Raw genomic sequence first — 139,924 nt, 5'->3', positions numbered from 1 at the left:
TGGCCCACGTTCCTCCCCAACCTCCTCACTGTCCGAATCTGCTGCCAGATCCGCTGGCGGGCCACAACACGAACTTCCCTTTGAACGTCGTGCCTGTGACAAACTCTTTCAAGTGTCTTTCGCAAAACACCTTTTTGCAAAACTCTCCTGCAACTCTTAGTATGGGCAACATCTCCCAAAGTAGTGAGATTTGAAAAGTGCCGGCTGCAGTTCTCCAGTTGCTAGGCAGGGAGGGAAGACAAAGAGCTAGCTTTGCAGAAGAGCACAGCTGTGCTTGCGGAATCTCGTGTGGCTTGTGCTGCAGCAGCAGCAGCCCTTACAGAAAGGACAACTTTTTTTCTCTCCCCTCCCCAACCCCCTGCCCCACCCCACCTCCCATATTTGCTGAGACACATGACTCTTAAGTCATCTCTTGTCAAAAAATAATCAGCCCTCTTGAACTGCATTATTGCACAAATATTTGGCAACAGGAAGTCCTGGTCTTCTTGCTTCCCCTTTTCTTCTTGGGGGTGGGGTGGGGGGGCTGCTGTGACAGTTTTTCAACTTTACCGAATCAGTCCCAATCTGATCACAGGGCTTGGAGATATTTTAATTGGAGGGCATTTCTAACTAACGAAGACTTTGCACCGTTCGGGCTCACTGGCAGTCGTACTGCACTTTGGTTTATGTGGGTAGGGTTTTTTAAAGACTTTTTGGACTTTGGAAAGTTGCATTCTTGGCTTTCTCTCTGTTCCAGTGGGTTTCTCTGTCTGCATCTGTCCAGCCAGGGATCTAGAGGTCCGTTTCTGGTGTTTGCGCTAGGATCGTTTCTTGGTCTCTGCCGCAGCTTGATCACACTGTCAGCCATGCGCGAGGAATAATGCGGTACTTATTTCTAGGAATGCAGGGGTGGGCTTCAAAAATTTTAACAGGGGGTTCTCTGCCCGGTTGCTGGGTGGGCGTGACCATAGTGGGCGTGGCCTAGTCAGCTTCCTGTACCACGTTTATGTGTGTGTGTGTTTTTGCCCTCCCCAGGCTCTGGAGGCTTTCCTCGAGCCTCTGGGAGGGCGAAAACGGCCTCCCCAGGCTCTGGAGGCTGCAAACGGGCCCGTTTCCAGCCTTCCTGAACTTCTGATAGGCCCGTTTTTTGCCCTCCCCAAGCCTCTGCACCAGAGGTGGGTTTCAGGAGGTTCTGACCAGTTCTGGAGAACCAGTAGGGGAAATTTTGAATAGTTCAGAGAATTGGTAGTAAAAATTTTGACTGGTCCCGCCCCCAACTATTCTCTGCCTCCCAAGTCCCAGCTGATCAGGAGGAAATGGGGATTTTGCAGTATCCTTCCCCTGCCACGCCCACCAAGCCACGCCCACCAAGCCACACCCACAGAACCGGTAGTAAAAAATTTTGAAACCCATCACTGCTCCGCACGCACCCTGCACTTACCTGCATCCAAAACAGGTCGCATGGCGACTCCTGGATAGGGAGGGGCGGAATGGGTGGGGCCAGCCAGGAGTGGGATTTGGGAGTTCTCAGAACTGCACAGAATCTTAGCTAGAGGCTCTCCCGAACCCCTGAGAACCCCCAGCAGCTCCACCCCTGTATGAATGCCTTCAAAGAGCATTGTTGACTCTGAGCAGGCGTACTGTCAAATGATGCATGTGATTAGTTCAAGAATAGAATAAAGAATGCTAGAGTTGGAAGGGACTTTGGAGGTCTTCTAGTCCAACCCCCTGCTCAAGCAGGAGACCCTTATTCCACGTCAGATAAGTGGCTGCCCCAGTCTCTTCTTAAAAACCTCCAGTGATGGAGCACCCATAACTTGTGAATCCACTGGTTGATTGTCAGGAAATTTCTCCTTGGTTGTAGGTTGTATTTCTCTTTCCTAAGCTTCCATCCATTGCTTTTTTGTCTGCCTTCAGGGGCTTTGGAGAACAGGTTGATCAAACCTTGGAAGAGTGCTATCATGTCACCCATAGTCCTTCTCTTTGTTAGATTACCATGTCCAGTTCCTGCAACCATTCATCCATCATACATTTTAGCATCTAGAGCCCTGATCGTCTTGGTTGCTCTTCTCTGCACTCTTTCTGGAGTCTCAACATCTTTTTAAATAAATAAATAAATAACTTTATTGACATTTATTTATTTATTTATTTATTTATTTATTTATTTATTTATTTATTTATTATTTAAATTTTTATACCGCCCTTATCCCAAGGGACTCAGGGCGGTGCACAGCCACAATAAAACACATATATCCATAAAGTTTAAAAACAGTTTAAAACATATTAAATAATTTGGCCCTTATATTAAAAAACTAAAACATCCATTAAAATTCCTTTTTTTAGGCCAGCCCAGCCTGGTGAAACAGTAAAGTCTTAAGGGCACGGCGAAAGGTATGTAGGCCAGGGATCACATGTATCTCCGGGGGCAGTACCCCCACAGAGAAGTCTCTCCTCCTGGGGGGCCACAAGTCGACATTGTTTGACCGATGGCACCCTGAGGAGTCCCTCTCTGTGGGAGTGTATTGGCCGGTGGGAGGCTATCGGTGGCAGAAGGCGATCTCGTAAGTACCCAGGTCATAAGCCATGGAGCACTTTAAAGATTGTAACCAGCAGCTTAAATCGCACCCGGAAGACCACCGGGAGCCAGTGCAGCTCGCGCAGGAGAGGTGTTACATGGGTGCGCCGTGTCGCTCCCATAATCACCCGCACGGCCGGTGTATACACAGTATACCCATACAACGAAATTCACTTAACACCCAAAGACTAGGTCCATCACACATAACAATCCCCAAACACACTCCCACCCACCCCAAATTCCCCACCCCTAAACCACCCAAACATCCACACAACAGACCAAGTAATGCTGTCCAACAGCTCAGCAATGGTGGCCTTTTTACTTCATGGTTGAGTGCAATTATAGCTCTGGGATAAAAACTATTCAGAAGACGTGGATTCCGAGTTTGAATTGTTCGGTATCTTCTGCCAGAAGGCACCAGTCCAAAAAGATTGTGAGCAGGATGGGAAGAGTCTCTGAGAATGTTATGCAACTTCCTCAAAGAGCGAGATTCAAAGATGTCGTCCAGGGCTGGGAGCTGGCGTCCGATGATATTCCGGGCAGTTTTAATGATTCTCTGTAGAGCATTTTTGTCCGCTACAGAACTGCTCCCATACCACGCAAGAATGCCGTATGTCAGGACACTCTCAATGGTGCTGCGATAGTAGGACAGAAATAGAAGTTTTGGTGTCACAGTGACCAGAATTGGACACAGCATATTCCAAGTGTGGGCTGATCAGTGCAGTATAAAGTGGTACTAACACTTCTCGTTGTCTTGATGCGATCTCTCTGTTGATGCAGCCTACAACTGCATTGGCTGTTTTGGCGACTGCAGCCACATTCCTGGCTCATAACTGAATGTGGTCATAACTGCTTAACATCATTAATTTTCTACATAGGATTTGGGGGTTTTCCCAAACACTGACGTGGTTCCATTTTTCTGAGGGAGAAAAGTCCCTTACGATGAACCGATGTTGCAACGGAGTCTTTCAGGCGCTATCGCCTTACGACCTACCTACCCTCATTGTTGTATCATTACTTCTTGGATTAGGGGATTGTCGGAGAGCCATTTTGCCTTTTTAGGGCAAAAAATAAGCTATTTGGAATGCCTTGGGAAGAATGCAGGGCAAGAAGGAAGAATCATAGTGACTGTAGGCGACTTAAAAAAGAGGAGGAGGAGAACTGTGGGGTCCTTGGTGCCCGCTGAGCTTGGTGGTTTTCTTGCAGATGTTTCATGACCCAACTAGAGAACATCATCAGTTGTAGAAAGGAGGAGGAGGAGAGGGAGGAGGAGGTGGAGGAGGAGAAGAAGAAGGGAGAAGGAGAAGAAGAGGAGGAGGAGGAGGAGAAGAAAAGAAGGAGAAAGAAGGAGAAGAAGAAGAAGAAGAAGAAGAAGAAGAAGAAGAAGAAGAAGAAGAAGAAGAAGAAGAAGAAGAAGAAGAAGAAGAAACAACAACCTACCCCCCCCCGCGACAACAACACATACCATTTAATGGGTTCCATCCCACTCTGGGTTTCCTGGGCCCGCTGGCAAAACCATGCCTTCAGGGCCTTCCGAAAGAGGGTCAGAGTGGGGGCCAGTCTTATTTCTGGAGGGATGATGTTCCAGAGGAAGGGAGCCACCACAGAGAAGTCCCTTCTTTCGGATCCCGCCTGATGGACCTCCTTAGGGTTTAGGGCCCGCGATGTTCCTTGCCTCCTCGCTCTAATGCAGGGGTGTCAAACTTGATCCTGTCGTGGGCCTCATCAGAAGTTTGTTTGCCCTTTGGGGGCTGGGATGGGCTGTGTGTGGCCTGGTCATCACGGCCAACTGGGTAGGCATGGCCAGGCCCAGGGCGGCAGGAACCAGTCCCTTGTCGTCTCTGGGATGGCCCCACGGGCCACGTGTTTGACATGTCTGCTCTAGTGGATCAGGTGAATGTGACCGGCAAGAGACGGCCCGTCAGATAACCAGGTCCCAAGCCATAAAGGGCTTTAAAGGGGACAACCGACACCTTGACTTGCACCCGGAGGCAAATCGGCAACCAAAGCAGAAGAGGGACACATGTGCAACACTGAAATTTGCACAAAACCATGCGGGCCGCTGCATTTTGCACCAACTGGAGCTTCTGGATGCTTTTCAAGGGCAGCTCCGTATAGAGCGCGTTGCAGCAGTCAAGACAGGAGGTAACAAGGGCAGGAGTGACCATGAATAGGGATCGGGGTGGGCTTCAAAAATTTTAGCAAGGGGTTCTCTGCTTGGTTGCTGGGTGGGCGTGGCCATGGTGGGCGTGGCCTAGTTGGCCTCCTGCAACATGTTGGGGGGAGACATTTTTGCCCTCCCCAGGCTCCAGAGGCTTTTCTTGAACCTCCGGGAGGGCGAAAACAGCCTCCTCAGGCTCCAGAGGCCCTCTGGAGGCTGGAAACAAGCCCGTTTCCGGCCTTCCCGAACTTCCAGTAGGCCTGCTTTTCGCCCTCCCCGAGCCTCCGTGCACGCCCTGCACTTAACTGCATCCAAAACGGACCGCGTGGGGACTACTGGGAGGGGCAGGATGGGGTAGGCGGGGCCAGCCAGAAGTGAGATTTGTGGGTTCTCCGAACTGCACAGAATCTTAGCTAGAGTTTCTCCCGAACCCCTGTGAACTCCCAGCAGCCCACCCTTAGTAGGAATTGTTTCACTAGTTTTGCTCCTATGCCCAGAGAGAATTCAGCAAGCACAACAGCCTAAAACTACCCTGGCTGTGTTTTACAGTGGATTTGGAAAATCTGGGCATCAGAGAAATCTCCGATGGTCCAGCAGCATCCACAGAAAGTGGACTTTCTGCAGATTCTGACCACGAAAAAAACCTGGCTCAGGTTTTTCCGTGAACAGATTATCCCTCTATTCACAGAGGTGAAGCCCTCCGCGAGTGACTCAGTCCTTCCAATTGAAGCCTTCGTGTGACAATCTAAACATGGAATTAAGAATGTGCAAAAAAGGGCCCGTCAGGTTAAATTTAGATTCTTTGCAAGGTGGCTGACTTCGTCTGCTCATTTTGTGAAATGGAAAGGGTGGGGGGGCTGAGCAGGTCCACTTCGCAGGTATATGGGACGCAGGTACCTCAATCCTACAAAGAGGACCATAAAGGTAAAGGTAAAGGCTCCCCTCGTACATATGTGCTAGTCGTTCCTGACTCTAGGGGGCGTTGCTCATCTCCGTTTCAAAGCCGAGGAGCCAGCGCTGTCCGAAGACGTCTCCGTGGTCATGTGGCCGGCATGACTCAACGCCAAAGGCTCATGGAACGCTCTTACCTTCCCACCAAAGGTGGTCCCTATTTTTCTACTTGCATTTTTTTTTACCTGCTTTCGAACTGCTAAGTTGGCAGAAGCTGGGACAAGTAACAGGAGCTCACCCCGTTACGTGGCACACTAGGGATTCGAACTGCTGAACTTTCGATCGACAAGCTCAGTGACTTAGCCACTGAGCCACTGCGTCCCCTAAAGGGGATGTTAGCTAAATGTAAATTTTGTCAAAGACATTGATAGCAGAATCCTCTTTCTGTTGTGGCCCGCCAGCGGCCTGCGTGGATCATGGCTGATCCCGATGAAGAGGAGGCTGGTGTGGTGCTGCGCCAGCAGCCTGCACAGCCAGCGCTCGTGTCGGACAGTGAGGAGGCCGAAGAGGATGTGGTGCCAGAGGCAGAGACTCAGCCAGGGCCTTCAGAACCTCCAGAGGCTCCTTCCAGTGGAGAGACGAAGTGGAGGAGCCTCTCCTCAATGCTCGGGCACGCAGGGCTGCCAAAAGGCAGGAGTAGCTACTCAGGAGGAGGTGGTCTACTCGAGAGTAGGGCTTGAGGATAATTGGCCACTCCCTTAGCCTATTTAAGTCCCACGCAGCTAGTGCGTTCTTGCTGGAAACAACTCGTATTATTATCAGAGTATTTTGGTTTATCATATCTTGTTTTCTGGGCTGGTTGTCAACCTTTGCCGGTCTTGTTTATTCTTGTTACTTAATAAATTTGATAAGGACCGTTGGTGTGTGTCAATATCCTCGGAAATGCGGAGCTGGGGCAGAACACTTTCAGATACGTGACACCAAAGGATCTTTTCCTTTATTGGAGGCTTTCAAGAAAAGATTGGACAAGCATGTGCCTGAGATGGAATAAGGACTCCTGCCCTGGCCGGAGGGTTGGACTAGAAGACCTCCAAGGTTCCTTCCAGCCCTACAATTCTATGATTCTATGAGCTTGAGTGGTCGGGGGGACGGGGGGACTGGAGTATCTCAAAGGACCCTTATAGCCTTAGATTCTATGTGTCAGGTTTCGAGGTCGTCTCAAATAAATTGCATTTCAAACAAAGTCTTTGATGAAAAAAACTCCCATTTATTAAGCACGACATCCTAACTCCGACTCCATCGCAGCCAACACTGACTTCCAGACCCAAAACCCTCCCTTTCCGTTCCCCACTCCCCTGCACTCATTGGCCATCTTCCAAGTCATTCTAGCCCTAATCTACTGTTCCAGCTCAAAGGAATTTCCCCCCTCCCATCCCATATTATCTCCAGGGAAAATAAGTAGGTGAAAAGTCAAACGTCCCTTTCCAGACGCCTCCGCTTCTCCTTCTTATGTCAGCACTAGAGTCAATGCAGCTTGAAGTGCTGACATCATGATTCTGTGAGCTTGGGCAATGGGGAGGGTGAACTAGAAGACCTCCAAGGTCCTTTCCACCTCTAGGTTCTATGAACTTCAGCCGGGGGGGGATGGACTAGAAGACCTCCAAGGTCCCTTCCCGCCCTAGGATTTTTATGAGCCTTTACCCAGTCTCGCCCCTTCTAGGTAGCTTGAGACTCAAGCTAGCACACCTGGTGGGCCGAAGTTTGCTTGTGTTTTGAGTGCCGAGGCATGCACGGCAGGGACGGTGGTGGAATCTCTCCGTCAGACACACGGTTGTCATGGTTATTGGAAGCAAAGAGAGGTAACAGGAAAAGATGAACTGCCTGGGTGTCTTGTTTTTATTTTTTTATTTTTTTCCCCTTCTCCTCCTCCTCCTCCTCCTCCTCCTCTTCATTTTTTTTTTCTCTCTCCGCCTCCTCGTCACATCGCCTCAATCTGGGTTTTCCAAGCCAGCTCACAACGTGTTGTGTCGGTTTTCGTCGCTGCTCTCGGGGGGGGGGGGTTTGAGTCAGAGAGGAGATTTTCAGATGATTCAGTCGGATCCTCCTTTCGGGCTAAGATGAGCTACCCGAGAGTTTACGAGGGGCAACTTGCCCTTGGGATTTCCAGACCCCCTGGGCACCCCTCTCCTGGCCCAGCGGGCAGCAGGAACGGACAGCGGCCAAGTCCGAGCCAGAGAGGGAGCGTGGGAAAGGTGTGTTGGGGCAGATGCGTTGGGCTCTTTGGGTATGAAGAAAAAGCCATCCTGTGTGAGGTCAGAGTCGGGAGGGAATTGGGGCCGATTAATTTTCTTTTAAGCGACTTGTTTCCACTGAAAGTTTGGTTCCTTCTTTGTTTGTTTGTTTTTTTAAAAAAGTATTTATAGCTTAAGTCGCTCGCTTGAATCATCCAATGTGCCGCAGCACATTGTTACAAGCCTAATTTATTTCTCCTTAACGATGAAGCATCGGTGGGATTCAGCTGTTTCGTTTGTTTGCTTTTCAATTTCATTTCGGCTTCCTTGGCTGAGTCGTTTGTTGAAGTTGGCCAAGCTTTTTTGGTGTTTTTTTTTCCCAAATTCCATAAATTCCATAAGTAGATGTGGAACCGGGGAAGGGCTTTGGGTCAGTGGGTTGGTGCTGATGATCTTAGAGATCATTGTAATTTGGGAGGTCCCGTGTCTTCGTGTTGCTTGTGTCTTTCAATTACATTGTACGATTCGATAGCTTATTAGTAACCTTGACTATCTCTAAGTGTTGTATCTTTTTATTCTTGATGAATGTATTTTATTCTCCTTATGTACCCTGAGAGCGTATGTGTCCAATCATGCTTGGCCAATAAAGAATTCTATTTTATTCCTATTCCTATTCCTATTCCTATTCCTATTCCTATTCCTATTCCTATTCTATTCTATTCTATTCTATTCTATTCTATTCTATTCTATTCTACTCTACTCTACTCTACTCTACTCTACTCTACTCTACTCTACTCTACTCTACTCTACTCTTCTATTCTATTCTATTCTATTCTATTCTATTCTATTCTATTCTATTCTATTCTATTCTACTCTACTCTTCTAATCCATTCCATTCCATTCCATTCCATTCCATTCCATTCCATTCCATTCCACTCCACTCCACTCCACTCTACTCTATTATTCTATTCTATTCTATTCTATTCTATTCTATTCTATTCTATTCTATTCTATTCTATTCTATTCTAAAAAAAAATTTACTGAACAGCTTTAGTTTCAGCAGCTAATTCTTTCCACGCAAAACGGGAAACAGTAACATTGCCTTGGATTGAAATCTATTTTAGTAACATTTTTCTCAAGTGAGTCTACAGATACAGATAAGAAATGTGCTACAGAAAATTTTAGATATGAGCTAGATCAGGAAGGTGGCCACCAGTTGCTGTATTTCTGACCTCAAATACTTTCAGATGTTGCGATTTTCGGGAGAAAAGAACATAGCATGTTTTTCATGTTGGCCTGTTGATACTTGACACAGAGCTAAAGGTTTTACGTATCCCCTTCCCAGGGGGTGTCTGCATGAAAAGGTATCTGCAAAATTAAATGTGTGGATTTTTTTAAAAAAAATTATACGGTCTCTGTGGTGTTAAATGCTACATGCATTCATCTGTGTGACCCCCTATGTAAGTGGAGTAGAATGTGTGAATGCTTTTGGGGTGGCTGGAAAAATCAGAATCCATCAATTCAGGTCAAGAGAATCTTGTTCCCCAGTTTCCCTCCTGATAATAAATATCTCCCTTTTTCCTCTTCATTTCTTTTTTCAGAACAAAGAAAAAGAAAGGATGAAGGAAGGCAAAGATAAGGATGCCCGCTACACCAATGGGCACCTCTTCACTTCCATTACGGTCTCTGGCATGACCATGTGCTACGCGTGTAACAAGAGCATCACCGCGAAAGAGGCGCTGATTTGTCCAAGTGAGTAAGCGTCTTCCTTAGGAACTCGGGGGCGTCTACGTGTCGTAGTTTGGAATGGATTCAGCAGAGTGAAAGTGTGTGCTCAACACTTGGGGGGGAACTGTTTCCCCAATCCTTCTTCCCCACTTAAATTTCCCTTAGAGTAACATAAAGCCTTGTACAGGTAGTCCTTGACTTATAACCGCAATTGAGCCCAAAATTGCTGTTGCTAAGTAAAAAGTGAAGTGAATTAAGTGAAAAGTACGGGACCGCCTTCTGCCACCAATTGCCTCCCACCGGCCAGTCCGCTCCCACAGAGAGGGCCTCTTCAGGGTGCCGTCGGCCAGACAATGTCGGCTGGCGACCCACAGGGGGAGAGCCTTCTCTGTGGTGGCACCTACCCTCTGGAACAATCTACCCCCAGAGATACGAGTGATCCCAGACCTCCGGACTTTTCGTCGGGCCCTTAAAACCTATTTTTTTCAGTTAGCCGGGCTGTCCTGATTTTATGGTTGGTTTTTAAAATTTGATATTGATTTTAATTGAAATGTTTTAAATTATGGGCCAAACTTTATTTAATTATTTTAAATCTATTTTAACTTTTGTGTACAAATGTTTTATTTTGGCTGTTCACCGCCCTGAGTCCGAAAGGAGAAGGGTGGTATAGAAATCTGAAAAAATAAATAAATAAATAAAATAAAAAAATAAAAGTGAAGTGAATTAAGTGAAAAGTGAAGTGAATTAAGTGAAAAGTGAAGTGAAGTTTGCCCCATTTTACTACCTTTCTTGCCACCGTTGTTAAGTGAATCGTTCCAGATGTTAAGTCGGTATAACACGGTTGTGAAGTGAATCTGGCTTCCCCACTGACTTGGCTTGTCAAAAGCGGATCACGTGACACCCCCCCCCCCCCAGGCACTGCAACCGTCATAAATGCGAGTCAGTTGCCGAGCCCTTTCATTTTGATCACGTGACCATGGGGATGCTGCAACAGGTCGTAAGCGTGGAAAAAAATGGTCGTAAGTCACCTAAGACTCCGAACGGTCACTAAATGGACTGTTGTAAGTCGAGGACTACCTGTATTTCAGTTCAGATGTGCGGCATCGTCACAGCTGAGGTAAGAGGAGGAATCTTAGGTAGGTGAGGTTCTTGCTCAGGAGGGAAACTCAAACATTGCAGCAATTTGAGGTGCTTTGAATGTTACGTTTGTTTGTAAGCGAGGCCTGGACGCTTCTGCTCGGCTCCTTCTACTAGAGAGAGACACTAATCCTAGCATGTAGGGATCTTCCATAGGTTGACATACGAAGAACGGTTGCAGGAACTGGGCCTGCCTAGTCTAGTGAAGAGAAGGACCAGTGGGAGACAGGATAGCCATCTTTCAATATTTGAGGGGCTGCCCCAGAGAGGAGGAAGGGGGTCAAGCTGTTTTCAAAAGCCCCCGAAGGCCAGACAAGGAAGAATGGATGGAAACTGATCAAGGAGAGATTCAACCTGGAAATAAGGAGGAATTTTCTGACAGTGAGAACAATCCACCCATGGAACAGAAGTTGCCTTCAGAAGTTGTGGGAGCTTCATCCCTGGAAGCTTTCAAGAAGAGACTGGACTGCCATCTGTCAGAAATGATGTAGGGTAGGGGGTTGGACAAGATGACCTACAAGGTCCCTTCCAACTCTGTAATTCTTCTTATTGTTGTTGTTTAGAGCAGGGGTCTCCAACCTTGGCAACTTTAAGCTTTGTTGGCTGGGGAATTTTGGGAGTTGAAGTCCGCCAGGCTTAAAGTTGCCAAGGTTGGAGACCCCTGGTTTAGAGGACATGTGAACCTGACGACTGGATGACTAGACCAACTTGTTGTGACTTTTCCTTGGCTCTGTTTCCTAGTAATCAAGTTCCAAGTAATCAAAAGCAAGTTTGCTTTTGCAACCCCGGCCAAGAGAGAATGGGTGGGGAAACCTTCAAGGGAAAGCATTTTAAAAACGCTGCCACTGAATCCATTTGATGCTTTGGGTCCGAAATGCTCTTTCTCTTCGTGGCCGGCAGGCCAATTTAGATTGATCCGTGCCCTGGGGGGGGGGAGGGGTTGACATCTTTTAAATCTCTGCTTCTATCTTCTCTTCCCTGCCCCAAAGACCGTGATTAGGGGCAGAACTCCTGGGCAGCTGCCATGGGGGCACTCACTCTGCCCCTCCAAGCTTCCAGAAGCTGAAAGGTAGCCTCTCATCAGCTGTCTTAAAAGTCTGGTTTCTAACCCCATACTTTCTAATTCCATTCCATGCTTTGAAAGAGGAGGCGAACCTAAGTTTCCTTAGTCCTATTTCTGGATTTTAAGCAGGGGTGGGCCGCTGGGGGTTTGCAGGGGTTTGGGAGAACCTCTAGCTAAGATTCTGTGCAGTTCAGAGAACCCCCCAAATCCCACTCCTGGCTGGCCCCACCCACCTTGCCCCACTCCTCCCAGGAATCCCCACACGGCCCGTTTTGGATGCAGGTAAGTGCAGGGCGCACGCAGTGGCTCAAGGAGAACGAAAAATGGGCCTACTGGAAGTTTGGGAAGGGCCTCCAGAGCCTGGGGAGGCTGTTTTTGCCCTTCCGCAGGCTCAAGAAAAGCCTCCGGAGCCCGGGGAGGGCAAACCCCCCCCCCCCACTGTGGTGCAGGAGGCCTACTAGGCCAGTGATGGCTAACCTTTTTGCCATCGCGTGCCAAAAGTGGGGTGGCGGGGTCACGCACGTGCATGCCCACACCCATAATTCTATATGTCCCACCCACCCCGCACATGTGCTCACGACCCTCCCTCCATGCTTTTGGCACGTGATGGCACAGTGGGCCCGGTAGGCCTGTTTTTTGCCTTCCCCAGGCTCCAGAGACTTTCTAGGAGCCTGGGGAGGGCAAAAACAGCCTCCCCAGACCTGGAGGCTAGAAACAGCCCGTTTGCCGACTTCTGGTGGGACCGGAAGGCCCGAAAATCAGCTGGCCAGCATGCGCATGCTGAGCTTGCGTGCCCACTGATATGGCTCTGCGTGCCACCTGTGGCACGCATGTCATAGGTTTGCCATCACGGGACTAGGCCACGCCCACCATGGCCACGCCCACCCAGCAATCAGGCAGAGAACCCCTTGCTTAAATTTTTGAAGCCCACCCCTGATTTTAAGCACTACAACCATTATTCCCTTAACTATTCTTTTCAGAAGACCTGAAGAGGGGAAGAGTTGAAACAGTTTACGTCCAGGATGTGAGTGTTGTATAGATATTTTCCCAGCCCTCCTCCTGACCCATGCAGTATACAGGTCCTCCGTGGAAGGCAGGCTGGTTGCAATTGTTTTTTTCTCCAGTCCTCACTATCTGTCGAAGTCTGTCCCTCTCCTGTCTGGCTGCTGTGCCAAACCAGACAGTTACAGAGGTGCAAATGACAGTCTCAACGGTTCCTCTTTAGAACTGGATCAGCAGCTCCTGGGGAGGCCTGAGCTTTCTGAGTTGGCGCAGGAAGGACATCCTTTGTTGTTGCGCCTTTTCAATCATGGTTCTAATGCAGTGAGGGCGAACCTTTTCGGCACTGAGTGCCACAACCGGAACACGTGGGCATGTGCACGCGCCGCAACACCGGAAACCCAAAGACCAGCTGGCCGGCACGTGCATGTCTGTTTTTTGACCATTTTTGGCTGTTTTTCGGGCTGTTTTCAGGCCGTTTTTGGGGCCATTTTCAAGCTGTTTTCGGACCGTTTTCAGGCGTTTTCACACTGTTTTCAGGCCGTTTTTGGGCCGTTTTCAGGCCTTTTTGGGCTGTTTTCAGGCCGTTTTCAGGCCATTTTCAGGCCGTTTTTTGGGCTGTTTTCAGGCCGTTTTTTGGGCCATTTTCAGGCTGTTTTCAGGCTGTTTTTAGGCCGTTTTTGGGCTGTTTTCAGGCCGTTTTTTGGGCCATTTTCAGGCTGTTTTTAGGCCGTTTTTTGGGCTGTTTTTCAGGCTGTTTTCAGGCCGTTTTCGGGCTGTTTTCAGGCCGTTTTCACACTGTTTTCAGGCCATTTTCAGGCTGTTTTCAGGCCGTTTTCACGCCGTTTTCAGGCCATTTTTTGGGCCATTTTCGGGCTGTTTTCAGGCTATTTTTCGGGCTGTTTTCAGGCCTTTTTGGGCTGTTTTCAGGCCGTTTTCAGGCTTTTTTCAGGCCATTTTTTGGGCCAAAAACAACCTGAAAGCAGCTGAAAAATGGCCTGAAAACAGCCTAAAAATGGCCCGCAAAACAGCCTAAAAATGGCCTGGAAAACAGCCCGAAAAATGGCCTGAAAAACAGCCTACTTTTGGGGCATTTTTCAGGCCGTGCTCCGGCGCCCACGAAGACCAGCTGGCCGTGCGCATGTGTGTGCCGGAAACCAGAAGAGCAGCTGGGGACGGCATGCGTGCCCGCAGAGAGGGCTTTGTGTGCCACCGGTTCACCATCACTGTTCTAATGTTAGGTGCCCATCTCAAATCCTGGGTGATTATAGAATCCAGAAACTTGAAGGACAATTCTACATTGTCTAATATAGTAAAAGGTGGCAGAATAGAAGGGCCCCCTCCTCAAATCCACTCTCACCTCTACTAGTTGGGATGAAAGAGTGCATTTATTTCCCACCCACCCACCCACCGTCCTCCAAAAGACATTTGTAAGCAACTCAGCAGCCGGAAACTCTGATTAACGCCGGCTGTTAAGAAATAAGCCAAGATAACAAGCCTGATCACATACTGTCTCTTTGCTTTGTGTTGACTGTTTTTCTTCCTTGGAGACTGCAGGTAACCCTTAACTCAGGGGTGGGCTTCAAAGATTTTAGCAAGGGGTTCTCTGCCCGGTTGCTGGGTGGACGTGACCACGGTGGGCGTGGCCTAGTCGGCCTCCTGCATCACGGCGGGGAGTGGGGGGGGCGTTTTTTGCCCTCCCCAGGCTCCGGAGGCTTTTCTTGAGCCTCCGGGAGGGTGAAAAACAGAGGATTGTATTAGCTTTTTTTTTTCTTTGGCTGCTGCCTCTCTGATGGATTCCAGAAGGGGCCCTTCAAACAGAGCTGCCTACAGGCCCATGTCTGCAGTGCCGATGGCAGGACAAGCTGGAAAACTAATTTCAGATGCCTTCCGTTGGGCCGCTTCCTTGGCTCTGCTTAAAAGGGATTTTCCAGGTTTTTTTTGTTTTTGCTCTGGGGAAATCTGTTTGTTTTTTTTTTTTTTTTGGGCCAGGGTACTTCCTCCAGCAAAAGGTTTTGCTTTTTGCAACGTAAAAGGTGATCACAAGTAGTCCTCGGCTTACAACGATCCGTTTAGCTTCCCCCAGCAGATCAAGACGTTGAGGGAGATAAATACCTCCAGGGACAAGGCAGAGCATCCCTTTGCCACTCTTTGTACGTCCCACTGAGAGGCTTCTTCCCATCTGGTGTCACAGTAAAGCTGTTGGGCTGTGTGTGACCAGAGAGATGCGGGTTCAAATCTCCAGCTGGTCCTGAAATGTCTTGAATGATTTGGGAGCTCTCTCCCCCTCTCTCTCCTTCTCTCTCTCTCTCTCTTTCTTATTTCTCCTCCTCTCTCTTCTTCTCTCTCTCCCTATCTCCTCCTCTCTTTTTCTTTCTTATTTCCCTTTCTTTCTCTCCTTCTCTCTCCTTCTCTCTCTCTCCTCTCTTTTTCTCCTATTTCCCTATATTTCTTTCTTTCTCTTCTCTCTCCTCTCTCTCTCCCTCTCCCTCTCTCTCTCCTTCTCTCTCTCTCTCCCTGTCTCCTCCTCTCTCTTTCTTTCTCATTTCGCTCTCTCTCTCTCCTTCTCTCTTTTTCTCCTATTTCCCTCTTTCCTTTTCTCTCTCTCCCCTCTCTCTCCCCTCTCTCTCTCATTCTCTCTCTCTCTTTCTTATTTCTCCTCCTCTCTCCTCTTCTCTCTCTCCTTGTCTCCTTCTCTCCCACTCTTTCTTATTTCACCTTCTCTCTCTCCTTCTCTCTCCTTCTCTCTCTCCTCTCTTTTTCTCCTATTTCCCTGTCTTTTCTTTTCTCTCCTCTCTCTCCCCCTCCCCCTCTCTCCTTCTCTCTCTCTTTCTTATTTCTCCTCCTCTCTCCTCTTCTTCTTTCTCTCCCTGTCTCCTTCTCTCTCTCTCTCTTATTTCCCCTTCTCTCTCTCCTTCTCTCTCTCCTCTCTTTTTCTCCTATTTCCCTGTCTTTCTTTCCTTTTCTCTCTCTCTCTCCCCCTCTCCCTCTCTCTCTCCTTCTCTCTCTCTCTCTCTCTTATTTCTCCTCCTCTCTCTTCTTCTTCTCTCTCTCCCTCCCTCTCCTTCTATCTCTCTCCTCTCTTTTTCTCATTTTTCCCTGTCTCTTCTTCTCTCTCTCCTTCTCTCTCTCCAGCCTATCCATAGGGCTCTTTGCTAAGCCTTCCCTTTATACTGAGTACTCAGAACGAAGGGTATAAATGCAATAAATATCAGTAAGATTCTGTGAATCATAGGCATTCTTGTTCTTTGTCCTCATTTATTTTTCTTCTCTGGGCCTTTTCTGAAATTAGTGCCTCTTCTATGCCAACCGTGAGCCCCCCCCCCAAAGCCTCTTCCAATGCCTGGTCTCAGCTCTTCAAGCGGGAGAAAGAGTGTGAGAAGCTGTGTGGGTGTATCTCCAAATCCTAAACTCCGTGTGCGAAGGCTGCCTGTTCTGTGTGAGCGGCAACAACATGGCAACAGCTTTTTGCTAAGCAAGATAGCACTGTTGAGATTTGTTATAAATCGGGGTGGACGGGATTTGGGAAGGATGGATCTCCAGGGAGTAATCTAGGATTGAGGTGCCCGGTGGCAAAGGCGCTCAGGGATTAATCAACAGATTAAAGGTGAGCGGTGGCTCAGTGGCTAAGATGCTGAGCTTATCGATCGAAAGGTCGGCAGTTCAGCGGTTCGAATCCCTGGTGCTGCATTAACGGGGTGAGCTCCCGTGACTTGTCCCAGCTTCTGCCAACCTAGCAGTTCGAAAGCAGGTAAAAAATGCAAGTAGAAAAATAGGGACCCCCTTTGGTGGGAAGGGAACAGCGTTTTCCGTGCGCCTTTGGCGTTGAGTCATGCCGGCCACATGACCACCGAGATGTCTTCGGACAGCGCTGGCTCCTCGGCTTTGAAACGGAGATGAGCACCGCCCCCTAGAGTCGGGAACGACTAGCGCATATGTGCGAGGGGAACCTATGCCTTTAGTACAGGAGTCCCCAACCCCTAGGCTGCAGCCCACTTATTGGGCCGTGAGCCATTCGGAACTGGGCCATGGAAGTGATGGGTGAGTGTGCACACTCACACATCCCCACTTACACAAGCAGCGGATGAGCGCAAACGACACACTCCATTTGCATGAGCAGCGTGCACACATGTTTTGTGCAAGCGGCCGGCAAGCGTGCACCTGCAGCTCCATTTGTCGGCCACTTGCGTGGAACATCCAATCTCCCTTCCTTGCCAGTTTGCAAAGTCAGGAAAGTTTGGGGCTTAGAAAGAACAGAAATTTAACAGCTGGAAGACCAGCAGGCTGAGGCCCACCTCCACGTGTGAATTCAGACTTAGCATATTATTACACAGATTTTTTTTTTTAAGAAATGGATTCAAAATTAAACGTTCGTTTTGCAAAGCGTTTTAATTTAAACACTTGCCCACACGCTGAAGTCAAAGATACAGAGCTGCAACGCACACGACAAATTAACCCTACTTCACCCTGCTTGTGGATAGTGGAGGCAATGCTCAGTTTTCCTTTTTCACATTTGAACTGTGTTAAAATTATATCAATGGCGAGGGATAGTACTGTATTCCAAAGATGTTCAAGGGACATTGTTGTAGACGGCTCTCCTTCCTCTCATATTTGGCCCAAAAGGTGTAGAGTTGGCCCTTGACTTGCAACAGTTCATTTAGTGACCATTCAAAGTTACGACATCCCAGAAAAAAGTGACTTAGGACCGGTTTTTCGCACTTAACGACCATCGGCAGTCTCCCCATTCCATGGTCAGATGTTTGGAAACCAACTCATATTTATGACAATCACAGTGTCCCCGGTGTGTGTGTGTGTGTGTGTCACGTGATCCCCTTTTGCGACCTTCCAACAAGCAAAGTCCACGGGAGCATCCGGATTCACTTAACCAACCGGGTTGCTAACTTATCAGTGGCGGCGATTCGCTTAGCAATGGTGGCAAGAGAAGTCGTAAAATGGGGCAAAAAACTCATTTAAGAAGCGTCTCACTTAGCAACAGAAGTTTGGGGTTCAGTTGTGGTCATAGGTCGAGGACTACCTGTATCTGTGTGTGTGATGCGCCAGACAAGGCTCAATATGGCACCTTTTTGTAAGAGAAATATCCAGGGGTGGGCCACTCGGGGTTCGCAGGACTTTGGGAGAACCTCTAGCTAAGATTCTGTGTAGTTCAGAGAACCCCTAAATCCCACTCCTGGCTGCCCCCGCCCACCCCGCCCCTCCCTAACCAGGGGACCCCATGCGGCCCATTTTGGATTCAGGTAAGTGCAGGGCGCGCACGGAGGCTCGAGAAGAGTGAAAAACGGGCCTACCGGAAGTTCGGCCTCCAGAGGGCCTCCGGAGCCTGGGGAGGCCATTTTCACCTTCCCGGAGGCTCCAAAAAAGCCTCCAGAGCACGGGGAGGGCAAAAATGTGGTGCAGGAGACCGACTAGGCCACGCCCACCATAGCCACGCCCACCCAGCAACCAAGCAGAGAACCCCTTGCTAAAATTTTTGAAGCCCACCCCTGGAAATATCCGAAGTGCAGGACTGGGTCTTATGGGAGGCTTGCGAGAGCTCCACGGCTGGCTCTGTGCCCTTCCCCTTGCTTGTTATTTCACCCATTGGTCTCAAGCCAGATTTGGCTGATTTCCCCTTGTTTAATCACGGAGTCCGGCTTGGGGTGGGCGGCAAAGTTGCATTTGTGTCCCGGGGGGCCTTGGCAGCCAGGCAAGGGGCATCGTCTGGCTGAATGGTATCATTGTCTCCTGGCCCCTTATCTGGGACAGTTCTTGGCTTGGAGTTCCCCGGCCTTGTAACTTTCCTTTCTCGAAGGTGGGGGAGGCCTCTGTGGCTGGAAAAATAGATCCTGCAGCCAGCAAGCTTTAAAACTCCTCGGTTTCCCCATTGAAAAGTCCCATGAAAATAAGCGATACCTTTGCAAAAGGTGCCGTTATTGTTATTGTTGTTAGTTGTGAAGTCGTGTCCGACCCATCGCGGCCCCATGGACAACGTTCCTCCAGGTCTTCCTGTCCTCTACCATCCCTGGAGTCCATTTAAGCTCCCGCCGACTGCTTCTGTGACTCCATCCAGCCACCTCCTTCTCTGCCGTCCCCATCTTCTTCTTTTGCCCTCCATCGTTCCCAGCATTGGGCTCTTCTCCAGGGAGTCCTTCCTTCTCATTAGGTGGCCAAAGGATTTGAGTTTCTTCTTCAGGATCTGGCCTTCTAGAGAGCAGCCAGGATTGATCTCCTCTAGGACTGACCGGTTGGATGGCCTTGCAGTCCAAGGGACTCGCAGGAGTCTTCTCCAGCACCAGAGTTCAAAGGCCTCCATTCTTTGGCCTTCTCAACCTTCCTTATGGTCCAACTTTCACCGCCATCCATTGCAACTGGGAAAACCATCGCCTTGACTATACACACTTTTGTTATATGTATATACTATACGTATTTTGTGCTGTTATTAGCCATAGCCACCTCGGAAGGATGGAAGGCTGAGTCAACCTTTGTCGTTGTTGAGTTGTCCTGCAGTGAGTTGGCCCCATGAGTTGGCTGTGGCTAGTTCTTGTATTGGAGGCTAATTCATTGCTCACTGCCAGGAGTTCAATTCTGACCGGCTCAAGGTTGACTCAGCCTTCCGTCCTTCTGAGGTGGGTAAAATGAGGAGCCAGATTGTTGGGGGGCAAGAGGCTGACTCTGTAAACCGCTTAGAGAAGGCTGTAAAGCACTGTGAAGCTGTATATAGTAAGTGCTACTCCTAGTGCGAAGTGCTGTTTTCATCTTGGCTATTGTTGCTCCAATGCCTTGGCCTTTTGGCAACTAGGCCACTCTCCTCCCGCCCGCCCCCATTCCCACCCCTCCCCGCCCTGGGCTAATGCAGCCAAGCTAGGATGGGGCAGGACAAGGGGAGGGGAGGGCAGCTTATGTATGTTGTGAGAACTGGGTCAACAGCACAATTCCTCTCATGTCTGAGAAAATATTTACAGACCCCTCACATCCTGGACATAAACTGTTTCAACTTCTCCCCTCTGGATACTGCTGTAGGGCATTGCATGCCAAAGCAATTAGACACATACATAGTTTTTCCCCCTGTGCCATCACTTTGCTGAACATTTAATTCCCACAGCCCTGTCTTAGGCCTAAAGATGTTTACCCATGTAGTAAGGCTGTGTTTGTATTAGCCTTCTCATCTTCTTATCTTTCCTACTACCATCTCCTATTGGTGTCTATGATTTATCACTTGTTGTATCTTATGATTACAGATTGTAAGAATAGAATAGAATGGAACAGAACAGAACAGAACAGAATAACAGTTGGAAGGTGCCTTAGAGATCTTCTAGTCCAACCCCCTGCCTAGGCAGGAAACCCTACACCACTTCAGACAAAGGGTTATCCAACATCTTCTTAAAAACTTAATTGTTCTCACTGTCAGGAAATTTCTCCTTATTTCTAGGTTGCTTCTCTCCTTGATTAGTTTCCACCCATTGCTTCTTGTCCTGCCCTCAGGGGCTTTGGAGAATAGCTTGACTCCCTCTTCTTTGGGGCAGCCCCTGAGATATTGGAAGACTGCTATCATGTCACCCCTAGTCCTTCTTTTCATTAAACTAGACATACCCAGTTCCTGCAACTGTTCTTCATATGTTTTAGCCTCCAGTCCCCTCATCTTCTTTGTTGCTCTTCTCTGCACTCTTTCTAGAGTCTCCACGTCTTTTTTACATCGTGGAGACCAAAACTGGATGCAATATTCCAAGTGTGGCCTTATAAAGTGGTATTAACACTTCACGTGATCTTGATTCTATCCCTCTGTTGATGCAGCCTAGAAGTGTGTTGGCTTTTTTGGCGGTACCTGCACATGGCTGGCTCATCTATGATCTATGATATGACTTATCACCTTTTTGTTTGTATGTACACGGAGAGTTTATGCACCAGAGACAAATTCCTTATGTGATAAAACGAGGACCCAGATTGTTGGGGGCAAGAGGCTGACTCTGTAAACCGCTTAGAAGCACAACGAAGCGGTATATAGGTCTAAGTGCTATTGCTATCTTCCCTCCCTTCCTTCCTGCGTTCCTTCTTTCCTTCCTTCCTTCTTCCTAAAGGTTGACTCAGCCTTCCATTTCTCCGAGGTGGGTAAAATGAAGACCCAGATTGTTGGGGGCAAGACGCTGACTCCGTAAGCCGCTTAGAGAGGGCTGTAAAGCACTGTGAAGCGGTATATAAGTCTAAAATGCCATTGCTATTGCTGTTATTAAATGTATATGCCACCTATCTCCCCAATAAGCTGACTTTGGGCAGCTTACAAATAAAGAAACAATTTTATGTCAACGCAAGGATGAGCGGAGGGCTTGGCAGTATGGAATTGCTCAGGGAGATCTGGTTTAACTCAGTTGGTGGCCAAGGCAAGGGAGATGTAACCAGGGAATTTCATATCCTCAGGGTGCACTTTGGTGCACTGACTGGCAGCCTTAAAGCCACTGTGGCAAAAACGCATTTGACCGTGTAGGGCTTTTTGCAAAGACATTCTCACTTCCTTTTAATGCTTGGAGTTCTGCCCCATAATGGGGAATTGGCTTCCCCAATCTCAACTTTTCTTCCTCTGCAAGGAGAACATGACGTCGCTTCCTCTTCTGCTGTTACCATGTGGTTTTCCGAAACACTTTTGCTTTTGCTGCTGCTGCTGATTCCGAAAGCTTCGGTTTTGAAAACAACTTATCTGTTGAAAATGGCCCCTTGAAGGAGAATAAGGTTTAGTCGTAAGCTTTTAAATAGATTTACAAGAACTTAACAAAAGTTTAAAAATCACCAATATTGATACTAAGCCCAGCTAGGTGGTAACACATCATCAGCTTTGGCTGAACTTAAAAGTTAAGTAAATGGTTTGAGGTTAGTCAGGGGATCACCAGGAAATCCAGAGCTGGAGAATAGACTGGATAGTCATCAAAATATCTCAGAGGAAGTCAAAAGGGGAAGGAGGGGAGGGGAAGAGGAGAGGGGAGGGCAGGGACAGGGGAGAGGAGAGCAGAGAAGAGAAGAGAAGGAAAATGGGGGGAGGAGAAGAGAAGGAAAATGAAGGGAGGGGGAGAAGAAGAGAAGAGAAATGAGAGGGGGAAGGACAAGAGAAGGAAAAAGAAGGGAGGGGAGAAGAGAAAAGAAATAAGAGGGGGAAGAGAAGAGAAGGAAAATAAGGGGACAGGAGGGGAGGAAAAGAGAAGAGAAAAAGAGAAGACGAATGAGAGGAGAGGAGGAGGAGAAAAGGGAGAGGAGGGAAGAGGAGAGAAGAGAGATGGGAAAAGAGGAGAGGAAAGGAGAGAAGAGAAGAGAAGAGAAGAGAAGAGAAGAGAAGAGAAGAGAAGAGAAGAGAAGAGAAGAGAAGAGAAGAGAAGAGAAGAAAAATTAAGGGGGGGAGAAGAGGAGAAGAGAAATCAGAAGGGGAAGGGGAAGAGATGGGAAATGAAGGGAGAGGGAGAAGAAGTGAAGAGAAGGAAAGTGAAGGGAGGGGGAGAAGAGAAGAGAAAAAAGAGAAGATTAGACAAATGAGAGGAGGAGGAGAAAAAGAAAATGAGGGGAGAGGAGGGAAGAGGAGAGAAGAAAAGAGAGAGGAGAGGAAAGGAGGAGAGAGGAGAGAAGGAAAATGAGAGGGGGAGGGGAGAGGACCCCTTTGACTTACAGCCATTCATTTAATGACTGTTCAAAGTTATAATGGCACTGAAAAAAGTGACTTACAACTGGTCTTTACACTTAATGAATGTCTCCAACATCACATGATCAAAATCCGGGGCCCTTAGTAACCAGCCTGTATTTATACCAGTCGCAGCATCCCACCCAGGATCGTGGGATTGCAACCACTCGCAACCTTCCCAGCTTGGCGTCTGACAAGCAGTGTCCACGGGGGAAGCGGGATTTCGCTTAATGACCACACGTCAGAGTGTGTGTGTGTGTGTGTGTTTCTTCAGAGCCTGCCTGGCCTTTTTGTTTTCCTGGCATGGAGTCGAGGAGTTCTTGTGGACGAGAACCAGGAGGTCTCCGTGATTGTGAGGCATCCTCCATGAGATTCTCTCCAGTTTATTCTCTCCAGGTGTAGCGTGTCCTGCTTGGTTGCGGGGGGAGGTGGGTGGGTGGGTAGGTTGGACTAGATGACCTACAAGGTCCCTTCCCGCTCTGTTCATCTGTTAAATCTGTTATTAGCAAGCCAGCTACAACCAATGTGGGGCTTTTGAGAGCGGGGGGAAAAGGGTTGGTGGAGAAATTGAGCCTCGGCCCAAACCCTCCCACCCTCTCAGCACAGACCGACATTCATAAGCATCTGTTTCTTTAAAACTCCGCAGCTCTCCCCTCCTGCTCTGCCCTTCCCTTCCTTTCCCAGGACAGACATAATCAGGAAATGCCGCGTTGACCAGTCAAACTCTCTTCCTGTTCAGATCGCTTCCTCCCCGCCTTGTGTTTCTCGAGGGACGTTTTCTTGAGTCACTGAATTGGTGACGGTGCCACGTTTCTTCTTTTTTTTCTTTTTTAAAAATATATATATTTAAAATTTTTAAGTATTGAATATATGAACAGTGTGGCATCTGCATAACGTTGGTTTTGATACAGAATAACAGTGATGATATTGCTAATATTAGTTGCATTAATCATACTCGCATAATTATAATGATATTATCAATATTAAAAATTAATTTTGTTAACGTGTTAAGTATTTGCTCCACCGTGTATATGATCCTTCATCATTTAATTATTCAATATTTTAATAGACAATACTAATAACCATATTAAATAATATTATTTAAGCACACATAGTAAAATCATCTTTCAACTTCTGATCTTTACATCTGCCGTATTTTTCGGACTGTAAGACGCACCGGAGTATAAGACGCACCTTAATTTTTGGGGAGGAAAATAAGAAAAAAAAATTCTGCCTACCAGATTTAGGATAGGATAGGATAGGATAGGATAGGATAGGATAGGATAGGATAGGATAGGATAGGATAGGATAGGATAGGATAGGATAGGATAGGATAGAATAGAATAGAATAGAATAGAATAGAATAGAATAGAATAGAATAGAATAGAATAGAATAGAATAGAATAGAATAGAATAGAATAGAATAGAATAGAATAGAAAAGAAAAGAAACAGAGTAGAGTAGAGTAGAGTAGAGTAGAGTAGAGTAGAGTAGAGTAGAGTAGAATAGAATAGAAATTATTCAATTAGAATAGAGTAGAGTAGAGTAGAATAGAATAGAATAGAATAGAATAGAATAGAATAGAATAGAATAGAATAGAATAGAATAGTATTCTTTATTGGCCAAGTGTGATTGGACACACAAGGAATTTATCTTAGGTGCATAGGCTCTCGGTGTACATAAAAGAAAGGATACCTAGAGTAGAGCAGAGTAGAGTAGAGTAGAGTAGAGTAGAGTAGAATAGAATAGAATAGAATAGAATAGAATAGAATAGAATAGAATAGAATAGAATAGAATAGAATAGAATAGAATAGAATAGCAGAGTTACCAGCATCCATTTGGCTAGCATCCTTAGCCAACAGCCTGGAACAGGTATATTAGCCTGATTAAGCACGAGCAGCTGATTGGCAGGTGGATCAGCTGTTTCCAGAGGTGCACTTTAGCAACAGGTTCGCTGGTTGTGAGCGCGTGCACTCGCTACGCTCACACGTAGGGTAGGACCAGAAGCAACGGATGGAAACTAATCAAGGAGAGAAGCAACCTAGAACTAAGGAGAAGTTTCCTGACAGTGAGGAAAATTAATCAGTGGAACAACTTGCCTCCAGAAGTTGTGAATGCTCCAACACTGGAAGTTTTTAAGATGTTGGATAACCTTTTGTCTGAAGTAGCATAGGTTTTCCTGCCTAAGCAGGGGGTTGGACTGGAAGACCTCCAAGGTCCCTTCCAACTCTGTGATTCTATCAGCTAAAAATGCTAACTATGACCTAGCATCAGAGGTGGGTATTCAGCAGGTTCTGACCAGTTCTGGAGAACCGGTAGCGGAAATTTTGAGTAGTTCGGAGAACCAGTAGTAAAAATTCTGACTGGCCCCACCCCCATCTATTCTCTGCCTCCCGTGTCCCAGCTGATTGGGAGGAAATGGGGATTTTGCAGTATCCTTCCCCTGCCATGCCCACCAAGCCATGCCACGCCCACCAAGCCACGCCCACAGAACCGGTAGTAAAAAAAATTGAATCCCACCACTGCCTAACATGATCTAATGTCAGGTGTAACAGCAACAGGTGGACAAATGCAGGTTCCATTTTGTACTGAACTCGAGATGTGTATGTAGTCCTGGAAGCCAATCTGTTTGGGGGAGAAAGGGATATTTATGGTTTTTATATCTAAAGACCGTCTCCTTCAAATCGTCTCTATACAGCCATAATATAGAAGTGGTTTGCCCTTATCTGCTACCATTATTTATTTATTTATTTATTTATTTGCCTTTCCAGTGTAACCCAAAGGTGCTTTTTTTCCCAAAAGGCAACTGGACTTTCTGGTTGTTGTTTTTTTTTTCTTTTCATCCAAGAAGCTTCTTCAGCTAGGATAGTGGGGAATGGAAGGATCAGTGGAAGGATGGAGGGAAATGGAAGGACCACCATCCAGTCAGAGCCGGAAGAAGCTTCTTGGATGAGAAGCGAAACATCTTCAAAGAAAAACCAGAAAGTCCAGTTGTCTCTTGGGGGGGGGAAAAAAAAAGACCTTTGGGACAACCACGACTTGAGATGACTAAAAATCTCCATAGACATTTTCCAGTGTAACCAATGGCCCTGGGATTTCCTGGTGGTCTCCCACCCGCCTGCTGATGAAGTTCAGCTTTAGGAGATCAGTCAAGCGTGCCAATGTGTGTATGTGTGTGTGTTTGTGTCTGTCTTTTGATATCCCTTTCTCTCTCTTTTTTTTAAAGTTTTATTGTTTTATTAATACACATTATGACAAACACATAACATACAACATATAAATATATCCTCTTTTTAACAAGCGTTTCTTCGTGGTCTGCTTTCCACTGTAATTCCCCCCCATTTATCTCATATTGTTTCATTTCCTTCATTGTCCCTTTTTTGATTGATTACAATATATTTTCTAATCCTAATAGCCTTAATTTTATACATTTCTATATATTTGCTTCAGATGCCTGAAAAACCCATTAATGCTTAACTTTTTCTTTTCCCCCTTAAAGCAATGATGTCCCTTTCTCAAACTGCCTTTGTTTTTCCTTTCCACAGCCTGCAATGTGACCATACACAACCGTTGCAAAGACAGCCTGCCCAACTGCACCAAAGTCAAGCAAAAGGTGAGCAGGTAGTGAAAAAGGAGAACTTTGCAGACTGCCCTCTGCCCTTCCCATTGCCTCGTCCTGATTGGACCGTGGGGGACTCAACTTCGCTTTTTAAAAACATTGTCAAGTTTCAAGTCCCTTTGGAAAAGCTTGAAAAATGACCCTAAAACTAAAGACCACACAGCCTAGATGGGAATTTCACAAAAAGGACTTCGTCATTCTTTGGATCATCCTTAGTGTAGGTGCCTCCTCTCCTCGGCTGACCATTGGAGAGTGCCAGGATGAGAAAAGGCTCGGTGATTCATTTGGTAATTCACCAGATATTTTAAAAAAAAAAAAAGATAATCTCTGTCCAGGAGCTTCCGGAGAACCTAGGGGGAATGAGGGCAGAGAGACAGGCTGAGCCTGAGAAAGTTTGCTTCTACAATATTCTACAATATTTCTACAACCAGTGGAACAGAAGTTGCCTTCAGAAGTTGTGGGAGCTTCATCACTGGAAGCTTTCAAGAAGAGACCAAACTGCAATCATCAGAAATGGTGTAAGGTCTCCTGCTTGGGAGGGGGTGGGGGTTGGACTAGATGACCTACAAGGTCCCTTCCAACTCTGTTAATCAGAGGTGGGTTTCAGCAGGTTCTGACCAGTTCTGGAGAACCGGTAGCGGAAATTTTGAGTAGTTCGGAGAACCGGTAGTAAAAATTCTGACTGGCCCTGCCCCCATCTATTCTCTGCCTCCCAAGTCCTAGCTGATCAGGAGGAAAAGGGGATTTTGCAGTAACCTTCCCCTGGATTGGGGAGGGAATGGAGATTTTGCAGTATCCTTCCCCTGCCACACCCACCAAGCCACGCCTACCAAGCCACGTCACGCCCACCAAGCCACACCCACAGAACCAATAGTAAAAACTTTCGAAACCCACCACTGCTGTTAATCTATTAAACAGTTAATAATTTATAAAAGCACTCTGTCAGACAGAAATTTCAAGAAGGGCTGTTTCTCTTCCTAATATTGATCGATTGACTATTTACCATATTTTTTGGTCTATAATATAATAATATAATAATAAGACGCACCGGAGTATAAGACACACCAAGTTTTCGGAGAGGAAAACAAGAAAAAAAACAGGCCCGTTTTTTGCAAAAATGGGATGCGCAAAGGGTTTGGGAGGCCGAAAATGGGCCCTTTTTCACGAAAAACGAGGGATTTCCAAGCTTCTCGATCTGACTTTTGTCACCTTGCTGCCTTTTTTTTTTTGATTTCTCCTTTCTTCCTTCTCTTGCCGTCCCCTGCAGCAGCAAAAGGCCGCGTTGCTAAAGAACACTTCGGCGTTGCAGACGGTGTCCCTCAGGAATAAAAGTGAGTGTGGGCTGGGAATCGCCTGCTTGCAAATCCAGCGGAGTCACAGAGGGCAGGGGGCAGTTTCCTCTCTTTGGTAAAAAGGTAAAGGTAAAGGTTCCCCTTGTACATATGTGCTAGTCGTTCCTGACTCTAGGGGGCGCTTCTCATCTCCGTTTCAAAGCCGAAGAGCCAGCGCTGTCTGAAGATGTCTCCGTGGTCATGTGGCCGGCATGACTCAATGCCAAAGGCGCACGGAAAACGCTGTTCCCTTCCCACCAAAGTTGGTCCCTATTTTTCTATTTGCATTTTTTACCTGCTTTCGAACTGCTAGGTTGGCAGGAGGTGGGACAAGTCACGGGAGCTCAGCCCGTTACGCGGCACTAGGGATTCGAACCGCCGGACTGCTGACCTTTCGATCGACAAGCTCAGCGTCTTAGCCGCTGAGCCACCACGTCCCTCTAGCGTCTTAGTTTTATACTTATAGTCTTATACTTATAGTCCCTCTAGTGTCTTATACTGATTGTTATACAGGTAGTCCTCAATTTATGGCCCCAACTGAGCCCAAAGTATGTTGCTAAGGGAGAGTAAGCAAAGTAAGCCAAGCAAGTTAAAAATTCACTTATATTTGTAGCGAAGTGAGTTTTTACAGCCCCATTTGTACGACTTTTCTCGCCAATTCTGTTAAGTGAACCCCTACAGTTGTCAAATTAGTCGCACCGTTGTTAAGTGAACCCGGCTTCCCCGTTGACTTTCCTTGTCAGAAGTTTCTCAAAAGGGAATCTCACATGACCCCGGGACACTGCGACCGTCATAAATGTGAGTCCGTTGTCAAGCATCCGAATGTAAATCACGGGGGGGATGCTGCAATGGTCGTAAGTGTGAAAAATGGTCATGTCCTTTTTTTCAGTACTGTTGTAACTATGAACGGTCACTGTTGTAAGTCGAGGACCACCTGTACATCAAATCTTTATCATGGTCATAGACCAACACAGGAAGGATGGAATATAAAGCATCATTTTAAAAGTTAGAAATATAATACACACAAAGAATGAGAATGGGGCTTGATTTACATTCTTGAACTTGCATCCTTTTTCAAAAATGGAAAATTGGGCCTTGAATTCCCTTCTCATCAGCTCTCGAGATACCTTGACAACTCTTGAATATCAAACTGCCTTTCCTTTTTTAACCACATCTTTAGGGTTCTTCTGCTTGGTTCCAGAGTGGGAGAAGGGTTCTAGGTTTCCTTGAGCCACAGAACTTTTCTTAATGGCTATCCAGAGTATTTTTTTTCCCCAGCTTGAAAAATGCGAAATGGCCTGCATATAAGGAAAATTTGTATAAAATGTTTTATAGATGGCATTTTGCACCAGCAAGATTGGCAAAAATGTATAAAGAGAGATCTGCTAAATGTTGGAAGTGTACTCAATCGCCTGGTTCATATTATCATATGTGGTGGAAGTGCCCAAAAAGCTAAAAAATATTGGACGAAAATACATACTCGGTTGGAAAAAAATGACCAAGCAACATATAAACTTTGAAACCAGAGATATTTTTGTTGGGCTGGAAAAATATGATAAAAAGATTATATATCTGGTCTTGCATATATTAACTGCAACTAGGATTGTATTTGCACAACAATGGAAAAATGATGAGATTCCGTCTGAGGGGAATATAATTACCATGTTTCCCCAAAAATAAGACCCTGCCTTATATTTTTTTGAACCCTGAAATAAGTGCTTGGCCTTATTGCCATGCGCTCAAAAGCCCAATTGGGCTTATTATCAGAGGATGTCTTATTTTGGGGTAAATTAGCATTAGAATTGCAGAAATGGATAGATTAACACTCACTATTAAGGCTAAAGAAGAAACTGAGTATTTTTTGATATGGGAAATATTCTATCAATGGCTAGACAATAGAAACAGAAGTTAGAAAGGAGGAGATGTAAAAAGAGGAAATGTTAATGTGGAGAGTTGTTAAAGAAGATGATGTTAAGTATCGTTATTATATTATTAGATGATGATGACTCTGAATACTAAAACAAATATGTGGATTATGATTGTTTAAAAATAACCGTACTCAGATGACACACTGTTTGATGGAAATTGAATGTTATATAAATAAAACAAATAAAAAATGGGGAGGGGGGAGAGAGAAAGAAAAATGCAAAATGGGGTCTCCAGCCTTGGCAACTTTAAGCCTGGCGGACTTCAACTCCCAGAATTCCCCACCCAGCTTTGACTTGTTGGATGGGGAATTCTGGGAGTTGAAGTCCGCCAGGCTTAAAGTTGCCAAGGCTGGAGACCCCTGTATCTAACCCTCACTGAATGTCTGTCCATATTATTTTTTAGCCATCACAAGGGAGCGTCCCAATTCTGCCATTTACCCATCAGAGAGTTTTCGGCACACCTTGCTGGGATCCCGCAGAGGCCGCCCCACCTTGTCGCTTTCCAAAAGTGTCTCCACTACAAACATTGCAGGGTAAGTTAATTTAAAAAAAAAAAAAAAGATGGTTTATCTATGAAATTCAAGGAAAACACGTCTATAGACTGCTCTGGAAGTTGTAGGAACTGAGTGTGTCTAGCCTAACAAACAGAAGGACTAGGAGTGACATCATAGCAGTATACGAATATTTATGGGGCTGTCACGGAGAAGAGAGGGTCAACTTATTCTCCAAGGCACCTGAGGGCAGGACAAGAAGTAACAACTGGAAGCTTATCAAAGAAAGATCCAATCTATATTGAGCCTTGGTGGCGCAGCAGACTAAAGTGCTGTTAACTAGCACCAGCTGCCTGCAATTACTGCAAGTTCGAATCTCACCAGGCTCAAGGTTGACTCAGCCTTCCATCCTTCCGAGGTAGGTAAAATGAGGACCCAGATTGTGGGGGCAATAAACTGACTTTGTATAAAAAAAAAAAAAAACACCGCTTGGGGGGGCCCGAAAGCCCTACTAAGCAGGTATATACAAAAATATGAAGGCTATTGCTTAACGTATTGTAAGCCGCCCTGAGTCTCCAGAGAAGGGCGGCATATAAATCGAACCAATAAATAAATAAACTAATCCTCCAATCCAATCCTCGGTTGCATTAACAGATGCAACGTGAAGTATTAGTACCATTTTACAAAGCCTTAATAAGGCCACTCCTGGAATACTGCATCCAGTTTTTGGTCACATTACAAAAAGAAAAAAAAATATTGAGTCTTTGGAAAAAGAACAAAGAAGAGCAATTAAGATAATTAAAGGCCTGCAGATGAAAACATGAGCGGTTGCAGGATTTAGGTATGGCTAGCCTAGGGGTGACATGATAGCATCTTCCAGTATTGGAGGGGCTGCCACAAAGAGGAGGGGGTCAAGCTATTTTCCAAAGCACCTGAAGGCCAGATAAGGAACAATGGATGGAAACTGACCAAGGAGAGATTCAACCTGGAAATAAGGGAGAAATTTTCTGACAGTGAGGACACTTAACCAGTGGAACAGCTTCCCTCCAGAAATTGTGGGTGCTCCATCACTGGAGGCTTTCAAGAAGAGATTGGACAGCCATTTGTCCAGAATGGTGTAGGATCTCTTGCTTGAGCAGGAGTTTGGACTAGAAGATCTCCAGGGTCCCTCCCAACTCTGTTATTCTGTTGGGATGCAGGGACTGGAGACTAAACCATACGAAGAACGGTTGCAGGAACTGGGCCTGGCTAGTCTAGTGAAGAGAAGGACCAGGGGAGACAGGACAGCATCTTCCAATATTTGAGGGGCTGCCACAGAGAGGAGGAAGGGGGTCAAACTATTTTCCAAAGCCCCTGAAGGCAAGACAAGGAAGAATGGATGGAAACTGACCAAGGAGAGATTCAACCTGGAAATAAGGAGAAATTTTCTGACAGTTGAGAACCATCAACCAATAGAACAGAAGTTGCCTTCGGAAGTTGTGGAAGCTTCATCACTGGAGGTTTTCAAGAAGAGACTGGACTGCCATTTGTCAGAACGGGTGTAGGGCAGTGATGGCAAACCTTTTCAGCACCAAGTGCTGGAAAGGGAGCGTGTGTGCACACGCAACAGGGAAGAGGAGCTGCCCAGGGGGCATGCGCGCACCAGGAAATGAACTTCCAGTTTCTGGCGCATGCATGCGCACTGGCCAGGTAGTCTTCCGGTTACTGGCATGCATGCTCACACGACAATCAGCTGGCCGCCGTGCATGCCTACGCCGGAAAACGGGAGACCAGCTCTTCTAGTTTCCAGCACTGTTGCATGCACGAAAGCCAGCTGATCGTCATGCGCGCATATGCACCAAAAACCCAGAAGAGGAATGGACAACGCCACCCATGCCAGGCGACATGGCTCCACGTGCCACTTCGGGCACATGTGCCATAGGTTCCTCATCACGGGTGTAGAGTCTCCTGCTTGGGTGTGAGGTTGGACTAGATGACCTAAAAGATCCCTTCCAACTCATCTGTTAATCTGTATAGCTCCACCTCCAACTGGTGTCCTCCAGAACATCTGCCGGTTGGCTGGAGAGGATCGAAGTTTTGTCCACCGCACCTCGAAAAGATGTTTCTAGCAATGACGGTCACGAATTTTGCTTTCCTTTTCAGGACATTCAACGACGAATCACCGCTAGGCATCCGGAGGATCCTCTCTCAGTCCACCGACTCCCTGAACATGCGCAACCGCACCTTGTCCGTAGAGTCCCTGATTGATGAAGGTGAGAAAAGGAGGGTTCAAGATACACAAATTCAGATTGTGTTCATTTGCCATGCACTTCAAGGGCATTCACGGGAATAGTTCGGAAAATGCCGGAGGTGTCAATCTGGATTCTTTTTTTTTTTTTTTCTTTTCTTCATGCTAGAGCAGGGTTCTGCAGCCTTAAAAACTCAAAAGAGCCATTTGGACCCGTTTCCCACAGAAAAGAAAACACCAGGAGCCACAAAACCTGGGTGGGCGTGGCCAACTCGACGTCACTCACTTCTACCAGTCACATGACATACACCCCTAGCCACGCCTACCCAGCCAGTCATTAGGACAGAGAACCGGTTGTTAAAAACACTGGGAACCACAAAACTCTTTTGACATCTCTCTCTCTCTCTCCCTTCCTTCCCACCTCTCTCTCTGTATCTCTCTGTCTCTGCGCCGGCCACTTCTCCATCCCCTGCCGTCGTCCTTAACTTCTCAGGCCAGGCGAGGAGTGACTGGGAGGGGAGGGCGAGGAGGGGGGGTGGCAGCCAGTGGTGGGATCACCCGACGGAGCCACAGCAGAGGGCCCAAAGAGCCACATGCGGCTCGGGAGCTGTAGGTTGCTGACACCTGCGCTAGAGGAAAACAGGTGAAATCCTAAAATTGGAAAGGTCAGTTGAGGCCATCTATCTGGTCCACCATCTATCTGATCAATGCAGGAAGCCCAATGAAAGCATCCCAAACAGAAGGATGCCCTGCCTTTGCCTGAATTGCCAGAATCTTTCTGGTCCCTTTTTGGTAGGGGGGAGGAACCTTCCAAAGATACGATGGGAATCTGCCTTTTATTTATTTGTGCGTTTATAAGCCTCTTCTGAGGTTGCTTTAAGCAGTGTCCAAAAGCTGCAATTGTTGCCATCAGAATGGGCCTACAGTAGCAGAAATGCAGCATTACAAAAAATAGAATAGCAATTACAATTAAGAGAATATTCCTAGTGTTACAGCATTCAAGGCCCAAAGGCTTTTTCCAGATCTCCAAAATTTTAAAAGCTTCCAGAAGGCTCCAGGAAAGTAGGAACTTCTCTTTGGGGGCGAACTTTTCCAGCTCAGGTTCAGCGAATTCTCCTTGTTCCTCAAACAGTCACTCCATTCATTCATTCATTCATTCATTCATTCATTCATTCATTCATTCATTCATTCATTGCTTATCCCATTTTTATTACTTTATAAGTAACTCAAAATGGTAGACATACCATCTTCTCCTCTTCCCTCCTCCCATTTTCTCTTCCCTCTTCTTCCCTCCTCCCATTTTCCCCACATGAGGTGAGTTGGGCTGAGAGAGAGTAACTGGGCTAAGGCAGGACTAGAACTCACTATCTCCTGGTAATTGGCCCAAAGTCACCCATCTGGTTTTCATACTTAAGGCAGAACTAGAACTCATAGTCTCCTGGTGATTGGCCCAAAGTCACCCAGTCTGAGAAGAGCTGCCAGAAGGCAAGAGCAGCTCAAGCAAAGAGGACAACTCGGGAGTAGGGCCAAGAGATGATTGGCCCCTCCCATAAGGCTTAAAATTTAAAAAATGGTAGCTGCTTCTTCTTCTTCGTCTACGCCTTGCATTTATTTTTGTATCTGTGACTTCTGAACGTTTGCCAAGAAAGGCCTTTGGCAGTTTGCCTAATTGGACCAAGGTTTGAGATAGGACTGAGGAATTTGTGTTGGGAGGAATTTGCTTTAATTTAGTTGAACGACGCTGGGAATGAAGTAATTCTCAGCTGTTCGAATAAAGTTTTTTTTTTTTTTTTCACGGACTGATTTTCCTACTACTTACTCGGGCCTGGGTCACAACACCTCAAACACCGCTTGCGTTTCCTCAAAGCTAATTTTTATTCCCAGATGTGCCAATATGACATCTCTAAATAAAAATTAGCTTTGAGGAACCCTGACATCAACTCTGTGGACAGGTACATCAAATTCACACGGGAGGATGTTAAGGAAAAGAGTCTAACCTTCCTGGACTGCGCAGTACACATTAAGGAAGACAGAAGCCTTAATGTCGATTAAAGCCTTGGTACAGTGGTCTAAAGCACCCTGTTATTAAGACCAGCTGCCTGCAATTACTGCAGGTTCGAATCTCGCCAAGGCTCAAGGTTGACTCAGCCTTCCATCCTTTCTAAGGTAGGTAAATTGAGGACCCAGTTGTGGGGGCAATAAACTGACTTTGTATAAATATACAAAAGGATGAAGGCTATTGCTGAGCACGTTGTAAGCCGCCCTGAGTCTCCGGAGAAGGGCAGCATATAAATCAAATTAAAAAAAAAAAATCAGAAAGTCCAGTTGCCTCTTTGGGGAGGGGCTGGAGAAAAGTTAACCTTTGGAACAGCCATGACTTGTATGACTGAGAATCTCCATAGCTGGTGTGGCAAGCTCATAATTCCATCAACTTTCTATGCATCCATATCACACCTTTGCTTCTTTATTCAGTTTTTCCAACCCTGGGATTATTCCTATAACTGCGTTTCTTTGACAAAGAACTCCACAATGGCCTCTCTTTTAATTTCCTCCTGCTGCTTTCAAGCCATTCATCTAATCCGATGGTTTGGAACTTTTCTTTTCTGTCTTCGAGGGAATTTGGAAAGCCTGTTCAGGTTTGTATCTATGATGAATAGATACTAATGCAGAGCAATATTGCAGCAAAAAGGATTTGGCAGGTTTCCTAGGGAAGGGCTGTGGGGAAAAAATAGAAGGTGGCAGAGGTGGTATCTATAGAAACGTAGCACGTTGAAAATCTCGTTTGCTTATTTCATTTTTAATTTCAGTAGCTTAGGATCCTAGATTTAGAAGGGCCCTTTGCTCAGAACATCCCTAAGCGAAGGTTGCCCAACCTTTGCTGGGTCCTCTCTCTGTCTAAGCCATCACTGCCCAACTGCTCTTACATTCCCAATACAGGTAGTCCTCGACTTACGACCACAATGGAGCCCCAAATGCCTGTTGTTAAGTGAGACAGTTGTTAAGTGTGCTTTGCCCCATTTTACGCCTTCGATGCCTCCCCCTTGCCTAAATCAGCCTCATTCTCCCCTCCAGTGCCCACTAGCACATACAGGTAGCCCTCGACTTAACGACCACAACGGAGCCCCAATTTTTTTGTTGTTAAGTGAGACACTTGTTAAGAGAGTTAGTTTTGCCCCATTTTACGCCTTTTCTTACCACCTTGGTTTAAGTGAATCACTGTGGTTGATAAGTGAGCAACCCGGTTGTTAAGTGAATCTGCCTTCCCCCTTGACTTTGCTTGTCAGAAGGTCGCAAAACGGATCACGTGACATTGGGAGCACGGCAACGGTCATAAATATGAACCAGTTGCCAAGCATCTGAATTTTGATGACACGATTAAGGAGAGGCACATTTTTCAGTGCCATTGTAACTTTGAACGGTCACTAAATGAGCTGTTGTAAGTCGAGGACTACTTGTACCTGTACGTAGCAAATGCTGCCATGATTCACCATATGGTCTTTTCTCACATCCACTCATTCCTGGTTCCCACAATCCCTCCTTGCAAGATTCAGCCTCCAAGGCCATCAATCATCTCTGTTTTGCTCAGCCTGCCTTCCAATCTCGACAAGATTCTTAGCATGGATCATAGGTGATCACGCTAATCAATAATCTACAGGCCACCCTACCATCGACTGAAGGATCAACCCGATCTCAATGATCTTCTGCAGACTTTCAGCCCCCTCCCTGCCAATCGCTCTGCACCTCCTCCAGAAATGCAGAAATAGAATATTTCCTCGTTGACGTAACTGAGGCAGACACACGGCTGTCTCCGATTCTTGGTTGTTTTCTTTCATCCGCTGAGTTGGCTATTCATGCAGCTTAGGATCAGAGACCTCCGGGACGAGGAGGGAAAAAATGGCAGAGCCAGAGTATCCTTGTGGCTTTTCCTTGAAATCTGGAGTGTCTTGGACCCAAAACCAAGTACCCAGACAGCCAGGGGCATCTGATGGAGGAGGGGAGGGGTTAGAAAAGTTGACATTGTTGGGAAGCTCCCAGCCTGCAGGGAGGAGGGATCAAGCGGGGAACTAGTCTGAAGCCACTGCGCAACTACAAAACGACTGGGATCAACTCCCACCTAAGTTCCATGGAGCCTTTTTGTTCTCAAGAGAAGGCTGCCACTAGGGAGATTCCTGTATTATAGGCAGAAAATAATAAAGTAGTGAGCTCAAACTCCACACAGGTGTGTTGTTGTTAGTTGCGAAGTCGTGTCTGACCCATTGCGACCCCATGGACAACATTCCTCCAAGACTTCCTGTCCTCTACCATCCTCAGGAGTCCATTTAAGCTCACGCCGACTGCTTCAGTGATTTCCATCCAGCCACCTCGGTCTCTGCCGTCCCCTTCTTCTTCTTTTGCCCTCCATCGTTCCCAGCATTCGGCTCTTCTCCAGGGAGTCCTTCCTTCCTTCTCATTAGGTGGCCAAAGGATTTGAGTTTCCTCTTCAGGATCTGGCCTTCTAGAGAGCAGTCAGGGTCGATCTCCTCTAGGACTGACCGGTTGGATGGCCTTGCAGTCCAAGGGGCTCGCAGGAGTCTTCTCCAGCACCAGAGTTCAAAGGCCTCCATTCTTTGGCCTTCTCAGCCTTCCTTGTGGTCCAACTTTCACAGCCATCCATTGCAACTTGGAAAACCAGAGCCTTGACTATACGCACTTTTGTTGGCCGGGTGATGTCTCTGCTTTTGTGCGCAGGTGTGTACATCTGACAAAATGGTGGTTGCACCGGGGTGAAATCCAACAGGTTCTGACAGGTTCTGAAGAACCGATAGCGGAAATTTTAAGTAGTTCGGAGAACTGGCAAATACCACCTCTGGCTGGCCCCAGAGTGGGGTGGGAATGGAGATTTTGCAGTATCCTTCTGCCACGCCCACCAAGCCATGCCCACCAAGCCACACCACGCTCACCAAGCCACGCCCACAGAACCAGTCGTAAAAAAATTTGGATTTCACCACTGGGTTGCATCCATCCAATTGTAGCCCCATTTTTTTTTCTTTTTTGCGTTGGCTTTGCTGTGTATTGCAAGCTGGATAAGTTTCAAGCACCGCAACATTTTGATTTTGGATTTTACCTATGAGCTAGGTTTGTTGTTATAGAAATGGCTAGTTTATGCTACTTTGTAAGAGTAAAAAGTTGAGGTTTGATGCTATTTTGTTAGTCTTTTGCACCAAAGGGAATTGGAAGTCAACGCCTTTTCTTTCTTTTTCCCTTCTTTTCTGCACTTTTCTTTTCCCTTTTCCCTCCCCTATCTTTCCTACTATTTTCTTTTGTATTTCATACTATAAATTAATAAAAAATAAAAGTGAAACGTAAGTTTCAAGCATCCCCTGGCTATTAAGGACTGGCAGGATTCTCTTCTGATTTTGCTTTCTCTTCGATGCCTCCCCCTTGCATAAACCAACCTCATTCTTCCTCCAGTGCCCATACAGATAGCCCTCGACTTACGACCACAGCGGAGCCCAAAATTTCTGTTTCTAAGTGAGACATTTATTAAGTGAGTTTAGCCCCATTTTTTAACCTTTCCTGCCACCATTGTTAAGCGAATCACCAACATTGATAAGTTCGTAACACGGTTGTTAAGTGAATCTGGCTTCCCCATTGACGTTGTTTATCAGAAGGTCGCAAAAGGGGATCACGTGACGTTAGGACCCAGCAACGGTCGTAAGTATGAGTCAGGTTGCCAAGCAGCTGAATTTTGATCGCAAAATCCTGGGGATGCTGCAAAGGTCAGTAGGTGTGAAAAGCGGTTCCTAGCTCCCTTTTTTTCAGTGCCGTTGTAACTTTGAACAGTCCCTAAGCAAATTGTTGTAAGTGGAGGACTACCTGTACACATCTTTGCCCGTTCTTCCCCCAGGAGCTGAAGTCCTTTACAGCCAGTTGATGAGCGACTTCGAGATGGACGAGAAGGATTTTGAGGCGGATTCCTGGAGTCTGGCCGTGGACAACAGCTTCCTGCAGCAGCACAAGAAGGAAGTCATGAAGCGGCAAGACGTCATCTATGGTGAGCTCCCCCCCTTGACACCCCCCCTTTCCCCGACGACGGAGGCCAAACCCCCATTTTCCTGGGAAGCTACAAGAGGAAGAAACTCCAGACGGTTTTTAAGCCATCAAGACCACAAACGGATTTTCTTTCAGTGCATTCATTACATTTCTGCAGCATGCTCTCCACCAGCGTCAACCTTGGGAAAATGAGCGCAACGCAGGGGTGAAATGCTCCCGGTTCAGACCGGATCGCCTGATCCGGTAGCAATGGCAGCGGATGGTTCAGAGAACCGGTAGCAAAAATCCCTGCCCCCCCCCCATGCCCAGCTGAGCCGCACGATCATCAGAGGCTTTTTTTTTTTTAACTTTTAAAAGCATTTTTTCTACAACTTCTTCCGCTGAAAAAATGCTTTTAAAAGTAAAAAAAAAAAGCCTCTGATGATGATCGCGCGGCTCAGCTGGGCATGGGGGGGGGGGGCAGGGATTTTTGCTACCGGGCAGTCGTCCGTGGGGGGCATTGCATTATAGGTGTGGGCACGCACGGGCGTGCTATTGTGCGCACACACGCGTTTTGGGCACCCGAGGAAAAAAATGGTTAGCCATCACTGGGATAGGGCTTTCCTGCCTGAGCAGGGGGTTGGACTAGAAGACCTCCAAGGCCCCTTCCAACTCCGTTATTCTGTTTTCAGGACACTCTTGTTGTTATTCAGCGATGAGATTCTATCCTCTCCTTTTTTTTTCCCCCCCCCTCGGTGCCTCTCGGCCTCCATCCCAGCCCCCGTTCGTTCCCCAGCCTACTTTCTTCTTCCCGTCTCTCCCCGCAGAGCTGATCCAGACGGAGCTGCATCACGTCCGGACTTTGAAGATCATGACCAACCTCTTCCGCAAGGGGATGCTGGAAGACCTGCAGATGGACGCCTCGGTGGTGCAGAGCATGTTCCCCTGCGTGGATGAGCTCAGCGAGATCCATGACGGCTTCCTGGTCCACCTTTTGGAACGCCGGAAGGAATCTCTGGCTGACGGCAGCCGCAAGAATTTTGTGATCAGCCGCCTGGGAGACATCCTGATCCAGCAGGTACCGGAAGGAGCATCATTCTTGGGAAAAAGTTCTCCCCGCCTGCTCAGCTCTTGCCTCTTTCCGTTTCTTCATTTCTTACTACCGTACTTTTCGGAGTATAAGACACACTTCTCCCCCCCCCCCCAAAAGAGGGTTGGAAATGTTGGTGCGTCTTATACAGCGAATACAGCCAGTTTTGGCTTCCCGAAACCCTGCCCCAGGGGTCCCGTTTTCGCCAAAAACAGGCCCATTTTTTCTCAAAAACGAAGCCTGCAGAGAGTTAGGGAGGCCTGCAGAGTGCTCCTGGGGGCCAGGGAGGGCAAAAACGCGACACATGGGGGATTTGGGGCCCGTTTTTTGCAAAAATGGGGGCGTTTTGCCCTCCCCAGGCTCCAGGAGCACTCTGCAGGCCTCCCAAACCTTGTACTATCAAAGCAGAGCCTTGGTAGTACAGTGGTTTAATGCACCCTGTTATTAACACAGCTGCCTGCAATTACTGCAGGTTCGAATCTCGCCAGGCTCAAGGTTGACTCAGCCTTCCATCCTTTCTAAGGTAGGTAAATTGAGGACCCAATTTGTGGGGGCAATAAGCTGACTTTGTATAAATATACAAAAGTAGGAAGGCTATTGCTTAATGCATTGTAAGCCGCCCTGGGTCTCCGGAGAAGGGCGGCATATAAATCAAATTTAAATATATATATATATATCTATAAAAAACCCTCTACAGGCCCTGTTTTTGCGAACAACGGGCCCATTTTTAGTCTCCCAAACCCCCCATTTATCACAATTTTGCCCTCCCCGGCCCCCAGGAGCACTCTGCAGGCCTCCCAAACCCTCTGCGCATCCCATTGTTGCAAAAAATGGGCCCATTTTTTGCAAAAACGGGATGCGCAGAAGGTTTGGGAGGCCTGCAGAGTGCTCCTGGGGGCCGGGGGAGGGCAAAAACTTTTTTTTTTTCTTGTTTTCCTCTTCGAAATCTTGGTGCGTCTTATACTCTGGTGCGTCTTATAGTCCGAAAAATACGGTATTTATTTATATCCTGCCTGTGTTATTATTTTATAAACAAGGCGGCAAACGTATCTAATAGAGGTAGTCCTTGACTTACGACAGTTTGTTTAGTGACTGACGGCTATTTCTCACACTTACCAACGCTGCAGGATCCACATCGTCACGTGATCAAAATTCAGATGTTTGGCAATTGACTGGCATTTATGATGGTTGCAGTATCCTGGGATCATGTGATTCCCTTTTGCAGCCTTCTGACAAGCAAAATCAACGGGGAAGTCAGATTCCCTTCACAGTTGTGTTACAATTGAACAAGGGCAGCCGTTCCCTTAACCACTGTGGCAAGAAAGGTCGTAAAACGGGGCAAAACTCAAATCAATGTCTCAACGTAGCAACAGAAAGTTTGGGAATAATTGTGTCCGTAAGTCAAGGACTACCTGTACTCCTTCCTCCTTTTATTTTCCCTAAAACAACAATCCTGTGAAATGAGTTGGGCGGAGAGATGGTGACCGGCTCCAGGTCACCCAGCCAGCTTTCACGTGTAAAGCAGAACTAGAACTCACGGTCTCCTGGTAATTGGCCCCAAATCACCCAGGCAGCTTTCATGTCTAAGACAGAACTAGAACTCACGGTCTCCTGGTAATTGTCCCCAAATCACCCAGCCAGCTTTCGTGCCTAAGGCAGAACTAGAACTCACCATCTCCTGGTAATTGGCCCCAAATCACCCAGCCAGCTTTCATGCCTAAGGCAGAACTAGAACTCACGGTCTCCTGGTAATTATCCCCAAATCACCCAGCCAGCTTTCGTGCCTAAGGCAGAACTAGAACTCACTGTCTCCTGGTAATTGGCCTCAAATCACCCAGGCAGCTTTCATGTCTAAGACAGAACTAGAACTCACCATCTCCTGGTAATTGGCCTCAAATCACCCAGGCAGCTTTCATGCCTAAGGCAGAACTAGAACTCACCGTCTCCTGGTAATTGGCCTCAAATCACCCAGGCAGCTTTCATGCCTAAGGCAGAACTAGAACTCACCGTCTCCTGGTAATTATCCCCAAATCACCCAGGCAGCTTTCGTGCCTAAGGCAGAACTAGAACTCACTGTCTCCTGGTAATTGGCCTCAAATCACCCAGGCAGCTTTCATGTCTAAGACAGAACTAGAACTCACCGTCTCCTGGTAATTGGCCTCAAATCACCCAGGCAGCTTTCATGCCTAAGGCAGAACTAGAACTCACTGTCTCCTGGTAATTATCCCCAAATCACCCAGGCAGCTTTCATGCCTAAGGCAGAACTAGAACTCACTGTCTCCTGGTAATTGGCTCCAAATCACCCAGGCAGCTTTCATGCCTAAGACAGAACTAGAACTCACTGTCTCCTGGTAATTGGCCTCAAATCACCCAGGCAGCTTTCATGCCTAAGGCAGAACTAGAACTCACCGTCTCCTGGTAATTGGCCTCAAATCACCCAGGCAGCTTTCATGTCTAAGACAGAACTAGAACTCACCATCTCCTGGTTTCTAGTTTGTTGCCTTTACCACTAGACCAAGCAATCCTGCCTTCCAGTTTTCAGGCCCCGCTGCCGAGCAGATGAAGAAGGCCTACTCAGAGTTCTGCAGCCACCACACCAAAGCCGTCAAGCTTTACAAAGAGCTCTTCACTCGGGACAAGCGGTTCCAGCAATTCATCCGGGTAAGATCTTTCCCCATTTCTCACTCCTTTCCTTCTCCCCAGCCTTCAGAGGTCTCAAACCAGAGGAACCCTCGCGCATCCTCTCCTATCTGGCAGCAGCTTTTTTTTTACCTGCCTGCCAGCCTGCTTGACAAATCACCTTCAAATCTGAAGACGTCTCCGTGGTCATGTGGCCGGCATGACTCAACGGCAAAGGCGCACGGAAAACGCTGTTCCCTTCCCACCAAAGGTGGTCCCTATTTTTCTACTTGCATTTTTTTACGTGCTTTCGAACTGCTAGGTTGGCAGAAGTTGGGACAAGTCACGGGAGCTCACCCCGTTACACGGCACTAGGGATTCGAACCTCTGAACTGTCGACCTTTCGATCGACAAGCTCAGCGTCTTAGCCACTGAACCACCGCGTCCCTATAAAAGTATACTTTACGATCCCCTCCTCTTCATCGGGATCAGCCACGATCTGCGCAGGCTGCTGGCGGGCCACAACAGATGTGTGGATGAGATGTGTATACAGATGTGTGCTGCATATCTTGTGGAGGTGTTCCGGATAATCATCCTTCTGCTTCAATGTTTCCAGAAATTGTCACGCTCATCGGTGCTTCGGCGGCATGGGATGCAAGAATGCATTCTCCTCGTCACTCAGCGCATCACCAAATACCCGGGGCTCATCGATCGAATCCTGCAAAACTCCAAAGGTACGAGAGAGAGAGAGAGGGAGGGAGGGAGGGAGAGAGAGAGAGAGAGAGAGAGAGAGAGAGAGAGAGAGAGAGAGAGAGAGAGAGAGACCTTTTAGTGTCATGTTATTTTTTTTTAAAAACAAAATTCATCAACAGTTAATAGCTAAGACATCAATTTTTGCAAATTTGTAGTACGGGCTGTTTTCATCGCCTAAGAAATGTATTTCTAGTACTTAAAGCAGGGGTGAAATCCAGCAGGTTCTGACAGGTTCTGGAGAACCGGTAGCGGAAATTTTGAGTAGTTTGGAGAACTGGCAAATACCACCTCTGGCTAGCCCCAGAGTGGGGAGGGAATGGGGATTTTGCAGTATCCTTTCCCCTGGAGTGGGGAGGGAATGGAAATTTTGAAGTATCCTTCCCCCAGGAGTAGGGAGGGAATGGGGATTTTACAGTATCCTTCCCGCTGGAGTAGGGAGGGAATGGGGATTTTGCAGTATCTTTCCCCTGAAGTGAGGGTGGGAATGGAGAATTTGCAGAATCCTTCCCCTGCCACGCCCACCAGGCCACGCCCACAGAACTGATAGTAAAAAAATTTAGATTTCACCACTGACTTAAAGGATGGAATATTTACAGTACGTATGTGTTTGTGTGTGTATATATATATATATAACATACATACAATATGTCACAGAAGTGAGTACACCCCCTCAAATTCTGTAAATATTTAAGTACATCTTTTCATGTGAGAGCACTGAAGAAATGACACTCGGCTACAAGGTAAAGTAGTGAGTATACATTATCACTTAGGGGGTGTAGTACTCCCTTTTGTTGCCAGCAGTTTAGACACGAATGGCTGTGTGTTGTGTTATTTTGAGGGGACAGCACATTTACACTGTTACACAAGCTGTATACTCACACTACTTTACATTGTAGGCAAGTGTCATTTCTTCAGTGTTGTCGCATGAAAAGATATACTTAAATATTTACAAAACGTGAGGGGGTGTACTCACTTCTGTGACAGACTGTTTACGTGTGTGTGCGTGTAGTATATTGTGCGTATGTATGTGTGTGTGTGTGTGTGTGTGTGTGTGTGTGTGTATACAGGTTAAGTTAAACACTACACTAATCTTCAAATCCCTCTGTTAATCCCTCTGATATTGTACTTGGCACAAAGAAAGTCCACAAACTGTTTCCAGCCTCTTATAAAGCTGTCTAGTCCATTATCTCTGATCAAAGCAGTTCATTTCGCCAAAATCCATTCTTCAACTGTCGGCATCCCTTTTTCTTTCCGGTGTTTGGCAAGTCCAATCCTCGCAGCCGTCACCGTGTGAAGGAATACCACCGCTCCCCCCCCCCAAAAAAATGGTTTTCAATTAGCTTGTCCATCTCTCATAGCTAAAAAAAAAAAAAAGCTTCGGATTTCATTCGTATTTCTATCTGAAACATTTTCTGCACTGTCTTCGTTACGTTTCCCCAGTATGTTTTCACGTATTTGCAAGACCACCACATAGAATAGACCAGTGATGGCTAACCTTTTTGCCATCGCGGGCCAAAAGCGGAGGGAGTGGGGCGGGGGTCGCGCATGTGCATGCCCATACCCATAATTCTGCCCCTCTGCACATGCACGCGTGACCCACCCACCCCGCGCTCCCCCTGCTTTTGGCACACAATGGCACGGTGGGCCCACTAGGCTCATTTTTTGCCCTCCCCAGGCTCCAGAGGCTTTCTAGGAGCCTGGGAAGGGCGAAAATGGCCTTCCCCGTTCCCCCCAGGGCCCTCCAGAGGCTGGAAACAGCCCATTTGCCAACTTCCAGTGGGACCGGAAGTCAGGAAAACGGGCCATTTCCAGCCTCCGGAGGGCCTCCAGAGGGGTGGGGAAGGCCGTTTTCGCCCTCCCCAGGCTCCTAGAAAGCCTCTAGAGCCTGGGGAGGGCAAAAAAACAGGCCTCCCCCCTCCTTGGAGGCCCTCCAGAGGCCGGAAACAACCTGTTTTCCAACTTCCAGTGGGCCCAAAAGGCCTGAAAATCAGTTGCATGCGCGCACTGAAGCTGAGGTAGGGCAACGCTCGCGTGCCCACCGATATGACTCCGCATGCCACCTGTGGCACGCGTGCCATAGGTTCACCATCATGTGGATAGACTTAGGCTAACTTTATTGTCACTTTGGATGTACGCTAATCGGCAGACATTAAAATGCTATTTCGTTGCATAACAGCTCTCAAAGGATCTCCCCCTCCAGCACGCACTACGCAAGCATGACAAAATAAAATTGAACGAATTAATGAACAAATGCAAAAATTATGCATATGCCCACATGTATTATATGACACAGAGAAACAACACGGTTTAGTTTGGGTGTAAACACGTACATGGCGAGAGAAACGAATCTTGCACGTTTACCAGACGGAGGGCATCGGGAACAAAGCTGTTACGGAATCTGGAATTTCTGCTAGAAATATTTCGGGGGGAGCAACAGACACGGACCCTAAAGTGGGTGTGTGGAGTAAAATAAACCTGGATTTTAGGAATCTCCCAGCCTTATTTCTAATGAGTTTACTAAGGGGGGGTGGGGGGTGGAATCTCTTGCTTTGAAAGCCGTGCGTCTGTATGTCCTTCTGGGCTGAGCAGTTGCCTCTGAATCAGGGGTGAAATGCTCCCGGTTCGGACCAGATCGCCAGATCCGGTAGCGATGGTGGCAGGTGGTTCGGAGAACTGGTAGCAAAACTCCCTGCCCGCCCCCCCCCCCCCCATGCCCAGCTGAGCCGCACGATCATCAGAGGCTTTTTTTTTTTTTACTTTTAAAAGCATTTCTTCTACAACCTCTTCCGACGAAAAAATGCTTTTAAAAGTTAAAAAAAAAAAGCCTCTGACGATCACACGGCTCAGCTGGGATCGTCAGAGGCTTTTCAAAGCATTTTTTTCTGCAACCTCTTGGCTGAAGAGGTGGTAAAAAAAAATGCTTTGAAAAGCCTCTGACGATCCCAGCTGAGTTGCCTGATCGGCAGAGGCTTTTCAAAGCATTAGAAAAAATGCTTTGAAAAGTTTTTTTTTTTTAAAAAAAAGTTGACCACGCCCATCCAGTCACAATACCCCCACCACCTCCAAGCCACGCCCCCAGAACTGGTAGTAACAAATTTTACATTTCACCCCTGCTCCAAATTGCCTGCAAATTTGGTTTTTGCTCCTCTCCCTTCCGTTCTTTTCCCAGACTCTCAGTGAATCCGCTAATGTTCTCTTTCCCCCCCCCCCTCGTCCATCCCCCGTCTCCCAGGGAACGAAGTGGATCAGAAAGATCTGAGCACAGCCCTCTCTCTGGTCAAAGACCTGATCTCCACCGTCGACCAGGAAGTGCACAATCAGGAGAAAAATGCACGGATGCAGGAAATCTACACCCGTTTGGACGGGAGGACCAAGGCCCACCTGCCCCGGGAGAGGGGGCCCTTCAGCAAGGAGGAGATGCTGCGGCGGAAACTGATCCATGACGGCTGCATGCTCTGGAAGACCCCCGCGGGGCGCTTCAAAGGTACGACGGCGTTCTTTCTTTCTCAAGTGGCAGGAAAGCCCCCCCCACCCACCCACCCACTCATCCCTTCCGTGGTTTAACTTCCGAACGAAGGAGAGCCAGGTTCTGCAAACAGAGCAAGCTAATTAATGCACATAGTCTTCGACTTAACGACCACGATGGAGGCCCAAAATTTCTGTTGTCAAGTGAGACATTTGTTAGGTGAATTTTGCCCCGTTTTTTGCGACCTTCTTTGCCACCGTTGTTAAGTGAATCCCTGCAGTTCTTAAATTAGTCACCCGGTCGTTAAGCGAATCTGGCTTCCCCCATTGAACTTTGCTTGTCAGAAGGTCACAAAAGGGGATCACAGGACCCCAGGACACTATAACCGTCATAAACACGAGTCAGTGGCCAAGCGTCTGAATTTCGATGACACGATTAAGGAGATGCTGCAGAAGTCATAAGTCTGAAAAACGGTCCCTTCTTTTTCAGTGCCATTGTAACATTGTGAATGGTCACTAAATGAACTGTCGTAAATCGAGGGCCACCTGTAAACCAGAGTTTACCCCAACCTTCCCAGCTTTGCAGACCATTGGGGGAGGAAGGAGGGGATGATCCTGCCCATTGAGCGGTGGGCAAGCGTGCACACATACGCAACTCCGTGTGTGCGAGCAGCAGACACGCATGCACACCACTCGTGCAAATGGAGCACGCTTGCGCAAGTGGGGATGCACGCTTCCGCGGCCCAGTTCCCAATGGCTCAAGGCTCGGTAGTGGGCCCCCGACCCAAGGATTGAGGACGCCTGCAGTAAACTGTTCCTCTCCCCGTGGTCCCTTTTCCTCTTTCTCCCGTGCAGATGTCTTGGTGGTTTTGATGACAGACGTTCTCATCTTCCTGCAAGAGAAGGACCAAAAGTATATTTTCCCCACCCTGGTAAGTGCCCTTTTTATTTCTCCATCACCTATTTCTGTGATGAGATACCCGAGGCTCAAAATGGCCCCTTGGCACAGGGCCGTGGCTGTATTTAGGACCCCTTAGAGCAGTGTTTCTCAACCTTGGTAGCTTGAAGATGGGTGGACTTCAACTCCCAGAATCCCCCAGCCAGCAGCGCTGGCTGGGGGATTCTGGGAGTTGAAGTCCACCCATCTTCAAGCTTCCAAGGTTGAGAAACACTGCCTTAGAGGCATTTGGTGCTCTGACCTAGGCTTCCCCAGCAGCACGAAGCCGAGTCCTCGTCCCGATAAACCCCTTTTTATTTAATTTATAGTGACTTCCTCTCCAGCAAAGTCTTTCCTCTCCTATAGTCTTTCAAGATAGTTCACCATTACCGACCTTTATCAGGCTTGGCGAGTAGCCAGGCCGATATCTTTCAGACACCAAGAATACAGGAATGAACTAATTGTCTCCTGCAAACTCCCCTCCCCATTCGCTCCTCTTTTATTCCCTCTGGGAGGGGCCCTTCATCGTCCACCTGTGGCTTTACTCCTGAGTCGACCCTTGTTCTTTAGCTGCTCCTTTCTCCTGGCAGCTCTGCATGTATGCGCATTCTGGGAACAGGCGCCAACTGTTCTTCTACCTCACTGATGTCCAACTCCGAAGGCAGCTGACAACTGTCAGACGGCCCTGGCCTCATCTCTGCCTCCGACTCAGAGCCCTCCCCAGGCTCCAGGACTGGCCCCTGTTCCTCCCCAACCTCCTCACTGTCTGAATCCGCCACCAGATCCGCTGGCGAGCCACAACATTTGGGCCCAGCAATAGATCTTGTCGGATCTGGGATTGTCTGTGCTTGCAAAAGTTACAAATGTTCTTCTACATCGTGATTGATGTGAAGAAGCTAAGGAGGGTCAGACTCAGTTAGTTTTTGGACGGAGGACCACCAGGAAATCACAGGGCTGTTGACCCCAGAGAAGAATGACATTCATACAGTGAATTTTCCTACATAGCATTTCATGATCATAGCTATCTGTCTGTCTACGCGTGGAGAGTCTGAACGTGTTCCTTTCCTTTCAGGACAAGCCAGCAGTCATTTCCATCCAGAACCTGATTGTCCGTGATATTGCCAACCAGGAGAAAGGCATGTTCCTGATCAGCAACACTCCACCCGAGATGTACGAGGTTCACGCTGCATCGCGTGATGACCGGAACACCTGGATGAAGGTCATCCAGCAGAGTGTCAAGCTGTGAGTGTGTCTGTTTGGGGGGGTGGAGAGAATCTTGGCTCGGGCAGGTCGTCTTTGCTCCCAGCCTTCCCTAGGTCCGGCAGCGGGACAGGCAGCCACACCGGCACCTCTTGTAAGGCCAGGAGTCGAAGCCACTTCCAGTGACTGGCGGGCTTTGCTAAAGGACTACTCTGAGCATGCTCTAGTTCGATGTTGGCTTAGGGCCGTGATGACGAACCTATGGCACGCGTGCCCCAGGTGGCACGCGGAGCCATATCAGTGGGCATGCCAGCTCAGCTGATTTTTGGGCCTTCTGGGCCCACCAGAAGTAGGGAAACAGGCTGTTTACTGCCTCCGGAGGACCTCGGGGGTGGGGGGGAAGGCCTGTTTTTCGCTCTCCCCAGGCTCCAGAGCCTTTCTAGGAGCCTGGGGAGGGCGAAAACGGCCTTCCGGTCCTGCCAGAAGTCAGCTAACGGGATGTTTCCGGCCTCCGGAGGCCCTCCAGGGGGGGATGGGGAAGGCCGTTTTCACCCTCCCCAGGCTCCTAGAAAGGCTCTGGAGCCAGGGGAGGGTGAAAAATGGGCCCACCGTGCCATCGCATGCCAAAATTGGGGAGTGACATGCACATGTGCAAGGGAGCAGGGCGCATAGAATTATGGGTGTGGGCACGCGTGCGCATGACACCCCCTCGCGCTCCCCCGCTTTTGGCACGCGATGGCAAAAAGGTTAGCCATCACTGGTTTAGGGTGTGATGTGAACCCAGCCAGTTGCGGCTTACAAAGCATGGTGCACAATGTCAACTCGCAAAGCATCCCTGGCCTGCTCTCGAGTTGCCATAGGCCAGGTGGGGGATGGGAAACCGGCGAAACTGCACAGCAGCCAAAGACAGATGCACATTCCAAGATCCTCCCTGGATGTCTTCTAGTCCAGCTATCGGGTCTCTTCTTTAAAAACTTCCAGCGATGTCTTTCTCACTGTTGGGAAATTTCTCCGTAGTTCTAGTTCCAGTTTGAACTATTATAAGTCGAGGACCACCTGTACCAGAGCTGGAAGGGTCCTTAGAGGTCTTCTAGTCCATCCCCCTGCTCTCCTTGTCTTCAGAATAGTAGAATTGGAAGGGACCTTAGAGATCTTCTAGTCCATCTCCAGCTCAAGCAGGAGACCCTGGACCATTTCAGTCTGAATTGAGCTGGAAGGGACCTTGGAGGTCTTCTAGTCCAGCCCCCTGTTCAAGCAGGAGACCCTTGTACCATTTCAGACAAGTGTCTAGTCTCTTCTTAAAAAAAACACTCGTCCTTTATGTCCCAAATGGTTAACCTGATGTCCTTTCTGCTTGCCTCTCCTCTGCAGCTGTCCTGACCGGGCTGACTTCCCCTTCATTGAGACCGAGAGCGAAGCCTCTCTCAGGAAGCTGAAAGGTAAGGTCATGCCCAGCTTCCCTGAGCAAAGTTTGCCTTTCCCTCCTCCACCTTCCGGCAGCCACCTTCGCTTCCTTCCTTCCTTCCCATAGATAAGATTCAACAGTGCGACCAGGAGATTGGGGCACTTCTCAGGGAGAAAACGGAACTCTTCGCCGACCTCGTGGCTCTTCAGAGCGGCAGGGAAGACAGCCCTTCGCCCTGGGGGAACCCCCGCACTCTCTTCCGCACCGAGTCCTCGGAGTCCCTGCATGGCGAGAAGCTGATCCAGGAAGCCATCAGAGAAGGTACCGTTCTCTCCCCACGCCAGACCGCTGCAAGGGAGAGACCGTTTTTGAAGAAACGGGGCTCTGAATCAGGAGTCGGCAACCTTAAACACTCAAAGAGTCACAAAGGTCCTAACTGGAAGCCCCCATTCAATTCTGGAGCTGACCGGAAGTTCGGTTCCCCCCACCATAGAGTCTCTTCCTAGCGCAGTATCCTTTTTCCTCTGCTGACCGGAAGTCCGGTTCCCCCACCATAGAGTCTCCTCCTAGTGCGGTATCCTTTTTCCTCTACCTGTCCTAACTGAAAGCCCTATCAATTGTGGAACCGACCGGCGATAGGGAGCCGCAGCAGAGGGATGAAAAGAGCCACATGCGGCTCCAGAGCCACAGGTTGCTGACTCCTGCTCTAGATCAAGATGGTTACAGAGACTTACTGATCCCCCACCCCCTCCAACAGAGTTAAAACGTCTTGCAGGAAGAGAGAGCAGGTGTCAGCAGCAGTTCTGGCTAACAGACTTCGCAGAAGTACCCGAAGGAGCTTTCAAAAGAGTTGGAGAAAAAAGGAAGGAAGCAGTTAAGGATGCCCGAATAATTTATTAAGTGCCAAATGCAAACAAAGCTTAGTGGCCTGAATTTCACATTAGAAACTGAAACATTTGAAACTTATTCAAAGAGCACCAGTTCATTCATTCTTCCTTCGGGACCTCCTAAAGTGTATGAATAAGTTTTGGGGAAACCGGTTTTCCCTCTCCTAAGCCCGGTGTCAAGTTTCCATCAATCCCCAGGACTCTCCGAGGAAATCCCAAAATAAGTCCTGGGTCTGTCCCAAAGATGCTTTTTCCAAAAAAAAAAAAAAAAAGAGAGAGAGAGAAAAAACCCCAACAATTGGATTTTCTTGGTATTTTTTTTTCTTTGAAAATGTTTTGCTTCTGATCCAAGAAGCTTCAGTTGCCCTTTGGAAAAAGCACCTTTGGGACAACATGATCTGGATGAGGGATCGGCAGCCTTAAACACTCAAAGAGCCACAAAGGTCCTAACCAGAAGCCCCCCACCCCCCCACCCCAAACCAGAACTGGAAGTCCAGTTCCTCCACCATAGAGTCTCCTCCTAGCGTGGAATCCTTTTTCCTCTACCTGTCCTAACTGAAAACCCTATCAATTGTGCAGCTGACCGGCAACAGGGAGCTGCAGCAAAGGGATGAAAAGAGCCACATGTGGCTCCAGAGCCGCAGGTTGCCGACCCCTGACCTGGATGATTGAGAATCTCCGTAAAATCCTAGGTCTCTTTTCTGCTTTTCTGTCCCATCTTCTGATAACAGAATTTTTTTTTTGGGGGGGGGTCGGGGTCCATTGCAATGCCAGCCCTCCAGAGTAGTCTTGGGACCGGAGACAGGACTTGGCAAAATCCTAACACAGGCCTGTGTTGGCGAGACTCAGATTGCAATTGCAATTTTGGTTTGTTTGTTTTTTAATTTGATTTATATGCCGCCCTTCTCCGGAGACTCAGGGCGGCTTACAATGCGTTAAGCAATAGCCTTCATCCTTTTGCATATTTATACAAAGTCAGCTTATTGCCCCCACAAACTGGGTCCTCAATTTACCCACCTTAGAAAGGATGGAAGGCTGAGTCAACCTTGAGCCTGGGGAGATTCGAACTAGCAGTAATTGCAGGCAGCTGAATGATAATAACAGGCTATTAGTCTGCTGCACCACCAGGCTCTGGTTATTTCCAATTAGAGTGAATGTTAGTTCTTTTCTTCGATTGAAGTAAGGAATGTGACACATTTTTTGAGTCGCTCTTGGCATGGATCTGAACCACACCTGAAAAGCACTCCGCATCTTGTACCTCTGATTTGCATCTCATTGACAGATTCCCAAAGGTTTGGGGATTGGGAAGCAACATTAGGAATGTTGTAAAGCAATGGCGATAGCCCTTAGACTTATATACCGCTTCTCAGTGCTTTTACAGCCCTCTCTAAGCAGTTGACAGAGTCAGCCTCTTGCCCCCCAACAATCTGGCTCCTCATTTTACGCACCTCGGAAGGATGAACCTGGTGAGATTTGAACAGCCAAATTGCAGTCAGCCGGCAGTCAGCAGAAGTAGCTTGCAGTACTGCACTCTAACCACTGCTCCGCCATGACTCATATATATATATAACCACATGTTATTACAGAACAAGAACAAGAATATCTGTTAAATATGTGTGTGTGTGTGTGTTTTCTGTTTCTCTTCACCAAACAAATACATCCCCAGTGGAAGTTTTGAAAGATCTCGTCGCAGGACCCACCTGGGACCCAGAGCAGAACCACATGCAGATTCCCAGCAGCTGCTCCAGCCCAAACCCCAGTAACACCGCAAGTAAGAAACCTTCCCCCCCTTTTCTTCTTCAGCCCCCACAGCTTCCTTCTGGGTCTAGGACAGGGGTCTGCAACCTTAAACACTCAAAGAGCCATTTGGACCCGTTTCCCACAGAAAAGAAAACACCGGGAGCCACAAAACCCTTCCTGTGCCTGACTATTTCTTGAGCGGCCACAAAATGAGCATATGCAGTTGAATTAAAACGTTCTGTTTTCTTCTGAAACTTTTCTTTTCTTGGATTTATCCATGGTTGGCCTACCGGGGGTTGAAAAGCTCAATAAATTGCATGTCGCATATTGGTGTTTGTGACGCATATTTTGAGTGACGGAGCCACAGCAGAGGGGTGAAAGAGCCACATGCGGCTCCAGAGCCGCAGGTTGCTGACTCCTGGTCTAGGACAATTCGCCACGGCCAACTCACTGGGCCAAGTCTTCACAGCCAACTCATCCCAGGACAAATTGCCACGGCCAACTAGCCACAGGACAAATTGCTGCGGGACAAAAGTTACACAGTGAAATAGAATCACTAAAGAAAGGATACCGTCGGTGGGGGTGGGGGGAGAACGAAATGAAATGTGGCTGACAAAAATTTAAATAATTTTTAAAATTATTTTGAATAATTAAATAAAACGCTTGAATTTTCCTTCGGCAAATAGGCCGCGGCATATTGCCCCTGTTGTGGCCTGTCAGTCGCCGGCCAGAGGAGGTGGAGGCGTGGGAGTCAAGGTCAGCATCAGGGCAACCTGACAGCTCCGAGGGGGAAGAGGGAATGGAGCTGGGGGAGAGAGAGAGAGAGAGAGGCGGAGCCTGGACCGTCCGTCAGCCCTCCGATGGAGAGGCAACAGCCCCCAGGTCTGGAGGTGGCTGATGAGGAAGAGGAGGAGGAGGAACAGCTGGGTCCAGTGCCTGGCGCGCAGAAGGCAGAGGAGAGGAGAGCAGTGGAAATCTATGGGCCGGTCCTTGGGACGGAAGAGCCACCGCTGCTAGCAAGGCCCCACCTTAGCTCTGAGGATAAAAGGCAGGGGGTGGAGATGAATAGATGTGGCAGACAACTATTCATCTCCCTGCCGGACGGACTTGTTAGCCTGCGGTGAGAGAGAAACTTTTTGCCGGGGCTGCCGGCACTCCTAATTAAAGGAATCTTTTGAGTCCACTTCAGAGGTTTGTCGTCTTTGGGGAGCTGGCTCAGAACAGTCCCATGGTAAGTTGGCCATGGCGAATTGGCAGCAAGTGAGTTGGCCACAGCAAGTTGGCTGCGGCACATTGTCCCATTCCATTCTCCTTTGCATCTTCTCACCCTGAAGTCCACCCACAGAAGGTCCCTGAAATTTCACTGCAGGCTGCTCTTCTATAGTACTGATTCTTGATGAACATATCTTGTCTTTTATGTACTCTGAGAGTCTATGCACCAAGACAAATTCCTTGTGTGTCCAATCACACTTGGCCAATAAAGAATTCTATTCTATTCTATTCTATTCTATTCTATTCTATTCTATTCTATTCTATTCTATTCTATTCTATTCTATTCTATTCTATTCTATTCTATTCCATTCCATTCCATTCCATTCCATTCCATTCCATTCCATTCCATTCTATTCTATTCTATTCTATTCTATTCTATTCTATTATCCTATCCTATCCTACCCTACCCTACCCTACCCTACCCTACCCTACCCTACCCTACCCTACCCTACCCTACCCTATCCTATCCTATCCTATCCTATCCTATCCTATCCTATCCTATCCTATCCTATCCTATTCCATTCCACTCTATTATTCTATTCTATTCTATTCTATTCTATTCTATTCTATTCTATTCTATTCTATTCTATTCTATTCTATTCTATTCTATTCTATTCTATTCCATTCCATTCCATTCCATTCCATTCCATTCCATTCCATTCCATTCTATTCTATTATCCTATCCTATCCTATCCTATCCTATCCTACCCTACCCTACCCTACCGTACCCTACCCTACCCTACCCTACCCTACCCTACCCTACCCTATCCTATCCTATCCTATCCTATCCTATCCTATCCTATTCCACTCCACTCTATTATTCTATTCTATTCTATTCTATTCTATTCTATTCTATTCTATTCTATTCTATTCTATTCTATTCTATTCTATTCCATTCCATTCCATTCCATTCCATTCCATTCCATTCCATTCTATTCTACTGTGCTCAGAGGCTTTGTGCTAGGTGCCGACCCAGGCATTTGGGTTAATTTACTTACCTGTGGCTCAAATAACCATGTTGCTGGAAGTCTCGGCCAAATGACTTTTCCGATTTATCTGTGAGGATGGGTGCGATGGTGGATAGAAGTAGAGGACAAAATTGAAGGGTTTTCTGGGGAAAATTGGTCACTCTTTATTTTAGCATTCAAATCACTGTTTAAGATGTTTTGCATTCACTTTCTGGGAGCTAAAACCCTCTCCCCTTCTCTTCCTACAGACGGGGTGTCTGGAAATATGAACGATGCTCTTGAGTTTTCCAGAGTCGAAGCCGATTCAAACAATCGGGTGAGTTTTGGGAAGCAGCCGGACAGCTGATGAGCCCTTTCCCTGTTTCTAGGCTGCAGCTGGGCTTGGCAGCTGCCTTCATTGGAGAACTCCTAGGTCTGTTGCCCAGAGTTCAGCCACTTGGGGAGTGGGCAGAACCTTCCACTGGCCACGTTTTTATTTGCCACGTGCAGAAGGCAAAAAGCCTTTTAAGCTTTTTGCAAGAGTTCTTTTTAAAGAAAGCCAATTTTACAAAAATAAAATTCATAGGGAAACTGGGTTTTTTCCCACCAAGGAAGCTGATGGAAATCTCACCCCTTGAAATTCCTTTAGAAATGCTTTCTCCCAGCTTGGCTTCGGGGTAGTTGGGGAAAAAAAGGCTTATTGCTAGGAAAATTTGGGGCTTGTGCTAAAGACCACGGTGTTTGTGCGAAGGTCACCCCTGAGATGTTCAGCAGCTTTCTGTGGCCTGGCTGGGATGACTGGGAAATTGGGGGGCAGGGGAGATCCAGCAGGAAGGAGGACCTCTCCTTGGGCCCATCAGAAACTGGAGAGGTGATCCTCACTCTTCCCGGGGGGGGGGGGGTGTCTTGGCCGCCCTTCTGTTTTGAGCTGGCCCAGATTCAGATCCCTTGCTGAGTTTCAGTCGATTTTGGCACTGTGGCCTCTGATGTGGTCGATGCCTTCCTCCCTTAGGATGGAAACGGCAACCAGTTGCAGGCCAAAGGAGTGCAGGAGGTGAGTTGAAAGCATAGCCTGAGAGAAGGAGGGGATGATGGGGAGCTTTTGCTCTGGAGTGGGATGCAGGAGGGAGCTTGGTCTGGCCAGACTTAACGCAGCCTCCTTCTTCCCCAATCTCCAGGAGATGCTCCAGCGCCTCAAGAGCCTCTATTCTCTACTCCATGGATTGCAGGTTAGACCCGCCACTCTTAAAGGGTTATTAAACTTACCATATTTTTCAGAGTATAAGATGCACCTTAGTTTTTTGGGAGGAAAATAAGAAAAAAGCTGATTGGTGGGTGGATTCGCCTCCTGGAATACCCCCAATTAGCTGTTTCCAGAGGTGAATTTTAGCAACAGGTTCCTTGGTTGTGAGCTCTGTGCCTTGCTTTTTTCTCTGCCTCTGAAACTTCTGAAACTCTGTTTCAGAAAAAACATTTTTTTCTGCCTCTGAAAACCTCCGAAACAGAGCTTCAGAAAAAAAAAGGCTTTTTTTTTTTCTGAAGCTCTGTTTGGAGGCTTTTTTTCTGAAGCTTCTTTCAGAGGCTTTTATTCTGAAGGATTATCTTTACTCTGTTCAGTCTCCTTTCTTTGGTATTGGTATGTAGATCAACCTCTTCCGATCTGTTGGTTATTGTGTCATTCTCCAGATTTGTTAGCATAGTTTGGTTAGAAACTTTACTGATTCTTCTTTTGTTGCTTGCCATGTTATTTTAGATAAAAGCCTTTCAGAGGCTTTTTTTCTGAAGCTTCTTTCAGAGGCTTCTTTCAGCCTCTGAAGTCTCCATTTGGGAGGCTGGGTGGGGCTACATTTAGAGTATATGACGCACCCAGATTTTCACCTTCTTTTTTGGGGGGGAAAAGGTGCGTCTTATACTCCGAAAAATGCGTTACATTAAATTAATGGAATGCTGTTGAGATGATGATTCTCCCTTTAACCCTATCAAAAGCTGTGCCCTGGGCTTACCTGGGGCCAACGGCTCTGAACTGGTGCTCATGCCAAGCAGAGCAGCTGACATGGCTGCCTCTCTCCAATCCAAGCTTCATGAGCTGACAGCCTGACATTAGCAACGGGGTGTTGGGGGGGGGGAGGATTGGATTCTAAGGAAGAAGGGGGGGATGGAAGCCCAGCTGAGCTTTGTGAGAAGCCCCAGCCAGCCAAGGTCAGCTAAGGATATGCAGAGCTCGGAACCGAGCGCCTGTTTCCTAAAACCAGAGTTTCCCAACTTTTCTGGCTTTGCAGACTGGGGGAGGGGGAGGGATGGTTTGTGCAAGCATGCACGCGTGCCTGTCGCTCGCACAAATGGAGCGTGCGCAGATGGCGCTCACAAGTGAGGAAGTGCAGGCACTCGCCGGCCGTTTCCACAGCCCAATTTGCAAACCCCTCACGGCCACAGCCTTCCGTCCTTCTGAGGACGCAGATTATAAGAGCCTGGTGGCGCAGTGGACTAAGTGCTGTTAAAGTAGCACTTAGCTGCCAGCTGCCTGCAATTATTGCAAGTTCGAATCTCACCAGGCTCAAGGTTGACTCAGCCTTCCATCCTTCCGAGGTAGGTAAAATGAGGACCCGGATTGTGGGGGCAATAAGCTGACTTTGTATAAAAAAGAACACCGCTTAGGGGGTGGCCGAAAGCCTTACTAAGCAGGTATATACAAAAGTATGAAGGCTATTGCTTAACGCATTGTAAGCCGCCCTGAGTCTATAGAGAAGGGCGGCATATAAATCGAACCAATAAATAAATAAAATCAATTGTTTGGGGCAATACACTGATTCTGTAAATGGCTTAAAGAGGGCCGTGAAGCACTGTGAAGCGGTATATAAGTGCTATTGCTATCGTTTAGGAAACAGAACCTCAATTCGCGCCTTCTCCATTTCTGCATTCTTTTTGACTGACCTTCTGCTGGATTGGTGCGACTCACTTTATGGGCCAGGCCCAAACACTGCCCCCCTCCCCACATCCACCCACATTACAATTCTTTCCCCCACCACCACCATTGCTAGTGTCAGGCTGGCGAGATGCGATGCGAAGCTAGAAGGAGAACGGCAGCCATGGCAGTAAAGCACAGCTGGTTGGGGAGGGGAGAGATGCTACCTGCTGCCCTTTTCCTCTTTCTCCCTCAGGGCGTTGTAGCGCATCAGGACTCCCTACTGGCCTTCCAGGCACCTGAGGCCGGGGAACGGCGGGAACGGCTGAGCCGCAGCAACTCCTGCAAAGAGGCTCCCTCGGCCGACCAGCAAAGCACGGAGCTCTCGCTCTTGCAGAAGCAGCACACTCTCTTGCAGCAGGAGCTGAACCGCTGCCGGCAGCTGGGCCAGGAGAAGGCCCAGGAGATGGCTGTCCTGGAAGCCCGGCTGCGGGAGAGCGAGGGGGAGAGACAGCGGCTGGAGCGAGAGGCGGACGAGGCCCGGAGGCAGCTGGCCGCTGGCCCCCGGCTGACCATGGAAGCCGTCTGGATTCGGAAAGGAACTGAGCCCCGGAGGCGCAGTTTGCCTGCCGGAGATGCTTTGTACCAAAGTTTCACCCCTCCTCCAGTGAGTTCATCGGGATTGGTGCCAAAGGCTTGGGGGGGGGAACCTTCCTCCTGTCCAAGAGGCTGGTGTGGGCTGCATTTGGTTTTCTTCAGTTCCTCCAGGGTTTTCCAGCCAGGGAGCTGCGATCTGCTGCCAACTGCATTCTAGCTGGATCCCCCCAATGCGGGTTCTGCCCCTAAGGCCCGGCTATGGTGGTGCATGTTAATTTCAGTAATGGGTTGTTACCGGTTCTCCCCGGTTCTTGCGAACCGTTAGTGGAAATTTTGAGTAGTTCAGAGAACCGGTAAATACTACCTCTGCCTGGCCCCGCCCCCAATCTATTCGCTGCCTCCCGAGTCCCAGCTGATCAGCTAGAAGGAAAAAATCAGGGCTCACTTGACAAAGAAGAGGGAAAAAAAACAAGACACTGTCGCTTTAAATTGAGAAGCCAAGAAGCCTCCCAACTGATCGGCTAGAACTGATCCGCTCCTTGTAAACCGCTCGGTGGTGGTAGATTGGCAATTGAGGCCAAGCTGCTTGAAAGCGGCTTCCGATGCTCTCGGTGGTGGCAGAGCAGCAAAAAATTGTTTAAACGCTTGCCATGGCGGCGCTTCAAAGGGCCGCCCTACAGCTGATCAGCGGTAAAAGGCAGTGTGGTGGTAGACCAGTGCGCTCCAAAAACAAATGGGTAGACCGGTACGGCTCTGCAAGCAGTTAAAAGCCTGGTAGACCAGTACTTCTGCTAAATCCTAAAGAATTGTTTGTCACATGACCATCAAACCACGCCCACAAAATAAGCCACGCCCACAGAACCCTTAGCAAAAAAATTTAGAACCCACCCCTGGTTAATTTATTGCGCTTGCATTCTTTCTGTCAGATTAAATCCGCCTTCGAAAAAGAGACCCCCACTGGGAATGTCAAGGCAGCTAGAAGTGTGGAATTTTTTATAAAAAAAAAAAGACTTTAATAGATTAAGAGAGTTGGAAGGGACCTTGTAGGTCATCTAGTCCAACCCCCCCACCCAAGCAGGAGACTCTACACCATTTTCTGACAGATGGCAGCTCAGTCTCTTCTTGAAAGCCTCCAGGGATGAAGCTCCCACAACTTCTGAAGGCAACTTCTTGCCACCAGAAGTTGTGGGTGCTCCAACGTTGCAGGTGTTTAAGGGTATATAAGGTTTTCTGCTTAAGCAGGGGGTTGGACTAGAAGACCTCCATGGTCCCTTCTGTCTGTGTTCTGATTGAGGGAAGCTTTTGAAGGCCCTTCAACCAGATGGTCCTTCTCAGACGCAGAGGGGTGGGAATGCATTTTAGCAACTGAATCTCTTCCTTGGGATGCTTAACTCAGACCAGGGTGAAATGCTACCGGTTCGCTCTGGTTCGGGCAAACAGGTACTACCGGTACCTGGTAGTAAAAAAATGCTTTAAAAAGGTTTTTTTAAAAAAAGGTTCCGACGATCGCGCGGCATAGCTGTGATTGTCGGAACCTTTTTTTTAACTTTTTAAAAGCATTTTTTACTACCTATTTGCCCGAACCGGTAGTAAAAAAAATGCTTTAAAAAGATAAAAAAGAAGGTTCCGAGGAACAGACAGCACAGCTGATTGTCAATCTGATTGTCAGCTGATTATCAATCAGCTGTGCTGTGCGATCGTGTGAACTTTTTTTTTTACCTTTTTACTACTACATTTTTTTACTACCAGTTCCAGCGAATAGGTAGTAAAAAGTGCTTTAAAAAAGAAAAAAAAAGTTGGCCACGCCCACCCAGTCACATGAACCCCCCCCCCACCAAGCCACGCCCACAGAACCAGTAGCAACAAATTTTACATTTCACCACTGACTCAGACTCTTCTTGCCCCCTTTTTCTTCTCAACAGCAGAACCGAGTCGGAGAGCCCCTCTCGCCCGGCTGTCATTCCCTGCACCGGACCTTCCCCAGTGGCCAGCGGGATGAGGTGGCCTTCGCTGGCCTCCCTGGTCGACTGCAGGAGGAAGCAGAGGAACACCTGCAGGTGCTGATGGAGGAGGAGGGCCTGGGCAACTCCCGCTCTCCCCCATCCAGCCCCAGAGGTGAGTTGGAGCACCTACCGTGAGGCTGGCCTGGACAGCTGCCCCTCTTAACCCGGCCAGGCGAAGCCAGATACAGGTAGTCCTCGACTTACAACAGCTCATTTACTGACCGTTCAAAGTTACAACGGCACTGGGGGAAAAAAGCGACTTAGGACTCTTTTTTTTTCACACTTAACGACCATCGTTGCATCCCCATCACGATCACGCGATCAGAATTCAGAAGCTTGGCAACTGGTTCACATTTACGATTGTTGCAGTGTCCTGGGGGTGTTACGTGATCCACTTTTACGACCTTCCGACAGGCAAAGTCCAAGGGAGAAGCTCAGATTCAGTGAACGACCGGGTTACGTATTTAACAAATGCAATGATTCCCTTAACAAACGGTGGCCAGAAAAGTGGTAAAACGGGGCAAGGCTCAGTTAACCAATGTTAACTCCCTCAGCAACATAAATGTTGGGCTTGGTTGTGGTCGTAACTCAGGGACCACCTGTGTCATGCTCTGCTGCGGGCCCCAGCCGAGAACCTCCAGGAGGCAGCCGGGTGCCACTTGGTCCCCTTAGCCGGGCACTTGGAGCCTTGTCTTCTTGCCCCTCCCCACTCCCCAGGTGAGTCCTGTTATCCTAGTGGAGTAGAGTCACTTTGGATACTGAGATGGGGAGTGGGCAGGGGTGGGATTCAAAAATTTTAGCAACTGGTTCTTTGCCTGGTTGCTGGGTGGGCGTGGCCAGGGTGGACGTCGCCTACGTGGCCTCCTGCACCATGGCTGGGGAGGCATTTTTAACCTCCCCAGGCTCCGGAGGCTTTCTTTGAGTCTCCGGGAGGGTGAAAACATCCTCCCTCGGGATCCGGAAGCCCACCGGAGACCGGAAACGGGCCCATTTCCGGACTTCCGGGAGGCCTGTTTTATGCCCTCCCAGAGCCTCCACGCAGGCCCTGCACTTACCTGGCATCCAAAATGGGCCGCGTGGAGACTCTGGGGAGGGGAGTGGCGGGGTGGGCGGAGCCAGCCAGTCCTTGCAACTACCGGTTCGGCGAACCAGATGTAAAATTAGCATCCGCTTCGCCCGAACCGGCTGAATCCCACCCGTGAGAGCAGGGAGCTATAAATTTAATAAATAAACACAGATCGGGACGTTCCACGATCCACACGAGGCGGAAGCCCTGCAGTCTCGGCGAAGGCGGCGCTTCCCCCATCCAGGAATTGCCTCTTGCTACTTTTCAGATTTCCTGAGGATGCAGGATATTCCAGAAGAGGTGGAGAGCATCCAGGAACCCAACGCTGGTGACGGAGACCTCCTGGGCAGTTAGATGGTGCCAGGTATGGGGAGCTGCCTGGCACGGCCAGAGCCGCTGAGGACTACCTGCTCCCCTGCCCATCCCGTCCCTCCCTTTCCTTTAATCGAAGCCACACACCAGGGTGTTTCAGGGACTCGGAAGACCACCCCATGTGAACTTTGGGCTGGACTGGGGGGGGGGGAGAGGGAGGGTCAAAGAAACACGTGTCCCAAGAGTGGGTGAAGGGCAACATCCCCAGGGACCATCGCCGATGGATGGCTGTTGACCTTGGTCAACGAAAGGGGCGATAGGAACCTTCCTTTCTCGTGTTGCTGGGTTGAGGCGGGCGCCTTCTGGGGACCGTAAAGGCTGCCGGACCTGGCGCATCCGGGGCCAATTGGGGCCCTAACCCACTCCTACTGTACTTCCTGCAGTTTAACTTTTATTTATTTTGGAAACGGGTCGAAGCTAGCTGACCCATCCTGACGGAAGATATTTTAAATTATTATTATTTTTTTTTAAGTTGTTTCTGCTTTTGTTTAACACTTTCAGGGGGTCTCTAATGAACATTCAGGGCAGAAAAATAGTGAGATTGCTGGTCAGCCCCTCCACCTTGAAAGAGCCCAGGAGAAGACAAGTCAACCAAGGAGGACCTTCCAAGGTCCTTCAATTCTTACATTAGATGCGACTCGGTCAACTTGAGGCTCTGGGTTTATTTTTTCAGCTTCACAAGCTTGTCAGCTCCTATTGGTCAGCCTCGTTTAGTTGAGGAAGCTTTTCCCTTTTTGAAATCCAGTGTTTCCCGCAAAAAGGAGGAATTTTGACTGATTACTTGCTCTCCCCCAAATTGGTTTGCAAACATTCAATTCTGACTTCTTACCCACACCATAGCTTCAAGGCAACGGCCTGTATTTTCAATCTATTAAACCTTACTAAATCCGTTTTGGGGAAGAAAATAGATCCCAGAGAGATTTTGGGGTCTGCAGAAATGCAGACATTCCAGCAATCAACACTCAAAATACCTCCGTGGAAACGATGTCTTCCTATATGACCCGGTTAAAAAAATCAAAAACGTGGCAATATTGTTTTTGCAAAGCTAAATGATGGTGAAGCCGTCATTCTTGCCACTAGGGAAGGAAATATTTTCTTGTCTGCGAGCCTTACGCCCCTCCACCTATATGTATCGTTGGGTATGCAGACCAATATCTCTGTTTGGGAATTTAGATTGTGCTACGAAAATTCAGAGTTTGTTTGTTTGTGAGAGAGCAGGAGCAAAGCCACAATTTTCAGGGTTTTTTTTAGCCATGTTTTTTTTTTAAAGCAAAGCTTTAGTTGGGTTTTTTTCATTAAAAATACGTATCAGGGAAAAAAAACATCAGGGATTAGAAATTGACTTTGAAATTGGCCTGAATTCTAGCTTGATTGGAAACTTAGCCAGATGTGGTTTATTATTATTATTGTTATATACATTGTCATTGACACAGCTTGCACACCCACTGAGCGTGTGTAGCCCAAGGATGCCTGGTCCGAAACAAATGCAAAAAAAAAAAAATGAAATAAAAAAAGGGAGCCCCTTTTCTAAAGACCAACTTTCTAAAAAACCAACTTTCCTAAAGTTGGTTTTGATCACTCCTTGAGACGGTTATTCCCGAGAAGAAATTCCCCTCCTCCTCCTCCCTCGGGAAGAAATGAAAAATAAAGTACAAGAAGGAATTGTGCAAATTGCAAATAGAAGTCTCTTTCTCTCATCCTTGTACAATTTTTTTTAAAAAAAAAAATTCACCACTTCTCTCTAAGCTGCTATTTCGGTCAATTCCGTCCCCAATTTCTGCCGAGAATAAATGTGTGAAAAAGAAAAAAAAAACTCAGTTTGGTGATAGAAATTGTCCAGGACTCCTCACAGGTCACTCTTCGGATGGCCAGAAACTCCCCAACAACCAACCTTCGCCTTTATCTATAGAAACACCCTCCAATCCATATTTCTCTCGCTTTAGCCATTTTTAAAATTCCTTTTCAACCCTTTAAAAAGAGATTTTCTTTTACTGATTAAAAAAAAAAAAATACAAAAACCCTCCTGCGATTCTGACCAGTAACACCTCTTAACAGAAAAGGTTAAAAAAAGAAAAAAAAGAAAAAGAAAGAATGTGCCACGAAGGACTTTTTTTTAAATAACAAAGGAGAGTGATTTTTTTTTTATATAAATGTATATGAAGATTAAAAAAATGGTTTATTGTTTTCCTGTTGATTTAACTTGTAAAAGAAAAAGGGGACCAGAAAAGTTTAATTAAAGATATCAAAATCGAGAATGCCTGTGACCACTTTGCTAAGGGGAGGAGATGCAGAAGGTTGGGCTGACACCCTCCCCCAAAAGCCAAGAAGGACTCGGGGGGGGTCCTTGGTGCTCTTTGAGTTTGGTTGTTTTCTTGTAGACGTTTCATTACCCAAATAGGTAACATCATCAGTTCTAGAAGGCAAGGGGGTTGTGGAGAGGAGAAGGAGGAGGACTGTGAGGTTGTTGATGCTCTCTGAGCTTGGCTGTTTTCTTGCAGACGTTTCGTTACCCAACAAGGGAACATCATCAGTGCTAGAAGGGAAGGAGGGTTATGGGGGATGGGGGAGGAGGGGAAGAGAAGGTGGAAAAAGAGAAGGAGAGGAGGAAGAGGAGGAGGAAAAGGACTGTAGGGTCTTGGGTGCTCTCTGAGTTTGGTTGTTTTCTTGAAGACGTTTCATTACCCAAGTAGGTAACATCATCAGTGTTAGAAGGCTGTGCAGTGAAAAGTACTTACCTTGGCTACCGGTTCGGGAGTGTGAGTGTGTGCGCCCCTTCTGTACATGCACAGAGGGTCAAAAACGGAACCTAATGATGTCCTGGCAGGTGGGCGGAGCCTCCCACCACCGGCACTACCGGTTCGCACGAGCCAAATAGATCCGGCCAGATTTCACCGCTGGGCTGTGGAGAGGAAGAGGAGGAAAACTGTGGGGTCCTTGGTGCTCTCTGAGTTTGGTTGTTTTCTCGCAGACATCTATTACCCAGCTAGGCCCTTTGCAGTGCCGAAAGCTCTTGGCCTTTGCACTCGGGCCTCTCGCAGGTGTGGGACGAATAGATGACGAAGACAAAACCCCAGTAAGGCAGGCCCTTCCTTCCTCCAGCCACAGCACAGGGGTCCACGTGCGGCTTCCCACAATGCCACCGGGTGGAAGCATGCAGCATTGCGAAAGCCAAGAAGTGCCCTCTGAAGAGCATGAGAGCAGTGCCAAAATGGCAGTGCCAGGCAAAGGCTAATCCAGGGGTCGGCAATCTTAAAACACTCAAAAGAGCCATTTGGACCCGTTTCCCACAGAAAAGAAAGCACCGGGAGTCACAAAAATCCTTCCCGTGCCTGACTATTCCTTGAGCGGCCACAAAACTAGCCTATGTAGTCGAATTAAAACGTTCTGTTTCCTTCTGAAACTTTTCTTGGATTTATCCATGGTTGGCCTACCAGGGGTTGAAAAGATCAATAAATCGCGTGTCGCACATTGGCAGTTGTGACGCATATTTTGAGTGACAGGGAGCCGCAGCAGAGGGATGAAAGAGCCACATGCGGCTCCAGAGCCGCAGGTTGCTGACCCCTGGGCTAATCAGATGTTTGGATTGTGTAGTCCGAAACCCACAAACACAACCATCTGCCTGCGCTCAGTCCTGGAAACCGAACCGGGAGGGAAACCGTTTCCCAGAGGGGGCAACTTAAACCAGTCTGACCCACAGGTGATCAGTGAGCCCTGCAATACGAGTTTGCCTGCGGTTCGGTGGCGCAGTGGTTAGAGGGCAGTACTGCAGGCTCCTTCTGCTGACTGCCGGCTGACGGCAATTTGGCAGTTCGAATCTCATCAGGCTCAAGGTTGACTCAGCCTTCCGTCCTTCCGAGGTCGGTAAAATGAGGACCCAGATTGTTGGGGGCAAGAGGCCGACTCTGTCAACCGCTTAGAGAGGGCTGTAAAGCATTGTAAAGCGGTATATAAGTCTTAAGTGCTATTGCTATTATGTCCAGTATCTTAAATCATTTTATTCTTGAAATACGCTTGCAACTTCGGGACGATTTGGCACGTCCTGCTGCTCGTATGCAAAGAAGCAGATGGAGGCTTTTTGCTGGTGCCTGACCCTCACTCACCCTCAACTCACAGGTCCCGAGCTACTTTGGGGGCCTCACAGCTGCCCCTCTGTACACCACGAAGGATGTTCACCTTTTGACTGATCAATTTGGGGAAGACGGGTCTGTCCTTTTAATTAAGTGAGATATTTTTCAAAGATGCAAAGCTCATGTGTGGGACACAGAATTGAGATACAGAATTGTAGAGCCAGAACTGTCAAGTTGTTACCTTGAAGATCATCTAGTCCAACCCTGGGGCAGTTAAGTGTCCTGTCCTCCATTAGGTCATCTCACTCCAGAGCCTGTAGGACAAGAAGCAACGGATGGAAACTAACCAAGGAGTGAAGCAACCTGGAATTAAGGAGAAATTTCCTGATAGTGAGGACAATTAACCTGTGGAACAGCTTGCCACCAGAAGTTGTATGGGCTTCATCACTGGAGGCTTTTAAGAAAAAACCAGACAACCACTTGTCTGAATTGGAGCTCGAGCAGGGGACTGGACTAGAAGACCTCCAAGGTCCCTTCCAACTCTATTCTATATATTCTAATGTAGACACGTATGACAAAACAGCCAACTTCTACGCCGCGAACCATCAAATCGGTTTAAAGTCGCCCCTTAAAGAAACGTGGAAGAAATTCTCACCCTGCCCAAAGAGTAAGGGCAGAGACCCCGGAGCTCTTTCTTTCAGGGGAAGGAAACTTCTGAAGAGTTGCAAAACATGTCCAGAGAGCCACCGATGGTGGAAAGGACCAAGGGCCCCGCAGGGAGTGTGGAGACACGCGTGGCGTGCAAGGTTACCTTTAGAACAGTGGTGAAATCCGAACCGGGTTCCTATCGGTTTGCTGGCTGCGCATGCGTGCCGCGCGCCAAATGCGCAGTGCGCACCAAAAGGAGGCTTGGGAAGGTAAGTAGAACAGCGAGGGGGGGAAAATCAGCTGTGCTGCACGATTTAGCTTCGCTACAAAGCAGGATTTCTTGCTTTCCAGCTGTTCTGCCCCAGCTACAGACCCCAAAGAACGCAGCACACACAAAGTCTGTACAAAACTTAAATTTATTAAAATAACTCAGTCTTTTCCAAACAAAGGCTGTTAAGAAACTTTCTTAACAGCCTACAAGAAACCAAAGATAAAGTAATCACAATCTTACTAAGGTTGGCAGAAAGCCCAGAAGCAATTTTGCAGAGAATCCAGACGCAAAGGAGAATGAACTAAAGTTGTTCCCTACAATTTGCTTTAGTCGGTGTTCTTCCTTAAATAGGCTAAGGGAGTGGCCAATTAGCCCCAAGCCTTACTCTCAAGACCTTCTCCTGAGGAGCCACTCCTGCCTTTTGGCAGCTCTGCGCACCCGTGCATCGAGAAGAGGCTCCTCCTCTTCTTCCTCTTCACTTATGGAAGTTTCTGGAGGTTCTGAAGGTCCTGGCTGAATCCCCACCTCTGGCACCACATCTTCTCCAGCCTCCTCACTGTCCGACTCGAGCGCCAGTTGCACAGGCTGCTGGCGCAGCACCACACCAGCCTCCTTGCTGTCAGAATCAGCTACAATTCGCAGAGGCCACTGACGGGCCATAACACCAGCAAAGCTAAACTGCATGGCACAGCTGATCGTTCGAAATACCGGTTTGGAGGAATCAGTAGTTTTTTTTTTTAACTACCGGTTTGCCTGAAGCGGAGCGAACCGGTAGCATTTCACCCCTGCTTCTAGAAGTGTGGGGATTGCAAGCTACCCTCGTCGGTCATTTTGCTGTTGTGCAGCATTGAGAGGGAGATAGCAACAGAAAAACCGGTTTCTTCCAAGCATCAAAGCAGGCTTGGAAAATGAGGCGTAGTCCAGTTCCTATGTTTCTCTTCTCAGCTGTGTGAACTATAAAAATTCAGGAAGCCGAGTAGGAACCTGTCAGCCTGATGGACTTTGGTCTGTCGTATCAAACACTGGAATCCGACCTCATCGACAGGGACTGGGTACGCCGAGTTCAACTTAGTTTGGCAAATACTGGACGATACTAATAAAACTTCCCCATGCAGTTTCCTTGGGTAAAATCTGCATTTTATTTTGAGCCAATCCAAAGTGCATCAACTAAAGCTGGAGAGTTTCCTTGCTCCAAAAAAATTGCTCGGTGGTTTCAAATACGTTTCTATCAAAGGGGGCCGTTCGATTGACTGATTTATTCATTTATCTAGTAGTAGAGCCCGGGCCTTCCTTAGCAACGTGTGCTTCATCCTTAGATTTATTTTTATTAGTCCCGTGGCTCTATTTGCACAACCTGTTAAATTTTTATTAACTTCAAGGCTTGGTTTGTTTGCCAGGTGGTTTTGAGTGTTGTGCAAATGGAACTCGCTGGTTCTTTAATGAAATGTGTTGTGCAAACAGGAAATTTAGATGAATTCGCTAGCTGAGTTTAAATAATGGCTCCCAAACGGGCCAAAGACAGGAATGAATTAACGAATTATTTGTTCTAACAAGAAACTAAAGAAGCGTAGATTAGGTTTTAGTCTTCAATGGGCTGTGAGGTGAGTTGGGCGGATAGAGGGATATGCCTAAAGCGGGACTAGAACTCTCAATCTCCTGGTGATTGGCCCAAAGTCATCCAGCGGCTTTCATGCCTTAAGGCGGGACTAGAACTCTCAATCGCCTGGTGATTGGCCCCAAATCATCCAGCGGCTTTCATGCTTAAGGCAGGACTAGAACTCTCAATCGCCTGGTGATTGGCCCAAAGTCATCTAGCGGCTTTCATGCTTAAGGCGGGACTAGAACTCTCAATCTCCTGGTGATTGGCCCCAAATCATCCGGCAGCTTTCATGCTTAAGGCGGGACTAGAATTCTCAATCTTCTGGTGATTGGCCCAAAGTCACCCAGCGGCCTTTCATGTCTAAGGTGGGACTAGAACTCACAATCTCCTGGTGATTGGCCCAAAGTCACCCAGCGGCCTTTCATGCCTTAAGGCGGGACTCGAACTCACCATCTTCAGAAATTCATAATTTCAGGCCAACCGATTGCTTGTTGGTTTAAAAACCAGAAGTTAAATATGTTGGGCTCCATATTTCCACACAAAATGAAAAGCACACAAGACAAACCAGGAAGATAATCGTTGTCTTTAGGATGAGCCGATAAAAGAGAAGTTTCCAGTGATTGTCCGAAGACAGGAAAAGAGGAAATTAAAACTCGGCATCGACTAATTAAATAGGGAGAAGAGATCAAGCCAAGCGGTTCCAGTATGGAGGCAGCCCTTGAAGATGGAGGGTGCTTGGACAGCCAGACGGGGGGTCTCCAACCTTGGCGACTTTAAGACTTGTGGACTTCAACTCCCAGAATTCCTCAGCCAGCCACAAGTCTTAAAGTCGCCAAGGTTGGAGACCCCTGCTTTAAATGGACCATTTCCGTAGCTACCTTGACTCTCCCTCTCTGGATCCCATGGGGAAATCTCCTTGTAGCCCAAGAGATTTAGAAATCTGGCTCTCAACACTGGGTCCCTTGGCCAAGGGTCTCGAGAAAGGTCTGCCTGGGGTCAGCGCGACCAGCACTTTAGTCCATCAGGAAGGACATGGCCCTCAGTGGCAACTCTTTAGGATGGCCGTTTCTCACCTCCGTTTCTCACTTCCTGGTCACCAGATACAGATTGACAAGAGTTGGGAGGGACCTTGGAGGTCATCTAGTCCAACCCCCCCCACCCCGCCCAAGGAGGAGACCCTACACCATTTCTGACAGATGACAGTCCAGTCTCTTCTTGAAAACCTCCAGGGATGAAGCTCCCACAACTTGACCCCCTCTTCTTTGTGGCAGCCCCTCAAATACAGGAAGACTGCTCTCATGTCTCCCCTGGTCCTTCTCTTCACTAGACTAGCCATGCCTAGTTCCTGCAACTGTTCTTCGTATGTTTTAGTCTCCAGTCCCTGCATCCCAACAGAATAACAAGAGTTGGGAGGGATCCTGGAGATCATCCAGTCCAACCTTCTGCTCAAGCAGGAGATCCTACACACCATTCCGGACGAATGGCTGTTCCATTTCTGTAATGAATTATTGGACTTGACACTTATTCCTGTTCCCTAGATTTCCCTCCCCCCAGTTTTATTTCAGGGGTCCAAAGTCCCATGTTTTCACTCACTCCTCCGGACAACCCTGCGAGAACACCTAGCGCCCGCGAGATTAGCAAAAATCTATCCAAATGTAAGCCCCAAATGTTGGAAGTGTGGATGTCACCAAGGTACCTTCTTTCACATGTGGTGGTCCTGTCCCGAAGCGATGAGGTATTTGAGAAATTCAAAATTGGCTACAAGAATCAACCAAAGAAAAGAAGAGTTCCTCGGAGATTTCCAGAGGAGACAAAGCTGAAGATGCTTGGAGACTCTCGGTATACAGGCAGAAGAGCCTTTCCCAGGACATTTGCCTTTTGCTGGCTCCTGAAAGAGCCCCCCCAGCCCCCCTCCCGGTCCCACAGTTGCCTTGCCTCGTCCTGGAGTGGTGGATGATGGAGTCGGTGTCCCTCCCACCCATCCGCAGAAATCTCCATCTGTGTTTTGACTATCATAACATTTGAATCACTCTACAAAGGAAGCTAAAAACTGTGTTTATTGTGTTTGCTCAAAAGCTGATTACGGCTGGTTTTGCCTTGGGAAAGTCACAGGTTGTGACTTTGGCCTGGGTGGATCCTTCCCTTAATTGCTCCATAGTTCTCGGCAGGCAGCGGCATAAAAACGAGTCCTGGTTTTTCTCCCTCTACAGCAGTGTTTCTCAACCTTGGAAGCTTGAAGATGGGTGAACTTCAACTCCCAGAATCCCCCAGCCAGCGCTGCTGGCTGGGGGATTCTGGGAGTTGAAGTCCACCCATCTTCAAGCTTCCAAGGTTGAGAAACACTGCTCTACAGGAACACGGAACCTGGAAGAGCCCCTTTCCAAAGATGCTTTGGCCACAACTAAGGTTGTCACCGCCACTTCTAATTCTTTGTAAGCAAAGGCATTTGAGAAGCGCACCAAGTCCTGATACGGAGCCTTCCCCTGCATCCAGCCAGTAGATGATTTGCAGGTAGACTGCCCCAGCAAGTGGAGGTTTCGTTTAGCTTGGCTAAACATACGCAGAAGTCCAATCAACACACCTGAACTTTCTAACTTTTGGCTTCCTCGGGGCATTTGTGTCCAAAACCTGTCCTGGCAGGTGGCCTGGCCTGGCTCTTCGGCTACGGGCGCAGTGTTGTGTAAATACCCACAGTATCCTCGCCACACACACATATCCCTGCCTGAACATTGCCCCACCTTGACAAAGTTCTCCCTGGCTCTTTTTGCCAAAAACAAAGATGTTCAGCAGCATCAGGTGAGTTTTCCACCCCAGCATCCTCCAAGAGAAACAAACATACACATAACATGCCCTTCCTTCCACTTGGCTGCAGTTCAGAGGTGCCCCTGCACACCAGGACAGCAGGAACCAAGGAGGAAGTTGAAAGATAAGCAGGATCAGACTGGATCAGCCTTGAAAGAATTCAGAGATGGGGGTCCCCTTCGCTCCTCTCCTTCTATCCCCTTTCCCTTCCCCCCTCTCCTCTCTTCTCTCCCCTCCTCTTCTCTCTCCTATCCTCTCTCCTTACCCCTCCCCTCTCCCCTCCCCTTCTCTCTCCTCTCCTCTGTCCTCCCCTCCCCTTCTCTCTCCTCTCCTTTCTCCTCACCCCTCCCCTCTCCCCTTCTCTCTCCTCTCCCCTCCCCTTCTCTCTCTCCTCCCCTCCCCTTCTCTCTCCTCTCCTCTCTCCTCTCTCCTCACCCCTCCCCTCCCCTCTCCCCTTCCTTTCTCTCTCCTCTCCCCTCCCCTCTCCCCTTCCCTTCTCTCTCCTCTCCTCTCTCCCTTTCTCTCCCCTCCCCTCTCCTTTCCTCTTCCCTTCTCTCTCCTCTCCCTTCCTCTCCTTTCCCCTTTCCTCTCTCCTTCCCTTCTCTCTCCTCTCTCCTCCTGTCCTCTCCTCTTCCCTCCCCTCCTAACCTATCCTATTGCACAAGGGCAGAGATGGGAGGGGAATGGCAGCTGGGGGCAATGGGAGGTAATTCCTTAAACTTTACTGAGGCTCAGAGCTGAGAGTGACCAAGCCTGGCTTGGATTTTGGTAGGTAATCACTTAACAACCTGCAATTCTCTGTTAACGACCATAACAGATGGTGCCAGGATTGCCATTGTAAGTCAGTGGAGTCATGCGATGTCTTGCTTTATGACCATACTGACTGACAGTGAAAAATTCCGGTCCTAATTATCATTGTAAGCCGAGGACTGTGCAATTCAGAGCAGAGCAGAAGACCAAAGCAAGTTCTGATCATGATCCAGACCTCCCCTTCTGTGGCTTTGTGCTGAACTAACAAGGGCAGGGCCACAAAACTCTCTCAAAATCTTGTTCAAAACCTCTTAATTCTAGATGTCTGGGAGAAGAGGAGGCCATGACTTCACTGCAGGAGAAAGCAATCGTTCAAGGAACATTCTTGCACCATGAAGAAGCTTGAAGCCGATTTCCAATTCTGAAGGCCTTTGATTTGATAAAAGCCCCAAATCGGAACTGTGATCCTGAGATTTGGCTCAGGTCCAAAGCACCCTTCCTCACGGCCCAGAAGATGCTACTCCGAGTCCTCCAGCACCAGCAGAGTCCGCTTTCTCTGTATCCAAGACGGTAGAGGAGCCAGTATCTTCCTTGATTCCGCTTTGAGGATTGTGGGGGAGATCGGAGGGGCCGAGAGGCAGGACCTCCAGTGCCCCCTCCTCCCAGGCCTTGTGGGAGGAGAACAGCTGGTAGGAGGCGATGGAGGACAGCCTGCGGAAGGTATCCTTCATCGCTTCTTGGAACTCGCGGCGGATCAGGCAGTAGAGGACGGGGTTGAGGCAGCTGTTGGCGTGAGCCAAGCAAGTGGTCAGGGGGAAGACGTAAGTGTGGAGATAGTGGAAGGTGTCGTCCATGGGAAGAACCCCGAATTTCACCAGAATGCCCCAGAGAGTGACCACGTGGTTAGGGAACCAGCAGACAAAGAAGCAGCCGACCACCAAGCGGACGGTGGCGGCGACCTGGTTATGCCGCGTTAGGCTGCGGCTGGGAATGTGGTGAAGTTTGAGAAACCGGAGGAGGTGGAGGTAGGCAGTCGAGATGACCACTAAAGGGATCACGAAGGTGAACACCACTCTCTGGAGTTGGTAGATCCCCAAGTGATACGGGCTGGGGAATTGGAAGAGGCAGAGTTCCACCCCGGCAATGCTTACCACTCCGGCATAGACGGTTGTCGGTACGGTGGCTCCCACTGCCACGGCCCAAAGGACGGCAGTGATGCACTTGGCCGCTCGGGGTGTCATCCTTAACCCATCCTTCACAGCGGAGACGACCGACCAGTAGCGAGTGACTCCCATGGCCGTGAGCAAGAAGACGTTGGCGTAGATGCTCAGAAGGGTCAGGGAAGGGACGGCTTTGCACATTGCTTGGCCGAAGGGCCACTGGAAATCCAGCGCCACCTCCGTGGCCCAGAAAGGCAGCATTAGGGAGAACTGGAAGTCGGCGGCTGCGAGGCCAAAGACCATGATGTTAATGGCGGTCCTGGACCTGTCCTTCTGGATCCAAATGAGGTACATCACCAGGCTGTTTCCCAAGAGGCCCGCCGCGCACACCAACAGGTAGACCGTGGTGATGAATATTCTTATGCCAAACGAAACATCCGATGAGACTAAGGCGACGTCATCGCTGAACAAGTCAAATATCCCCGCCGGGGTCCCGTTTGTGACACTGACATTGCACCCGGGACCCCAAAGCTCATTCTCATCCATCTTGGAGCAGAAACGGATTCCCAGAAAAGTCCTTGTGCACAGACCATTGCACAGTGGAGGCTGGGATGAAGCGGCAATATTTTTCCCAAGAAAATATCTGTCCAGATCTTCCAGAAGGAGACCCAAACCCGGAGCTGCTCTCCTGCCTCGCTTGCAATGAAATCAGAGATGTCGACACAAGGATGCTGCTTCCGGCCTTCTCTTCCTTTCACCCTTTTGATTAAAAAAAAACCCAGGGAACTCCAGCTTTTAGCTTTCCTTTCAACTATCCAAATCCTCGCTGGAGCCGAAGCTGACGACTTGCTGGGAAAAGAGAAAGAGACGGTCGATCTGTGTCCGTGACTCGCTCGCCACGCCTAGCTTGAAGACCAAGGACAGCCTTCCTGTCAGGTGGGCAGGGCAAGGGAGCCTCCTGTCCTCGCCTGGCACGCCTGTGGCACTCCTTATCTCCCGACTGCACACACAAGACCTTTATGGAGGGGGCTTCGGGAAACCAACCTGCAGTAAATATTTTGTAGGCCAGTTTGATGCTGGCTACAGGTTGCTGCAACCTGTTCTGATGTATGCCGGCGAAACACAGACACTCACCTCACAATCGATACAAAAGCATCGCGTGGCGCAAAAAGATGCATGCTTGGCATCACAAGACAAGATAGGAAGACCTGCAAATGGATTAGAGAACATGCGAAAATATACAATGCCATCAAGAGAGTAAAAGATGGAGTGGAGCTGTGGCCTAGAGGTGGAGCTCTCGCCTCACAGTTGGGAGGCTGTGAGTTCGATCCTAGGTAGAGGCAGCTATTTCTCTCTCTCTGGGCACAATGTGAATGTACCTGCTGAACAAAACTCGGCGTTGGTGACAGGAAGGGTATCCGGTCAGTAAACACTCATCTCCATTCAATTGCCCAGACTCCACTCTGCAAGAGTCGTTAAATGATGATGATGATCAAGAGAGTAACAGAGTGGAAACAGAAACAGGCTGGTCCCATAGCAAGAAGAGCCGATGGCAGGGGGGGACCAAGGCAGTCATAGAATGGATCCCACTGGATTAAAAAGCATCCACGAAAGAGACCTAGAGCGAGATGGCATCAGCAAGTACGGAGGACCCAACTGGCAAAGGAGAGCTCAGGACCGTATTGGTTGGAAATATGTGGAAGAGGCCACATCCCAGCCCCACTTCTTATCTTTAGGTTCCAATGTTTTTCCTTTTTGTTCATGTTCACTCCACATGAATCATATACAATTTACTTTCCAGTAATGCTTTGATTTTCTCAATCTTGGCTTCTTAGGATTCTCCGGAACTGGTAGTTAAAAATGCTTTAAAAAGTAAAAAAAAGCAGGAAATCCAAAAGTGCGCGTTTGATGTGCGTGTGCAGTGTGCATCTGGTGCACACTGTGCATGCGCACACACAGTGTGCATCCAGCATGTATGGTGCCTGCGCGCGCGCAGTGCACATCTGGCGCACACCGCGCATGGCGGGCAGCAAACTGGTGGAGGATTTCACCACTGATTGTAACCATTTTTAAAAATAAAAGTTCCAACTTTTATTAGATGGAACATGCTGTGCTGCTGCTTTTTTTTTTTTTTTTAGCGTATTGAATAGCACACTCTAGTGGCTAAAGAGAATAAACTGAATCATAAAACCTAGATAATTTATCCACCGTCCAATCAGAGCTGAAGAAGCTTCTTGGCTGAGAAGCAAAACATCTTTTAAAAAAACAAACAAACCAGAAAGTCCAGTTGCCTCTTGGGGGAAAAAAACAAAAATCAACACCTTTGGGATAGCACTGATGATGTTCTCTAGTTGGGTAATGAAATGTCTGCAAGAAAACAAGCAAGCTGATTGAGCACCAAGGACCCTGATGGACACTCCGCCTCCCAGCTGATCATTCACCAAGCAGTGGCGAAAAAAACTCCATTTTTTTGACCCTCTTGTAAATGCCACCACCTGTCTGGAGGGCATGTGGGTCAATTCCTTGGATTCTCTTTCCACCCGGAGAATTCTTCAGGCGACAGGAAAACCCACCTGGGCCCTCAAAACATAGCTGAGCCTGCCAGATCAAACAACTGCAGAGTTTCCAGAACTTTGGAAAACAAACAAATTGCTTCACCATTCAGCATCTGAGAGCTGTTGCAGTTCCACCCAAGGATGCTTCAGAAACCTCTGATGGCGTCTCTTCCTCAGAGTCATGGGACAGTCATGGGTTAAAAAGGACCACATCGTGTCAACCGTCCCGCTCAGTCATCTAGCAAAGAAAGACTCCTGGCTATTTGTTTTTGCCAAGAATATAGTTTACGGAAGCTTAAATGGTTGCAGAAGTAGCAAAGCCATATCTGAGGTTTTTCCGCGCAAACAACACAAAGGAAAATTCCCTCTTCCCTCCCAGCCATCCCCCAGTTATCTGCAAATATCCTGTTGGAAGAAGTATCCTTCTGGGTTCAGTTCCAAGTAGGGGAAAAAGACACTTGATTCATGGAAGTTGTTATTGACGAACAGGATCATATGGCTTGATTTCCTGAACAGAAAAAGGGGCAGAGATGCTGAGAGTGCCTGGGTTTTATGCCCTCTGTTGGGCTTTGAATTTGAGCTTGTATTCTGATTGGTTGTCAGACTCCAATGGGGCCATGCAAGGGCAACTCTGTAGGTTGTCTGTGTCCCAGGCTTGGTTGACTCTTGCTGGGTGATGTAATCTTCCCAGGTGCCATGTGGTGAGTTCTGTTGCTAGATGGGTAGAGGACTAATCCTACCTTTGTTGGATCTTGGGCAGAGGTGGGTTTCAGCAGGTTCTGACCAGATCTGGAAAACCGGTAGCGGAAATTTTGAGTAGTTCGGAGAACCGGTAAATACCACCTCTGACTGGCCCATCTATTCTCTGCCTCCCGAGTCCCAGCTGATCGGGAAGAAATGGGGATTTTGCTGTAACCTTCCCCTGGAGTGGGGAGGGAATGGAGATTTAGCAGTATCCTTCCCCTGCCACACCCACCAAGCCACACCATGCCCACCAAGCCACGCCCACAGAACCGGTAGTAAAAAAATTTGAATCCCACCACTGATTGTGGGTGAGGGCATTTGCCTATGAATAGACCTAGCTATCTCTTTATCTCTTAAGGGTGGATATCTGCAGTGGGCTATTGAGGATGGTAGGGGCTATTAAGTGTGAGTCTGTTTCCCGCCTAAAAACATTTTACTCCATTTCTCATCCAGGGAAATATAATATTTTTTAATATTTCCTCGAATATTTCATTTTCCTAGGAGAGGGTGAGTGTTACAATCCAAAGAGCCTACAAGAGCCTGTAGTACAGTGGACTAAAGCACTGTTATTAACAACTGCTGCTTGCGATTACTGCAAGTTCAAATCTCACCAGGCTCAAGGTTGACTCAGCCTTCCATCCTTTCAAAGGTAGGTGAAATGAGGACCCAGATTGTGGGGGCAATAAGCTGACTTTGTATAAATATACAAAAGTATGAAGGCTATTGCTTAACGCATTGTAAGTCGCCCTGAGTCTCCGGAGAAGGGCGGCATATAAATTAAAGCAAAAAAAAAAAAAGAGGTGCTTGTATATTGTTTAGGAAACAGGTGCTCGGTTCCCAGCTCTGCATAAAGATAGTTGAACGTGGCTGGCTGGAACTTCTCACAAGGCTCAGCTGGGCTTCCATTCCCCCCCCTTCTTCCTTACAGTCCAATCTTCCCTTCCCCAGTTGCTAATGTGTCAGCTCATGTAGCTTGGATAGGAGAGAGATGCAGCCATGACACATGAAGGGGCAAAGCAAAAGTCCGCGGAAGACCCCGATTTCCCCCATCTGGACAAAGCAAAGTCTTTTTAGCGAGAGTCTTTCTTGAACAAGCCATTGTGTCCTTGTGCTATGGGTGTGAAAATATGAAGGTTGGAAGCAGGGGTAAAATGCTCCCGGTTCGGACCGGCTCGGGCGAGTAGGTAGCGATGATGACCGGTGGTTCGGAGAACCGGTAGCAATGGCAGCTGGAGGGTCCGCCCACCCACCCACCCTCCCCATTCCCCGGACTCGGGGAATGCACCATTCCCCGGACTCCTACTGCTCACCTTTCTCCCGCAGCTGGCTGTCAGGGAAGGCAAGCGCCCGAAAGGTACTGGAGTCGCTCACTCTCCTTCTTGAATGAGCCGCTCTGGTCCACTCTCCACAAGAAGGAGAGTGAGCGACTCCGGTACGTTTCGGGCACTTGCCTTCCCTGACAGCCAGCTGCGGGAGAAAGGTGAGGAGTAGGAGTCCGGGGAATGGGGCGGGTGGGCAGAGCCACAGGAGAAAGAAATTTAAAAACTTTTCCTACTGGGTTCTGTGGGCGTGGCTTGGTGGAAGGGGGTCGTGGGACTCAGTGGGCGTGGCTGTGAGTGACATCGAGTTGGCCACGCCCACTCAGTCACAGGACACCCCCCCACCAAGCCACGCCCACAGAACCGGTAGGGAAACATTTTAGATTTCACCCCTGGTTGGAAGCGATTTGGACAAGAAAGGAACACAACGCCGGAACATCATGATGATAGCTTTATTAAGACTAACTGAATTAACAAAATATTGATTCGTCTTCTCGAAGGCGATAGAAAAGAGGATGGAATTGAGGAGTGAGAAAAGACCCCCATGTATGTCATGGAACAATTTCAGAAACTCAGGAAAGGCGAATGAACCATTTCAATTCATGATTTGCAGACGGCCGGTCATACATGGGATGTTGTTTGGAAGAAACCAAGCTGCACCCAAGAAGTTATTTGGCTGCTGGTCACACTCAGAATCATTTGCCCCGCGTTGGTCTCGGCACGTGAGATTCCGCCTCAGTCATCCAGATTAGGAACAGTTCATGCTTAACAGCTCTGTCTTCTTCAGCCAAGGACGGGACCAGATCTGAAAGTTGCAGGTTAGTTTCTGGAAGGGAACACAAGAGAAAAACTTAAGAGAGTCAGTGCTTAAAATAGGTTTGGAGTGTATCAACACTGTTAAAATTCTTGGAAACAAATTTTATTGATTGATTGATTGATTGAATTTGTATACCGCCCTACTCCCGAAGGACTCAGGGCAGTGAACAGCCAAAATAAAATACATATAATACAAATGTTAAAAAACCATTAAAATACAATTAAATAATTTGGCCCAGAAAACGAAATTTAAAACACCCCAAATTAATTGCGTTGACACAGATGCTGGGGAAACTTCACATAAAGCATCTTCAGTCAAAGGGCTTTTTTAAAATGAGATCTTCCAGAGCTGCTGGGCAGACTACAATTCCCATCCTCCTGAGACCCATGGAATCACGTGTTGCGCTATCCCAGTTTGAGTCCTGGTTCACCGAGAACGGCAAGCGAATTGCGATGGAAAAAGTAAGTTCAAAAAGTAAGCCAACAGGCCAAGTTACAGCTGAGTCAGCTGTCTAACTCGGGCTGTTGAACAACCAGCCGGCGCAGGTTGTATCCCTTCTTTCTTGGGAACACAAAGATGACTTTCTTTACCTGTCTTCACCTGCTTTTCCTGTGATGCGAAGCTCCCATGGGGATCCCTTGCATAACGACACTCCAAATTGGTTGTCTGAACTCAAACCTGGGATTCCCACCATCTAGTACGAGCCCTGAGTCACCAAACCAGGAGTGCTATTCAGCAGGTTCTGGAGAACCGGTAGCGGAAATTTTGAGTAGTTCAGAGAACCGGCAAATACCACCTCTGGCTGGCCCCAGAGTGGGGTGGGAATGGAGATTTTGCAATATCCTTCCCCCCGGAATAGGGAGGGATTGGGGATTTTGCAGTAACCTTCCCCCAGGAGTAGGGAGGGAATGGAGATTTTGCAATATTCTTCCCCCAGGAGTGGGGTGGGAATAGGGATTTTGCAATATCCTCCCCCTGGAGTGGGGTGGGAATGGGGATTTTGCAGTATTCTTCCCCTGGGTGGGAATGGGGATTTTGCAGTATCCTCCTGCCACACCCTCCAAGGCCACGCCCATCAAGCCGATAGCATAAAAAATTTGAACTCCACCATTGCCTCCCATCCAGCGCCACAAAGTACAACCCCCAATGAATTTTAGGGCAGGTTAAAAGATCAGCTGGTTAATTCAAGGGAACCAACCCACCAATTCTGAAAATACCGTTGGCACTGGTGTTTAAATGCCCACATGAAGCCCAGTTACAAGACAAAGAAGGGCAAAGGGAGCTTCCAGGAACTGTAACCCCAAATACTGCAGGACAGCAAAGGTCTGTCCCAGGGGAGAAATCCTCTGAAGTCTGCTACCGGTTCGGTGAGTCTGCTACCGAGCGCCCGCATGTGTGCCTGAGGCATGCCCATGCAGTGCTAAAAAAAGGAACATTTTGAAGCCTTCCGAGTCTGCAAAGGTAAGTAGAACAGCGACGGGGGGTGGGGGAGGAAATCCACTGTGCCATGAGATTTAGATTAGCTAGAAAGCAGGAAATCTGACGATTCTAGCTAATATAAATCGCACGTCACAGCTGATCGTCACCCAGCTGATTATCGGAAGTACCGTTTCTCCCGAACCGGTAGCATTTTTTGCTACTGATTTGCCCGAACCGATCTGAACCGGTAGCATTTCATGCCTGGCCTGTCCTCCGAAAAAGAAAAGGAGGAAAGCCCAGAAAGGCCGGTCAGCTGGATGTTTTATTGGGAAGATCCTCAAGCAGACAATTAAGGGATGCATTTCTGAGCACTGGATAGGAATGCCGTCACCAGCAAGAGCCAGCCTGTGAATCTCAGCAAACATTTGACAAATTTGCTCATTGCATTCTTCCTTTGACATGGTGAACTTGGCGTCTGATCTCACCTCCTGCTGATCGCTTGGAAGCAGCTCACATTTCTGGATATCGCTGAATGGCAATGGCCCGTTGCTCTTTTCACACGCTGTTTTCCCCATTTCCACTTCAAGATAGTATTTCACGCCTGAAACCACCTGGATTTTAAAAATAGGCACCACAAGAATTAGGTAATTACAGCAAAAAATAGTAAAGATACATACATTCCGAAGCGTGCTTAATTTCATCAGTTGCAATCTTGGAAGGACTGTATAGCATGAGAGCAAGAAAATCAGTACGGCGGGAAATATTTCTGTACCAAACAGACATGTCCGTTTCCGTTCACAATTTGCTCGAGGCACATTGCAATCCCTCTCTGGGAACATCTCCCTAAACTGCCTCCAGCCCCCACCCTCCATTATGCCCTCCATTGTTTCCAGAGCCGTTTCCCAAAACCAGGGCATTGATTATGTTATCTAGCTTGGTCATGAGACGTCTTCAAGAAAACAATCAAGCTCAGAGCCTATCGAGGACCCCACGGACCCGTTGAGGCTGCCCACCTTACCCCGGTTACCTCTCACACCTCTCACACACATACCTGGGATTGTGCCCTCACAATACGCAGCTGTTTGAAATAGTTGGCGTTGCTGCTGCGCTCGTTGTATTGTTCCACGGCGAAGGCGGCGGCTTGCTGGACCCCCTCATCTGTGACGGGTACGGGGGAAAGACCCCCAGGCATTCCCACCCCCTCCAGCAGCACCGAGGGCAGCATCAGGAGGGAGCAGAGGAGGAAGAGAGGGCAAGGCAGCTGGGAGCGCGCCATGGGGCTGGTGAGAGAGAGAGAAAGGCTGGCAGATGCACAAGTAGACCAAGTGGGCAACTCCAACAGTCGCACTGAACCGAACCTGGCACGGTGGTGACAGATATAGTCCAGGATGGCAGCGAATCCTGGGAATGTTTGCAGATCATTATCTGAATCTTATTTGCCCATCATTATTTGCCCATGTATTAAGTATTAATTATTAAGTCAATAATTGGAAGGTAAAAGCTGCGTTCACATGACCTGCTGATCTAACCCCGAGATAGCAAACACACCCAGCACTTAACCTCTCATTCTGCCTTAACTGAGATTAGACTAACCATTCTCCATGGTTTACAACAATCCACGGTAGTGCTTATAATAATTCACAGTAGTGAGCAGGGGGCTGGACTAGAAGACCTCCAAGTTCCCTTCCAGCTCTATTCTGTTTGGTTGGTTGGTTAGTTGATTGATTGATTGATTGTTCCAAGAAGGGAAAGAAAAGGAGAGACGGAAAAGCTATTCTTGAAAAGCATGAAAAGATGCAGGCTAAGAAATCAATCAGAACAGAGCTGGAAGGGATTTTGGAGATCTCCTAGTCCAACCCCTTACTCAAGCAGGAGATCCTATACCAAGGGTCAGCAACCTGCGGCTCGGGAGCCACATGTGGCTCTTTCACCCCTCTGCTGTGGCTCCCTGTCACTCAAAATATGCGTCACAACTGCCAATGTGCGACACCCCCCGGCACGCGATTTATTGAGCTTTTCAACCCCCGGTAGGCCAATTATGGATAAATCCAAGAAAAGAAAAGTTTCAGAAAGAAAACAGAACGTTTAATTCAACTACATGGGCTAGTTTTTTGTCCGCTCAATAGTCAGGTACGGGAAGGGATTTGTGGCTCCCGGTGTTTTTTTTTCTGTGGGAAACAGGTCCAAATGGCTCTTTGAGTGTTTAAGGTTGCAGACCCCTGTCCTATACCATTTAGATTTAGATTAACAGAGTTGGAAGGGACCTGGTAGGTCATCTAGGCCAACCCCCTGTCCGGTCTCTTCTTTAAAACCTCCAGGGATGAAGTACCCACAGCTTCTGGTGGCAAGCTGTTCCACTGCTTAATTGTCCTCACTGTCAGGAAGTTTTTCCTTAATTCCAGGTTGCTTCTTTCCTTGATTCGTTTCCATCCACTTTTTTCTTGTCTTGCCTTCTGCTGCTTTGGAAAATAAGTTTCTTTGTGGCAGCCCCTCAAATATTGAAAGTCTGCTATCATATTACTCCTAGTCCTTCTTTTCTCTAGACTGGCCAAAGCCCAAATCCTGCAACCGTTCTTTGTATGTTTTAGTCTCCAGGCCTTCGATCATCTTAGTTGCTCTTCTCTGCACTTTTTCCAAAGTCTCAACATCTCTTTTGCAATGTGGTGGCCAAAACTGGATGCAGGATTCCAGGTGTGGCCCTTACTAAGGATAATAATGGCTCTTGTTTTTGTAAGGCCAACCTCACCCAATGCTGCCATGGTACACCTTGGCTGCATTGGTAGAATACACATGCCCTCATTTTAGCCAACGTGTAATACCCATTTTAAGGGACGCGGTGGCTCAGTGGCTAAGACGCTGAGCTTGTCGATTGAAAGGTCGCCAGTTTGGCAGTTCGAATCCCTAGTGCCGCGTAACGGGGTGAGCTCCCGTTCCTTGTCCCAGCTTCTGCCAACCTAGCAGTTCGAAACCACGTAAAAATGCAAGTAGAAAAACAGGGACCACCTTTGGTGGGAAGGGAACGGTGTTCCGTGCACCTTTGGCGTTGAGTCATGCCGGCCACGTGACCACGGAGACGTCTTCGGACAGGGCTGGCTCTTGGGCTTTGAAACGGAGATGAGTACCGCCCCCTAAAGTCGGGAACGACTAGCACATATGTGCAAGGGGAACCTTTACCTTTACTACCCATTTTACCATTTAGAGTTCAGTATGTTCTTTGTTTTCAGATCGAAATCCTGCCTCTCTTGGCCTTCGCATGAAAACAGACTATGATTTGCTTGAACGCAGCCACTTTTCTTTGCAAATCATGCTTTACAGCTGTGTGGTTGGATTGGATTAATACAGTGAAATGTGGTTAGACTAAAAAGTCATGCTGATACAGTGACTCGAGCCAGATGAGTCAGCATGTTCAATTAATTGTAGCCAGTTGAGATTAATTCAGAAAACCACAGTTTAGCATGAAGTGGCAAGCAGGTATTTCGGCCAGCAGGTATAATGTTCTCACGGTGCAGAATAACTTTATTTCCCATCTTACTGTCCTTGATTTTTACACCTATATTTGATATATATCACATATACACTTGCCCACAACGTACAAGAAGTCCTCCACTTACAACCAGAAATTACAGCTGTAAGTCATGCCGGTTATTAAGTGGGTCATCATGTGACCAACCCAATTTTACCCCTCATTACAATCACACGGTTAAAATCGGCATCAAATATCAAACCATTTATATTTGAGGCCGATTTTATTGTATTACTGTAATGTAGGTACTGATGAGTCAATACGAAATGCTTGCATCTCTCTCTGTTCCTCTTTTGGCTGTATTGTTTAAATTATTAAAAAGGACTAATTGTTTTAAATTTCTTCTTCTTCTTGTGCCATGTCCGTCATCAGACGCTGGCCATCATGTTGGCCATCCTATTTTTGTCAACAGCCGTATGAAAAAGTGCTGTTGAGTTTTGTCCAAACCAGTCCCTTAGGTTTTGAAGCCATTAAATTTAAATTTAATTTAATTTAATTTAAATTTCTTAAATGGTTTTTTTTGTGTGTGTCGGTCAATAAACGAATCTGAGGTCATTAAGCAAATCCATTGTCCACAGTGGGAGGCTTTTTGCCAGAAACCAGGAGTAAACATTGGTTGTCCAGCAAAATAAATAAATAAATAAAATTGTAAATCACAGTTATATGACCATAAATAGCTATAAGTGTGGGCTGCTTGCCAAGCGGCCACCATAGGGATGAAAACCAGGAAAAAAATTCATGAGGTAATTTGAGGATAACTTTATTTTATTTTTATTTCACTTTGGGACCACCACCGAGAGGGATCCCTGCCCAAAGAGAGACTTGGAGGATCCCACATAAGGGACAGAAACTGCAGAAGGCCGGAATTGATTCAGCCCGGCAGCCATTTTGAGAGAAGAGCAACTCCTTCATCACCACCATTTCTGTGAGGCGGGCCTGGAGTTGCATGAGTGACAGGCCCCTTGCTCAATCAGAGGAAGCAGAGAAGTCAGGGCTGTGTTAGTGAGCCAATCCCAGGGAGGGGCGGGAAGATTTTGGTTGTTGTTGTTCTTATTTACCTCAGTGTTCTCACTTGCCTCAGTCTCTTCCTTGGGGAGGTTGTGAGAAGAAGGTCTTGGCCATGTTTTGATGCCCAAAGAATTTTAAGATACACAATGGTCTCTCAGAGACTGTATTTGGACAGCTAAGGAAGAAAATACAAACAGTAACAGAGTTGGAAGGGACCCTAGAGCTCATCTAGTCCAACCCCCTCCTCACGCAGGAGACCTATGCTAGGGATTCAAACCGCCCAACTGCTGACCTTTCTGATCGACAAGCTCAGCATCTTAGCCACTGAGCCGCCTAGCCAGAAAACGAGCTCGTTAATCCTTTTAAGTAGTTGCAGCGTCTAGAAGTTTCTCTTCCTGCCAGCGAGAAAGCCTTTAATTCAGTCAAGCCGCTAAATTCTCCAGACATTTATATTCTGAAGGATGTGACTGTGACCTCCTCAGACTGGAATCTCTCTTTCGAAAATACCAGTTGGGCAACTCTCCTCTTTCCCTCCGTGGCAAAACTAACTTCAAATAGACAAATAGGGAACTGAGGCATGATAAGATCACCCTCATCAATTTGTATCTCCAAACAAGATGAGGCCAAAAAAAAAAAAAGGCTTGAAGTGTCTAAACACCTCCGAAAGGAAGGATCTGAAGCTCTCCCATCCTGTCAGGAATGGCTTGAAGCATTTAGCTGCTAGAATAACCAATAAGTTGGAAGGGACTTTGGAGGTCTTCTAGTCCAACCCCCTGCTCAGGCAGGAGAACCTATACCATTTCAAACAAATCCCATTTATTGAAAACAATTCTGCATTTCAGAGGACAATCAAATTATTAATCATACTTTAACCAATATGGAAAGAGCTCTAAATCCTCTTTTTTTAGAAGACATTGGGTGGCTGCCTAATGACTTTCTGTATTATCCCAACAACAACAGCCCTTGCGGTCATCTTGGTAACACAAGGAATTAAAATGGGCTGGCTTTGGCCTGGAAGATGTTGTGCATTACAGGACTAGCAAAGCCCCCTGTAGATATTATTGCCTGATGTCCCCCAACACCAAAATGGCGGGGGTGGGGGAGTATTATGAAGCTTTGATAAAATGTGAAACAGCCTGTGAAACATGAAACAGCTTGTGGTGGAAGAAGGCGGACATGAGCTTCTGGAAGCATCCCTGGTAAATTCTATAGATGCTGCCACTTCTCGGTTAACACTTCTGAAATATGCATGTCCTAAATAAATCTAATATTAATCTAAGCTACTGGTCTTGAAAAGTCAGTAAAACCAATTCAATATTTCCCTTACTGTGGATTTACTATCAGAGTTTGGGTCACTGTATCTCTTTCTCCAGAGGGGAAAAAACCCACCCTTCCTTCATAAAAAGAAGATCCATCTTGCACGTCATTTTTGCAGAAAATGGCAGCACCGAGAGCCAGAATGAGTTTCCTACAGCCTCTTGAGCCAAGACAGGGTGTACATATAATCCTTTACAAGTTCCGGGCACAAATGACAGTATTGAGAAAGAAAAGGGCCATTGGCAACTTCAAATATTGTTATCAAGATATTTTATCATCAAATATTGCCCAAATAACACATTGGAATGATAAATATTGCCTAAGAAGTAATAGTAAGTTCACACCATTTAGTATGATTTACCTGATCAGCTTTATGGTATGACCATGATTGATGTGAAATTGCAGAAACCACACAGTCCTTTCCAAGTTTCAAGTACTAATTACAGAAATAGAAAAGGCCAGCGACAACTTCAAATAGTGCGTTATCGAAATATGTTAACATCAAATATTGTCCAAATGACAAATATTGGAACGATAAATATTACCCAAGAAGTATTTAATTGAATAAGTGCACAATTATTGTTTCAGGCCAAACACCTGTGATTTTCCACCACCTGCATCAGATATGTGATCATGGCTGATGTGAAATTGAAGGCACCATCGTTCAGCAACTTTAGGACCATGGTGCGGGACATGTTGCTGGCCCCTAGCAGCCCAAACCTAAGGTTGAGAGAGCTGTTGGGGGAAAAAATGCTTCTGGTTATCGCTATTTTGTGGAAAACTTCAAATTTGCTTTACCCCTTTGGAGTGAGATTCAAACAGAGCAGATGATGGAATAGAAGTCCTCTGAAATTCATCTCGTTTAGAGGAACAGTTTTCGAATCCCATCATCCCCAACCAATACAAGCATTGACTATGCTGATTGGAAATGATGGGAATGGTAACTCAGTATCTTAGGGGATGCCAAGCTGGACAATGCAGTCTGAAACACTTAGAAAGACGGTGAGGGAGAAAAGGAAATAAATGTGTATATGGGAGAATTTAAAACAAGTACTGTATTTTCAGAGTATAAGACGCATTGGAGTATAAGACGCACCTTCGTTTTTTGGGAGGAAAATAAGAAAAAAAGCTGATTGGCAGGTGGATCAGCCTCCTGGAATACCCCCCAATCAGCTGTTCCCAGAGGTGAATTTTAGCAACAGGTTCCTTGGTTGTGAGCTCTGTGCCTTGCTTTTTTCTCTGCCTCTGAAACTTCTGAAACTTTGTTTCAGAAAAAACTTTTTTTTCCTGCCTCTGAAAGCCTCCGAAACAGCTTCAGAAAAAAAGCCTCTGAAGCTCTGTTTGGGGGCTTCTTTTCTAAAGCTCTGTTTGGAGGCTTCTTTTCTGAAGCTCTGTTTGGGGGCTTTTTTTCTGAAGCTCTGTTTGGAGGCTTTTTTTCTGAAGCTCTATTTGGGGCTTCTTTTCTAAAGCTTCGTTTCTGATGCTTTTTTCAGCCTCTGAAACCTCCATTTGAGAAGCCGGCCGGGGCTACATTCGGAGTATAAGACGCACCCAGATTTTCACCCTCTTTTTTGGGGGAAAAAGGTGCGTCTTATACTCCGAAAAATACGGTAGTTCTCCAGAGACCAGGTTTATACAACACACTGAGCCCAAAATATAATTGTCTTGGTTTTGGCTTAGTGGTATGCAAGCCATAGCTTATTGCTGTTGTGGGAGTCCAGCCAATGTCAGCACAGCCAAAAAAAAGTTTGCTTAAATGAAGCAAGTCTGACTTATGTTCTAGGAATACAATGAAACAACATTGGTCTCCTCACCAGAAACCAACAAAATTTCCAATTCATGGAAATATCAAGGACATTTAATTTGTGCAATAGTAAAAATGCTGAAAACACAGCATTTTCCCTTGTAGTCACATTCAGGCAGGAATGTCTATTTGCTGTAAATCCCACATTATGCTGAATTACAAACCAAAACCAGTAGTCTGGGTCTGCACAACTTGAAAGGCAGTGCCAAACCCTCAGCATGGAAACAAATGAGGCGACAGCAACAAAGCATTATATTATAATTTGATAGTGGGAAGATGAAATTTGGCTAGAGTCTGCAACATATGTTCTCCTCTTTATGTAGTGACCAAAAAATGACATTTTTTTAAAAAAATCGCCAAGTTCTTACAGGACCATCAGATCTGTTCAGATTTCTCTGGATTACTAAAATATAAAATGCAGCAACCACTCAAGATTTCACTACTTGAAGATTTATATGCAACCTACATTTCTATTGAGGTCTTGTAATTCCCGAGCCCTCTACAAATCGTAACACCCCAGAAATAAAGTGCTTTGTTTTCCAAAGCACTTGAAGGCCAGACAAGGAATAATGGATGGAAACTGACCAAGGAGAGATTCAACCTAGAAATAAGGAGGAATTTTCTGACCGTGAGAACAATCAACCCGTGGAACAGAAGTTGCCTTCAGAAGTTGTGGGAGCTTCATCACTGGAGGCTTTCAAGAAGAGACTGGACTGCCATCTGTCAGAAATGGTGTAGGGTCTCCTGCTTGGGCGGAGGGCTGGACTAGATGACCTACAAGGTCCCTTCCAACTCTGTTAATCTGTTAAACCCTTTGGATGTACCTAGAGCCAATATTGTAGTTATTGTACAATGAACGAATGAAAAATGCCTCTCTTCCAACAGAAGAAACATGGGGGAAAAATTTGTGAAACAAAGAAAGGATTTGGTTTGAGTTTTTAAAAGATGTAGACCTTTCAGTAAGTATCTCCTCTTTTTGTGAATATTGTATTTATACTTTAAAATTGTTTTGCCATGTTAACTGGGTGAATTTAATTCCAGCAATTAAAATGTTGTTTTGTCAGCTAATCTGATTTATCAATGAAACATCACTTCCTTGTTAAAGAAAGATTAAAAACCCTACGTTTTATGCGCCATCAAGTTGGTAGCAGCTTTTAGCGATCCAATAGATTTTCTCCAGCAGGATTTCTTCCTAATCTGGTCCTTCGGTATACCTGTTTGTGAAGGGGCAAATAATTATGAAACGGGGTGAACAACCCATGTAAATAATTCAGCGATCGTCAACATTTACGTTTGAACTTAAAAGGAGAGAGAAGAAAATTGGCCAAGCCTCAGAAGCAATACTGCCAATCTTTTTAAAAATAAATCAGATTGTTAACCACAAAATAATTAAAGTTGCACCTCTGGCAACACTTCTGAGGTGGTTGTTTGGAAAGGAAAAGCTCTCGGTGCCTGCCCCTTGGTGCCTGCCCACTGGAAAATGAATTACAGGCTATGGCTTCATTAACAAAGTCCTATAAAAAAGTAAAGACAAATTAAAATTCTTCATCAGTACAAATAGGACACCAGGAATCTCTCATGCTATTGGCAGGGGAACGAATAAAATATATGTGTGGGTTGTTTGAACCATCCCAAATGTTATTTGCAATCCCCCCTAAATGCAGGGGTAAAATAGAAGAAGAAGAAGAAAAAGGAGGAGAAGGAGAAGGAGAAGAAGAAGACTTGATAGGGAAGGAAGAAGAGGAAAAAGAAGGGACAAGAGGAGGAGGAAGGCTAGATAGGGAAGTTGGAGAAGAAAGGAGGAGGAGGAGGAGAAAAGAAGGAGACAGGGAAGTTGCAGAAGGGAGAAAGGAGGAGGAGGAGGAGGAGGAAGCCTGGATAGGGAAGTTGGAGAAGGCAGAAAGAAGGGATGAGGAAGAGACTGAGGAGGAAGAAGAAGGAGAAAGAGAAGAAGACAAATCAACTTGCCATCTGGCCTCGCTCGCACCTTTTGGTTCTCCCTTGTGCCTGTTCTCCTGCATCATTTCCCCATTCATCCTCCATTCGCATTTCAAAACAGACGCCTGCTCTAAAACATTTTTTTGCAGCATTTAGAAACAAGAGTGCCAAATAAATTCACGATTTTTAAGAGGCAAAGTTTTTTCTTCATGGCTACTAAGAAGATTGAGAATCCTTTGAGGGAAAAAAAAAGATAGGATAGGCATCTCAGAGAAGAAGATTTTATTCTGTGAGGAAGTGCTCCAACTTAATTTACAACTTTTAACAGAGCAACTCTGGGATTTTTTTCCCCCATGGATATTAACATGGCTGAGAATTTTTGGAAGAAAAGAGATTTGACAGACATTCCTGAGAAGAAAAAGACTTTATTCTATGAAGATAAGCTGCAGGGAGTGACTTAAATTTAATGACTTAGTTAGGATGGATTTTTATAAGTTTGATACATGTATTGAAAGAAAGTTCTAGGGCAGTTTTGTATTTATAAAGTGCGTTTGTAACCGCATGTATGCCGTCCTTCTATGTAACGTTGAAAAATTCCAAAAGTCTGTAAAATATTATTGATCGAATTTTAAAATAAAAAAAACATTTTTACTCTATGAGGATAAATTTGAGGGAGAGATTTAAATCAAAATGAGCTAATTGGAGTTAATTGGATTTTTATTGGTGTGATATATATAACTGAATGAAAGCTTTAATGTAATTTTGAGGCTTGTGTTTAAAATGACGGGATTTTTTTCTCCTCCCTTTATACGTATATATTTGTAATTTTTAAAGATTGTAAAATATTATTGAAAGTGAACTTTTGATACTGGTGAGGAACTAAACCGCTGTAAAACACAACCAAAAAAGTAAAAAGAACATTTCTCAGTCCCTTCTCTTTCTTCCTACTATATGCATGTGAATTGACCATTACTGCAATACTAAACTAATCACGCATGGAATTCTTTGGAAGTCGTACTGCAAGGGCAACAACTTTTCAGGCACATCCTTTAATTATACTATGTGCATCAGAGAAAAGAAGCGGTCCATATCTACACTGCGGGAGGGAACTGCAAAGAAAAACTGCGCAATTTTTAACAGTTCTGAACAGCATTCAACGGCTTTGACATTCAGAAAATATTTGGTCCATTTTTCGTGTGAAAGCAGATGCTGGAACTCTTCTTCATCGCTGGAAGCTTCCACAAATTTTTTCAGGTTGTTGAACTGAATGAAGCACTTCATACTGTCAATTTCCAGACCCTTTACATGTAAGTACATTATACACGTTTCCACATCACTCCAGCTCGGTGTGTCACTCAGGGCCATCCAGGCGAAGCAGGAAAACTCTTGCAGGGACGCCATCCACATCTCCAGGTAGTCGATGCAGTTACTGTAGAGGCGACGCACGGCATCGGAGAAGGCGTCGCATCCTGCCTCCAGCCCCTCCTTGCGCTTGTCTGCAAGCATCCCCTTCACTGTCAATGACATGAAGTTCTGGGCTCTACGGTCAAGCAGGATGGTGTGCACGGAGTCCAGCGTCTTCATCAACTCTACCAGGGAGTTATTTTCCCGCTCCATCTCTTCGATGTGCAAATGGAAGGCGTTCATCAGCGAGTGCATGTGCCAGAGGTAGAGCTCGCCGAACTCGTGCTCGAAGAAGCTCTTGAGCACGGCGGGCGGGTTGCTCTGGCCCAAGAAGAAGGACTTCAGGGCCGAGTGCATCTGGAGCAGTTTCGTGATGCCGGGGAACAAGGACAGCCAGCGGGTCCTGCTGTGGGAGAGCAGCCGCTTGTATTCCACCTCCACAAACTCGCAGTATTCGTGCAGGGGCTCCGTCCGCACCGCGTAGATGTGGAAGTACTGGTAGATCTTTAGGATGATGTTCTCAACGTCCACCTCCAGGGCGTCTGCTCCGTGGTGGATGCAGTTGTGCAGAATGTGGGCAGGGCAGTACACCCCAATCAACGTCTCTCTCTGGAGGGATTTCTTCAGCTTGGCCAACACAGTCCTCGCCTCCTCGTCTTGCCGAAGTTCACCAAACATGGTGTTGCAGTTGTCCCCCGCGAAGGCCACGCACTTCTGAAGCAATCTGTGTTTCTTAAGAGCTTTGACAAGAGAGTCCGAAACGTCCATCTCGGTGGGACTTTCCTGAAGTTCCAGGAGTTTGGTCTTCAAGCCGCCGTTCCTGTAGTCATAGTATTGGATGAGGACAGGGACCATTTTCAGGGCCCTGTGTCTGCTGTCATCTATAGCCACCCCACAGAAAGGGATGCCGTGTTCCTCCAGGGCCTTCAGGTCGAGGCTCACTGCATGCTGGGCAAGCACAGAGTTCTCAAGACTTTCTGTCCTGCTCCGGGTGTTGGAAAATTTTTGCGCTATCTCTGCATCAGGAAATATTTTTCTGAACAAGTCAGAAGTGTGGCCTGTTGATTTGTAGCTGTTGCAACTTGGGATGGTGTGCACGGATAACGTTCTGTCTGCTGCAGCAAGAGCATCCTCGGCTTTCGTGCCTGGAGTCCCCAAAAATTCGGTCAGCTTTGCAGACCAGCTGTCTCCTCCAAGGGCTTTCTTGTGCTTTTCAGAGGACATGTGGTACTCCAGATCCCCAGCACCTTTATATGCCACCGTCACAAACGTGCCAGCTTTGCAAACCAAGCACTCTGCTTCATAATCATCTCTTCCTTTGCGAAAATGAGGATATTTCTGCTTCAGTTTGTCAGTAAAGACGCATTTTCCTTTAGGCATTTTCTATCTTCAGTGTGGCTCAAAATCTGAGATGGAATACTGCAGGAAACGAAATTGACTTAATTTAAGAAGGGAATGGAAGGAGAGATGAATTAAAAGTATCACTCCATCCTCATTTAAATAGATGCAATATACAAATAATACTCAATAATCAATGCAGAATTTGAAATTAAACAACGGGTCTTTTAAATTCACGTTAATATTAAGTGGAGCTGTAACCTAATTGTCTGATTGCTCATTTTCAACACCGAATTTGTTATATTTATCAAGGTCAAGCTATATTTATCAGTTTCCATTTTAAAAGGAGCAGCAATCTGGGAGATTAAAACAAAGACTTAGTTCTCAAGTAACAGGAGGTACGAATAGGTAGTCTTCAGCCTATAACCGTGATGGTGAACCTCTGGCACGCATGCCCAAAGTGGCACACAAAACCATGTCGCCCGGCATGCACAGCATTGCCTGTTTTTCTTCCGGGTTTCTGGCATGCACGCGCACGTGACGATCAGCTGTCCTTCGCGCGGGCGACAGTGCCAAAAAACGGTGAGCGCATGCACGCCGGCCAGCTGAAGTTCAGCTTTTCCAGAGCGCAATCTGGAAAGGATTACGGCCTTTGAATGGCCACTAAATGAATGTTGTAAGTTAAGGACTACCTGTACCACCAACACACACATACACATACACACACCCCTACACCCCATCTATCTTATACTATCAGTGATTTATTTATTTTATTTATTTATTAGATTTTTATACCGCCCCCTCTCCCGAAGGACTCGGGGCGGTGCACAGCCAAAGTTAAAAAACATACAATATAAACAATTAAAATACGTTTAAAACAGAATTAAATCTAAAAATGGCTCCCCAATTTAAAATGCCTTACCCATACCCCTATAAAAAGACTAATTTAAAATTTAAAAATTTAAAATTTCCACATTTAAAAAGGGGGAAGATTTAGGCCAGGCCAGCTTGATAAAATAGAAAAGTCTTAAGCGCGCGGCGGAAGGTGCGCAGATCCGGGATCCTACGTATCTCCGGGGGGAGCTCGTTCCAAATCGTAGGTGCCCCCACAGAGAAGGCTCTCCCCCTAGGGGCCGACAGCCGACATTGTTTGGCCGACGGCACCCGGAGGAGCCCCTCTCTATGGGAGCGTACTGGCCGGTGGGAGGCTATTGGTGGTAGCAGGCGGTCCCGTAAATAACCAGGTCCTAAGCCATGGAGCGCTTTAAAGGTGATAACCAGAACCTTGAAGCGCACTCGGAAGACCACCGGGAGCCAGTGCAGCTCGCGCAGGAGAGGTGTCACATGGGAACTCCATGTCGCTCCCATCACCACCCGCGCGGCCGCACTCTGCGCCAGTTGGAGCCTCCGAGTGCACCTCAAGGGGAGCCCCATGTAGAGAGCGTTGCAGTAATCCAGACGAGAAGTAACGAGGGCATGAGTGACTGTGTGTAGGGAGTCCCGATCTAGATAGGGACGCAACTGGCGGATCAGGCGAACCTGATGAAAAATCCTCCCGGACACGGCCGTCACATGCTCTTCTAACGACAGCCGTGAATCCAGGAGGACACCCAAGTTGCGAGCCCTATCCGTGGGGGCCAATGATTCGCCCCCAATAGTCAGCGATGGCATTAGCTGACTATATCGGGACGTCGGAAACCACAGCCACTCGGTCTTGGATGGGTTGAGCCTGAGCCTGTTCCTCCCCATCCAGATCCGTACGGCCTCCAGGCACTGGGACATCACTTCAAGGGCATCGTTGGGGTGATCCGGGGTGGAGATGTACAGCTGGGTGTCGTCAGCGTACTGATGGTACTCCACCCCAAAACCACGGATGATCTCGCCCAGCGGCTTTACATAAATGTTGAACAAGAGGGGCGAGAGGACCGATCCCTGCGGCACCCCACATATGAGGGGCCTCGGGGTCGACCTCTGCCCCCCTGTCAACACAGACTGCGACCGGTCGGAGAGAAAGGAGGAGAACCACCTTAGTACGGTGCCTCCCACCCCCAACTCTTCCAACCGGTGCAGCATGATACCATGGTCGATGGTATCAAAAGCCGCTGAGAGATCTAACAGGACCAGGACAGAGGAGCAGCCCCTGTCCCGAGCCCTCCAGAGATCATCAACCAACGCGACCAATGCCGTTTCCGTGCTGTATCCAGGCCTGAAACCCGACTGGAACGGATCCAGATACGTTAGCCAGTGATGGCTAACCTTTTTGCCATCGCATGCCAAAAGCAGGGGGAGCATGGAGGGGTCATGCGTGTGCGTGCCCACACCCATAATTCAATGCACCCTGCACTCCCCCCAATTTTGGCATGGGATGGCACGGTGGGCCCGTTTTTTCGCCCTTCCCAGGCTCTAGAGGCTTTCTTGGAGCCTGGGGAGGGCAAAAACAGTCTTCCCCCACCCCACCACAGGCCCTCCGGAGGCCAGAAACGGCCCATTTCCTGAATTCCGGTGGGCCCGGAAGGCCCGAAAATCAGCTGGCCGGCACGCACATGCATGCTGGAGCTGAGCTAGGGCAACGCTCGTATGCCCACAGATATGGCTCCATGTGCCACCTGTGACACGTGTGCCATAGTTTTGCCATCGCGGTACTAAATGCTTTGATTAACATGGCCACGGATGCAAGCAGATATTTGTTGCATTTATACTTGTGAAAAAAAATATTTGGTTCAACTCTGAACGTTGACCAAATGCAAGTTTTCCCCGTGAAAAATGCCTGTGTGCGATCATCTTTATTAGGATTAGTTGTCTACTTTCCTACAGGGGGAGGAAAAAAAAAACCCCCAATACCCCAAACAAAGATTATTGAACCAACTACAATGAAATCAGTAAGTGTTGCTTAAACTTCCATCCAAACTTTCAATCCCCTTTTACTCTTTTCTGCATTCCCTTCCAGAGGTGGCATTCAGCCGGTTCGGATTGGTTTGACTGAATCGGTAGCGGAAATTGGGGGTGGGCCTGCCCACCTGCCCCAGCTCAATGCCATCCTATTTATTTATTTATTTATTATTCATATTTCTATGCCGCCCACTCTCCGAGGACTCTGGGCGGCTTACACCAAAGACAGTATACTAAATAGCATCTTGCCCCCAACAATCTGGGTCCTCATTTTACCCACCTCAGAAGGATGGAAGGCTGAGTCAACCTTGAGCCGGTGAGATTTGATCCGCTGATCTGCTGAACTAGCACATTTAGACACGTTTTTGAGGCTGGGGGCCGGTGCAGGGGGCGAACCGGTGGTAAGAAAATATGAAACCCACTGATTTCTTCCTTCCTAGTTCCTCTTTTAGTGTTTGTGACCCTGGCAGCTGGTTAATAAATATTTAATGTATTACCTTTAATAAATATGAGTCCCCGTTTATCGTTTTTCGAGATGCTCAATAGACTACTCGTCTATTGTTATTAAAAAAAATTAATGCTAAAGCAATAACTTAAATCGCCAAACGATAAAAACCAACCGAGCTAAAGAGGAAAAGAAACAGAGCGAAATGAAGTCCCTGCCGGTCGTGAAATTACCGTTTCGGATCTACAAGGATCTGAGCTCCTGCCCTATGGAACGAATTGCCCCCGGATATACGAAGGATCCCCGACCTCCGTGCCTTCCGTCGTGCGCTGAAGACCCTGTTATTCCAGCAAGCCGGTCTGATGGGACAATAATTTTAATCGGGTTTTAAATATCGGTTTTTAATATGGTTTTATAAGGGTTTTAGAATGGGAATTTTAAATTTGGCCAAAATTGAATTATTTTAATATGGTTTTTAAAATTTGTCTTGTATATTGTTTTATTATGGCGGTTCACCGCCCTGAGTCCTTCGGGAGAAGGGCGGTATAAAAATATAATAAAATCTAAATCTAAATCTGAGCTAAACAGCAGACGAAGGCTCTGGTTTTGGTGTGCTCCTATCCTGCTGTCTCTGGGAGTGGGTTTCTGCTGCCATGGGCATCCAGTGGTCCACAATCCAAGCAGTTTGTCTGAAATGGTCTAGGTAGGGTCTCCTGTTGAGTTGAGAGTTGGACTAGAAGACCTCCAAGGTCCCTTTTCCAGCTCTATTCTGATTGGCTGCAAAAAAAATGGGTGCCCTCCCCCTAAAGCCAGCGCCTGTTAATCTCACCTCATAGAAGGCAGGTACACAGAGAAAGCTCTGGATACCTTCTTTCCTTTCGGTGCCCTCCAAAAATCCTGGAACTGAACTCTCACGCATCCACACACTCACCACACGCACAAGCCCGGATGGAGGAAAATTCCATGCAGCTCCAGGGAGGGGGGGGTGAATGGGGGGGGAGAGGAGGGGGGAGGGGAAAGAGGAAGTAAAACAAGATCCGGCTGCTGATTCGTCACCTTGGAGATCCTTCCGCTGCCCCCCCCCACCTTCCAAGCCATGCCAAAGAGCCACTTGGCGCAGAATGCCAATTCAATGAAAGTGAAAGGAAGTTGAAAGGTCAAAACTTTCCCCCTCTCCTAGCCACTGATGAAGCTTCCAGGGATAGGAAGCGAAACGTCCTCAAAAAAAAACAAAACCAAAAAGTCCAGTCCAAGTTGCCTTTTCAAAAATCAAACACCGCTTTTGGAGACAAGCATGTCCTTGGATGATTGAGAATCTTCATAGGTATTATGAAGCCATACATTTTGGGATGAATGCCCTTTAGAATTATAGAACAGAATAACAGAGTCGGAAGGGATCTTGGAGGTCTTCTAGTCCAACCCCCTGCTTAGGCAGGAAACTCTACACCACTTCAGACAAATGGTGGTCCAACCTTTTCTTTAAAACTTCCAGTGTTGGAGCTTTCACAACTTCTGGTGGCAAGTTGTTCCACTGGTTAATTGTTCTAACTGTCAGGAAATTTCTCCTTAGTTCTAAGTTGCTTCTCTCCTTGATTAGTTTCCACCCATTGCTTCTTGTCCTGCCCTCGGGGGCTTCGGAGAATAGCTTGACTCCCTCTTCTTTGGGGCAGCCCCTGAGATACTGGAACACTGCAATGGTGAAATCCAAATTGTTTTACTACCGGTTCTGTGGGCAAGGTGGCTTGGTGGACGTGGCAGGGGAAGGATACTACAAAATCTCCATTCCCATCCCACTACAGGGAAAGGATACTCCAAAATCCCCATTCCTTCCCCACTGCTGGGAGAAGGATATTGCAAAATCTCCATTCCCACCCCTCTCTGGGGCCAGCCAGAGGTGGTATTTGCAGGTTCTCCGAACTACTCAAAATTTCCGCTACCGGTTCTCCAGAACCTGCTGGATTTCACCCCTGGAACACTGCTAACATGTCTCCCCTAGTCCTTCTTTTCATTAAAATAGACGCACCCAATTCCTGCAACCGTTCCTCCTATGTTTTAGCCTCCAGTCCCCTAATCCTCTTTGTTGCTCTTCTCTGCACTCTTTCTAGAGTCTCCACTTTTTTACATCGTGGTGACCAAAACTGAATTCAGTACTCTAGGCCTTACTTTGAAAGATGCAGGAGTAGGAACGGATTTCCAGAAAAGCTGCAGAATGCAAGAACCATCTGCGCTTCAATCTGAGATGCAGACAACGCAGATTCATCCCCGTCAGCCTCGCAGGGTCTTCAACAGCGAAGGGACCCAGCCGGGCAGAAAGCACAGCTCTAACGTCTCAATAACCGTCCTTCCATCTCCCACAGCGGCCGATACAACTGATGAACCTTCCAGGATAAAGGAAGGGAAATAATCTTCTTGTCCTTATTTCGGCCCCCTTTTACAACTTTTTCTTCCCATCGTTGTTAAGTGAATCACTGCCGTTGGTAAGCGAGTCACAGGGTTGTTAAGTGAATTGGGGTTTCCCCCCCCCCATTGACTTCGTTCATCAGAAGGTCGCAAAAAAGGGGATCAGGTGACTCCGGGAAGCTGCGACCGTCGTAAATAGGAACCAATTGCCAAGCGTCTGAATTTCGATCACGGGGACTTACGGCCGTTTTTCACACTTAACGACCGTTGCAGGTCACGTGATCAAAATTCAGACTCGGCATCAGGTTTCGTATTTATGACGGCCGCAGGGTCACGTGATCCCCTTTTGCGACCGTCTTGACAAGCAAACTCAATGGGGAAGCCAGTTTCGCTTAACAACCGCAATGATTCACTTAACAACTTTGGCAAGAAAAATGGTTGCAAAATGCACTTCACAAAACGTTTCCCCCTTAGCAACTGAAATGTTGGGCTCCATTGCGGTTGTAAGTCGAGGACTATATGTATTTTTCAAATCTGCCATTTATATAAGAAAGCAGCGCCTATACGCATGCGCAATGACTTCCAACGGCTCCATGGCAGCGGCCAGAAACCGCTCTGAGGCCAGGCGGAGGAGGCTCCGCCCTTTCCTTTTGGCGAGGTGACGCGGCACTGCGTCGTTTGACCCCTCTCGAGTGTGGTATCCCTCCGCGCGGTGCGAGCTCCGCCTCCCAGCCCGCGACGTCAACATCGCTTCGTGGGGGGGGAGAAAAAAAAATACAAACAAAATGGCCGCGCGGCCTCCGGAAGCTTCTCTCCGGGCGGAAAAAAGCCCCCCCCCCCCGGGTTGGTTCTCAGAGCACCAGGAGACCGTCTGTTCAACTCACCTGCCTTTCGCTCCGCCCTTTTCGCGGTTAGACTCCGCCCAGTTCCCAACGCCTTGCGCGCGAAGGCAGCGGCGGGCAGTGCGCACGCGCGGAACGTACACAGGGGAATGAGCGAGGACGGATGCTTTCCCCTCAGCGTCCGTCAGCGAGGAAGACGGAGCCGCCTTTTTGGACGGGGAGGAAAACGTTTGCATTTGGGCAGAGCCTTTCCGGGAAGATGCGCTTTTTCTAGACCGTCACCGGCTCAGGAGGAGGAGGAGGAGGAGGTCGTAAACCAGAAGTGAGGAACCATGGCCTTGTGGACTGCAACTCCCAGAATTCCTGCGCGCATGCGCTTTCCTCCTCGCCCAGAAAGGCGCATGGCGGCGGCCTCAGGAATTCTGGGAGTTGAAGTCCACACAAGTCAATTAAAGGCCAAGGCTCTGTAGAGCAGTGTTTCTCAACCTTGGAAGCTTGAAGATGGGTGGAACTTCAACTCCCAGAATCCCCCAGCCAGCGCTGCTGGCTGGGGGGTTCTGGGAGTTGAAGTCCACCCATCTTCAAGCTTCCAACGTTGAGAAACACTGCCATAAACGGTCTGTGTTGGCAGCCAGGGAGCGACTCTGTTCCCCTCTCCCGGGACTGGGCCTGTTTTCCACGAAAAATGCCGCAAAAGTGGCCGTTAGGCAACATTTTCTAGGTGCTGCCAATAGTTAGTATAAGGTAGTCTTCGATTTGCAGCAGTTCATTTAGTGACCGTCCAAACAAAGCCAACAACCGCTAACTTGACTAGGGTGGCTCAGTGGCTAAGACGTTGAGCTTGTCGATCAAGAAAGGTCGGCAGGTTCGGTGGTTCGAATCCCTCGTACAGGCCTGCGTGAGCAGGAGGGGGTTGGATTAGATGACCTCCGAGGTCCCTTCCGACTCTGTTACTGTTAAAGCACTAGGGGGGGGGAAAGGGACTTAGGACCATTTTTCACACTGAACAACCATTGCAGCATTCCCCAGGATCAGATGCTTGGCCACTGACTCGTATTTATGACGGTCACAGTGTCCCAGGGATCACGTGATCCCCTTTTTTGCGACCTTTTGAACAAACGAAGTCCATGGCGGAAGCCAGATTCACTTAACAATTTATCAGCTGCAGTGATTCGCTTAACAACTGTGGCAAGGAAATGACGTAAAATGGGGGCAAACTCACTTTTAACAAATGTTTCGGGTAGCAACACAAATTTGGGGCTCACTCGTGGCCGTAACTCGAGGACTACGTGTCTTATTACTGTTTCTTTTCACGTTGAAGACTGTATTCCCTCTGAGTTGCTACTAAGTGGACTTTTGCACCAAAAATGCACAATTTTGGCTCTTTTTTAAGAAGCAGTAGTCAATTATTACAAAAGCAGATTTCTTCCTCTTTGAATCGAAAGTGGAAGACAGATCTACTCATATATATATATGTGTGTGTACAGTTAATATCTCGGGTTTCTTCCCGTGTAATTGTAAACATCCTTAAAAGGGTAGTAGCGACGTTTCGACGAAATCACATTCGTCATCTTCTGGCTGAAATATATATATATGTCTTCTTAAGTTTTCGCGGGTGTATATATGCAAAAAATTAAAATCTCCGGTGTTTTCCCGCGTCATGTTAAATAAGTTGGTTAAAATGTTTAAAATTCTGATTAAAATCCTAGCTTAAAATCTTCTAAAAATCCTTACAGAGCACTCTGCAAGGTCCTTTAAAATCTCAGCTAAAATCCTACCAGTACCTTAAAAAGTTTTTCTTATAGCAACGTTTCGATGTTTAGAAGATTTTAAACTAGGATTTTAACCAGAATTTTAAACATTTTAACCAACTTATTTAACATGACGCGGGAAAACACCCAAGATTTTAACTTTTTGCATATATATGTGTGTGTGTGTGTGTGTGTGGCTAAGTCTTATTTATTTATTTACAGGTAGATGAATAAATATTGCTATTCTTCAAATGAACCTTTGTAAAAAAAAAAAAACTTGCATGGACGAAAATCTGGGGGAAAAAATCATTTTCTTCTGTGATTTTCATTAAAGTGTCCCCACTTCTGCTAAAATTTGCCATAGCAATTTGAGACACTGAGCTTGTCGATCAGAAAGGTTGGCAGTTTGGCGGTTCGAATCCCTAGTATAGGTCTCCTGCGTGAGAAGGGGGCTGGACTAGATGACCTCCAAGATCCCTTCCAACTTTGTTACTGTCATCTCAAATTAGTGGGAACAAAATCGATATATTTCTTCAGTTTCAATGAATAATTAGAGCTGCAAGGAAAAATTACACATATAACATTTTCTCATGAAAACGTTCAGCGCGCAATCTTGTTTCATCGTATTTTCAATTATTCTTTACAGGCTCTGTAAAGGCTCTAGAGGTTTATCTGGCTGGCACTGTTGTGACCAATTAATGAATTTTCTTCTCTATTGGTGTTACATATAAACTATTCCATTTTTTATCTTTAAGAAGACATATTTGCAAAATAATTTGCATGTTTGGTCTGTAATATTTGTATAATTTATATATACACTTTGGTAACAAACCTATCTTCCAACCATCTCAGCCTACAAAGCATCTTCAATTTTTACAATTTTGTGCTTTAAATTATGTGCAATACATTCATTCAAACCTTTTTATTCTGCCTGTATAGCAAAAAATACAAAGGGACTCCATAGCGGCTAACAGAAACTTGGTGTGGAGCCCAAAACACCACAGCAGGAACAGGTTAAACAAAAATATACATCAATGGATTTTTTTTAAATATGTCACATGATAAAGCATTATCCAAATTCCCAAATACTGTAAACTAAAAATAAAAAAACCCACCCCAATCTTTTTCTGTTTTTTTCTCATTAGATACATGTGTATTTCTCGTTAGATCAAATCAAAAAAGGGAACAGTTATCTTTCCAATGGGCCTCTAAGATTTTCTTAGAGATAGTAGAAATTTGCACCATAGTCTACAGGAGTTCCCTCTAATAGAAGCGCTCAGTATTTAGACTGCGGGAAGGAATTGCAAAAAAAAACTGCACAATTTTTAACAGTTCTGAACAGCATTCAACGGCTTTGACATTCAGAAAATATTTGGTCCATTTTTCGTGTGAAAGCAGATGCTGGAACTCTTCTTCATCGCTGGAAGCTTCCACAAATTGTTTCAGATTGTTGAACTGAATGAAGCACTTCATACTGTCAATTTCCAGACCCTTTACACGTAAGTATGTTATACATGTTTCCACGTCGCTCCAGCTCGGTGTGTCACTCAGGGCCATCCAGGCGAAGCAGGAAAACTCTTGCAGGGACGCCATCCACATCTCCAGGTAGTCGATGCAGTTACTGTAGAGGCGGCGCACGGCATCGGAGAAGGCGTCGCATCCCGCCTCCAGCCCCTCCTTGCGCTTGTCTGCAAGCATCCCCTTCACCGTCAGCGACATGAAGTTCTGGGCTCTACGGTCAAGCAGGATGGTGTGCACGGAGTCCAGCGTCTTCATCACCTCCACCAGGGAGTTATTTTCCCGCTCCATCTCTTCGATGTGCAAATGGAAGGCGTTCATCAGCGAGTGCATGTGCCAGAGGTAGAGCTCGCCAAACTCGTGCTCGAAGAAGCTCTTGAGCACGGCGGGCGGGTTGCTCTGGCCCAAGAAGAAGGACTTCAGGGCCGAGTGCATCTGGAGCAGCTTCGTGATGCCGGGGAACAAGGACAGCCAGCGGGTCCTGCTGTGGGAGAGCAGCCGCTTGTATTCCACCTCCACAAACTCGCAGTATTCGTGCAGGGGCTCCGTCCGCACCGCGTAGATGTGGAAGTACTGGTAGATCTTTAGGATGATGTTCTCAACGTCCACCTCCAGGGCGTCTGCTCCGTGGTGGATGCAGTTGTGCAGAATGTGGGCAGGGCAGTACACCCCAATCAACGTCTCTCTCTGGAGGGATTTCTTCAGCTTGGCCAACACAGTCCTCGCCTCCTCGTCTTGCCGAAGTTCACCAAACATGGTGTTGCAGTTGTCCCCCGCGAAGGCCACGCACTTCTGAAGCAATCTGTGTTTCTTAAGAGCTTTGACAAGAGAGTCCGAAACGTCCATCTCGGTGGGACTTTCCTGAAGTTCCAGGAGTTTGGTCTTCAAGCCGCCGTTCCTGTAGTCATAGTATTGGATGAGGACAGGGACCATTTTCAGGGCCCTGTGTCTGCTGTCATCTATAGCCACCCCACAGAAAGGGATGCCGTGTTCCTCCAGGACAACCATATCTATGTGTGGAGCAAGCACATAATGTTCAATACTTTCTCTTTTGGTTTGGACGTTGGAAAATTTTTGAGCTAGGTCTGCCTCCGAAAATAACTTTCTCAACAAGTCAGAATTATCATCCACGGGTTTGTCCGTGTTGTGATTCACGACGGTGCGGAATGCTAAACCGCTGTCGCTCACAGCAACAGCGTCCTCCGTTTCGCTGTCTGGATCCACAAAAAAGTCCGTTTTTGCACACCAATTGTCCCGCGTTATTGCTTTGTTGCGCTTGTATGCTTTGAGCGCTTTCTTGTGTTTGTCAGAGGACATGTGATACTCCAGATCCCCGGGACCTTTGTGCGCGACCGACACAAACGTGCCAGCTTTGCAGACCAAGCACTCCGCTTCATAGTCGTCTCTCCCTTTGCGAAAATCGGGATAATTGCGCCGGGTTTTCTCAGTAAACAGACATTTTCTTTTGGACATGATTTTTATCTTCAGGATGCACCTCGGAATCCTGCAGGAAACAAAGCGCAGAGCCAGGTTCGAGCTTGGAAGGAACGCAATATTAAATCATACGGCTGGAAGGGACCCCAGAGGTCTTCTAGTCCAACCGCCTACCTGGTTGTCCAGTCTAGAGAGAGTATTTTAACTTACTGCACCTGTGTCTGGTTTGCCAATTGCACAGTGGCAGATAGGACAGCTCTCCAGAGGGTCAATATCATTGCCCAGAGGATCATGGGTTGCCCCCTCCCCTCTTTGGAAGAGCTTTATAGCTCCCGCTGCCTTAAGAAAGTTCAAAACATCCTTAAAGATCCATCTCATCCTGGGAATCCTTTTTTTTTTTTTTTTTTGAACTATTACCATCTGGCAGATGGTACAGGGCAATAAAAACAAGGATAGACAAATAGGCTGAAAAACAGCTTCTATGATCCCAGGGCAATAACCATATTGAATTCTATGGTATAGTGCAATATTAATGTAGTTATCAGGGGTTTTCAATTCAATTGTATAGAATGTTTTATTTTTATAGTTTTCTTATGTATGATGTACACTGAAGATGGCCTTTAATTCTGTTGTACGAGGTGCAATGACAATCAATTAAACTAAACTAAACTGCGAATTCGATCCTAGGTAGAGGCAGATATTTCTCTCTCCGGGCACACTGAGAATCGATCTGCTGAACAAAACTCTGCATGGGCAACAGGAAGGGCATCCGGCTATTAAAACACATTCCTAGCTCCATTCAGTCGCCCAGACTCTACCCTGCAAGGCAGGGGTGGGTTTTACTTACCTTTACTACCGGTTTGTAACGGGGCTCGCACTTTGCTCACGTGCACTCTTCTGCGCATGCACAGAAGCATTTTGATGACATCGGGGTTGGTGGGCGGAGCCTCCCGCCGGTTTTACTACCGGTTCTATAGAACCGGTGCGAACCGGGGGCAACCCACCACTGCTACAAGGGGATTATGGGGTTGTTAAACAAAGACTGTAAGAATTAAGCACATGCATTCTCAAAAGTTTGCTCCTTTTTAACCTTGGTTGCAAACCACTCATTAATAAATAAACACACTAACGTAATATTACATCATATATTATTTTATATAATGTAATGTTACGTGTTTTTAACGTGGTTTTTTTTTTAATTTGATTTATATGCTGCCCTTCTCCGGAGACTCAGGGCGGCTTACAATGTGCTAAGCCTTCATACTTTTGTATATATTTATACAAAGTCAGCTTATTGCCCCCACAAACTGGGTCCTCAATTTACCTACCTTAGAAAGGATGGAAGGCTGAGTCAACCTTGAGCCTTGGAGAGATTCGAACCTGCAGTAATTGCAGGCAGCTGGTCTTAATAACAGGGTGCTTTAGACCACTGTACTACCAAGGCTTTTTGTTGCATTTTTCTTTATTTTGTTTTTAAAAGTCAAAAGTTTTAATAAAAATTACTTTAAAAAAAATAAACACACTTAACTAAAACTGTCCTATTCTGAAAGCCCAGCCATTTCCACTCCCCCCCCCTCTCTCTTCTGGCTCTGCACAATCGATCTTTTGCTTAGTTTATGGTTCAGATTGTTTTGTGAATCCAAAAGTGTTTTTTTTTTTTTTTTAAACAGCTTTTATCTTTGTTCCTTGGAAATCTGTTTGCACCAACCCGGTTGCGGGGAGGTCATCAACTGACAGCGGAGCCCACTTGCTGGATTTGCAGAAAAAGGGGCAATTCAGCCACTGGGGTTTAACGTGTTGTGGGAATGCAAGCCAGGTCGGGCAGCCTTGGCTCATGCAACAAGATCAACGTACCTTCAGGACACCGATCCTGGGTAGAAAGAAGCAAAAAGGCCGAGCGGACCCTCACTCGCAACGCCCCATCTGCGAGAGCATCCTTTTTTTTTTTTTTTTTTTTTTTTCTTCCCCTTTTGGGTCTCCAACCTGGGCGACTTTACGACTTGCGGACTCCAACTCCCAGAATTCCTCCGCCTTGCTGGAAACCGGGCCATTAATGGGCACCTTCCGGCTGAGGAATTCTGGGAGTTGGAGTCCGCAAGCCGTTTAAAAGTCTTCCAAAATTTCCCCGCCCCGGAAGATGCCTGGGATGCAAAAGGAGGGAGGGCCCAGAGGGGCGCATGCGCGCTGACTCGCAACGGATCCCAGTTTTTGCGCTGAGTGGACCCGCCCCCCCTCCCAGTCCTCCGATGACGTCAATATAGCGCCGTGGGGTGGGGGGGGGGAAGCAAACCAAAGGGGCCCGCCCGCATTGATTCTCAGGGCGCCGGAGAGGGGAGGTGGGGAGTTCTTCAATATAACAAATAAAAAAAAAATCATAACTTGAATAATGTTAGGGTTGGAAATTCCTCTAGCAAAGATCTCCAACCTTGGCTACTTTTAAGACTTGTGGACTTCAACTCCCAGAATTCCTCAGCCAGCATGGCTGGCTGAGGAATTCTGGGAGTTGAAGTCCACAAGTCTTAAAAGTGCCCTGTGCAAATAACACTTCCTGTTTCTTTTCCAGCCCTCCTCCCTAAGTCCCTCCCAAAATGTCGTCACTGGGTAGAGGAGGCGGGGGGGGGAGGAGGAGAGCAAGGAGCGCAGCCAATGATTTAACCGGGAAAGGGTGACGTCATGTGGGATGGGTGGGGCCCAACTAGTGCAACTTCAGAAAAAGCTTTACAAGGAAAGGCGGAGGAGGTAGGAAAAGTTTGGGATTTTGTTCGGGGGGGGGGGGGGGATTTTGTTCTTGGTGGTTTTTCTTGCAGACGTTTTATGACCCAACTAGGGAACATCATCAGTGCTTGAAGTGAAAGGTGTTGGCAGAGAGGAGGAGGAGGAGGAGGGATCATCAGGGATAGAATGGAGTGGGGTTTGTGGAGAGGAAATGGAGGAGGAGGAAGAAAAGGAGGAGAGGAAGAGGAGGAGGGGTCCTTGGGGACCTCTGAGCTTGGTGGTTTTCTTGCAGACGTTTCATGACCCAGTTAGGTAACATCATCAGTCCTGGAAGGGTTTTTCTTCCCATCCGGTTTCACTCTCCTGTTTCCTTAGGATGAGACCTTTATTGCTATTCAGCCTTTTTTATTTGACCCCAATATATGTGGGAAATATATTTTCCTTAATCCCAGTTAGCTTGCCTTGCCTTCCAGCCCCCCCTTAGGTTGGCTAAATCATGGCTATTCTCTTGCTATTAATATAGGTAGTCTTCAATTCACAACCACAACTGAGCCCAACATTGCTGTGGCTAAAGCGAGACCGTTGTTAAGTGAGTTTGGCCCCATTTTACGACCTTCCTGGCCACGGTCGTTAACGGAATCACTGCGGTTGATAAGTTAAGGAACCCGGTTGTTAAGCGAACCTGGCTTCCCCGTGGACTTCGCTTGTCGGAAGGTCGCAAAAGGGGATGAGGTGACCCCGGGACACTACGACTGTCATAAATATGAGTCGGTTGCCAAATATCTGAATGTAAATCACGTGACCACGGGGATGCCGCAACGGTCCTAAGTGTGAAAAATGGTCCTAGGTCACTTTTTTCAATCCCGTGATAACTTCAGTCACTAAATGAACTGTTGCAAGTCAAGGACTGGTGGGGATTGCGGGGGGAATCAGAGGTGGGTTTCAGCAGGTTCTGACCAGTTCTGGAGAACCGGTAGCGGAAATTTTGAGTAGTTCGGAGAACCGGTAGTAAAAATTCTGACTGGCCCCACCCCCATCTATTCTCTGCCTCCCGAGTCCCAGCTGATCGGGAGGGAATGGGGATTTTACAGTATCCTTCCCCTGGAGTGGGGTGGGAATGGGGATTTTACAGTATCCTTCCCCTGCCATGCCCACCAAGCCACGCCCACCAAGCCACACCCACAGAATGGTAATAAAAAAAATTGAAACCTACCACTGGAGGGGAATGCAGCCTGTCATAGCATGTTGCATAGGTTTTAATGCCACAATGTCCTGTCATGTTCTGTTAATACTCATTTTAACATCTGAGCATCTTACAAAGCCTTTGGCTAGGCTGAGAAATTAATATTGGACCACAAGGAAGGCTGAAAAGGGCAAAGGATGGAGGCCTTTGAACTCTGGTGCTGGAGAAGATCCTGCGAGAGTCCCTTGGGCTGCAAGGCCATCCATTCGGTCGGTCCTAGAGGAGATCAACCCTGACTGCTCTCTAGAAGGCCAGATCCTGAAGAGGAAACTCAAATGCTTTGGCCACCTAAGGAGAAGGAAGGAAGGACTCCCTGGAGAAGAGCCTAACGCTAGGAACGATGGAGGGCAAAAGGAGAAGAAGGGGACGGCAGAGAACGAGGTGGCCGGATGGAGTCACTGAAGCAGAGCTTAAATGGACTCCGGAAGATGGTAGAGGACAGGAAGGCCTGGAGGAACGTGGTCCATGGGGTCGCGATGGGTCGGACACGACTTCGCAACTAACAGCCGCCCTGAGTCTTCGGAGAGGGGCGGCATACAAATTGAATTAATAAACAACAAAAGAAATGAATATGTGCATATGTTTAATTTGTTGTCAAGCAAACTATTTGTTTTTCTTTTGGGTTACAGATGGAGGGGGACAAACTTATGGTCCCCCCCAGTGGGGATCAAGGCTCTCAGCGAAGTAGCGTCTCGTCCACCGGTCCTCGTGGTGAGTGAATGGAAATGCCCTCCCCCCCACAAAGGATGTATGAGTGAAAATCAATATTTTCCTAAATGCATTTATTGTACGGCATATCATACACGGACTAGCAATATATGTTACCATTTCACTTAGATTAGTAAAACACAATAAAATATTCATGTTAAAAAGATCTATATTAAAAAAATCATTGTCTAGGCCAGGAGTCTCCAATCTTGGCAACTTTTAAGCTTGGAGGACTTCAACTCCCAGCTTTGCTGGCTGGGGAATTCTGGGAGTTGAAGTCTAACTGTTGAAGCACAGCATCACTGATATTAAATAAATCAGATACTCGATCGGTAGTGGTCCTCATTTTACAGCCAGTCACGATTGGTGGATTTGTTTTTGGCTGTTTTTTTTTTCTTGAAGGAATTGTGTGAACCTAGAAAATTAAGTCAGCCATCGGATTGTCGTGCTGTGTGAACACCACAGCTGTTACTCCTTTTTAACTCTTCCTTTCTTTCCACTTTAGCCCAGGACGTCCTGGTTTATCTTGTGGATGACACTGTGGTGCGTCTAACGATGGACAACCTGCCCTCCGTCACGGCTCACGAGGTGCATCGGATGGTGTTGGATGTGCTGAAGCTGCCCGAATATGCCCTCGAGATCTTTTCCCTGTGGCTCATCTCTCCCTTCCTTGGTAAGAAGTTGTTAGGATATGGTTTGAGCCTAACAAGTTGTCCAGGCAATATATGTGTTCTGTGACTTTAATATGAATACGTATTGTGTGACTTTAAAGCTTTACTGCTGATTCATTGTAATGCTGAGTCATGCTGTAATTAGATAATCACTAGCTGTAAATGTATTTAAGAAAGGTACTGTAAAGTATTCAGTTGATGATAAGCTACCATTGTGTGAGGAGTTGCAATCATTGTGCTATCATCGTTGGATGGATCTGCTACCATCGTGGTTTGTGAACCAGAGTGAGTTTGTTATTCTAACCAACTACTGTTTGTGTGGTAAGAAGAGTTTTTGTATCACTGGACTGATTTAACTGGCAAAGACTTGGATTGATTTAAAAGACTATGAGGTTGTTTTTTCCACTATAAAGTAAACTTTTGATAAACCAGTTTGCACATCTCTTATTCATTGCTCTCAGCAACGTTTATCTGTGCTCTGCACTCTGCTGGTTGGTAACGCAACAACAATATCCTTAACAGAACTGTTGTGGTCCGCTGGCAGCCTGCGGAGCTGGCAGCGGAGTCAGACAGTGAGGAGGCTGGGGAGGAACATGGGCCAGTCCTGGAGTCTGGGAAAGGCTCAGACGAGGGCTCTGTGTCGGTGTTCTGCAGATCCCAAAGAACGCAGCACACACAAAGTCCGTACAAACCTTAGTTTACTAATTAAGGACTACTAATGAGCTTTCTTAGTAGTTGTTCAAACACAAGTACAGTTTAAATCAGTCTTTTCTGAACAAGGGCTGTTAATTTAACTTCATTAACAGCCGACAAGAATCCAAAGAATAATAATTCAATTCTGAGGCATAGTATTTCAGATAACCGTAATCTTACTGTGGTTGGCAGAATGCCCAGAAGCAATTTGCAGGAAAACTGACAAGAGAGAAACAAGAGCCGAATCAAATGTTTCTGGAATCAAGACGCGAAGGAATATGAACGAAGTTGTTTCCTGCAAATTGCATCAATTGTTGTCCTTCCTTAAATAGGCTAAGGGAGTGGCCAATTAGCCCCAAGCCTTTCTCTTGATGAGACCTCCTCCTGAGGAGCCACTCAGGAGGAGTGGCTCCTCCTGAGTGCCTTTTAACAAATCTGCGCACTTGTGCATCGAGAAGAGGCTCCTCCTCTTCTTTCTCTTCACTTATGGGAGCTTCTGAAGGCCCTGGCTGAATCCCTGCCTCCGGCACCACATCTTCTCCAGCCTCCTCATTGTCTGACTTGAGCTCCAGCTGCACAGGCTGCTGGCGCAGCACCACACCAGCCTCCTCTTCGCTGTCAGAATCAGCTACTAACTGCACAGGCTGCTGACGGGCCACAACAGTTGGAGGCAGAGATGGGGCCAGGGACATCTGGGAGTTAAGTGCTGACTCTGGAGCCTCCAGAGTCTAACATCAGAGAGGAACAGGGGGAGCCTGTTCCCAGTGCGCGCATGCGCAGAGCTGCCAGAAGGCAAGAACAGTTAAGACAAAAGGGGCGACTCGGGAGTAAGGCTTGGAGATGATCGACCCCTCCCATAAGACATGAAGGTGGAGCAAAGGCACGTGAGCCTTTTCAGGAAGCATCTTTGTTTGTGTCGGTAGGTTTAAATTCTGAAGCTCCGTTTTGACTCTGTGCTCCGTGTGGCCTTGCAAAGTTCACTGCCAATTAGGCCTTTGGCAGCATGTCAAGGGAGATAAAGATGGGTGCTTATCAGCCTTATCCTGAAGGACTGTGGCAGACTTCTTTACAAACTATTTGTGACTCAACACGGGCTGTGAATGAACAGAATTCACAGCCGTTGAAATAGTTTTTGGGACTAATTGTGTGCTTTTTACTATCTCAGGAAGCCTAGGTCAGAACAAAGACTCCAAAGGTGTCTTCACTCTTCCCCCATCCTGCCCAGAGAGGCCTTTGTGGTTCTTCGGCAGCCTTATTGGTTGAGATGGCAGGGATGTGAAGGGCAAGCAGTTGCCAGGCAAGAGCCGAATGGTTTGCCCTGGCTGTAGACTTCTTTGCTCTGTGCTCGCAATAACCCCCTTCGCTGGGCCAGGTGCAAACCTTGAGGTTGTAAATGCAAGCATGCTAAACTTGGATTGTGGTCACCTTGGCTTGATATTTTGCTGGCTCAGCATGTTTGCTGTTATCCCCTTTGTGTGTCAATCTGTCGATCGATCAGAATAGAGCTGGAAGGGACCTTGGAGGTCTTCTAGTCCAACCCCCTACTCAAGCAGGAGACCCTATGCCACTGCAGACAAATTGCTGTCCAGTCTATTCTTTAAAAACCTCCAGTGATGGAGCAGCCACAGCTTCTGGTGGCAAGCTGTTCCACTGGTTAATTGTCCTCACTGTTAGGAAATTTCTCCTTAGTTTCAGGTTGCTTCTCTCTTTGATCAGTTTCCGTCCATTGTTCCTTGTCTGGCCTTCAGGTGCTTTGGAAAATAGCTTGACCCCCTCCTCTTTGTGGAAGTCTCAATATTTTTTTTTCTTTTTGTAATGTGACCAAAAACTGGATGCAGTATTCCAGGTGTGGCCTTACTAAGGCTTTGTAAAGTGGTACTAATGCTTCACGTTGCATCTGTTAATGCAACCGAGGGCTGTATTTGCTTTTTTTGGGGGGCTGCTGCCATCCACAGCTGGCTGACGTTTAAGGCCATTGTCCGCTAGGACTAAATTTGCTTTTTTGCAAAACCAATTTGGGACCCAAAAGGAAGGGCGTTGCTATGAACCCCATCGGCTGAGTCCGCCCTTCTCTTTCTGTCTTGCAGAGGTTCAGCTGAAGCCCAAACACCAACCGTACAAGGTCTGCCGGCAGTGGCAAGAGCTGCTCTTCCGTTTCACCGGCTGCTCTGTGGATGAGATCATGGAAGGTGCTTGCAATCTCCCTGGGCAAATGGGATACGTACGAAAGTCCCTTCTCTAATCCTTAAAAAAACTAAAAATAAATAAGAGCTGTTCTTTCACTCCAGTTCTGCACCTACAAGCCCAGAGCAGGGGTGTCAAATGCCATTTCATTGAGGGCCGCATCAGGGTTGTGTTTGACCTCGGGGGGCGGGAGGTTGGGGGGGGGGCATGGCCAGCTCAATGTCACTCGTATTGGGAGGGGCTGTGGTGGCCCTCCCAATACGGAAGTGCTAAGGCAGGACATCCCTCAGACCTTCCCTCCCTCTCATTATAATCTCTCTCCTTCCTTCCTTCTTCCCTGCCTTCTTTCCCTATTTCTCCCTTTGCTTCCATTTTTCCTTCCTTCCTTTCCTTTCTTTCTTCCCTGCTTTCCTTCCCTATTTCTCCCTTTGCTTCCATTCTTCCTTCTTTCTTCCCTGCCTTCTTTCCCTATTTCTCCCTTTGCTTCCATTTTCCTTCCTTCCTTTCCTTTCCTTCTTCCCTGCTTTCCTTCCCTATTTCTCCCTTTGCTTCCATTCTTCCTTCCTTTCCTTCCTTCTTTCCTGCCTTCTTTCCCTATTTCTCTTTGCTTCCATTTTCCTTCCTTCCTTCCTTCCTTTCCTTTCCTTTCCTTCCCTGCTTTCCTTCCCTATTTCTCCCTTTGCTTCCATTCTTCCTTCCTTTCCTTCCTTATTTCTCTTTGCTTCCATTTTCCTTCCTTCCTTCCTTCCTTCCTTTCCTTCTTCCCTGCCTTCCTTCCCTATTTCTCCCTTTGCTTCCATTCTTCCTTCCTTCTTCCCTGCCTTCTTTCCCTATTTCTCCCTTTGCTTCCATTTTTCCTTCCTTCCTTCCCTCTTCCTTCTCCTTTCTTCTTCCTTCCCCTCTTTCCTCCTTTTTCCTTCCTTGCTCTCTTCCCATCTTTCCTTCTTTGTCTTTCCTCTTTCTCTTTCTCCTCTCCTGTTTCTTCTTGCATGCTCAAATGCAAAAGGGGGAGAAAGATTTCTCCTTTAATTTTTGTGTTCAGTTTGTTTTGCTAGCCCTCTGCCAGCAAAAACGGAGCCCTTGGAGGGGGCTGTGTATGGCCTTCCTGAGCTCCATTTTCACTGGCAAAGGCACCGCGAGCCGGTCCTTTGCTGTTTCCAGGGCGGCCCCCCACGGGCCAGATCTAAGCACCCCATGGGCAGGATCTGGCCCACAGGCCTTGAGTTTGAACACCCCTGGCCCAGAGTGTGATGCACCATGTTGGAGTAGCTAAAGTTGGGTAGTTTTCTTAGCCTCTTGTGTTAACCCAACGTTCGGGAGAAACTTTTGGCTATTTGTTTGAGCATCACATGAGTGCATTCTTCAACTTTTGTTAAACCAGGTTAAGGGTCGAGCATGTTATTCACATGGGAATCCAGGTGCAGAATTCGAGTGTTACAGGAGCATTTGGCCTTTACCTGCAGGTGTCCTTAAGGCAAAAATTATTCATTTATTCATTTATCCATCCATCCATTCATTTGTCCATCCCCCCCATTTCATCCACTCACCATCCATCCGTCTGTCCATTTATCTATCCATCCATCCATCCAAAAGGGGATCACATGATCCCAGGACACTGCAACAGTCCTAAATACGAGTCAATTGCCAAGCATCCAAATTTTGATCATGTGACCTGCTGCAATGGTCGTAAGTGTGAAAAATGTTCCTAAATCAATTTTTCAGTGCCATTGGAACTTCACACCGTCACTAAATGAATGGTTGTACAGTTGAGTCGAGGATTACCTGTATGGTGTGTGTGGTTTATACTGTTGGGAGGTTTATGGAACATATTTACAAATAGTTCTCGACTTACGACCACAGTCGAGCCCAAAATTTCTGTTGCCTTTGCTTGTCCGAAGATCCCGTGACCTTCGGACTGCAACTGTCATAAGTACCGGTCAGTTGCCAAGAGTCTGAATTTTGATCACATGACCATGGGGATGCTGCAATGGTCTTAAGTGTAAAAAATGGACATAACTCATTTTTTTCAGTGCCGTTTCAACTTCCAACGGTCACTAAGCAAACTGTTGTACAACCGAGGACTATCTGTATTCTTCTAAACTGAACTGCTAGGACAAGGTTTAGATTAGATTAACAGAGTTGGAAGGGACCTTGTAGGTCATCTAGTCCAACCCCCCCGCCCAAGCAGGAGACCCTACACCCTTTCTCACAGATGGCAGTCCAGTCTCTTCTGGAAAGCCTCCAGTGATGAAGCTCCCACAACTTCCGAGGTGATACATTTCCAAAGTAGGTAACAAGTAAAATAATCCAATGCTGGGACTAATGCATAGAAGGTCTCCATTTTGTGCGTTTCCTTAAATTCTTCCCTAGGGGAACAAGGATTTTAAATCACAGCCTATCCCGTTTTTTTTCCCCTGACTTTCTCGCAGACGAACCGTCACTTCAATTCCGCAGAAATATCTTTTTTTTGAGACGGAAGGAGCTGCAGGTGAGTTCAAAGAGAGTCCAGCTAATCCTTGCAAAATCCATTTATGGCTTTAGGGCAGGATGTGGCCCTCCAACCCTGATTACAGTAGTGGCCAAAATGATAGAAACCTTTTGGGAAAAGTGTATTTTTGAGGTTTGATGGCTAATAACACCACTTTTTTTTTTTTTTTGTTTCAAGATAATCCTATTCCACTTCTGGAATGGCCTGGGAATAGCCCAATAGCCTTAACCCAAATTAAAATCTATGGAGCCGACTAAAGAAACTTTTTAGTCAGAAGAAACCCAGCAATAAAACCCAGTTAATAGAAGCCATCCTTCAATCTTGGTTTCACATTAGAACAGCTGCAGAACCAAAAGACTTGGTTCCCCCCATGGGAAGACGTTGTAAGGCTGTCATTCATGCTAAAGGTTACCCAACTAAGGATTAATTGACGGGATAATTTTTGTATATCTCATTTTTTCTATGGGGATAATTTTTGTATCTCTCATTTTTTCTACATGTTTCCCTTTTCTTCTCTATACTGTAACTGCTATTCTAATAGCAAATCCTGCATAAAAGTTATTGCATTACATTCTTGATTAAATCATCTTTCCATTGATATATAATTTTATGATACTATTCCAAAAAAAAAGTGGTGTTATATCATGTTTCCCCGAAAATAAGACCCTGTCTTATATTTTTTTGAACCCTGAAATAAGCGCTTGGCCTTATTGCCATGGGCTAAAAAGCCCAATTGGTCTTATTATCAGGGGATATCTTATTTTGGGGGAAACAGGGTAGCTAGTTTTAGAAAATACACTTTTCCCAAAAGGTTTCCACAATTTTGGCCACTACTGTATATACCAACCCCCCATAGGTTGAGCCAGTTGCAAGTTAGAACCACAGCAGAAAATTTTCAACACTTCATTTCAGAAACCCAAATATTGTTTAATAATCCTTGCTGAATAGAGCTTTGTTTTCTTTTCTCTTAGAAGTCTTGAAAAAGACAAACAAACCCTAAGAGGTGTGAGGATTTTGGTTATTCCAAAAATTGGGGATTTTTCTACCCAAATCATTGTGATCTTCCCTTGTTTGTTTTGGGGGTGCAAAGGGGTAGGGATGACAGGGTAAAGAAAACTCTATAAGGTATAATTGAATTGACTTGCTGTCTTTTTGCCATTATGGAATCGTTAAAAACCTAAATGTCACGATTCTTTGTATGACGAGAATGCAGGAAAGGGATTAATGGATACGTTGATTAATGCTATGTAGATATATCGTTCACTTTTGATGGAACGCAATTCATCCTGCCTTTACGCCCGTGTAATTTCCTTGGGAATAGTATGGAAATGGATTGACATTCTGTAATTTAGAATAAAATAGAATAACAGAGTTAGAAGGGACCTTGGAGGACTTCTAGTCCAACCCCCTGCTCTAGCAGGAAACCCTACACCATTTCAGACAAATGGTACAAATTTTGTTTTGGGATATCTTTCTTTTTTCTTTTTAACTTCTCTGTCCTGCCCTGGAGTTTCCTAGTCCCCCTCCCAAGTACAGTTGGCCTCGACTTACGACCGCAGTCGAGGCCAAAGTTTCTGTGGCTAAGCGAGACATTTGTTAGGGTAAATCTTGCCCCATTTTACGACCTTCCTTGACTCCATTGTTAAGTGAATCACTGCAGCTGATAAATTAGTAAAACCCGGTTGTTAAGTGAATCTGGCTTCCCCCGTTGACTTCGCTTGCCAGAAGGTCGCAAAAGGGGATCACGCGACCCTGGGACACAGCAATGGTCATAAATGTGAGTCAGTGGTCAAGCAAGCATCCGAATTTTGATCACATGATCATGGGGAGGGTGCAAAGGTTGTAACTGGGCGTAACGGTCCTACGTCAACTTTTTTTCAGTGCCGTTGTAACTTTGGACGGTCGCTAAACGAACTGTTGTAAGTCCAGGACTGCCTGGTGTTCATCTGGCTTGATGATGTTACCCATAAAATGCGCCCCAAAATAATACCGTGTTTCCCCGAAAATAAGACCCTGTCTTATATTTTTTTTGAACCCCAAAATAAGCGCTTGGCCTTATTTTCGGGAAGGTCTTATTATTTTGGGGCACGTGAAGCAAGATGGGGCTCCTCTTGCCTTCTTACCTGATTTCCAGCTCTGCATTTAAATATTTTCAGGGAGGGCTTATTTTTTTGGGGAGGCTTATTTTAGCGCATGCTCTCAAAAGCCTGATTGGGCTTATTATCAGGGGAGGTCTTATTTTTGGGGAAACAGGGTAAGACCTCCCCGAAAATAAGGCCAAGCGCTTATTTCGGGGTTCAAAAAAAACATAAGACAGGGTCTTATTTTCGGGGAAACACGGTGGCTGATCTTTGAGATCCTGTATGGTTTTTTTTTCCTCCAGATTCAAGATGAAGACGTTCTGCGGCTCTTGTACGAAGAGGCCAAGTACAACGTTCTGGAGGGAAGGTATCCGTGTGACCCGGCTGATTGTGACGCATTGGGAGGCCTGGTTTGCCGAATCAACTTAGGCCCCTACAACCCGGAGGAGCACACGGCTTCCTTCCTGAAGTAGGTGGAACCCAAACAGCAACTGAATTCTGTGTTTCTCGAGGCTAATGGCCAAATACTGGAAAGGTTTCTTTGAAGCAGAGGGGAAGCAAGAGTGGTGAAAAATTAAGAGTTAGAAATAATGGTGAAAAACATGTACAGGTAGTCCTCGGCTTACCACAGTTCATTTAGTGACCATTCCAAGTTACAACGGCACTAGATAAAGTGACTTATGACAATTGTTCACGGTTATGACCGTTCCACCATCCCCATGGTCATGTGATCAAAATTCAGATGTTCAGCAACTGACTATTTATGACCGTTGTTCTGTCCCAAAGTCACGTGATTCCCATTTGCAACCTTCTGGCCAACAAACTCAATGGGGAAGTCAGATTCACTTAACAACCATGTTGCTAAGAGGCATGGTGGCACAGTGCTTAGAATGCAGTATTGTAGACTACTTTTGATGACTGCCAGCAATTTGGCAGTTCGAATCTCACCAGGCTCAAGGTGGACTCAGCCTTCCGTCCTTCCGAGGTCGGTAAAATGAGGATCCAGATTATTGGGGGCAAAATGCTGACTCTGTAAACTGCTTAGAGAGGGCTGCAAAGCACTGTGAAGTGAGATATAAGTCTAAGTGCTATCTTCCTTCCTTCCTTCCTTCCTTCCTTCCTTCCTTCCTTCCTTCCTTCCTTCCTTCCTTCCTTCCTTCCTTTCCTCCCTTCCCTTCCCTTCCCTTCCCTTCCTAATGATTAGAATGCAATATTGCAGGCTAATTCTGCCCACTGCCAGGAGTTCGATTCTGCCTGGCTCAAGGTTGACTCAGCCTTCTGTCCTTCCAAGGTCGGTAAAACGGGGACCCAGATTGTTGGTGGAGCAAGAGGCTGACTCTGTAAACTGCTTAGAGAGGGCTGCAAAGCACTGTGAAGTGGGATATAAGTCTAAGTGCTATCTTCCTTCCTCCCTCCCTCCCTCCCCTTCCCTTCCCTTCCCTTCCTAATGATTAAAATGCAATATTGCAGGCTAATTCTGCCCACTGCCAGGAGTTCAATCCTGCCTGGCTCAAGGTTGACTCAGCCTTCTGTCCTGCCAAGGTCGGTAAAACGGGGACCCAGATTGTTGGTGGAGCAAGAGGTTGACTCTGTAAACTGCTTAGAGAGGGCTGTAAAATACTGTGAAGTGGTATATGAGTCTAAGTGCTATTCTCCTTCCTTCCTTCCTTCCTTCCTTCTTCTCTAACTCCGCCCACAGTCAGGAGTTTGATTCTGCCTTATATCCTTCCAAGGTCGGTAAAATGAGGACTCAGATTGTTGGGGGCAAGAGGCTGACTCTTTACAGACTCCCTAAACCGCTTAGGGAGGGCTATAAAGCACTGTGAAGAAGTATATGAGTCTAAAAGCTGTTGTTATTTTCCTTCCTTCCTTCCTTCTGTCCGTCCTCCCTTCCCTTCCCTTCCCTTCCCTTCCCTTCCCTTCCCATCCCATTCCAATGGTTAGAATGCAATATTGCAGGCTAATTCTGCCCACTTCCAGGAGTTCGATCCTGACTGGGTCAAAGTTGACTCAGCCTTCCATCCTTCCGAAGTGGGAAAAATGAGGTCCCAGCTTGTTGGGGGCAAGAACTGACTCTGTAAACCACTTAGAAGAGGGTTCTAAAGCACCATGAAGGGGGATATAAGTCTAAGTGCTCTTGCTAACTTAACAACTGCAGTGATTCACTTAACAACTGAGGCAAGAAAGTTCATAAAATGGGGCAAAATTCATTTAACAAATGTCTGACTTAACAACAGACATTTTGGGCTCAGCTGTGGTCGTAAGTCGAGGATCACCTATATCTATTCTGTTCTGTTCTGAAAGCAGGGAGGGGAGCAAGGACTGAGAACTGCTGGCTGAGTGGGAACTTCTGTTTTTTTAAATTTTGTTCTTCCTTCCTTCCTAGAGAGAAGCTGGATTGCTTCCTGCCCTCCCACCTTTGCCACAGAGGCCACAAGCTCTTTGCCAGCCTTCGGAAACGGGGCGGCTCTCGCCTGCCCGTCAGCGAGCAGGGTCTCCTGTGTGCCTTCCGTGAGGTCCCGGAGGCAGGGGCTTGCGAAGAACACGCCACTCTGCTCAGGTTGTACCATGCCTACCTGCAGAAGTCCCACGAGCTTCCGTATTATGGGTAGGTTTGGGTGGCTGCGTGGAACTACGAGACCCAGGAAAACTCTGACGAGTGTTGGCAGCAGAGTCAGACAATGAGGAGGTTGGGGAGGAATGTGGGCCAGGCCTGAAGTCTGGGGAAGTCCTGGACGAGGGCTCTGCATCGGAGGCAGAGAGGGGGCCAAGGCCATCTGGTAGTTCTTTGCTGCCTCCCGAGTCTCCAGAGTCTGACATCAGCGAGGCAGAAGAACAGCGGGAGCCTGTTCCCAGTGTACGCATGCGCAGAGCTGCCAGGAGACAGGAACAATTAAGGAAACAGGGTCGACTTAGGAGTAAGGCTTGGAGATGATTGGCCCCTCCCATAAGGCATAAAAGAGGAGCAAACGGGACGTGAGCTTTTGCAGGAAGCAGTTAGTTCATCTGGCTGATTCAAGATTTGAAAATTCTTGTTTGTGACTCTGTGCCAAGTTTGGCCTTGCCTTGTGTGTGGAAATTAGCTCTCTGGCAGCGTTCCAAGGGAGATAAGGTGGGTGTTTGTAAACACTCCCCTGAAAGACTGTTTGTGAAGCCTGTCGGACTGGGAAGGACAATAATTCACAGCCGTCTGAATTAAAGAGGTTTGCCGGGACTAAGATTGTGTTGTATACTTTCTATGGAAGCCTAGGTCAGGAAGTGAGGCATCATTCAGTCACGAATCGTGAATGACACTTTTGTCTGCCTCCTCCCTCCCTCCCTCTCTCTCTGCAGCTGTGCCTTCTTCTTTGGGGAAATAGACAAGCCGGTCCAGGGGTTACTACATCGGGCCGGACGTAAAGCTGTGACGGTGGCCATTAGCCTGGAGGGCGTCTATATCATAGACAGCAAAGAGAAGGTAAAACCGGGAGGGCGGTTTGTGGGTTGGCCGAGCCGTTTGGGATTCTTCAGCCTTTTTATGGATCTGACTTACTGCTTAGATGAGGTGGCCTGTTATTAGATTAACAGAGTTGAAAGAGACCTTGTAGGTCATCTAGTCCAACCCCCTGCCCAAGCAGGAGACCCTACACCGTTTCTGACAGATGGCAGTCCAAGCTCTTCTGGGTTGATTGTTCTGACTTATTCAGTACAGGGGGATCCTCAACTTACAACTGTTCATTTAGTGACCAAAGTTAGAACAGAACTGAGAAAAGCGATTTAGGGCCGTTTTTTCACACTTATGACCATTGCGGCATCCTCATGGCCACGAGAGTAAAATTCAGACATACCTCCGATATATAGAGGTAGTCCTCAACTTACAACAGTTCGTTGAGTGACCGAAGTGACTTAGGGCCATTTTTCACACTTTTGACCCATTGCGGCATCTCCATGATCAAAATTCAGACGCTTGGGTCAACCGACTCATATTTATGACAGTGGCGGTGTCCCTGGGTGTGTGTGTATGTCCCGGGATCCCCTTTTGCAATTTTTGGACAAGCCAAATCAATGGGGGAAGCCAGATTCACTTAAAGAACCATGTTGCTAATTTAACAACTGCAGTAATTCGCTTAACAACTGTGGCAAGAGAGGTCGTAGAATGGAGCAAAGCTCACTGGACAAATCTCGTTTAAGAACCGAAATTCTGGGCTCCATTGTGGTCGTAGGTCGAGGACTACCTGTAAGGGTTTTCTTTCAAATTCAGAAAGGTAAAGGTAAAAGGTAAAGGTTCCCCTCGCACAAATGTGCTAGTCGTTCCCGACTCTAGGGGGCGGTGCTCATCTCTGTTTCAAAGCCGAAGAGCCAGCGCTGTCCGAAGACGTCTCCGTGGTCATGTGGCCGGCATGACTCAACGCCAAAGGCGCACGGAACGCTGTTCCCTTCCCACCAAAGGTGGTCCCTGTTTTTCTACTGGCATTTTTTACCTGCTTTCGAACTGCTAGGTTGGCAGAAGCTGGGACAAGGAACGGGAGCTCACCCCCGTTACACGGCACCAGGGATTCGAACCACTGAACTGGACAAAATTGCTGAAAGGCCCTTCCGGATAAAACTTTTCTACCTTCCTTGCAGTATGTTCTGCTGGGCCTGCGCTTCCAGGAGTTATCGTGGGATCACACGTTTCCAAGCGAGGAGGAACATATCCTGTGGTTGGAATTTGATGGGGAAACTGAAGGCCGGCAAGTGAACAAGTTGCTCAAGATTTACTCTAAGCAAGTATGTGTATGCTGGGAGAGATATTTAAACTTTAGTGGGTGTGGGTGTCACATAGTAATTTACATTACAATTAAACCTATTTTCTGGGCTCAGTTCAGGGGTGGGCTGCTGAGGGTTTGCTGGGGTTCAGGAAAACCTCTAGCTAAGATTCTGTGCGGTTTGGAGAACCCCCAAATCCCACTCCTGGCTGGCCACGCCTACCCCACCCCTCCCAGGATCCCCCACGGGGCCCATTTTGGATGCAGGTAAGTGCAGGGTACACGTGGAGGCTCAGGGAGGGTGAAAAATGGGCCTACCAGAACTTCGGGAAGGCCGGAACAGCCTCCAGAGGGCCTCCGGAACCTGGGGAGGCTGTTTTCACCCTCCCGGAGGCTCAAAAAAAGCCCCTGGAGCCTGGGGAGGGCAAAAAGCCCCCCCCCCCCCCCGGCCGTGGTGCAGGAGGCCGACTAGGCCACGCCCACTGTGGCCACATCCACCCAGCACCCAGGCAGAGAACCTCTTGCTAAAATTTTTGAAGCCAATCCCTGGCTCAGTTGTGGTTGTAATTCGAGGACTGCCTGTATCGTTTTTCCTTTCTGCCATTCCACACTTTTCTTCACTTTTCTCCAAACATAGTGTTAGAATATACAAGCAGTGCTCGACTTACAACAGTTTGTTTAGTGACCGCTCAAAGTTACAACAGCACTGAAAAATGTGACGTAGGACCGTTTTTCAGACTTAGGACCATTGCAGCATGGTCACACGATCGAAATTTAGGTGTTTGACAACTGACTCTTATTTATGACGGTCACAGCATCCCGGGATCACATGATCCCCTTTTGCGACCTTCTGACAAGCAAAGTCCATGGGGAAAGCCCGATTCGCTTAACAACCAGCTGCAGTTATTCGCTTAACAACTCCAGCAAGAAAAGTCATAAAATGGGGTAAAACCTCGCTTAACCAATGTCTCGCTTGGCAACATAAATGTTGGGCTCAATTGTGGTCGTAGGTTGAGGACTACCTGCATTAAATGGACCTGTTTCTCTCTTTACAGGCTGAACTGATGAGTAGCCTAATCGAATATTGTATTGAGCTGAACACACATGCCAGGGGGCTGGATTCAGAGCCCACCACGGCCGCAGTGCCCACGTCTGATCAGCAGCCACCCAAAATTCAGCGTCAGAGCAGCGTGCTCTGTAGCCGGATCCAGCGTTTAGCCACCATAGACTACGTTGAGGAAGGTAAGCTGGTGAAACTGTGAGTAATTCCGAGAGGGATCTTGGAGTCTTAGTGGGCAACCAGCTAAATAGGAGCCAGCAGTGTGCAGCGGCAGCCAAAAAAGCCAATGCAATCCTAAATTGCATTAATAGAGGGATACAATCAAGATCATGTGAGGTCCTAATACCACTCTATAAAGCCTTAGTAAGACCACACCTAGAGTCCTGCATCCAGTTTTGATCAACACACTATAAAAAAAGATGTTGAGACTCTAGAAAGAGTGCAGAGAAGAGCAACAAAGATGATGAGGGGACTGGAGGCTAAAACATATGAAGAACAGTTGCAGGAACTGGGCCTGGCTAGTCTAATGAAGAGAAGGACCAGGGGAGACATGATAGCATCTTCCGATATTTGGGGGGCTGCCCCAGAGAGGAGGAAGGGGGTCAAGCTATTTTCCAAAGCACCCGAAAGCCAGACAAGGAATAATGGATGGAAACTGATCAAGGAGAGATTCAACCTGGAAATAAGGAGGAATTTTCTGACAGCGAGAGCAATCAACCCATGGAACAGAAGTTGCCTTCAGAAGTTGTAGGAGCTTCATTACTGGAGCCTTTCAAGAAGAGGTTGGACTGCCATTGGTCAGAAATGGTGTAGGGTCTCCGGCTTGGATGGGGGGTTGGGCTAGATGACCTACAAGGTCCCTTCCAACCCTGTTAAATCTGAATCTGAATCTTTCCTGCTTGTTAGAAATTGTGCTTTCTAAGAAACACGATACTCAATTGCATCTGTTTTTCATTCATCCAGCAGCATTCTTCTTAGCAAAATGCATTTATTAGTTAGGTCAACTCACTAGAATTTTCTTACACGCCTTACACCCAGTTGTTAAATATGGGACACAAGGAACATAGAGAATTGCTTTTTCCTGCTTGTGAGAAATGGTGCTGGACTAAATAACTCTTTAAATTTGGGCCAGCTAGTCTCTTCTTTGGATGAAATTAACTGTAGGCAGCAGCTGCTGAGCTACCTATTTGTTCGTATCTAATCTGGTGACTGGATTAAAAGATTGATGTGCTGAAAAGCATCGTTCTAGTTTTAAGCATAGTCAACATTTTCTGCATTATCTATGAAACTTGAAGGTATTCATGGAAACAAAATGAAATGTTCAAGGGTTTGTTAAAAGTATGCAGGGCTATCCAATAAAAAAAAATAAAAATAAAAGTGAGGTATAGTGTTAGAGACGCGATGGCTTAGTGGCTAAGACACTGAGCTTGTCGATCGACAGTTCAGTGGTTCGAATCCCAGCACCACGTAACGGGGTAAGTTCCTGTTACTTGTCCCAGCTTCTGCCAACCTAGCAGTTTATAAGCAAGTAAAAAACAAATGCAAGTAGAAAAATAGGGACCACCTTTGGTGGGAAGGTAAGAGCGTTCCGTGAGCCTTTGGCGTTGAGTCATGCCGGCCACATGACCATGGAGGCGTCTTTGGACAGTGCTGGCTCTTCGGCTTTGAAACGGAGATGAGCACCGCCCCCCTAGAGTCGGGAACGACTAGCACAGATGTGCGAGGGGAACCTTTACCTTTACCTTATAGTGCTAGAAAGCATGGGTGGGGAACCTTGGCCCTTTTATGACTTGTCGACCTCAGCTCCCAGAATTCCTGAGCCAGCCATGCTGTGTATATATAGCCTTATGGAGGGCTATAAAACTGTAAAGATTCATAATATTTGTGTCCTAGAGAAGATGCTGATGGAGGAAATTGATTAGTGATTTGTCTGTAAGAATTTTTTAAAAAGGAAAGAAAATTTGTAACTAGGCTGTCAAAAATCCCACTGGGATAATTTTTTTTTATTTGGAGATTGTATGATTCTTGCCAATAGGATTTGTAAATTATAGTTCCCGGTTTTGCACACCAACCGATAACCTGTTCAACAAAGCCCTCATTAGGCTGTGATGTGTGAACTCAGACACTGATTGTTGTAGAGTTGGTATATATGCTGTGATGGCGCAGTGGTTAGAAAACTGTATTGCAGGCTAATTCTGCTGACTGCCAGCAATTTGGCACTTTGGTTCTCACGGGCTCAAGGTTGTCTCAGCTTTCCGTCCTCCAAGGTCAGTAAAATGAGGACCCAGATTGTTGGGGGCAAGAGGCTGACTCTGTAAACCACTTAAGAGAGGGCTGGAAAGCACTGTGAAGTAGTATATAAATCCAAGTGCTATTGCTACTCCCTCCCTTCCTCCCTTCCTGTGTTCCCACAGTCTGGAGTTCAATCCTGAGTAGTTGAAGGTTGACTCAGCCTTCTGTCCTTCCGAGGTCGGTAAAATGAGGACCCAGATTGTTGGGGGCAAGAGGCTGACTCTGAACTTATTAGAGAGAGCTGTAAAACATCGTGAAGTGGTATATAAGTCTAAATGCTACTGCTTATTGCTCTGCTATTTATGTCATGGTGGCGCAGTGGTTAGAATACAGTATTTGCAGACTAATTCTGCATATTGCCAGCAGTTCGATTCTGACCGAATCGAGGTTGACTCAGCCTTCCATCCTTCCGAGGTCAGTAAAATGAGAACTCAGGTAGGTAGGGGCAATGTGCTGACTCTGTAAACCGCTTAGAGAGGGCTGTAAAGCACCGCGAAGCGATATATAAGTCTAAGTGCTATTGCTATTGCTCTGACTTTACTTATATGTCTGCATGCTTTTCTTCCTTGCTCCAGGGAAAGAGATCAAGAGGGTGAAACCTCGACGTACGACATCCTTCTTCGGCCGCCAGCTGTCGAATGCCCCTACCTCTTACTCAGCCGTACGGGCGGCGGAGAACTTGGAACAGGGCTGATCCCAATTTTGTTCCTGGGATAGGAAGAGGGACCAGACCACTTTGGGGCAAGGTGACTCAAGGGCCAGCATTATCCTTGACTCTGCCTTCAGGGGTTACTTGCTGTCTACCTCTTATCTCCAATTCCCCGTTGTATATTTCCTTGCAGTGGCAGGTTTCATTCCTGGGCTCAGCCTTACAGGGGTTGGAGGTTGTCAGAATGTCCCAAGCGACCTTATATCCAGATGTTGAGTTTATTCCTGGCATGCCGCAGAGCTGCCGTTATCCCTACTTACATAATGCCACAATTACGTTTTTTTTCCCCAAGACTCATTTGGCCACGAGTTGTCATCCTCAATTGCTGATTTCTTCCTGCTTCTGTATGATTTTTCAGAGGGGGGGGGGAAAGAAATTATCTCACAATCCTCATCTTGTCTGAATCCCAGTGTTTGTAGCTCAAACCTTTGGAACGAGGCTCAGGTTGAGGGAAGGAAGGCGCCCAAGATGTTCTGGAAGGCAGAATGATAAAATTACACCCTTTTCTTTTTGCCATGTACTGTATATTTGAGGAGCCGGGAGGGTCTTTTCGTTCCTCTTGAAATTTCTGTGCCTTTTGGGGAGGTTCTTGCTCCTCTTTTGTCCAAGGCCAAGAGAAATGCATCTGGCTGATCGCTGGTTTCTATCCCCTCTGAATTTGTTTGGAAACAAAGTGCTTTTGTTTTTTCCTGTTTAAAACAAACTGACTTCCATTTTCAGTCTCTGTTTGTCCACCTGTTTGACTTTTACCTAGGGGGTTGTTGCAATAAAAACAAGAATTAAAAAAAACACGCCTGCACTGTTCAAAAGAACACTACATTCTTTTGAATGTATTCGTTTCTTAAGTGCTGCCTATCCTAATTAAATTCATGTTTCGCTAAGCCACCATTAATTTTGGCTGCTCAGATGAACAAAACATGTTTTATTTAAGGCTGATTGTGCGATGTGACCTTCCATTGCATTCACAGGGACTGGATAGGTCTATATTCACAAAATAGGATGGATGTGTTTGCACATGTAGTAAGTTACAATTGGGGGAGTGGGGGGAGCATCACCCAGCCAATATGCATGTGTATAATATCTCCATCCCACCCAAAATTAAAATGATAAACAATGAGCAAAATTTCTACAAGCAGTGAAGCGTTTCGCAAAATGACTGGGTTTCTATAACATACTGTAGGAAGTTAGCACCCACCCCTTTCCTAGAAGAATGAAATATTTTAGGAAATATTAAAAAGGCAGAATATTATATTTCCCTGGATGAGAAATGGAGAAGCATGTTTTAAAGATGAAGCAGCTCCCATCTTCCTGCCCCCACCCTTTGTCAATGGAACATCATCTGCAACACAATAGGACCCATCTAGCAACCAAAACTCACCACATGGCACCTGGGAAGATTACATCAGCCAGCAAGGCTAGCTAAGACCCCCGCCCCCTGGGAGTCTGACAACCAATCAGGATACTCTTTCTGGGCCCCAGGAAGTTCAAAGCAAGAGAGGGCATAAAACCCGGGGACTCACTGCGTCTCGGCCCTTTTCTGTTCAGGAACTCAAGCCATGTGATCCTGTCCACCATCAAAGCATCTTTCCAAGCAGTCTCCATGTTTCCAGTGTCTTTTTCCCCACTTGGAGCTGAACCCAGAAGGATATTTCTTCCTACAATACTAAACCTAGACTTTGGTTTTTCACAATGCTCAGCATATGTGAACCATATACAGGTAGTCTTCGACTTACAACAATTCATTTAGTTACCATTCAAAATTACAACGGCACTGAAAAAAAGTGATTTATGACCGTTTTTTCAGTTACGACCATTGTGGCATCCTCATGGTCAGTGTGTACATTCGGATGCTTGACAACAGAGTCATTTTTATGTCATGGGATCATGCGATCCCCTTTTTGCGGCCTCCTGACAAGCAAAGTCAATGGGTTGTGAGGACAACTCATTGGAACAGAAGTTGCCTTCAGAAAGAAGTTGTAGGTGCTCCCATCACTGGAGGTTTTTAAGGAAAGACTGGACAGCCATTGGGGGTTGGACTAGAAGACCTCCAAGGTCCCTTCCAGCTCTATTCTGATTAAACTTTTGCGTGGGGACTTTAGTTCTAGCCTGCTTTTGCTGCAACCAATAACCCTTCGTAAAAGAACCTATCACTTCAAACAAATGGAGTCGAGGGTCTTTCTTTCCTAGGGACCCAGCTGGGGCAGGTCTGACACCCATTTTGAAAAGGATAAGGGATCATGCCACTAAAGGGCAGCTGTGATTGACATTACTGGGCATGCTCCAAAGTGAAGTCCAACTGTTTACAAACCCTTGAGCGTGAATTCTTGTTGCTGTTCCCAATCTGTCCACCAGAGGGGGTCAGTAGCTGCCAGAAATTTCTAAACCTCTGCTAAAATACGGTAAACCTGAGTTTGCAGTTCTCAAAGTTGCCAAGCCTTCACACACAAGAAACCTCTATGCCTTCTGTTTAATGCTTAAGACAAGTTTGAAAAAGCCCCGGAGTCTTTTTTTCGTTGGGGGCGTTACTTGGAACCCCGACATTAGTATTGCTTTGGGAAATCTGGATATAACCTGCGAACTTAGCGAAAGCAAGATGTTGAGACTGGGGGAAAAGTGCGAAGAAGAGCAACTAAGACGATTAACGTCCTGGAGACAAAAACCTATGAAGAACGGCTGCAGGAATTGGGCATGTCTAGTTTAAAGAAAAGAAGGACCAGGGGGAATATGATAGCGGTCTTCCAGTATTTGAGGGGCTGTCATAAAGAAGAGGGGGTCAGCCTATTTTCCAAAGCACCAGAAGGCAGGACAAGAAGCAATGGGTGGAAACTAATAAGGAGAGAAGCAACCTGGAATTAAGGAGAAACTTCCTTGCAGTGAGAACAATTAACCAGGGGAACTGCTTGCCACCAGAAGCTGTGGGTGCTTCATCACTAGAGGTTTTTTAAAAAAGAATGGACAGCCACCTGTCTGAAATGTTGTAGGGCCGTGATGGCGAACCTATGGCACGCGTGCCACAGGTGGCACGCGGAACCATATCTGTGGGCACGCGAGCGTTGCCATAGCTCAGTTCCAGCACACATGTGCACACCAGCCAGCTAATTTTTGGGCCTTCTGAGCCTACCAGAAGTCAGGAAAGGGCAGTTTCCGGCCTCCAGAGGGCCTCTGGGGGAGTGGGGAAGGCTGTTTTCACCCTCCCCAGGCTCCAAGAAAGCCTCTGGAGCCTGGGGAGAGCAGAAAACGGGCCTTCTGGTCCCATCGTGCCATCGCGTGCCAAAAGCGGGGGAGCGCGGAGTGGTTGTGCACGCATGCACAGGGGGAGGGGTGCGTTGAATTATGGGTGTGGGTCTGCATGCACGCGACCCCCCCACGCTCCCCACGCTTTTGGCACACAACAGCAAAAAGGTTAGCCATCACTGTTATAGGATCTCCTGCTTGAGCAGGGGGATGGACTAGAAGACCTCCAAGGTCCCTTCCCTCTATTCTGATTTAACGTTTTGCGCAGGAAGGCAGAGCTGAAGAAGCTTCTTGGATGAGAAGCGAAACGTCTTCGAAGAAAAACCAGAAAGTCCAGTTGCCTCTTGAAAAAGCACCTTAGGGACGTGTACGGTTAAGAGTTTGCGAGACTCAGTTTAGGGGAGGGATACAGACGTGACGAAGATAATTGTGTTCTTCCTGCTGCTCTTCCTCTCCATTATGGAATGTGAAGCCCGGCTGTAGCCAGTAGCTCAGGTATGGTTTGAGGGCTGGGCAGTCATCACTTCTGCAGATCGCCTGGTGGTGACTCACCCAGAGGATGCAGAGCACGGGGCGGCACTCCTGATTTCTGCTGAGGGTGACGTGAACCAGAATTCACCTCCCAGTTTGCACGTCGCGCAGTCTGTAGATGATGAAGACGATTGGGATGGCACAGACTGAGTGGGTAGGAGGTTGGAGGCGGCTACCCAAACGCCAATGGAAGCAGGATTTCCCTCCCAACCCAAGTTACCGGTTTCCCTTGACAAGGGTAGGTTTGCTCATCACTAGATTAGTCCCGAGAACTAACGGCTGTATTCAGAGGTCATGCTAATTCTCCCCCGTTTTAACCAGGATTAGGCTGAGTGTATGATTTAGCTAAGGTGCAACCAGCTCAGCCGAGTTTGAATCGGGCAAACCCAGAACATGATGTAACACAGGAACCAAGGTGGATGTGTTATATAGGAACTTAACCCATGAATCATAAATGAATGTTGTGCAATATTGAGGGGGGCTTGTGTAACTCGTCTGCCAGAGGTGCTTTCTATATAGAAGTTAAGACTAGATAGCCTGGATGGTCTCTTCCAACTCTGTTTCTGTGGTTCTCTTTAAAATTGGGTTTTCAGTTCAATTGTATAGAATGTGAAGCAGAGGTGGTATTCAGCCAGTTCGCGTGAACCGTTGGCAGAAATTTGGCCAAGGTCGCCGAACTGGTAGCAATGGCCAGCTGGCCACGCCCCTGAACCGGTCCCCCGGTCGCCGCTCACTCGTCCCGCCCGCCATGTTCATCACCGTGTTCTTTGCATACGCGCATCCCATTGCCTTGCAAGTCCAATAGGATGCGCATGCGCGAAGAACATGGTGGCGACAGGAGCAGCTTTTTCCGCAACCTCCAGTATTTTTTGGCGGCCTGCGGCCAGCTGCCACAAAGTAGCTCTCAAAGAGGCTTCTTTGCCAGCCGCTATCCAGCATCGGTGGCTGGCTGGGGGCTGCCAAAAACTCCGGTCAGCTTGCCTTCCGGACTCTGGACCAGATGCCGCAGTCTGAACAAAGAGGTGGTGGGGGGGAGGAAGCGGGGCTAGGGCTGGGGCCTCTAAAGGAGGGGAAACGGCGACTGGTGAAGGGATGGTGGGGGTAGATAGGTGGAAATTTCAAAAAAAATCCTGCCTTTTCCTGTGGGGTGTGGCTAGGTGGGGGGAGGGTCATATGGCTGAGTGAGGTCAAGCTGGCCAAGCCCACTCAGTCATCTGCCCATCTAGCCACGCCCACTGAACCGTTAGCGAAAATTTTTGAAACCCACCACTGATGTGAAGGATGTTTGTGTTTTATTTTTATAGTTATAATGTACACTGAAGATGGCATTTAATTTCGTTGTACGAGGTGCAATGACAATAAATTAACTTAACTAAAAAAAAATAAGATTATATCATTTTTGGTTCCATGTATTGTAGGAACAAGTTCCCAATAGAGGTAGTCCTCAATTTACAAACCACATTAAGCTCAACATTTAGGTTACTGAGAAATTGTAGAGTGATTTTTGCCTCATTTTATGACTTTTCTTGCCGCAATTCTTAAGTGAACCATTGCAGTTGTTAGTAACATGGTTGTTAAGTGAATCTGATTGCCTTGTTGACTTTGCTTGTCAAGTTACAAAAGGGGATCATGTGGCCCTGGGACACTGCAACTGTCGTAGGTATGAGTCAGTTGGCAAGCATCTAAATTTTGATCACGTGACCAGGGGGAATGATGCAGTGGTCATGTGAAAAATGGTCATCGGTCACTTTTTTCAGTGCTGTTTTAACTCTGAACGGTCAGTAAGCGAACTGTTGTTAAGTCGAGGACCACCTGTATCTAAGCCAGTATGTTATTTACCTGGAACATGACATGTTCTGGGAACAGAACCGTTGCATTTCAGCAACCTGGATTTCGAAGTTAGGATATTGTATGGATCCAACCATTATCTGAAGCCAAGCAGGGGTTGAACAGAGTTTGTGGTTTCCATTCATCACACACCACTTCCTGTTGGACTGTGTCACAGGTGGGCGGGATCCGAGTCCCAAACTGGCATCAGAAGCAGGTCTGGAGGTCCCTGGGAAGCTCGTGACTCATCCTCTGGTTCAGCCTTGCTAGAAGCAGCTTCCAGCTCAGGGAAACAAATGTGTTTTTTTTTTTTTTTCACACCGGCTTCATCCTTTGGTATGATGTTTGATGTGGAAACAACATCTGCTGTAAAGGATTTTTAACACAATGTGCCGGCATTTCGGTTTTTCAGCTTGATCTTCCATCTCTCCTTCCTCTCCCACTTTTGATTGGCGGGTCGTATGAAGAAAAGCCATTTTAGGCAGAAATGATCTAATATATTTATTGTTGAGGGCTCAAACCAGCTTGCAAAGTTCACTGACGCCTGAGTCAGCTATCTTGTGGTCACAAACATCCATAAAATCTGGTACAGATATTTGTTCCCTGCTTGTACATTTAATCCAATCAGATTACAGCAGGGAGCTGCATTCACAGGTTAGACTTGATTTGTGTTCCTCTTGGGAGCACTTTTTATGGTTTTCTGTTTATTTTATATAAAGCCATATAAATAGGTTTAGTCAATAACGGAGTTAGGAAAATTGTACACACACGACATATGAGAAACGATTAACCATCCTACAATAAATACCCTTTACATTACTGGCTGCTTAAAACACAGTGACGTATTTTCAACCAGCCACCTTAACTAATAAGGTAAAGGTAAAGGTAAAGGTTCCCCTCGCACATATGTGCTAGTCGTTCCCGACTCTAGGGGGCGGTGCTCATCTCCGTTTCAAAGCCGAAGAGCCAGTGCTGTCTGAAGACGTCTCCGTGGTCATGTGGCCGGCATGACTCAACGCCAAAGGCGCCCGGAACGCTGTTCCCTTCCCACCAAAGGCAGTCCCTATTTTTCTACTTGCATTTTTTTACGTGCTTTCGAACTGCTAGGTTGGCAGAAGCTGGGACAAGTCACGGAACTCACCCCGTTACACGGCACTAGGGATTTGAACCTCTGAACTGCCGGACCTTTCGATTGACAAGCTCAGCGTCTTAGCCACTGAGCCACCGCGTCCCTTTTTCTCACTACTGGATTGCATTTTGTTAGCTTGTGTTTTTCAACTTCTTTCTGAATCTTGAGCCCATCTTCTAAAGTGCTGACTATTCCTAATAATAGCTTGGTGTCATCTGAAAAATTGACGAGTTCCCCTTCTATCATTCTAAATTGTTATCAAGATGTTGAAGAATCCTGGGGTTCACCACTGCATACTCCTCTCCATAAAGCTGTAGTTCTATTGAGGACTAGATGCTGAATGGGGTTTGCCAGCCAGTTACAGATTCATCTGTCTACCTCACATTTTTCTGTATTATTAAGAATTAGTAAGTATATTGTCAAGATGGATTATAGTTATCACCTAAGCCAGGGGTCAGCAACCTGTGGCTCTGGAGCCGCATGTGGCTCTTTCATCCCTCTACTGCAGCTCCGTCACTCAAAATATGTGTCACAACCGCCAACATGCAACACCCACTGGCACACAATTTATAGAGCTTTTCAACCCCCAGTAGGTTTCAGCAGAAAACAGAACGTTTAATTCGACTACATATGCTAGTTTTGTGGCCACTCAAGAAATAGTCAGGCACGGAAGGGTTTTGTGGCTCCCGGTGTTTTCTTTTCTGTGGGAAACGGGTCCAAATGGCTCTCTGAGTGTTTAAGGTTGCCGACCCCTGACCTAAGCTATTATGGAATTCCTGAAATTAACTTTTCACTGATGGGCCTTTGGACTTCAAAATATGCTGAATTCAATTCTTATCATGTACAGCTAGCAATAGCCTGCTGGTTGTGGTTAATGGGTATTGGAGTCCAATATACAATATATGAAGTACACCCAAGACTAACTTTAAACATGAACGAAAATGATTTTTCACTTTTGCTATAAAGTTCATAATAAATGACACACCATAATCAGCAAAATGTTCCATTTGTTATTTTCTCCAAGCATGTAATATAACTCCAATTAACTGTTGATGACCATAGTTATAATTTCATTTTTAAAATGTATTTGCCTCTAAGTTTTCCCACCTTCCAAGGCATTAATTCCAATTTTGCTATTTTACATCTCTACATTTCACAGATTTTAGTATCTATGAATATTAATATCTGTGGAGAAGCAAGGAATGGGGACTTCAGCACTTTAAATTCAAATATTTAATTGTGAATGATTTTGTAATGTGCTTATTTTATTTAAATCTACATAGGTAGTCCTCAACTTACAGCAATTCATTTAGTGACTGTTCAAAGTTACAACAGCACTGAAAATAAGTGACTTGACCGTTTTTCAGTTACGACCTTTGCAGCATCCCCATGATCATATAATCAAAATTGGGACACTTGGCAACTGGTTCCAGTTTATGACCTTTGCAATGTCCTGGGGTCATGTGATCCCCTTTTGCGACCTTTTGCAAGCAAAGTCAATGGGGAAGCCTGATAAAATTCAACAAACTTGTTACTAACTTAACAACCATAGTGATTCACTTAACAACAGTAGTAAGGAAGGTCATAAAATGGGGCAAAACTCACTTAACAAAGTCTGGCTTAACATAAATTTTGGGCTTCATTGTCGTAAATCGAGGACTACCTGTATTTACACTACTTTACTAATTTGGTGTATAAAGGGCCACTTTTAAAAAAATAAAACAATGCCCACTTTTCTCTTTCTTTCCTTTTTGGAAAGTTGCACTTCTTACCACTTTTCTGATTCATTTTGAGGATTTGACTACCGTTTAAATGACCTCTGCTAGCTTCCAGGCAGCATAATCGGTCCTGCACCACAGAAATAGTTGAGCCCAGGCCTGATACTGTGGTTGAGTACTGTGTCATTTTATTAAAGAGTCTTAATAATACAGGGTCCATTATATGGCACTGGGAATCTCTCTGGGCTTGATGGATTTCTAAAAAGATCAGTGCCTTGGTGGTTCATCCGTAGTCTCTGTTTTGTCCTGCTCAGCTTAGCTGCTCTGATGTTCTTTGAATGAGAAGTCTTCTATAACTTCTGGCAAGTTACTTAGCTCATAAACCAGCTCTCTTTCTAAGCCAGATGTGGCTGTTGCCTTTGCCAGATTTAGAATAGAATAACAGAGTTGGAAGGGACCTTGGAGGTCTTCTAGTCCAACCCCCCTACTCAGGCAGGAAACCCTATACAATTTCAAATGGTTATCCAATCTCTTCTTGAAAACTTCCAGTGTTGGAGCATTTACAATTTCTGGAGGCAAGTTGTTCCACTGGTTAATTGTTCTAACTGTCAGGAAATTTCTCCTTCGTTCTAAGTTGCTTCTCTCCTTGATTAGTTTCCACCCATTGCTTCTTGTCCTGCTTTCAGGTGCTTTGGAGAATAAGTTGACTCCCTCTTCTCTGTGGCAGCCCCTGAGTTATTGGAACTTGGCTATCATCTCTCCCCTAGTCCTTCTTTTCATTAAACTAGACATACCCAATTTCTCCAAGGGCAAAAAGAAGGGGGAGGGGGGAAATAAGGGGATTTTTTTTGCCTTAAAGCCCCTTCAAAGTCTTTTTTCAAAGAAGCACTAATTGGTAAAATAACGTAAAGAAAGGGCTTTTTTTTATCCATCGGTGCAGCTATTAAGCAATGAAAGAGGGTTAGCTTTTCAGGGGTTAAATGCTCTTAGCTTGGAAATGGATTGAAGTCTCAGCTCCTTAAAAGATTGCTGCTTTTCAGATGTTATTAAACCTTTACAGCAGAGCTCAGGCAGAAAATCACAGATTGCAGAACATCTTGCTCTGTGCTTACTCTGTGAGCCTGCCAACTTCGTGACATCGCAAAACTGCCTTCGAAAGTAAAAAAAAAAAATAACTTCAAAAAAAGAATTTCTCCCTTCAATTTTGCAATCAATCCCAAACCTGGTTCAATGAAAAGATTTCTGAATCAGTAATGAGGTTAAAGGCCACGACTAATGACAAAAACAGAACAACAGTCACTGACGCTTCTAATTATAGATGATACTCTAAAGCAGGAATCTTCAGCCCCCCCTGTCCATGGAATGGCACTAATCTGTGGCATGCCAGAAACTGGGCCATGCAAACAAGCAAAGCCCCATCCACGGGATGCAGGCAGGCATGTGAAACCATTCCCCCTTCAGTCCACAGAAAAACCATTCTCCGTGGAATTGGTCCCTGGTGCCCAATGGCAACCCTGAACCCTCCAAGATGGCCTCAGCCATGTTCACTTCAGGTTACTTGGAACGCTGACACCCAAAAAGATGGGGGGGCTGCTGCCCTAAAGCTCTACCGTGCACAGATGGTACACCCCCAAAAGACACATTGCCTTTTTCTGTCTCTTCCTATGGCATGTAGGTGCATGTCTCTTTAGAGCAAAGCATGCACAAAAATGTTTCCAAAAGTTATTTTTAAAATTAAATGGTAGGCTGTTCGAACAGGTCCTTTCCTTGACCCGCAGGTCTTGTATCAATGAAAAGAAGTGCTCCATTCCATATTTACACTGTGGGAGGGGATCGCGAAGAAGAACTGTGCAATTTTTAAGAGTTCTGAATAGCATTCGATGGCTTTAGCCTTCAGGAAGTATTTGGTCCACTTTTGATGTGAAAGCAGATGCTGGAATTCTTCTTCATCGCTGGAAGCTTCCACAAATTTTTTCAGGTTGTTGAACTGGTCAAAACACCTGATGTCATCAATCTCTATGCCTTTCTCAATCAAATATGTTATACATGCTTCCACGTCACTCCAGCTCGGTGTATCACTCAGGGCCATCCAGGCGAAGCAGGAAAACTCTTGCAGGGACGCCATCCACATCTCCAGGTAGTCGATGCAGTTACTGTAGAGGCGACGCACGGCATCGGAGAAGGCGTCACATCCCGCCTCCAGCCCCTCCTTGCGCTTGTCTGCAAGCATCCCCTTCACCGTCAACGACATGAAGTTCTGGGCTCTACGGTCAAGCAGGATGGTGTGCACGGAGTCCAGCGTCTTCATCACCTCCACCAGGGAGTTATTTTCCCGCTCCATCTCTTCGATGTGCAAATGGAAGGCGTTCATCAGCGAGTGCATGTGCCAGAGGTAGAGCTCGCCAAACTCGTGCTCGAAGAAGCTCTTGAGCACGGCGGGCGGGTTGCTCTGGCCCAAGAAGAAGGACTTCAGGGCCGAGTGCATCTGGAGCAGCTTCGTGATGCCGGGGAACAAGGACAGCCAGCGGGTCCTGCTGTGGGAGAGCAGCCGCTTGTATTCCACCTCCACAAACTCGCAGTATTCGTGCAGGGGCTCCGTCCGCACCGCGTAGATGTGGAAGTACTGGTAGATCTTTAGGATGATGTTCTCAACGTCCACCTCCAGGGCGTCTGCTCCGTGGTGGATGCAGTTGTGCAGAATGTGGGCAGGGCAGTACACCCCAATCAACGTCTCTCTCTGGAGGGATTTCTTCAGCTTGGCCAACACAGTCCTCGCCTCCTCGTCTTGCCGAAGTTCACCAAACATGGTGTTGCAGTTGTCCCCCGCGAAGGCCACGCACTTCTGAAGCAATCTGTGTTTCTTAAGAGCTTTGACAAGAGAGTCCGAAATGTCCATCTCGGTGGGACTTTCCTGAAGTTCCAGGAGTTTGGTCTTCAAGCCGCCGTTCCTGTAGTCATAGTATTGGATGAGGACAGGGACCATTTTCAGGGCCCTGTGGCTACTGTCATCTATAGCCACCCCGCAGAAAGGGATGCCGTGTTCCTCCAAGGCCTTCAGGTCGAGGCTCACTGCATGCTGGGCAAGCACAGAGTTCTCAAGACTTTCTGTCCTGCTCCGGGTGTTGGAAAATTTTTGCGCTATCTCTGCATCAGGAAATATTTTTCTGAACAAGTCAGACGTGCGGCCTGTTGATTTGTAGCTGTTGCAACTTGGGATGGTGTGCAAGGGTAGCGTGCTGTCTGCTGCAGCAAGAGCATCCTCGGCTTTCGTGCCTGGAGTCCCCAAAAATTCGGTCAGTTTTGCAGACCAGCTGTCTCCTCCAAGAGCTTTCTTGTGCTTTTCAGAGGACATGTGGTACTCCAGATCACTGGCACCTTTATGTGCAACTGACACAAACGTGCCAGCTTTGCAGACCAAGCACTCTGCTTCATAGTCATCTCTTCCTTTGCGAAAATGAGGATATTTCTGCTTCAGTTTGTCAGTAAAGACGCACTTTCGCTTAGGCATTTTCTATCTTCAGTTTGGCTCACAAACTGATCCTAGGAACACTGCAGCAACCAGGTACAAGAACAAAGTCAGGAAAGGTAGATGAACTCTAAAGATCAATAAATTCAATTGATATATTCTGTTTCATATTAAATATTTATTCTACACACATTTATTATGTTTATAATTAGAAATAAATTATTTTGTTACCAAAACTAGTATAGGCTGAAGGATGCCCGCTTATTTAAGGTTAAGCCTAGCAGCTGTCTTAATTTTGATATTCAATGTTCAGAGGATCATTCTTGAGACATTGTGCTCCTCAGCTTATTCTGATCAGTTTCAATTTTCAATTTTGAAGAAATGTCTTTTTGTTGTTCTGTCACTTAAAATAGTTACAAACTGCAACAAGATTTTCCCATATCTAGGGGAATAGAAGTCAGGTGAGATTCTCTAGTAAGAGGAAGTGTTTCTGACCTGTATCCTTTTTGGTGAATGGATCTCATTATGTATCTATGTATCTTATGTATCATTACGAGCCTAAAATACTGTTGGATACTTTCTGTCAAGCATATTGTAGGAATACAACTATTGTCTTAACATTGTATTACACGTGTACATAATATACATAGTATGGATTATGTCACCTTGGTTTAGACTCAACTATGTTGTATAAAGCAAGGCAGTGTCATATACATTATTAGTTCAAGGAAAATTAACTTCACTTCTGTAGGGAGTGTGATTATACAGGCAGAGTTTTGGGTTGCCGTTTAAAAGAGGTTGTAGTAGTGTGAGAACATAAGGGACTGCATTCAAGGCCTTTCTCAGATAACAGGCATGCGTTCATCCCAGACTCATGCCAACTTCTGCATCAATGAAATGAAGTTGAGTGATAAGTGACATATTAAACCAAAAAGAGGCTCAAACGTCTTCCTTACGATATTTGGGTTTCCATATCTCAGAAAAAAGATATAAAACCATGCATAACTCAGAAAAAGTGCACAGGGAGATTATCAAGATAGCACGTCATTAATTTGTGGAAGTCATTGCCACAAAATGTGAAACTGAGTACATTAAAGGAAGAGGTCTATCAAGGACTATTGCAATTGAAGAGTGTAACTAAGAGATACATGGGAAGAGAGGGGGCAGGGGAGGAAAGGACCCCCAAGGCCGCATGAAGAACCAACACTGCCTTGGCCCAATTTAGCACAGCATCTCCTATGACTCCTATAACCAGGGTTCCCTGGGAATAAACTAATGCCGGACTAGTCAAATGACAGATGTTGCTAAATGGTCCAATTTTGTGTTCTCAGGTCACCCTTACTTGCTCCTCGATCCATCATAAATTATTGGAGGGGAAAAAGGTTTCCTTGTGAAAAAAAATCTTCCTTTTTCCTGCAACAGCTGTTTGGGATTTAAGTCAGGGAAAGCTGGTTCAGGCCCAGAAAATGCTAAATAAAGCATCCCTGATAACTACCCCAAATATCTTGGTTTTATAGAGATAGGATTCTGCACCAGAAAATGGGGCCACAAATACAGGCTTTTTCTCCTGCTATTTCTGCTGTCCACACCTCCTCCCCAAATGCCATCATCTTTTATTCTGAGGGCGAAAAGTGAATTCCAGGCATAATCACATTGAGATTTTAGTTACTGTATCTATGAGGCAGGAAAAAACAGAGAAGCAAAGAAGGTGATGACGATGAAGAATATTTTATATTTGAATGGGTGTGCAGAGAGCTTTCTCTCCCCCCCCCATCTCAGAAAATTAAGTTTTCCAGCACAAATCTGCTCACGTTAACAAATTCTGATCAGTTGGGCACTTCTGTGAGCTTCTACTAGCAATTGCATATATTAGGCCATGCATTTTATAAGCCCATCTGTTGAATCATCTGCTTGGTTTCCCTCATTAAAGCAAACGGAACTGTTTCAATAAACACATTGTGATCTTAGCACTACCTCTCTCTGGGATCTAGCTGGAAACTGACAAGATTCTCTGCCCCCAAACCACAGACCCGAACCAAGCCACCTCATCCTCCCACTCTTATCCTAGATACAAGATCCCACCTTTTATTGCTAACATGGCCATGGACACAAAGCAGATACTGCACGGAGAAAAACATTTAGTTGAACCCTGGACCTTTCTTGGCCAAATGCCTATTTCCCCAATGGATATATATGCCTTCGTGTTATCATCTTTTATTAGGATTTATGGTCTGCTTTTTTTTACAGGGGGAAAAAATAGTACTCATAACTTAGATAAAAATATTCAATGAAGCACAGGATGCATTTGCCTCTCTTAAGATTCGTTCCATGCCTTCAACCCTCTTTCTTTCGATCTTTATCACATTCCTTCAGTCTCAACTTCTTTTCTGCTTTGTGATCCTTGGGGCGGAGTGGGTTCTTTCGTATTGATCGCTGGGCCATCAAAGAGCTTTCGAGATGTTTTTACAACGGTATTGCTAGACTCTTGAGATCGACAATAAATTAACGCAACACCGGACAACCACATCAAATAGAAAAAAGAGGCAAAGGGAAGGGAAGCCACATCTGGGTGCAAAGTCCAGACCATCGAACAAGGATACAGGGCTTTCTGTATTCTGTTTGCTGGCCACTTAGTGGCTGCCTGGATTCTTGCAAGCAGTCCCACAGGTCCAGGCACTCCTTAAAGAGGGTGCCCCCCCCGCCCCGCCAACCCCTTGCGCCTGTTAATCTCACCTCATAGAAGGCAGGTACACAGAGAAAGCTCTGGATACCTTCTTTCCTTTCGGTGCCCTCCAAAACTCCTGGAACTGAACTCTCACACATCCACACATTCATCATACGCACAAGCTCGGATGGAGGAAAATTCCATGCAGCTCCAGGGAGTCGGTGATGATGGGGGTGGGGGGTGGGGGGGTGGAGTGGAGGGGAAGAGGAAGTAAAACAAGATCCGGCTGCTGATTCGCCATCTTGCAGATCCTCCCCCTCCAAGCCACCACAAATAGCTGCATGGTACAGAATGCAATCGAAATTGGGGGGAGGGGGGAGCCCCCACCCTTAGGGTGAGTTTGCACATTTATATAATTCTGCAGTTGCTGTTGTCAGAACAGGCGAGGCATTCTGTTTGGAAAACCAACACATGCGCACAAAAGTTCTTTTTTCTTCTGGATGTATACAACACAGCAAATCCGGAACGAAAGGAGAGAGAGGCTGGATTTCTAAATCCCTCTAAATAAACAAAAGAACAAAATATTGACTGTTTTTCTTTTTTACTTCTTGCATGACTCGGTCTTCCAGATGCCTTGTGCAACAGGTTCCCACCCAACCCCCTCAGTCACAGAAACTACATGCCCCACATCAGTTAAGCATGGCCTTTACCCCAGTCTGTACCTTATGCATAGGCATCTGAC

General features: G+C 46.9%; 7 protein-coding genes across 18 annotated transcripts in view; 2 read left to right on the top strand and 5 right to left on the bottom strand.

Moving 5' to 3' along the window:
- The window catches only part of ARHGEF2 (Rho/Rac guanine nucleotide exchange factor 2), a 126,464-nt gene extending 62,141 nt beyond the window's left edge, over positions 1-64,323 (top strand). For 3 of the 4 annotated variants that reach the window (XM_070950458.1, XM_070950459.1, XM_070950456.1), the window contains exons 2-22: positions 9,439-9,589; positions 25,961-26,028; positions 27,302-27,365; positions 29,697-29,826; positions 31,927-32,036; positions 37,899-38,045; positions 38,851-39,101; positions 41,649-41,774; positions 42,349-42,466; positions 45,718-45,969; positions 46,806-46,882; positions 47,960-48,129; positions 49,459-49,526; positions 49,619-49,813; positions 52,046-52,150; positions 54,608-54,675; positions 55,351-55,392; positions 55,517-55,567; positions 57,497-57,907; positions 59,760-59,952; positions 61,175-64,323. In XM_070950458.1, the coding sequence (XP_070806559.1) occupies positions 9,439-9,589; positions 25,961-26,028; positions 27,302-27,365; positions 29,697-29,826; positions 31,927-32,036; positions 37,899-38,045; positions 38,851-39,101; positions 41,649-41,774; positions 42,349-42,466; positions 45,718-45,969; positions 46,806-46,882; positions 47,960-48,129; positions 49,459-49,526; positions 49,619-49,813; positions 52,046-52,150; positions 54,608-54,675; positions 55,351-55,392; positions 55,517-55,567; positions 57,497-57,907; positions 59,760-59,952; positions 61,175-61,260 (2,883 nt within the window). In that variant the 3' untranslated portion in view covers positions 61,261-64,323. The remainder of the gene's footprint in view (positions 1-9,438; positions 9,590-25,960; positions 26,029-27,301; positions 27,366-29,696; positions 29,827-31,926; positions 32,037-37,898; positions 38,046-38,850; positions 39,102-41,648; positions 41,775-42,348; positions 42,467-45,717; positions 45,970-46,805; positions 46,883-47,959; positions 48,130-49,458; positions 49,527-49,618; positions 49,814-52,045; positions 52,151-54,607; positions 54,676-55,350; positions 55,393-55,516; positions 55,568-57,496; positions 57,908-59,759; positions 59,953-61,174) is intronic. The other variant, XM_070950457.1, reaches the window with a different exon arrangement.
- Positions 64,324-71,916: 7,593 nt separating this feature from the next.
- On the bottom strand, positions 71,917-73,122 carry RXFP4 (relaxin family peptide/INSL5 receptor 4). The gene has a single exon (XM_070951229.1). It carries the CDS (start codon positions 73,120-73,122, stop codon positions 71,917-71,919), a length of 1,206 nt encoding a protein of 401 aa, XP_070807330.1.
- A 4,508-nt stretch (positions 73,123-77,630) lies between these two features.
- Positions 77,631-98,660, bottom strand: LOC139321955 (cystatin-like). Of its 6 annotated transcripts, none has more exons than XM_070950906.1 (5): positions 98,381-98,464; positions 88,206-88,296; positions 80,482-80,710; positions 79,916-80,041; positions 77,631-78,020 (listed from the first exon to the last, which is right to left on the bottom strand). In XM_070950906.1, exons 2-5 carry the CDS (start codon positions 88,217-88,219, stop codon positions 77,943-77,945), a joined length of 447 nt encoding a protein of 148 aa, XP_070807007.1. In that variant the 5' UTR covers positions 88,220-88,296; positions 98,381-98,464; the 3' UTR covers positions 77,631-77,942. The 6 variants fall into 6 exon arrangements, with proteins under 6 accessions (XP_070807007.1, XP_070807011.1, XP_070807010.1 ...); XM_070950910.1 differs by lacking the exon at positions 88,206-88,296 and adding an exon at positions 84,012-84,136 and having other exon boundaries at positions 98,381-98,411; XM_070950909.1 differs by lacking the exon at positions 98,381-98,464 and adding an exon at positions 97,260-97,283.
- Positions 90,054-96,055, bottom strand: LOC139321954 (uncharacterized). Of its 2 annotated transcripts, none has more exons than XM_070950903.1 (2): positions 96,028-96,055; positions 90,054-91,843 (listed from the first exon to the last, which is right to left on the bottom strand). In XM_070950903.1, the coding sequence occupies exon 2, from the start codon at positions 91,802-91,804 to the stop codon at positions 90,074-90,076; it is 1,731 nt and encodes a 576-aa protein (XP_070807004.1). In that variant the 5' UTR covers positions 91,805-91,843; positions 96,028-96,055; the 3' UTR covers positions 90,054-90,073. The 2 variants fall into 2 exon arrangements, with proteins under 2 accessions (XP_070807004.1, XP_070807005.1); XM_070950904.1 differs by lacking the exon at positions 96,028-96,055 and adding an exon at positions 95,926-95,945.
- Positions 98,661-100,996: 2,336 nt separating the features above from the next.
- Positions 100,997-104,969, bottom strand: LOC139321888 (uncharacterized). The gene is made up of 2 exons (XM_070950811.1): positions 104,896-104,969; positions 100,997-103,111 (listed from the first exon to the last, which is right to left on the bottom strand). The coding sequence occupies exon 2, from the start codon at positions 103,078-103,080 to the stop codon at positions 101,353-101,355; it is 1,728 nt and encodes a 575-aa protein (XP_070806912.1). The 5' UTR covers positions 103,081-103,111; positions 104,896-104,969; the 3' UTR covers positions 100,997-101,352.
- A 660-nt stretch (positions 104,970-105,629) lies between these two features.
- Positions 105,630-125,401, top strand: LOC139321651 (FERM domain-containing protein 8-like). The gene is given in 12 exon segments (XM_070950441.1): positions 105,630-105,695; positions 105,697-105,780; positions 107,629-107,710; positions 108,213-108,380; positions 111,159-111,260; positions 113,685-113,743; positions 116,127-116,293; positions 118,211-118,432; positions 119,158-119,281; positions 120,430-120,573; positions 121,607-121,793; positions 124,479-125,401. Coding segments are annotated over 12 exon segments (1,524 nt in total). The 3' UTR covers positions 124,598-125,401.
- A 6,922-nt stretch (positions 125,402-132,323) lies between these two features.
- On the bottom strand, positions 132,324-139,423 carry LOC139321826 (uncharacterized). 3 transcript variants are annotated; one of them, XM_070950734.1, is made up of 2 exons: positions 139,251-139,423; positions 132,324-136,647 (listed from the first exon to the last, which is right to left on the bottom strand). In XM_070950734.1, exon 2 carries the CDS (start codon positions 136,557-136,559, stop codon positions 134,838-134,840), a length of 1,722 nt encoding a protein of 573 aa, XP_070806835.1. In that variant the 5' UTR covers positions 136,560-136,647; positions 139,251-139,423; the 3' UTR covers positions 132,324-134,837. The 3 variants fall into 3 exon arrangements, 2 of the variants coding, with proteins under 2 accessions (XP_070806835.1, XP_070806834.1); XM_070950733.1 differs by having other exon boundaries at positions 132,324-136,600; XR_011600813.1 differs by lacking the exon at positions 132,324-136,647 and adding an exon at positions 138,564-139,001.
- Positions 139,424-139,924: the final 501 nt, after the last annotated feature.

The sequence above is a fragment of the Pituophis catenifer genome, unplaced genomic scaffold (genome assembly GCF_029215685.1).
Source record: "Pituophis catenifer annectens isolate HBS135680 unplaced genomic scaffold, rPitCat1.0.hap2 SCAF_10, whole genome shotgun sequence".
In the NCBI taxonomy this organism is placed as follows: Eukaryota; Metazoa; Chordata; class Lepidosauria; order Squamata; family Colubridae; genus Pituophis; species Pituophis catenifer.
This window is presented reverse-complemented; position numbering and strand designations above follow the sequence as displayed.

Coding starts and splice junctions, on each gene's coding strand:
- RXFP4 (XM_070951229.1), bottom strand. CDS start 73,122: ATGGATGAGAATGAGCTTTGGGGTCCCGGGTGCAATGTCAGTGTCACA.
- LOC139321954 (XM_070950903.1), bottom strand. CDS start 91,804: ATGCCTAAAGGAAAATGCGTCTTTACTGACAAACTGAAGCAGAAATAT.
- LOC139321955 (XM_070950905.1), bottom strand. CDS start 98,574: ATGCAAACGTTTTCCTCCCCGTCCAAAAAGGCGGCTCCGTCTTCCTCG. Junction 80,711..98,380: donor AAGGGCGGAGCGAAAGGCAG/GTGAGTTGAACA, acceptor CTCTCTCACCAG/CCCCATGGCGCGCTCCCAGC. Junction 78,021..79,915: donor TTCCAAGCGATCAGCAGGAG/GTGAGATCAGAC, acceptor GTTCCCTTCCAG/AAACTAACCTGCAACTTTCA.
- LOC139321888 (XM_070950811.1), bottom strand. CDS start 103,080: ATGTCCAAAAGAAAATGTCTGTTTACTGAGAAAACCCGGCGCAATTAT.
- LOC139321826 (XM_070950734.1), bottom strand. CDS start 136,559: ATGCCTAAGCGAAAGTGCGTCTTTACTGACAAACTGAAGCAGAAATAT.